The 144,179-nt window shown below is 42.7% G+C and overlaps 1 protein-coding gene across 1 annotated transcript; it reads left to right on the top strand.

Annotated features, from left to right (window-relative positions):
* The first annotated feature begins 51,115 nt into the window (after window positions 1-51,115).
* EHF (ETS homologous factor) lies at window positions 51,116-109,617 on the top strand. The gene is made up of 9 exons (XM_056851542.1): window positions 51,116-51,222; window positions 88,505-88,604; window positions 94,064-94,309; window positions 95,406-95,465; window positions 99,694-99,762; window positions 99,858-99,926; window positions 103,138-103,200; window positions 108,399-108,594; window positions 109,518-109,617. The coding sequence occupies exons 1-9, from the start codon at window positions 51,163-51,165 to the stop codon at window positions 109,615-109,617; spliced, it is 963 nt and encodes a 320-aa protein (XP_056707520.1). The 5' UTR covers window positions 51,116-51,162.
* Window positions 109,618-144,179: the final 34,562 nt, after the last annotated feature.

The raw sequence follows: 144,179 nt of genomic DNA, 5'->3' as shown, positions 1-144,179 counted from the left end.
TTATGCTGGTCCATTCTTTAAAGACTCACTGCCTTGTTTGTCTTTGAGATAACCTCTTGTAGCAGCAAATTCCGCAGCTTTAGTAGACCCTGCGTACAGAAATATTTCCTTTTAAGGATGGGCTCACCTGAATAGGTCACAATCACTATGGAGATTTTGAAAAGAAAACAGCATTAACTTTCTTTTCTCCTGCCCAGAATATTTAAGATATGAAACCTATTGGTTTTCTTTTATCCTTTTAAAATTGATTTGTATTTATTGATTCCCCCCTGACTTTGTAATGCAGTGGGTGTGAAGAACTGGGTGCGACATATAATTAGAATTCATGAAAAACATAAGGAAAATATGCATGGGAAAACATATGATTATGATGTCCTTGTATTTAGAATATCACATGGGATTACAGTATGCTTCCTGTGTTTAGCTGTTGAGAATTATTGGTGTCTTTCTATTGCTATTCTCCCTTTTCCTCTTCCAGCTATATCCACATACCAAACGTGGATATACCAATCAATTATATGAGTCACCAAAAGAGAAATCCTCAAAATACTTTCCTGGGATTAAGTCCCATTAAATATACCTGAGCAGGATTCTGAGTGCACCTAACTAGGATTACTGTCCAGAACTCTGGGCCTATGTAAAAGATAAAATGGTTGTCATGACTAATTTAATTTAATACTAAATCAACAGCGGGCTTCTGATTATGAGATTTCCAATTATAATTGGCTTCCAGAGGTTTAAACCTAATCAAATTCAGATTTGTGTGTAGTTCCAGACTCTCCTATAAGATAAAGAGGAAGATCAAACAACAAAACAGATAAGAAAAAGTGAAATTGGGGTTTTAATTTGTGATAGCAAGAATCACAAAGACAGAAAAGAATGTCAGTTTAGTTACTGCCCCAGCTTAGTTACTGAACTCACTTAAGACACCTACTTAAAGACACCTGCTTTTTTGTAAACAAAAAGATGCCAGTACTCATACATAAAGTTGTGCTGATTTCCATCAGTTTCCCCTGAGGACTTGGAAGAGCCCTGGAAAAAGGCGCAGGTAGGTGTAGGGTTGCCAGGTCTCTCTCTGCCGCCGGTGGGAGGTTTTTGGGGCAGAGCCTGAGGAGGGCGGGGTTTGGGGAGGGACTTCACTGCCATCGAGTCCAATTGCCAAAGCGGCCACTTTCTCCAGGGGAAATGATCTCTATCGGCTGGAAATCAGTTGTAATAGCAGGAGATCTCCAGCTAGTACCTGGAGGTTGGCAACCCTATGCAGGTGCTCTATGCTGGTGAGTGCCATCGCAAAAAAAGCCCTGCACATAAGCCTTTTAAATTAGGTACAGGATGGAAGCTGCTCTAACATCTACACAATTTTCAAAAGTCATTTGTACTCTCTGGCTTCAATTACACATTCACATCCATTCAAGTAGCATAACATTGAGCTGCCAAAACACTGGAGACATTGTTTAGTTTTTTTTTCAGGCAAATTTGGGGCTCCATAAACCCTTCCTTCATATACAAAAAAAAAAAATGTATCCTTTCTTCCAGCAATCCTCGTGTGATAGGTCAGCATTTGACTTTCTTAACAATGCTATCGTTATTGTTCTATTTAGGCTATTTATATGCTGCCTTTCCAGTCTGAGATCTGTGCATGTGTCTTACACTTTGTATAATATAATTAAAGCAGCAAAATCAGAAAGACAAGAGCTTTAAAAAAATGCACAATTTTAAACCAGGGTTGGAATTAGATTAAAAAGGGTCTCCAAGGCACACTGAGGTTTTGCTCTGATTTGGTGTCCAAACTGGAGTTGATTATTTTGGAGGGAGCATCCATATGATGTCCCATACTTGTCCAGTTTCTGTGTTTTTCCCTGCTTTGCTGTGATCTTTCCCAAACCTGCTCTGATATGGTCTTTGTGGAATGATCACAGTCAACACATGTTTGTATGCCATGCAGATGCAAAGATGGCCATGTTTTCAAGTTATGTCTACATTTATATCATTTTCCTTGCATCCTATCCCCCCCAGCTGCCATTTCCCCTTGTTGCTGGAGGGCATTTTGGATGGCAATTAACATACTACTATAGTGTTATAATGTTCTGTCTGCTCCTTCTGAATTCCCAGCTTTAGTTTTGTTTAGTAAGTCTGTAGCTCTTTTCATGGCGAAGATATGTCTTTCCCCTTTATCTCTGCCATGGAAGACACTAGAGACTTTTTTCTAAAATGAAAACTGGGAATTCAGAAGACCTAGGTAACAGATATTTATAATGTTATAATGCTATTTTGATATGCCAATTGCAGATTATTATTTTTTAAATAAAGACCTCCAGTGGTGGGGGTTAATGGCACCTGTAGACAGTTGAGGCTAGGAAAGTGCAGGGAAAACTTCATTGCCACTTCAAATGCCTCTGCATTTGAAGCGATTCAGATCATCAAGCATTCTGTCCACATCCTCTGACATCACTTGCTGAAAAGTATCCAAAGAAATTTCAGGAACATTCAAGACTTCCACAGTTAATGTAGAGTCCAAGTTAGATCAAATGTGAGTGATTTTTATCTGCAGCGTGTTTGCAAATTGGTCAGAGCATGCTTCTGGCCTTTTACACGTGGCTGTTTCCTTTGCAGTCACCCCTCCAACACCTTAGGGTTTTTGTTTTGATTATGTATGCCGTTTCTGACCATCAGAGGTCACCTCACTCTCCCCCTGCGTTTCCCCATGTTTTGCCCGTGTTTTCAGAGACCTGTTTTATCTTGAATATGAAAACGTGAGCAAAACTCGGAGAAACGCAAGGGGAGAACAAGGTGACCTCTGACGGTCGAAAATGGCATGCATAATCAAAGCAAAGACCCAAAGTCGTCGGGAAACAGTCGAGGGAAACAGTGAGGGAAACAGTCATGCATAAAAGATCATCCACTATTTGCTCCAAGGGGCATAAATATCTTACAAACCGGAAAAGCTTCATTGGGTGACAACATGGGGATACAACAGTGGCAGAGAAATGAATGTTCTTTGCTACCATCAGAGCTACAGAGTAGGTTGTAAGGTGGTCTCTCACTAACGTTCAGATGGATTCAGCTGTCACTCTTGCCATTGATTCCAGCAACCAGTGTAGTTGGAAGCTTATATCAGATGGAAAATGCCCCAGAGCTTTCAGAAAACCACTTGGATCCAGGGGCAGATCATTCTAAATAGATCCTTTCCCTTGCACTGGTCATGCACTTTAGCCTAAAGCTTACCAGTTAATGATCTGTTGAGATAAGTTGCCTTTGCACTCAGTTGAGACAGCAAAGTGTGCACTGTGGTACTCTCTTTCACAGATTTAGAAGAAACTGATGGAGAAAGTTATGAAGCACACGAAAAATATAGTTCTTTAGTCAGTGTTCCCTTGTGTCAAATAAGGAATTGACCTGAGATAGAGTGATCTTCAAAATTTCACTGTGTGAGTCAATGAGTGAGCTAAGTTTGAATCCAGATCTTCTGAATAGGGCTGCCAAATTTATTTTTCAAAAGATAAAGGACACTTCCCATATTTATTATGGTATTATGGCATGTCTTTATGCAAAATTTGCTTCCTGTGCCTTTATCCCCCTCTTTCATATATTTGCCCTTGGTTGAATTCTTTGCCTGGAAACTTCAGCTCATCCCGGTATTATTTACTGTCTGGTGATTGCCAATCTGACAATTGGTTTACCCCAAAGATGCTTTTGTTCTTTGTCTCTGACAATGATATTTTGGCTCCAGACAATGTGCACCAAAAAGAAATGCTATGCTGTTATTAATGACTTGGAACTCGATCAGGTGACCGCTCTCAGCAGAAACTGCAAAAAGGAGCTCCCTGTGAACTGGTATGAGACAACTGCCTTGTCTTTGTGTGCACACACGTTATTTGAATTTCCTGAAAAATGTGACTCAACACTCCATTTCTACTGAATGTAGACAAGATATCCAAGTTTGTCAAGTTTTCAAAGGTCCCTAGTTCAGTTACAGCATAGGCCAAGCGGAAAGAAATCTCTTGAATAATTATCTGTAAACATACATGCATGATGAATTTTTAAACTAATTTAAAAGTCACCTGCCATGGTTCAAGTGATTTTTTTTCTGGCCAAGTTTAATCAGTTCAGCTATTAAATTAGGTTTATGGGAATTAGCTGTACCCTTTTGCCGGAAGTCTGGTAACGTGGTGGAGCTCCTGAGGTCAGGTGGAACTGTGGAAATGTTGACGTCCTCATATGGATTGATTAATCCAAAAGATTAAAGAGGGTGCTGAATAAAATTTGCTGTGAGTTTGGTTACTGTGCTTTTCTAGAGAAGGAAATAAGGCATGATACTTCTTAAAATGGTTCTACGGAAGACCTTAAAGGATATAATGAACCATCCTATAGACCTGAGTTAATGTTAAATGTTTTCTAATGATTAGTCAGTTCTCCTGTAAGTGGATATTCTAAGGATTAAATGAACTGAATTGTAATAGTATGGTATTTTTTAAAGTACATTTATGGTTCTTTTGGTTCAAACAATAGGTATTCTATTAAGATTAGTTATAGCTCAACACTGAAGGTAATCCAGTTGTGTAGATTCTAATAGACAGATTTAGGTAGAAGAAAGTGATGCCAGCGAGGTGTAGTGGTTAAAAGCGGTGGTTTGGAGTGGTGGCCTCTGATCTGGAGAACCGGCTTTGATTCCCCACTTCTCCACATGAGCGGCAGAGGCTAATCTGGTGCACTGGATTTGTTTTCCCACTCCTACACATGAAGCCATATGGGTGTCTGTTGTGGGGAGAGGAAGAGAAGGTGATTGTAAGCTAATTTGATTCTTCCTTAAGTGATAGAGAAAGTCAGCATATAAAAACTAACTCTTCTTTTTCTTCTTCCCCATGTGAGATCTTCTGGGTTTGATATGGGGGTCATTTTTTTCTTCTTCATTACATCACTTGATGCCTTTGAGATTCAAGTGAGTCTCCTAGTCTCTTTTGTGTCCATTGTTGACAAAGATTATTCCTGATCTTATATTTCTGAAGTTTAGCTACAGCACAAGGGGAGGGTAGCAATGAATGGAAGAACCTCTGAGCTTCATACAAAAACAACCAGAAGACTGAGAGCAAATTTCTCTTCTGACGAAGAGTAGAGTTAGAGCTTGTGGGACATTACTAGTCCATAAAACCAGAACAGTGTTATCCAGAGCAGCAGAACAAAGAAGCCTGTGCTACTTTACACACACACACACACACACACACACACACACACACACACAAATGTGAAATGGAGTATCCTGATCAATCCCCCAAACTTCCATTATTTATTTAAAATGTTCATACTCTGCATTTAAAGCAACAGTTTAAATCAGCAAAAATCATAAGCAAAGCAACAGATAGGTCACAGAAGTCTTTAAGAGGGGCAGCGAATAACAAAACATTAATTCAATACCAATAAGAGCATAGTTAAGCCAAAATCAAGAATTACACTAAACACTAAAAGGGCCATTTATGCAAGAAGCTCAAAGCCTTTCTTGGAGAGAATGGTTTTTACATCGCAATGTTGTCAGAGGTGAAGGAAGGCAAGTTTCCCTGGAGAGAGAGTTGTCTTGGTGCCACAGCTGAAATGGTCTTACCCTATTCCAGAGTGAGCATGTTTTTACCCAGATGGTAACATGGTCAATATGCACCATTCACATCTGCTCCGAATCCCAACCCTCCAGCCCCAAGAATCCAGATTCCAAAATGGTATTGGTGACCCAAATAATCCAGATTACTGCTTTTGGGTCCAAGGGTGGGAGAGGAGATACAGGTGCATTTTAACAAAAACAGACCCAATGAAATTGGATGTCATAATTGAGCCAAACTTAAGTGGTGTATGTGTGGGGAAGATTACAAAAATCTAATCTCAAGGTTCCAAAGTGCAAGGAAGGGGGAGAATGACTCACCAGCCATGTTACTGACAGGGAGTTTTACCTCTCAGCACAGTTACACAGACCGTTGCCAACAAGGAATCATAGAATCATAGAGTTGGAAGGGACCACCAGGGTCATCTAGTCCAACCCCCTGCACAATGCAGGAAATTCACAACTACCTCCCCCCGCACACCCCCAGTGACCAGAAGATGGCCAAGATGCCTTCCCTCTCATCATCAGCCTAAGGGTCACAGAATCAGCATTGCTGACAGATAGCCATCTAACCTCTTCTTAAAAACCTCCAGGGAAGAACAGTTTACCACCTCCCGAGGAAGCCTGCTCCACTGAGGAACTGCTCTAACTGTTATAAAATTCTTCCTAATGTCTAGACGGAAACTCTTCTGATTTAATTTCAACCCGTTGGTTCTGGTCCGAGCTCCTGGGGCAACAGAAAACAACTCGGCACCATCCTCTATATGACAGCCCTTGGTTATCATATCTCCTCTCAGTCTTCTCCTCTTCGGGCTAAACATACCCAGCTCCTTCAACCTTTCCTCATAGGACTTAGTCTCCAGACCCCTCACCATCTTTGTTGCCCTCCTCTGGACACGTTCCAGCTTGTCTACATATTTCTTAAATTGCTGTGCCCAAAACTGAACACAGTACTCTAGGTGAGGTCTAACCAGAGCAAAGTGATACCATCACTTCACGTGATCTGGACAGTATACTTCTGTATAGTAGCTAAAAATATAGTAGACCGCATTTGCCTTTTTAGCTACCGCATCACACTGCTGACTCATGTTCAGTGTTTGGTCTACTAAGACCCCAAGATCCTTTTTGCACACACTACTGCTCAGGCAAGTCTCCCCCATCCTAATCCCCATTTTCCCAATTTGTCAACTAGAATACTAGTAACGCTTATTGAAAACTTCCTCCCCTCTCTCTTTCATCTCTTTCAAAAATGGAAAAATACTTTTTTCTGCTCTTTCTCTTTCCGATCCTTTCAGTCACTTTATCCTGATTCTGGATATCTTTATTTATTACATTTTTAACCCAACCCTCCTCCACAAAGCTGGGGGGGGGCTTATATAGTTACCCCACCCTATTTTACCCTGTGACAGAGGTTAGGCTGAGAAAGAGTGACTGGCTCAAGGTCCATAAATAAGCTTCATGGCAAAGTGGGGATCTGAACCGAGGTCTCCCCAGTCCTACATATTACCCTTTATACCACAACCCATACACTCTACTGAGCTCATCAACTATCAGAAGACTGTCTTCTACTTGTTGATTATTGTTTGGAAAACATCAGTTAAACATCCTGGACTACTAATCAGCAATTCAGAAAACAAAGGAATGGCTGGACATCAGCCACACCACACCCCTTCCCAGAAAAAAGGATGGACTGCCATGCCAGGATCACCAAGATGGCTTGTGGTTGCCAGTTTCCTGAGGGAAAGGCAATTAGACAGAGAAGGCTAAATATTAAAAACATACAAGATGATTCAGCATCAGCAACCACCGTACTACAAAGCTAGTTTTGTACCAATAATTGCTCTCCCCAAAACAACTACAGCAAAATCCCAAGCCAGATCTCTAATATTAGCAAAACAAGAAGATAATGTTTATGTGAAGGTACAAGTCCCTTCTTTCTTGCTGGTCAGAAATACAAAGTTAGAACTTCCTTGACAATTTCCCTTCAGTCATACACCTAGGGAAAAACTATATATTATATTTTGATGGAAGGCATTCCCGTTGTATAATTTAGCTTCTCAGAGCATCTGTGTGTATTAGTGGGAAAACTTCCATTTGGATCGGGGTTGTGATGTTGGAATGGGAGGAGATCAGTCCTTCCCACACACAGCATATCCTGTTAGAAATCAGCTCCCCAGAGTTGCTATTAGCTACAGTAGGGGGGAAAGAAAGGTCCAATACAGTTACCTGTTTCTTCTCATACCAGGGTTAATAGCAGGTGGGGGCTATCTATCAGAGACATGATGGGGCGGGAAAGCCCCCCGTTATTCAAGTCCCCTTCCTAGTTGCTTTTTATTGTTAAAATATACTGGCAGAACTAATCACAAATAAGCAATGTAACATGTAGTTTGTGACATTTACAACGGGATAAAAGTTTTGACGCCATGGCTAGGGCAATGCTATGACCAACAAAATTCCACTAGTTCATCAGAAGGAAAACAAATCTAATTTGTCTAACACAGGCTTCTGTTCTTCTCTGTGCTGCTTTCAGACAGCCATGGTCTTAGAAACTACAATACATAATAAAGTCACTTATTTCTTGTGAGCTCTAACACCCCAAACACCTATTGCGGTGAAGTTATGGAAACACCCAATTCCTAGAAACAACAGCACACAGTTCCTTTTATGAACTGTGCTTCTTTTTGTCCTGGGGCTGAATAGGAGTTTATGTCTGCCTTGATTCCAGCTGCTTGCCAAAGGATCTGCAGGCATATTTCCATGCAAATTAAATTAAAGTTCCATATTTATCTTGCCCTTCAGTGAAGTCTCCTTTGCCAGGGTCTCCATATTGTATTCATGAAGAAGAAGAAGGATTGGTTTTTCATGAAGAAGAAGAAGAGTTGGTTTTTCTCTACAGTAAGGGGTCTCCAAGCTGCTCACAACTGCTTTCCCTTCCTTCCCACAACAGGCATCTTGTGAAGTAGGTGGGGCTGAGAGAGTTCTGAGAGAACAGTGACTGGAGGAATGGGGAATCAAATCTGCTTCTCCAGATTAGAGTCCACCGGTCTTAACCAGTACACCACACTGGCTCTTTTTAGTTCACAAATATTTACAGAAAAGAACTCCTTCCTCCTTTTGCCCCATTCACTGGTTGCTAGCCTGTTCTGACAGGTGCCTGAGACAGGTGCAGTCTCCAGCTCCAGCATATTCTTTTACAGCTTCTTTCCCATTCCTGGGTCTTTTCCTCCATTGTTTCATTCTTCTCTCTGCAGGCAGGCTGCTGTACAAAATGTGTTTCTTCTTGGCAACTGAATCCAACCTTTCACTGAATCCAACATTTTACTCTTTTGCCATATAGCTCTCTTCAGCTACTGTGACTAGGTGCTCTTCACCACAGTTCACTACAGCTTTCTTTTGCCAAGTACTCCCATTTCTGTTTTCAGAAGCACCACTTCTTTTTCTATCTCACTTAGTTCACACCAGCTCATGGTTTCTTTTCAAGAAAATAATATCCCACAGCTGATGACAGTATTACATGCTTCCCACTTTTTTGGATGCTAAGAAATCCAAAGAGAATACTACAACATTTGGTTTGGTATCTCCATAATATTTGCTTTATTGAAAAATATAAAAGCAGAGCACAGTGAAGACAATTACATTCCTATAAACACATCCTGTGGCCAAACCCAGAGAGCAAAATGGGTAGATTTCCAAGGCTGCTCTCTATTTCTAGCAAAATTCAGTTAGACTCTCTCTTTCCACTCTTTTTGGCTTTCCTCTTTTTCAAAAACTGCACATTTTTTCTGCTGTCTCTTTGCCTCCTTCCATCAGCTGGAGAGGAGCCATCCTCTCCCAGCTCTGATGGATATCTCATTCAAAACACTCCTGACAGATCCCAAACTATCAGCAGACATTCTCTTACCATTAATAAATGTTAACCAGCAAAGAATTGGTGGCCAACAGTCGAAATTGTATTGAATGTACACTGCAGTCAGGTTTAGCTCCAGGAAGAGCGGTTGAACACAGCCAGGAAGAGAGATCACTGCTCCACTAACCAAAGAGCAATTCTTTACAGCACTACTTGTTGGAGAGACTGTAGACCACTTTGCTAGATATACAAATGCAAAGAACTCAAATTTTGAATGTGAGTTCAGACCAGAGCCATTAATATTAAACTCTTACATCAAGGTACAAAGAGTTTTCTGTTGGCACCAAGTAGACTTGTTGCTAGATGTGGATTATGTAAAGTTGTATGGTCTGATAATTCTGACCTTTAAATAGAGAAGGAAAAAATGTGAGCAATATTCAGTTGTAGATAGACAGGCACAATGACAGGATTTCTTTAACAGAGGTTGCTCAAGGAAGTGCCAGGTGGTGAGCAGAAAATTTCATTCCATCAGAATGCCAAAAACGGACTGGGGAAGCCAGATTTTCTCTCAAAGGAAGGTTATAAAAATATTGGATTGGATCAGATTGTATTGGATCAGGATGCTTCAGATATAAGAAGCCTCTAGTATAGCCCAGGCTGCATATGACCCTTGCTTATACTCAGAGTACTCAACCCATAGAAGATTATAATAGATAATAATAGATTGGAGAGTGTTAAGTCCGCGTGGGAAGGATTCAAGAGGTCGGAGACGGAGTTCAAACAACAATCGCGTTATTGAGTAGAGGAACAGAACTGGTTAACACAACGAGCAACCCCTGTTTATATACCCCCCTGGCCGCCTGCGGCCGCTCCCCCCTTGATCCATGATAGGAGGACCTAACCTCCTGGTGGCCAATGGTATATGTTGGCTTGGAGCCAATGGGGTCCGTTTGCTCAACTAATAAGGTGAGCAGAGGTTAGGAGTCTTCGTACAGAACTCAAGCTCCTAGGTCTCCCCTTGCTTACTCCCCAACTATATACATACACAACACCCCTCCCCCCTAAGTACGAGCGACCCTCACTGTGCACTGGGAGCACACAAAGTCCTGGAGGTAGCTCGGCCGCAATTGATCCTGCTGGGAACGGCGCGGTGCTGGGACGGGGGACGTCGGGTGATCAGTTGTAGCCGGATCAGTCTCACCCTCGGTGGCTGAGTTGTCGCCCGCCGGGCTGCTGGAGCAGTCCGCCGCTGGCAGCGGCAACATTTGCTCCGGTCGCTCTGGTTGTTCCGGTTCCCTGGTGGCAGAAATCGGCAGCGGCACTGGAACCGTGGCTGCTTCTGTCAGCGGGGCAGCGGCATAACTGATCGATGTGGCGCTGCAGAACGCGCCCCTCCGGGGTGGTGACCCGATAGGATACTGGGCCGGTGGTGTCCTGGTCTGTGGCTGGAATCCAGGTGGGGCCCGCTCCGTAGTTTTGGGCAAACACGGAGTCGTCCTGCTCAACGACCCTTGGTGTGGTGGTCGCGTCCTTGTGGCCCGGGTACTCAGGCGCCAGGTCGGGGTGCATCCGGTCGAGCAGAGTTTTCAGCCGGCGACCCATGAGGAGTTCTGCGGGGCTCTTCCCAGTCACGGAATTGGGCGTGGTGTGCTGTGCTAGGAGGAAATCTACCAGACCCCTGTCCCAGTCACAGCGGTCGATGCGCCGCAACGCATCCTTGGTCGTCCGGACCATCCGTTCCGCCTGTCCATTGGTGTCTTGATCGACGCGCAGGACCGGGCGATCTGGCGGAGGGCGGCGAGGTACTCGGCAGGGGTTTCCTCAGGCCGTTGGTCGCGGAGGTGGAACTCGTGGTGGCAGGCCAACACCGTGGACTGCGGGGTGAAATGGCCGCCCAGCGCCTTCATGATGGCGTCGAAGTCGGTCTCCTCGAGCTTCGCGGGGGCCACGAGGGTCTGGGTCAGCTGGAAGGTCCAGGGTCCACAGACGCTGAGGAACACCGCCCGCTGCTGCACGGCATCCGTGAACTTGTTCACGACCATGAAGAAAGAGACTCGTGAAGCGTAGCTCTCCCAGTCGCCGGGGTTGGAGATGTTGAAAGCTTCCAACGACCCGGTGGTGGCCATGAGTGCGGTGTGTTCGTCTCTCCCGAGAATCCAAGTGAATCAGCAATTGGGCCGGGGTGCCTACCGGACACAGAGTGGTCGCAGAGCGTTGTGGTAGCTATGGGGTGGCCGGCGTGAGATTCAGCAGTGCGGACCGGGCTGCCTACCGGTCACTGTAAAATGGCAGAGCGGGAGTGATTCAGCAGGTCAGCCTGGTCACTCTCCAGTCTTCGTCGCCACTGTTAAGTCCGCATGGGAAGGATTCAAGAGGTCGGAGACGGAGTTCAAACAACAATCGTGTTTATTGAGTACAGGAACAGAACTGGTTAACACAACGAGCAACCCCTGTTTATATGCCCCCCTGGCTGCCTGCGGCCGCTCCCCCTTGATCCGTGGTAGGGGGACCTAACTTCCTGGTGGCCAATGGTATATGTTGGCTTGGAGCCAATGGGGTCCGTTTGCTCAACCAATAAGGTGAGCAGGGGTTAGGAGCCTTCGTACAGAACTCAAGCTCCTAGGTCTCCCCTTGCTTACTCCCCTATATACATACACAACAGAGAGGTTCCCTCCTAGAAGGCAGAGCCAGGGAAAGGAAATAACACAGCATTTCAGATGGAAAGAGGAAGTCTAACAGTTGATATGATAGTAGTCTGTGGTTATGGGCTGTGTGTTAAGACATTGTAAGCAATTCAAAAAAGCTTCATTTGACACTTATATCCCTAAAAAGCTTAAAGAAGGGTTGAAAGCGCTTCAAGGATATTGGCACCTGGAAAGTTTTACTCCACTTTTTTGTATTATCCCTTTGCTTGGAAAACCAGGAGCAGCAAGGGGAGATTTTTTTTTAATGGTTGCACAGGGATTACTGAAAAGTAAAACATCAGGGGGAAAAAGTAAAACAATTCTTCCAGGTCAAGATTATATACTTTGAGTGGCAGCTGCTCTTCAGGGTCTGTTCTTTTTTACTGGAGATACCAAGGCTCGAACCTGGGACTTTCTATACAAGAAGCACATGCTCTACCACTGAGCCATAGCCTCATCCCTAAATGTTACCCTACTTCATTTATTTCAGTTGTTGCAATAGAGGTCTTCATTTTAGTAATCCTGGCTAATGGTTGCAAATAAAGCAAGCCTGAATTTAAATAACAAAGTCATCACTAGTGAAGCTGCAGGCTGCTACGGTGCTCCTCCCCACATACACACAAACAATTGTAGAGTTTTACTCTGAAGCTGTGGGAAGCAGCCCCACAATCTGTAATCAAAACTCCTGTGATCGTGGATCAAATGTCACTTACTCAACTTTGCCTTATAGTTGAAGGTCAATGTGATTGTCAGGTGAGAAACTCTAGAATGAAACTATGAAGAAAATAGGTGAGAAATGGTGCCAGAATAAGACGGGATTAAAGGATTCAGTGAAAGATGAGATTTAAAATGAGCTGGAGTCTCAATTTCTTAATCTCCAACATTCAAAGGAAAAGGAAAGTAACCTCTTCTCTACTGTGCACCTGTGTATACCTTGTGTCTTCTCTTGCTCAGGGATTTGCCTTCTACAAACAGAAGGAGAAAGAAGCCCAGATTTGTGGGCTGCCTGGATTTTAATTAAATTGCTTCTCCAACAGTCAAAGATTGAATCAGAGTGAAGTACTGCTAATGAAGATCTTTTTGTTCTGTAGGCCTTGTCTGAGGAGAGGAGTTACTTAACCTCAGGCTCGTAACACCACTTGATATCCTTTCAGGTCAGAAGGACAGGTTGACTCTGACTTTGTGTATGAGGGTGGGATAGGGTTGCCAGGTCCCTCTTTGCCACCGGTGGGAAATTTTGGGGGTGGAGCCTAAGGAGGGTGGGGTTTGGGGAGGGGGGGACTTCAATGCCATAGAGTTCAATTGCCAAAGCTGCCATTTTTCTCCAGGTGATCTGATCTCTATTGGCTGGAGATCAGTTGAATTAGCAGGACATCTCCTGCTACTACCTGGCAGTTGGCAACCCTAGGGTGGGATTGGTTTAGCAGCTAAACCAAGGTCACCCAACAAACATTCATGGCAGAATGGAGACTCAAACCTCACTCTCCCAGATCTAGTCCAACACTCTAGCTACACCAGACTGGCCTTTAACACAGACTGGTGGAATCCATAGTTGTATAAGTTCTGCACACACTGGTATACAAAGGATGGAGGTGGGAAGGAAGAGAGAGAGTGAGGAATAGTGAGGATCTGCTGCATCATTAGGTAGTTTTTTGTGAATAGTTGGGGTTTTTATACAATGGTAAGATTGTTCACTGATCAGTTTTGAACTATTTTGTGATACTAATACATAAAACGTCACCTCTGATAACCTTAATCTAGGAATGGAAGTAAATTTTTAGGAAAAAAAAATTCTATGCAGGTGGAGAGAAGCTGAAAAAGGTAATCTTATCTACAAAAGTCTGGTGCACAGCAGAGCCTCTTGATCTTCCTCACAATCTCCGCTCTCTGCCTCTGCCTTCAGAAGTGAGATGAGGGTCGCTTATGCATGGGAGTTTTACCTGAGGTTCGTTGCTCGCTATGCACCAGTAGTCTCCAAGCTCAAAACAAGAAGCTTGTGAGTCCTTGCCTCTTAAAATGCTGCTTTGTAATTAGCTGGAGTGCTTAGAAGTCGTCGTCCCCAGAAACCCAAGTGCCAGGTCAAAAAGCATTTTAAAAACCAAAATCAAAATGGAGCTCCCTAAAAGGAATGGGAGGGGGAGAAATCCAAGCCTCGTTTCTAAATGCCTCTCTTCTGCTCAGAAAGAACTCCCAGGAAGCATTTGAATCCCCACCTCTTGACACACTGTAGTTCTTTCTGTGAGAGAAACGTCCCTCCCCCAATCTTCCTGGTTAATTTTTTTTTTTACAATTTTTATGGTTATAACTTCGGTGGTGTTTTATCTTTTTATGTTTCACTGTCAGCTGCCTTGAGCAGGTTTTCTGGGGAGATGACATAGAAATTTAATTAATAAGTAAATAAGGACAGGAGGAAGAAATCATGGAAAGGATTGCACTTTTACATAGACCCAAAAATATTTTTTCTTTGACTACAAAAGCATCAATTGTTTCCTTTTCATAGATCTGTGTTTCCTTGATCATAATATGAAAAGAGTGTTTTCCTTAATGTGCAGGAAGCATTTAGAAGCTGTCTTTTTTGTTAAAAAAGTAATATGTTGTAACAATAAATAAATTCACAGTCAATTGTATATTTTTCTTCACAAGGCTGTTTTGTTCCTTGAGTAAATAGTCAAACTATTCCTTAAGAGGAATATTCTTCATTCAAAGAAACACAATAGGCCCCATTCACAAGCATTCTCCAGCAAACAGAGAATCATCTAATGCCAAAAAGACATGTGGTGCAATTTCGGGTTGTTGTTTTTTAACTCATACAGTATAAGTTTTTAAATATATATACATCAATGAAGAAATTAAGGATAATAATCTCTTGTTGTTAAGTAGTCTTTCCTCCCTAATTTTTTCTAAGTTTAAATCAAAATCTTCACCAATTGACATTTGAGAAACAATACTAGCTGTGGGGTGAAACATAAGAGAGTGTAGCAATACAATTTCTGTTACCACAGAAGCACCCAATCAATGAAGTCATGTAAGCAGTAAATAGGAAGGTAATCACCAAAATCCTACAATTAATCATGTCTTCCTACTGCCTGTATGGTAACTTTGTTTTTACCCATATGAAAAGATTCATGTTGAATTCCGGCACGTGAAAGCATCCAAACCAAAATCCAGTCCCTGATAAAAGTGGTTGCAGGAAAACTACTGAATCAGAAAACAGGAAACTACCTGTTTTCATTCCATTAGTAACTTGCTTGACCATGCAGAGTCTATGAGAGGTCTTAAGAACTTAAGAACATTAGAAAGGCCCTGCTGGATCAGACCAAGATCCATCAAGTCCAGCAGTCTGTTCGCACAGTGGCCAACCAGGGGCCTCTAGGAAGCCCACAAACAATATGACTGCAGTAGCATTGTCCTGCCTGTGTTCCACAGCACCTAATATAATAGGCATGCTGCTCTGATCCTGGAGAGAATAGGTATGCATCATGACTAGTATCCATTTTTACTAGTAGCCATGGATAGCCCTCTCCTCCATTAACATGTCCACTCCCCTCTTCAAGCCTTCCAAATCGGCAGCCAAATTGGCAGGTCGATACTAAAAGAGTACCAAAACTACCCTGGGATGAAAATTAAGAGCTATTAAAATTATTTCATGTAGCTAAAGACATCCACGTGTATCTTTGACGTCACTTGTTCTCAACATCCTTTCCTGTTCTTTGCTCCATTCATTCAGATTCGAAAACACATGCCCTCCGTTCATTTCCAAAGCTTTGTCCAAAGTTGACAGGCATTAACATGCTCATACTGTTCCAGGGACCATGCCAGACAGCTATCAGTTGTCAAGGTTTAAGAACTCTTCTATTTATATTTATGGCTCTTTTTCATGCCTGAGAGGGAGTGGTGCTCTCTTAATTTCACTCAAGTTTCCCAGGAGTGTTTTGCTTCTTTTGGGTGGGGTAGGGCAGGGATGGAGGAAAAAAAGATTGCCTGCCTTTGATGCAAACGTCTATAAAATAAGATGTAAGTTCCTGATTCCCCACCCCCCCGCCAGCCTCCATTCTTCTCCCCACTCCAGAGAGGCAGCCATGTTAGCTGGTCATAGAAAAAAATAACTAAGAGGCCTGCAACACTTTAAATACCTTAAACTAGTCCTTGGATTCAAGGTAAAACTATTGCAATTCATGGCTTAGCCTTGCATTGACATCTCTTTTTATATTTAATATTATAATTAGGGTTGTCAGCTCTGGGTTGGGAAATACCTGGAGGTTTTTGGGGGCGGAGCACGGTTTGGGGAGGGGAGGGACTTCAGTGCCATAGAGTCCAATTGTCTAAGTGGCCATTTTCTCCAGGTTAACTGATCTCTATCTGCTGGAGATTAGTTGTAATAACAGGAGATCTCCAGCCACCACCAGGAGGTTGGCAACCCAAGTTGTTGAGGTTGTAGTTTCTCAATTTGTATTAACATTCTTCATTTTGTAGGTATTCTGTCCCAGTTGGAAGGAAAAAGAGAGACTTTTTGAAGCCACCAGAGTCTACCGTATGTTGCCTACAGAGCAGCACTGAATGATGTGTTTTACAAGTACCTTTTTACTAAGTTCTTGTTGGTGAGTAGGGTCATGCGGGGGGGGGGGAATGGGAGAAGATGCTTGATATCATGTGTGGATGGCATTTCCATGCGGGTTTTGACCCAACCTGCAGTGGCATGGGAGCAGGTGACAAGTGAGCCTACACCCATTATTGTCCCTGGCCAGTTTGGTTCTAAGCCTTTTTAATCTTCCAAATCTCCCTTGACCTCCTGTTAGGTTATCTTCATAGGCCCCTTCTGTACCCTCCATACTCTGAGGTGCACATACTGGGGCAGTTATTATGGAAGATGGGGTTCTCTCAGTAGAGGCACCTGGATTATATAACTCCCTTCAGTGGGAAGCTCCCCTGCCTTCTTTTCTGGTTGGGATTAGATAGTAAATTAAGATGCTGTTTCAAAAAGGATAGTCAACTAGTTACTGTCTTTATGACATTATACAGTTCTTTTATATCATGTTTCACCTAGCTTTTTCTGTGTACCCATTAGTTTCCTGCAGAATAAAGTACAATTGAGAATACAGGGATGTTTTTGTTTTAGAGATGAAGAGCTAAAGTTGGCTCTTACACTTCTGGGATTAAAGAGCGCAGTTTACAGTTCCAGGCAGTAAGCACTTAAGCCATTTCAGTCAAGGCAGCTATGGAGACTGTCAGCTTCCAGCTTCCTGTCCCCTCAGTTAGGTGTTTAAACTGTGTTTATTCTGGACTGAAGTTATTTTTTTTCTCTCAGGATAGCATTAAAACATCCAAACAATACAGACCTTGCATTTATTAACTGTTAGGCTGGTAGAGACCAGCACGAGCTGAAATATTCCACACAGCATGAAGAAGAAGAGTTGGTTTTTATATGCCAACTTTCTCTACCACTTAAGGAAGAATCAAACCTGTTTACAATCCCCTCCCCTTCCCCTCCCCACAACAGATACCCTGTGAAGTAGGTGGGGATGAGAGCGCTCGAAGAGAGCTGTGACTAGCCCAAGGTCACCCAGCTGGCTTCATGTGTAGGAGTGGGGAAACCAAACCGGTTCACCAGATTAGAGTCTGCCGCTCATGTGGAGGAGTGGGGAATCAAACCCGGTTCTCCAGATTAGAGTCTGCTGCTCCTAACCACCGCTCTTAACCACTACACCACACTGGCATGCTGAAGTATTCAAACCAGGCTTCTAATGCCCATGATAAGATCTATTAGGAAAAACCATCAATGAAGGGCATCAGTATCGATGCCCTAAGTACTAAGCCCCTGTTACTACACTTTTTAGTTTTCGTCTGACAGGCTCTGTATGACTGACTGTATGAGATTTCCCCCCCTGAGGCTTTATCTGTAGTGTTCTGCCCAGTGACAGGCAAATGTCATGCACAATGCAGAACATTATGTAATATTTGAAATCACTGCACTACTGAACCTATGACACACTTCTTGTTGTTTCACAAATAGTATATGAAGCACTACCAGTACATTCCTAAGGAGAGTTACTCCAGTCTAAGCCCATTCATTTCAGTGGGCTTAGACTGGAGTAACTCTCTTTAGGAATGCACTGTACGTGATGATCTGGTGAATTGCACAACAGTGTGGCTGGCTAAGATTGAGACTTCTTCTTGCTAAGATTGAGGACATCTTGTTTTGTTGTTTTTAAATACTTATCTTTCAAAAAAAATCTCTTTTAAAAAAGAAGCGGGGAGTGCTTACATTAAATGCTTTACCAAGTATGAGAATCAGTGTATAAAACACAGATTTCTAAAACATTAGAAGCATATTTCTGCTTCAGATTCTGTTTGTCAAAAGGAGTAAAGGTGATTTTTTTTTGTTTAAAAAAAGATAAGATCATGGAAGATAGGACTATCGATAATTAATAGCTTTGAGAACTAAATAGAATTGATCCATGTACCTCTGAATATGATGCTGGGGTCACACAAGACAAGTTCAATCACAAATGCAACGTTTGTTTTAAAATCCAGTTAAGTTTTCCTCGCAAATAATTACTGTTCATTTCCACCAGTGGAAACTGGAAGGGACGACTGGAGAGTGGCAGCATCAATGGTATTGCGCAATGCTGTGCTATTACTTCTAGTTGAAGACCTTGTCCCTTGACACTCTATGAATTTACCTGATCTCTATGGTCTCACAACACACTAACATCCTTCTTGGGTTTTCAGCTGGAAATGTTCCCCCTCCCTTTTTGCACCCACTGCTCATTCGAGCAATGGCAGGCACAGGCGGCAAAGGGTGAGAGGTTGCCCACTAAAGCAGGCAACTTTGCGGTCCTATTTCCACCCTCCACTGGTAAAATTGATACTACAGGGACTAACAGTACAACAGTATGCTTTCCTGGAAGCATGTCCCACTGAGTAGTATTCAGTGGGACAGAATGATAGATTAGATGGACCTCGGCCTGATTAGACAATGCAGTTCAAGGAAGGGTACTGGAAAGCAGGTCAGTTGTCACTAACGTGATGAGCTGTCGTTTGATCAGCATCAGTTTTGTTCTTCAGTCCAACTTTACCTGGTCTTGTAAATCTAAATAATTCAGCTCCAGGCTTGTACTGCTGTACTGTTAGAGTCTGGCATCAAGGATACGCACAAACAAAAGCTCCAGTAGTACCAATGTACACGCTATATGCAAACGCTTGACAAGCTAAATTGGAGCAAATACACATTTGAAACAACCCAGGAAGAAAAAGCTGCTTAGGGTGTGATTTGGAGTAGGAAAAACAATTCCTCTCCCCTGCAGTTTTTCTGTTCTCTACTGTGTCCCCGCAAAACAGCTTTTAACCTCTATACATAATGCATAGGTTGGCTCACAAATAGTAGTTGCACAATGAAGATTCCAGAGGGGTAACAAAATAAAACGGAGGTAGCAAACTAAAACAGAAGTCTAGCGACACCTTAAAGACTTACAGTATTTATCTAAGTAAATGCTTTTGTGTCAGAACTATTCTTCAGATGCAATGGAAAGAAAGAATTTCTTCTTCTGTTTTATTTTGCACAGCGAAGAGCCATTATTAGCAATCAGTGTCCACCAGGTGGTGATATTTCATTGACCCTCTGGATATTTTTATTTTTGAGACAGCACAAATTTGCAGATGAAGAAATCTGTACCCAAGGATTTTAGGAAATCTGTTCCCATGGATTTTAGGCAAGACAAAACTAAGTCACTGTAGATATAGGATATTTGCAGAATGAAGTTGTTATAGCTCGTAGCCTGAAGTTTTCGAACCTTGGAGTACTTTTCACAGCATGGCTGTCTTAATGGTACTAATGTAATTTTGTGCCATTTGCACTAAGTATGCATATACCGACATAGTGGTTGGGTAGATAGGAGAAGGTAATCATTTCCAAAGTTACTATTTTGCTGAACATTTGCCATACGGCAGGAAATTTGGTGTGAGGCAATTTTGTACTGGTAGATTTGTCAGAGATCATTTCTGAACTCCTTCTCTTGAAGAAATTCACTTATTATGGAGCTAGGGTTGCCAGCTCCACGTTGGGAAATACACGCTGGCAACAACAGGGGAGATGCTCTGGTATTTGGGCAAACCTCTATGGTAAACCAGCTTCTATCATAGAGGTTTTGTCCAAATACCTGAAAGTCTCCCTCATTGTCATCCATGTAATGACGGCACTTCTGGAAGTGACGTCATCATGCAGGTTTAGGGTTGCCAACCTCCAGGTACTAGCTGGAGATCTCCTGCTATTACGACTGATCTCCAGCCGATAGAGATCAGTTCACCTGGAGAAAATGGCCACTTTGGCAATCGGACTCTATGGCATTGAAGTTCTGCCCCTCCTCAAACCCCACCCTCCTCAGGCTCTGTCCCAAAAATCTCCCACTGGTGGCAAAAAGGGACCTGGCAACCTTACCTAGGCTTCATTTTAAGTCTGGTAAGATCCCCCACCCCCTCACCTGCTGATCGCCAGGAGGGAACTGGCAACCCTCTGCCATAGAGTCTATCTTCCAAAGAAGTAATTTTCTCCAGATGAACTGTTGTTTGTCATGAGTACATCAGTTGTAATAATGGGAGTTCTCCAGCTACCACACCTGGAGATTGACAACCCTATATGGAGTTGATGATATCCCTGATAATAAGAGACATCTGACAATTCTTTTTTTTCCCCTGGCCACTTTCCCCTGTCCTACTTTTCACTTCTGTTGTGGTGGCCAATGCATTTTTTGGACACTTGGGTTTGGATTCTGTGTCTTCATCCTGTGTGCACGCTTCTCTTTGTCAGTTGTGGAGACAGCCCTCCACTGCAGGACACACTTTAGGCACAACTTCCAGTTGCATGAGACTGATGTCTTTCAGGGGACCAAAAAGTTTCTCTCATGAGAAGAACTCTCTGCTCAGCAGAGGACCACTTCCATAAAAGATGAAGAGAAGTGCACGTGGAACAAAGGTAAGGATACAAAGTACATTTTGTAGATGAAAACAGAGGGCTTTCCCACATTCTGTACAATGTCTGATTTTAGAAGTGACACAGACACCTACTGAATATTTACTCATAATACTGAACATTTGCAAAGTTTCCTCTACGCTCCATGGCTATATAATTCTGTATTCAATTGGGGGGCGGGTGTGTGTGAAAGCAATTAATTGTTGTGTTGCTGTCTGGTTTGCCACTGAGCTAGAAAACTCACCTAAAATTAATTAAATAAAGAAGGTAAGGGCCAAATAAAACTATCTATGTATGGCCTATTCTAGCTCCATTGACCTACCATTTTGGTGAACGTTTGGTAAAAATATATTAAAAAATCCTTTGGAGGCTGTTTTAATTCCCCCACTTTTATGCTATAATGCCACTGCAGTCGTCTTGCTTGTGGGCTTTTTAGAAGCACCCTGTTAGCCACTGTGTGAACAGGCTGCTGGACTTGATGGGCCTTGGTCTGATCCAGCATGGCTTTTCTTATGTTCTTATGCTGTTGGGACCAATGAGTTTGAGAGAGTAGAACAGTCATTATACAGAGAAGAAATACTATACTCTTCTTTCTGAGTAAAGTCTAGCAGGATTAACAACATACTTTTTTTAGCTTCAAGTCACAATAGACTTATGGTGACCGTGGAGCGGTTTCAAGACAAGAGATGTTCAGAGGTGATTTGCCACTGCTTGCCTCTACTTAGTGATCCTGGTGTTCCTTGGTGGTCTCCCATCCAAATGCTAACTGGGACCAACACTGCTTAGCTTCTCAGGTCTGACAAGATCAGGCTATCCTGGACTAACATCATGCAAAAGATAAAATGAAGTAGGGGGCCCTTTTGTCTGATCGTAAAAAAAATAACTATGTCACAATATATATTTAAAATGTTGTAAGTCTAATAAGTCAATTGCCAACCAAGTCTGAGTCAACCAGTTGTTTGTTGTTAGAGTTACAACAAACATTTGCCATGTCACTGGTACAGTGAAGAACTTCCCTGCACCTGAAATTCTGGTCTCATGATTCAGGGAAAATATTGGTTGCAAAAATAGTTTAGGAGTGACAGTATTTTGGAGCACATAAAATAGCTGTAGGAGGTATTGCTGCCTCATGGAATTTCTAGAATTGGACACAGAGCTAGGAGGCAGCTCCACTGAAGATGGAGGCCGCATAGATCTGTGTCTTTGTGGCACTTTTAGCACACAAACTTTTACCACTATCATGATACAGACTGGTTCCTCTCACTTGATTAATCTCTGTGGCACTTCAGGTTGCCCCCAAGAATATCTAATGGTGATCTGGTGACACAGGAGAATCCGCATGAAGTGGTGCATACCACGTGCAGGCAGTTTTTAAGTGACTTTCACATGGGAGCCATATTTTGTGAAGCAGACCGAAGACATAGGCCATTTGTGGATGGTTAGTATGTCCCTGGTTCGTCCCTCTCTTGTCTCACACTTTGATATCCTGAGATTGGAAAACCTTATGCATGGGTGTTGCTTGTTGTGAATAAAGTCCTGGGAATTTCAGGAGCATAGCATAATCCCATGCAGTAGGGCTGTTGAATTAAAAAAAATTCGGTATAGTTCGGATTCGGCCGAATTCAGCCCGTTTAGATTCGGGATATGCCGAAGTCCGAACTCCCCCACTTCGGATCCGTTCAATTCGGCGGGAATTCAAAGTTCGGAAAAAAATTCGGCCGAATAAAGCCATTAAAAACACAATTGCGCCTTTCCGCGGCTCTGGGGGGGGCATTTTTGGGGTTAGAGGTCCCAAACTTTCGGCAGAGCTTCCAAGGACGTTTATTGAAAGACTCCCCAAGTTTTGTAAAGATTGGGTCAGGGGGGGCTGAGATATGGTCCCTGAAAGGGGTCCCCCCACCCTTAATGTGCATCTCTCAGCAGAGCTTGCCGCCCATGCACAAAGCTCCCAGCCCCGACAACAGCTGAGAAATTTGCAAAGCAACTGCAAAACAACTGCAAAACAACACAACCTTGTTAAACAACACCTTTGCAACACACAACTGAAACCTCCCCCCTCAAACCAGGGAGCGAGAGACTCGAGGGGGAACACACACCCCAGGCAGAACTGACAAAAGCCCCCTTTGGCTTCCCCCCCACCCACAGAAACTGCTCCCTCCCCAAACACACACAGGGTTATAATACTCTCATCCTTTATTTTTTAAAGAAGCAGTCTACATACTGTATTCAAGAAATATGTGTCAGAACTTGCAATGGCTGTATGACTCCTCCGCTATCTCAGCTGTATCTCTGGATCTGCCTGCAAGCGTATCCTGCTGTGAGTTGTACATAGATAAAAATCTATCCCCTTTCTAGGGTTTGGCTTTTATTTAACATTTATTAGTAAGCTGAAACAACTGCCAAGAACGTAACAGACCTAAGAATGAAAATTATACTTCCTAGAATCTAAGTCGAAACTGGCTTTTGTGAGTGAATGGCCTGGGAATAGGAACATTATTTTAGTTCCTTTTGCTAAAAGAGGGTTGTGGGAATTTTAAAACTAAAAAAAAATTCTTAATTTATTTACTAGACACTTGCAGCAAAAGATTTTATGGTCCATTTCAAATCAATCTGTTGTTAAATATTCCCCATTTGCCTCAATTGAGAGAAATCTAGAAATCTGAATGAATGGAAGCACTACTGTGGACTTCTTTTTATCGTATTATATTCTAATAGTCAAGCATAGGCCCATCTGCAGATACTTAAATCCATGGATTGAGGCCACAGTGACAGAAAATGGATAGTTCTGCACACTTCAGGGATCCCCACCCCCAGGTTTGCAAAAAATCTGAGAATGTCAAACAAAACGGGGGTGTTTCCCCAAATCACAGTGATGCTGTCTCCACTTGTGCACAGAATGCAACTCTTTCAGGTGGCCTCATCTGCCCTCATTGCTTGGCATTTGGAGGAAGACTTGGAGTAGTTGCTGTTGTCACCTGTTGAGCTAGGCAGGCAGAGGAAGGGGATAGAAAGGGAGGAAGACATGGGAGGCAGAGTCAGTGGTGGCACTTCTAATGGGCTGGTGGGTGAACATGGGAGGAGGAGGAGGAACTGCTGTCCCCTGCTGATCTGCAGAGGTGGGGAACAGCAGGAGCCAGTAAGTGGGTGGTGCAGTGAGGCAGGGAGAGAAAGAGAGAATGCAACAAGTGTGTGTTGGAAAGAGATGGGAGGGATGCTGAAAGAAAGAAAAATTAATGCAAAATATGTGTGAGAAGGGAGGCACTGGGGACAGAGAAAGAAAGAGAGATGGTAATGAGTGTGTGTGTGTGTGTGAGAGAGAGAGAGAGAGAAAGGGAAAGAGAGAGAGAGAGAGATGGAGGGATGCAGAAAGAAAGGAGGAGGAGGAGAAGAGTTGGTTTTTATATGCCAACTTTCTCTACCACTTAAAGAAGAATCAAACCAGCTTACAATCTCCTTCCCTTCCTCTCCCCTTAACATACACCTTGTGAGGTAGGTGGGGCTGAGAGAGTTCAGAGAATTGTAGCCCAAGGTCATCTAGCTGGCTGCTTCATGTGGAGGAGTGGGGAAACCAACCCGGTTCACCAGATTAGAGTCCGGCACTGTTAACCACTACACCAGAGAAATAAATGACTGTGTATGAGAGAGAGAGAGAGAGATGTGAGGCATTGTGGGGCTGATAAAGAAAGAGAGAAGGTAAGGAGGGACTGAGTTTGTGTGTGAGAGATGGGAGGGAGAACAAGGGAGACAAGACTTGGAGTGAGAGAAGGGGTGAAGGAGAAGGGAGGAAGCAAAAGTGGAGAAAATGGCTTGGTCCCTCCCACAACTGCCTTGCAGGTTCCCTCTTGTATATTCTAATAATGAGGTGAGACCCCATCAGCAGATGTCTAAATCTGCAGATCAGGGCCATGGAGAAAGAAAACAGATAGTTATGCCAACATAAAAAATGCAGTGGGGGTTTAATTCCCCCCCCCCAAAAAAAAACCAATGTCATTTTCTGCTCATGTGCAAATAAAGCTCCAATACTTCTCTACCCACCATGCAGCTAAGGCGGCAAAACTGCAGGCGGGTGGGGAAGGAGTTGCTGCCACCTTTGAGGTGGCAAAGACGCTGGGTGAGCAGCCAGCTAAGCCACTGAGGCAGCAAAGAGTCCGGGTGGCCGGGCGAGAGGCCAGGTAAACCACTGAGGCAGCAAAGAGATCAGGCGAGCAGCCGAGCAAGCCACTGAAGTAGCAAAGATGTTGGGCAGGCAGCCAGGTGAGTCATGAGGCAGCAAAGAGGCCAGGCAAGCAGCCGGCTAAGCTGCCAAGGTGGCGATGCTGCTTGGGGACTGAGCCAAGTCAACTAAATCTGAGGATACTTAAATCTGGTTACTGGAGCTGTGAACAGGCAAGGTAGATCTTTCTACAAACATGAAAAATATCCCAGGTTTGCAGAAAATGTGAAATCTAAAAAAAAAAACAACCCACACACAAATACACTGGGAGATTTTTTTAAAAAAACGAAAATTATAAAATGAGCACCTGTAGCTTTAAGCAACAGATTCCCTCAGTGGCTGTTGTTAGGCAATGACAGTATTCCAGGCTTGGTTCTGTCAGTAAAAGGCAGAGGAACAGGACAGAGCCTTTTTGCATTTGAGGGAGGACTCTTGGGGCCAGCCTGGCTAGGTTTGCCAGCTCCAAGTTGGGAAATTCCTGGAGATTTTGTGGTGTTTATATGGGGATATAATAAGTTTGACTTTTCCTTGCATTTCCACCTGCATGTGCTGTCTAGAACTGATGGGAATTTTACCCTTAATAGAGGAAATGGATCGTTGAATATTAATGGAATCACCGGCAGAAGCTAATTAAGGTTGCACGCACACAAAGAAAGACACGCAGTCATTTCTCTTAGTAAAAATCACCTTTACTTACTAACTTCAGGAAAGGGTAACTTGGATGTAAAATAATAAATCTCTTTCTACATTCTAAGTTTCCTATCACATCCCAAAGTGGGAGTTCTATAGTTTACATCTTCACATGGTCAGATCTAAAGTCTAATGTCTAATGGCGGAGGCTTCTTCTAGGTAAGACAAAGAAGAAGCTCCTGGTATGCAAATACCTTTACAACTGTCCTGTTTAGCCAATGGCTATTTGACACATACTGTAGGTCACATCACCTTTGATCTGGTCAGCTTGGTTACAAACAGTTTAACCCTTGAGTGACTGAAATACAATGAAACTCGCTATCCAAAACCCAACAAACCCCTTTTCGAGTTTACATAGTATTCAGGCATACAAACATAAAGCATCACGCAAATATTCAAATTGTTGCTTGTGTAGTGGCTTTGTCAAAATGTCCGCCACCATCTCTTTGCTCTCACAGTACTTCACTTTCAAAAGTCCTCTTTGTTGCTTGTCTCTCACGGAGGCAGTCTTGTATTGAAGAAATCTTCTTCCTTTCCTGGCGCTTTCGCTGCTCAGTATTGCTATGCAAGCTTGATTGTCCTCAAACATTGTTACAGGTGTCAGTCCATCTATTCCGAAGTCACGTAGTAGTTCAAGTATTTCCTCTAGTTCCGCACACGCGCTGCTGGCTGCTTCACATTCAGCATCTGTTGAAGAGGTTACAACATTTTGCTGTTTCTGGCTTGTCCAGGAGATTAGGTTTCCTTCAAAGAAGAATAAATATCCACTTGTGGATTTGCAGTCTGTTCTGTCTCCACCTAAATTAGCGTCCATGTATCCTACGAGTCTTGGTTCATCGCTTGGAGTTATCTTCAGTTTCAAGTCGATTGTTTTCTTTAGGTATTTCGTCAGGTGTTTTATCGCGCTCCAATCGTGTTCTGTAGGTGCGTTGGTCTTTCTGCTCAGAATTCCAACTGCAACAGCTATATCTGGTCTACTAACATTACTCAGGTATAGTAGTTTTCCAATTGCTTCTCTGTATTTGTGATTGTCCTTCAATGGTTCACTTCCTTCCAGACTCATATATGATGGGTCAAGTGGAATATTTTTGGTTTTGCACTCCATCATATCCATAAATTGTAGGAATTTCAGTATTTTGCTCCTTTGGCTGATTGAGAATCCATTATCTTGATCTCTTTCAATTTCCATTCCAACATAATTTTTCACTTCTCCAAGTAGTTTGACTTCTACTGATTGGTTCAGTTTGTCTGCTATTTGCTTAGCAGCTGTTTCTGTATCACAACAGATTAGAATGTCGTCTACAAAAATTAAAATATATTGCCATCGATCATCTACTTTCCTGCTGAATAAACATCTCTCTATGTTTCCTTGTTTGAAGCCTTGAGCTTCCAGTAAGGTTGTAAGTTTGTGGTTCCATGCTCTTGCAGATTGTTTAAGTCCATATAAAGTCTTTTCAAGTTTACAAACTTTATTCTCCGTATTACTGTCCATTAGTCCAGGAGGTATTTCCATGTATATCTCCTCTGTTAATTCTCCATTTAGAAATGCTGTCTTGACATCCAGTTGTAAGACAATTTTGTTCTTAGATGCAGCTATACTCAGCAAAGTCTTTATAGCTGTTTGTCCACTAACAGGTGCATACGTTTCTGTGTAGTCAGTCCCATATTTCTGGGTAAATCCTTTTGCGACTAATCTTGCTTTGTACTTGTTGATCTTTCCATCAGCATTTTCCTTCAGTTTGAAAACCCATTTACATCCCACTGCCTTCTTTCCAGGTGGGAGTGTGGTTAATTTCCAAGTTTTATTTTTCTTCAGCGATTCTAGTTCATCTCGAATTGCGTCAAGCCATTTGGTCCGCTCACCATCGGGAAGCTTTTCCAGCTCTTCCCAACTTGAGGGCTCCATCTGACCTTTCACTTCCGCATAGAGATTCAGTTTAGGCGCTGGTATTCCTTTTGTAGTCCTTGTGGATCTTCTTAGGATTGGAGAGGGTGAGGTGGTTCCATCAGCACCGGGGTCATCCCCTTTTGTTCCTGCAGTCTCTGGGTTGTCTGCAGAATCAGGTGGTATGATTTCCCATGCTGTAAACGGAATTCCCTTTTCTTCCTCTTCACTGTCCTCTGGATTAGATGAGTAGCTGGTTTGCTTTCCATTCATGACATCTCTCTCATCTATGTACACTGCATTCAATGCTTGAACTTTGAATGTCTTTGGATTCATTACACGGTATCCTTTTGGGAGATATCCTACTAAGATTCCAAGTTCTGTTGTAGGACTTAGCTTTCCCCTTTTCTCTTTCGGGATGTAAGTATATACATGACTTCCAAAAGCTTTCAAATGTCTTAGACTAGGCTTTCTGCCATTCCATCTTTCATATGGAGTCATGTTAATGGTACTAGAAATTGACCTATTGTAGAGATAGGCTGCTGTACTAACACATTCTCCCCAGCAGGGGTCAGGCAATCCTGCCTGCAACAACATACATCTCGCACTTTGCATCAGAGTTCTATTAAATCTCTCTGAGAGTCCATTGTGCCGTGGGCTATATGCAACACTGGTCACATGTTCAATCCCTTCAGATTCAACAAATTCCTTCATTTGACTATTAACGTACTCAGTTCCTAGATCTGTGAATAACACTTGAATTCCTTTATTAAATTTGTTCTTCACCATGGCAGCATACATCTTAAACTTATCAACTACTTCAGTCTTTGATTTCAATAAGTAGACATATGCATATCTTGAATAACTGTCTATAAAATGCAGAATATATTTAGATCCTCCAGCAGAATCTTTGATTGGCCCAATAAGATCAGAGTGAACTTCATCAAGAATTTCTGCCTTAACATCTGTGCCTCTCTGCACGTGCTTTGGGGCAGTTCCTTTCCCTCTAATGCAAACGCTGCATCGCTCCTGGCTGGCAAAGCATTCTTTTACTGCTATATCGCAGTCATTCAGCAGTTGCTTCACAGATTTGAAATTTCTATGCCCTAATTTCACATGATATCCATAAACACAGTCCTTATGATCACATTCCTTAGTTTTCATCTCATTTGATTTTCCATTATATGCAGCTAAATGCTCCGTTTCTGAATCGCAGGCCTCATCCTGCGCTTCCTGCAATGCCTCATCATTGCAATCTGAATCAGAAGTGTCTATTTCATCTGCTATGTTAACCAAACAGTAATGAGATCCTTCTGCTTTAGTTGGATAAATCCGTCCTTTAGGGTCAATTAACCAACATCCATCTTTCTCCATAGTCACTTTAAAATCTGCATTATTCAGTTTCCTTACAGACATCAAACATTCTTTGGCATTAGGCACATGATAAACATCAGTCAAATTCAGTTGCATTACATTTCCACATAGGCTCTCTATATACACAGTCACAGATCCCTTTTCCTTGCAAGTGATTGACTCTCCATTGGCAACTGTAAGTTTCTCATTGCATGCTTCCATATGGTTAAAACATTCCCTGTTAGACCATAAGTGGCAATCCGCTCCTGAATCAAGAATAATGTCTCTAACATGCTTGGATTCAGTTTTAGACTTTAAATCAGTACAAGAAGTCTTCTTAACCATAAGCGTGGTCATCTCATTTGGCCTTTTACTTGTACTCTGGTTCCCTCTTGTGGCTGGTTGGCGCGATTGCTGCCTTTCCGGCCTTTGTTTGAATTTCGCGGGCTTTTGGTGAGAAGAAGAAGAGGGGGAGGGGGATGAGGGGCCCCCCTTCGCCATGTTTTCTCGGCATTGAAAACTTCTGTGACCAATTTTCCCACACGTAAAGCATTTAAAAATCTTTCTTTCATGCACATTCATCACTGAGATCCCACTTGATACTTCATTTAAACGTTTCTGATCATTTTCAAACTCTTTCAGTGCACACACAAGATCATTAAGGTTCAGGTCCTTTCTCCCTAGCAAGTTTCTCCTTTCAGACTGAAATTTGGGATGAAGACTGGCTAGGAAAATTGTTATAAAGTCTCTTTCTGACACTGTTTCGCCTGCAATACGAATTTCAGCGGCCAGGGTCTGTAATTGTCTTAGATGCTCAGTCAGAGAAATATTTTCTGGCATCCTGCTTGAGAATAAGTTTCCTTTCATTGCCATGAGCTGATTTGAGGAAGTTACAGAATACTTTGCGGATAGCTCTTTCATTATATCTTTGGCCGTTTCATTATTTAACAGAATATCAGATTCACTTTGGCTTAATGCTCCCATTAAGAGGCAGACTGCTTGTGCATTTGCCCTCTTAAAATCAGGGTACTCTGGGTCATCTCTTCCTGGCTTTTCTTTATCTAAGACCCATTCAATATCCATAGCTTCAAAGGCAAACATTACATTTCTCTTCCATAAAGCAAATGGTGTTTTTGCTATGGGAGGTATAGTCACAGTTTGGGGGCCTTTTGCACTCACGACTCGTGGAGTTGCGTTGGGAGCGGCTGGAGTTCCCGTGCTCGTTGTAGCTCTGTCGTCTGGGTTCGACATCCTCGCAGCTTCCCTCCTCTCAGATTACAGCACGCTGGGTCTGAGTTCCTCAGGTCTCACACGAATAAACCGCTGAGCTTTTGCAGAGAAAAAGATCCCTTCTGGCGTTTTGTAATCCGTTTGGCTTCCCTGGAAAAATCCTAACTCAAGCTGTGCGTGTTTTGGCTTCTCCAAAATCCATTAATAATTCATATTAATATTCCAAACCGTCTGATGCTACCAATTTGATGGGAATTTTACCCTTAATAGAGGAAATGGATCGTTGAATATTAATGGAATCACCGGCAGAAGCTAATTAAGGTTGCACGCACACAAAGAAAGACACGCAGTCATTTCTCTTAGTAAAAATCACCTTTACTTACTAACTTCAGGAAAGGGTAACTTGGATGTAAAATAATAAATCTCTTTCTACATTCTAAGTTTCCTATCACATCCCAAAGTGGGAGTTCTATAGTTTACATCTTCACATGGTCAGATCTAAAGTCTAATGTCTAATGGCGGAGGCTTCTTCTAGGTAAGACAAAGAAGAAGCTCCTGGTATGCAAATACCTTTACAACTGTCCTGTTTAGCCAATGGCTATTTGACACATACTGTAGGTCACATCACCTTTGATCTGGTCAGCTTGGTTACAAACAGTTTAACCCTTGAGTGACTGAAATACAATGAAACTCGCTATCCAAAACCCAACAAGAACAAGTAGAAATGTTGCAGCCCCTTGTCTGGACATGAATTTGTCATATAGCTTAAAACTTCCTTATAATTGTATAGTAAGTACTGTTTCATTGTGGAATTTCTGTTTACATATAAAAAATTGATTATGCTACTTTTTGGGGAAAGGTAGGATGATTCAGGAGTGCAATGATATGGTATAACACAATTTCGTCAGATCTTGCAAGATAAGCAAGGTCAGTTCTTGGATGGAAGGACCACTAAGAAAGGCAATGGCAAACCACCTCTGCTGCTCTATTGCCTTGACAATCCTTTGCTGGGGTTGCTGTAAGTCAGTTGCAACTTGAAGGCACATACATACATACATACATAGAATGATTCAGATCCTTCTGTTCATTTTAATTTTATTCATATAGTAATATCTCTCCTCAAAGTACATGTAAAATATTGCATAACATTTATACAAATTTTAAAGGCTGCTACGGAAGTTCTCAATCACACATAGCTTGGGGGTCAATCTGATGTCAGTAAGGCGCTGTCATTCAGGTTACAAAACAGATTTATTTTGCCACTAACATGTGAGAACCCTCTTTGACATTCAACCATACCCAAACTCTGGGGACAATTGCTCATGGACATATGGCTTCAGAGTGACAGCTCTCAAAACATTCCATGCTGTACAAGCATTATGCAGATGGCTTAACTATCCTTCCATCTTGCCACCCAATTAAATGCAGGGAGTTAAATGATATATTATTTATAGGTTGATGCTGATGTAACCAAGTGTTCTATGTTCCCATCCAAATTATCTGATTCTAAAGAACCTTCAGATTAAAAATAAAATCTAGCCCTTGTGGCTGCAATAACTGCCTGTTATTTATTTAGCCAAAATAGTTATCTTGTATAGGTTTTCCCTGATGACTCAAATAATGTAGAAAAGGGAACCCAAAACTGCAACTAACCCAAAAAACAGTTAAACAAAAAAATTGTGTTTTGATGTTCCTCCCCTCAATGTTTTTTGTTTGTTCCTCTGCCCAGACCTGAATAAGCAGCTGGTACATAAGCCACAAAGAGAGGAAGGGGGTGGTGAGAAGAAGATCTGAGAACAACCATTGCCTGTGCCGCACAAGCCATGGCAGACCCCGATTGAATGGGAACAGTCAAACTCTGGAGACAGGAATGCATCACAAGATGGGTGTGTGAGCCACAGAGCAAGTGCTGCCATGCTAGGTTTCTTAAAGCTAAGCAGGGCAAAGGACAGGGAGGAGTCAGCTTGACAGCTCAACTCAGAAAGAAGGAGGTGGAGTTCAGCTTTACTCCCCTCCCTCCTGTTCTGAGGCCCTTGTGGGCAGGTGAGATAAAGTGGGGGGAAACAGAGTCAGCTTGAACATCCCCACATATATCTCATGTTGTTGCTTTTCCAATTCAGAGAAGTCCAAAGACATATTCCTATAAACGTATTATAAATAGCTTTGTGGCGATCAGTGTCGAACCTTCAAATATCTAGGAATCACATTTAGTGACAGACTTTCTTGGAAGGCCCACATAGAAACTTGCAAACCACCTCTGCTTCTCACTTGCCTTGACAGTCCTTTGCTGGGGTCACTGTAAGTCAGTTGGAAATAGTGGAGGAGTGGGGAAATGAATTGCCTCCTGCAAGTCCTTGCGAGTTCCTTCTTATTATAACTGATCTCAAGACCCCCAAATCTCCAAGAATTCCCAGCCCAAAGCTGGCAACCATACACTTTTGTTTCTTTCTTTGTGTATGCAGTTATCTAAGCATTTATACCCTTCCTTTCTTCCCAGTGTGGACCTAAGGCAACTTAAATGTCGTTCTCTCCTCCTCCACTGACAGAGTGGTGGTTTGGAGTGGTGGACTCTGATCTGGAGGACTGGGTTTGATTCCTCACTCCTCCACATGAGCGGCAAAGGCTAATCTGGTGAACTGGATTTGTTTCCTCACTCCTACACATGAAGCCAGCTGGGTGACCTTGGGCTAGTCGCACTATCTCAGCCACACCCACCTCACAGGGTGTCTGTTGTGGGGAGGGAAAGGGAAGGTGATTGTAAGCTGGTTTGATGCTTGCTTAAGTGGTCGAGAAAGTCGGCATATAAAAACCAACTCTTCTTCTTCTTCTTCTTCCTCCTCCTCCTCCTCCTCCTCCATGGCTGGAGCCGGAATCCAACCAGAAGCCAGAACACTAGTTACACAGGAAAGACAGAATGAGTACATGGTAGTCAGGAGTGTTGAACAGAATCTCATAGTCATTATATTAATAATAAAACTGCCTCCCATATGCAATCTGTGAACGCAGCCAGTAATGAGAACACAATTGCTTCGCACCCAGAGGTTTAGGGTAGTTCATGCAGGTCTTTGATCTTCTGAGTCATTATTCCCCAAATTAAAAACCCTTGGCTTTCAGCCCATATTTAACTGTATTATCTGTACTAGGCCTCAAACAGCTCTTTATTTCAGCAGATGCTCTTTCATTTTCCCTCTTCTTTATGACTCATTAGGGTCACCATTTATTATCCATGCTCACCTGTGATTACTTATCTGAGCAGTTCTGCTTCAAGGACTCAAATGTTGATAAAGCTGTCAGCTCGAACAACGCCAGAAATCTTGCTATCAAGACTATCAACCTTTTATTCTGGGGCCTCTGTGATATCAAAAATTAAAATTCAGAAAGTTTTCAAACAGTATGCATATGACTCTGGACACTGAAGGCCACCAAAACCTGATTGCCAGATGTCAGGCAGTGGAATGCCAGCTGAGAACCTGTGGGGTGCAGTTAGGGTTGCCAGCCTCCAGGTGGCAGGCTGGCACCTCAAAGTCTGGGGGCTCCCTTCGTATTTGGGGTGCATAACATGATGTCCATGCAAATTAGCTTCCAAACTGAGGACAAAGGCTTAAATGCAAGAAAAATAAGTCACGGAAAACATTACTTTTGATGGCAAATGACATCCTGTGAGCAGTCCTTTATTATAGCCATCAAAAATCTGATTTCAAGAGATGGTCATGGTGCGGGGAAATGAAGCCACTATTCGGGGTGACCTTCAGTTTGAGAGCAGGTTTTCATTGGGAGGGGTGATATCGGAGTCAGCCAAAGTCATGACTAAGGCAGCTCTTGTGAAGAAGATTGCTCATCCGTGCAGATGAGGAATCTTCTTCAGAACCCTGGTGGTCAGCAGCTGTAGAAGCTGGCATTTTTTAGTTGGAGGGTATATCCCTCCAGACGGGTCCGAGCAAGCCCCATCTTTTAAATAGCCCTTATTCTTGATGCAGAATTGCAGATCAACCAACTGAATGGTTGTCAGACCAAGTTGGATCCGATTACACGACCCCTACCTCTAAAGGGCCCCAACTATGGGGCTTAACAAAACCAGTCAAAAGACAGAAAAATGGGAGAAAGCTCAGAGCCTTGTATCTGAGCAAAGGTGAATAGCCGAACCCGAAAAAGCTGAATAATTATTTGGCTTCAGACAGATTCCCGGGTTTTGATATTCGGTCTACCTGAAACCCGAATATCGCTGAAATGGCTAATTTCGGGTTTATTTTCAGTTTGGGTATATCAATATGCACAACCCTATTCAGCACCAAAGATGCTTTCCCTTCTACACCTTGTTTCTTCTTTATGTGTGTGTGTCACAGCCGACTTATGGCGATCCCATAGGGTTTTCAAGGCAAGAGAAGTGATTTGCCACTGCCTGCCTCCACATGGGCTGAGAGAGTTCTGAGAAAACTATGACATCTGCTTGGCATGCAGAAGGTCCCAGGTTCAGTCACTGACATCTCCAGTTAAGGATCAGGTAGCAGGTGATGTGAAAGACCTTTATCTGAAGCCCTGAGGAGCTGCTGCCAGTCAGAGTAGACCAATCTGATCTTAATGAACCAGTGTATGATTCAGTATAAGGCAGCTTCATGTGACATGATTCAGGCCAGATTCTTGGAACCAAGCATCTTCAAAGGACCCAATCCATTCTGCCATTCCTATTCTAGACTCCCTTTCTCTCCCATAGACAGAATATCAATTTATTAGGAAAAACAAAGGACTCTCGAAAAAAATGATGGCAAGTGTGAGAACTGGTATGTATTTGTCCATGTGTATGAGGGAATGAGTGTAGAGGGGTGGGTGGGTGCTTTATTTCCCAGGCGCCCAAATTTTCTGTTGTTGCTAGGTGTGTTTGGAATGTGTCATACAGTGTACACTGGCATTAAATAATTCCTGATTATCTGCACATTATTTGTCACAATAAATAGTATCTTACTTCATGGAATGTTTCTGTATTTGGGAGAGGCTGTCTCCTTGGTTCTGCAAATATCCTATAAAAACATCATCCAGGAGTCTTGACTATAACCAACCTGATCTCATAAATCAAGCTAGATTCTGGTTCACAGGCCCTTTTGTTTTAACCCTCCTTTTTCCAAAGGACTCAGTACTACCATAACCGAGGAATACAGATTCCAGTTGTTTTCTCTTCTGAACTATTAACAGGTATGATTCCAGGTCTGATGTTTAATGGTCGTCATTTAGTAGCTTATAGAAGAACATGGCTGTATAGATATCATTAAACACATACTTCTGAGTTCATGTGTGATATTACATAATTCTAGTTTCCTGGAGATTGTGAAATAAATGAAAAGCAAAAATGGTTAAGAGAAGATTGCTGCAATTTCTAATTCACATTATGCATGCAGTTTTATTTGGTTCGTTATAGAAAGTGATGAATTATTACAGATAAAATAGTGTTTATGGCATTTGTTACTATCAGCCCAGATTCTTGGAACCAAGGATCTTTGAGATGTACCGTAACTATCTGAAGAAAAGACTGAGTGATATGCTTACTTTGAGTGGATTGATATGGCCAGCATAGGTTTCTGACGAAGAACCAGGGCTGATGCTAGGAAGGAGTCTTGCACTAAAGGCTGGCTTACCAAGAAGGAGAATGAAAAGGGGAAGAAGATTACAACTGCTGCTACTATTGCTACTGCTGCTACTACTACTACTACTACTTTGCAGTGGGCTCCTTCCCCGCCCCCCCAAAAAGCTCAGCAGACACCACTTTCAGGGAAAACATGCTGACCCCTGCACATCTCAACATCATGATTGAGATGTAGAGAACCAGGACAATGGAATCATTTATGGTACTGTCACCTATAGGGCTCCAGTTTATTTCAACTTTCTTAAGTTACATAGCAGAGGTAGCAAAAGATATAGGAAGGCAAACTGTGTTATAGGAGTAGCAGAAAGAGCCAGGAATACAGACTTTCAATGGCATGCTAAGATGAGCCAAAGGGAGAAGTGCCTCTGAACTTGTGGGGTAATAAATGACTTTTGTGCTTTATTTAATCCCTTCTGTATTTGATTTTAAGTAACTAAATGTGGTTGTATCTCAAGCATGTTGGAAGTGAAGGACTTTGTGCTGTCTCTTACCCTCAGACTCCAGAGGGGTCTATAGAGAGTCAGAGTGATAGATAGGCCAGGACAAATGCACCCCTTCCTTGCTACTGCTCTGATGCTATCTCTTCGATGTGTAGATTGGTACCCTTAGGGAATCTTCCTTCCTTCTGGCTAACATGGTGTAATGGTTAAGAGCAGCGGACTGTAATATGGAGAACCATGTTTGATTCCCTACTGCTCCACATAAAATGGCTCCATTTGTAACTTTATTCTCTGCAGCAGCATTTCCCAACCTGTGGGTCACAACCTGCAAATGGGCCCCAAAGCCCGCTGACCCCAAAGGTTCCTGTTGGTTTATGGTGGCTGATCCCTTCCTTTCCTTGCCTGGTGCCCAGCTGAATGCTGACTCTCTGCTGTGGAGATTTTTTATTTTACAGGAGCTCCTTGCCTTGCTCTGCTGCATTTTCCCCCTTTTCTGTAGCTGTCCCCTCCCTGTTTCCTTCGTTGTTAACATCACCTAGCTGTTTCTCAGCGGTCAACCACTGAGGTGGGTTTTGAAAGCCATTTGTGAATTGCCCACCTGTTATGGCAGTTGCAAGAAATGGCCAAAGTAATGACCAGGAAAGGTGCTGCCCTGCTGCTCCTCCCTGCTTTAGATGTGCCATTTATTTATTTATTATTTGGATTTCTTTACTGCTATGGCGGAATAGAATGGTATTCTTGTACCTTCCTCTGGTGTAAGTCTATATTATTTTTCAGCAAGAAGGATCACTTAGATGAGCTCCTCAAGCCTGTATTGCACCAGCTTCAAATGCCAGCTTCATTCCCTCCCTCAAGTCAACAATAGGCGGAGAATTAAAACGTGTGGGATGTATGGGTCTGAGCCAAATATAGGATGTATGGGTCTGAGCCAATGACCAGAAGAAAGCACAAGGTGCTTAATGTTTAGAAAAAGATGTGTTTCCCAAAAGGAGAAATGTTCCACTGAAGTAAAATGGCATATGAGGGGGGATTCTTCCATTCTAAAACGGTATTGTAAAAGAGAGAAGCTTCAGGTTTGAAATCTTACAATTTCAGCCAAATAGAGGGCAGCTCAAGTAAACCCCAACCTCTCTGCCATGTTTTGCTTTCTCAGCCTCTACTTTAAAGAAGAAGTAAACGGGGTGGGACCCTGGCTCAGAATGCCCATGTGAAGCCAAATCCCTCCCCTGCTTCTGTGTGTTTCCTCTGAAGAAAATCCTATTTAATTCAATGGGGCTTTCTTACAAAGATCATATACGGTACCTAGGAGTAAGCCCTGTTCAATATAGACACTTACTTCTGAGTAGACATGCAAAGCATTGTGCATTCTGACAGGGATGTAGAAGAGATGCATTAATTCTTGGTGACATTTTTAAAAATTAAAATTGAAATAGCCAAATTAAAAACAGATCTGCTAGCCTTTCAGGTTCAACAAGACCCATTTGCTGAGTCTATATATTTTTATAGCTCATGAAACTATAACCTGCAGTCAAATAGCTGTCTTCTTACATTCACATAAAAAATTGTGAATAATTTCTTTAAGTGCAATCAATAGTTCAACAATGGTTCTTGTAGGTTATCCGGGCTGTGTAACCGTGGTCTTGGAATTTTCTTTCCTGACGTCCACTCAGTCCAGTAATAGCAAACTTTTACATGGAATATTTTGAAAAGACAGCATTAGAATCAGCACCTTACAAACCTACAGTCTGGTTCAGGTTCGTAGATGATACATTTACCATTTGGAGCCATGGTGAAGAAAAATTAATGGACTTTCTAAACCATCTTAATAATATCCATCCAAACATTCAGTTTACCATGGAAAAGGAAATTGAGGGTAAACTCCCATTTCTTGATACCCTTGTCATCCGTAAAACAAACCTTCAGTTAGGTCACAAGGTCTACCGGAAACCAACTCACACAGATCGCTACTTACACAAAAACTCCAACCACCACCCCCGACAGAAAAGAGGAATAATCAAAACATTAATGGACCGTGCAAGACGGATCTGTGAACCACAGTTTCTCAAGGAAGAAACTAACCATCTAAATCACGCACTGCTAGCAAACGGCTACTCCAAGAATGAAATCAGAAGGGCCATTGAACCAAACAAAAATCAGAAAACTCAAGAAAAACAGTCTCCCATAGGAAAGGTTTTCTTGCCATTTATTAAAGGAGTCACTGATAGGATGGAGAAACTTTTGAAAAAACATAACCTACAAACAGTGTTTAAACCCACCAAGAAAATACAACAAATGCTACGATCAGCAAAAGACAAAAGAGACCCCCTCACCTCTGCAGGAGTATATCGTATACCTTGCAGCTGTGGAGAAGTTTACATCGGGACCACAAAACGCAGCATACAAACAAGGATAAAAGAACATGAAAGATACTGCAGACTTGGCCAACCTGAGAAATCAGCAGTGGCTGAACATGGACTGACACAAACAGGACACAGGGTCTTATTCCAAGACACTGAAAGACTGGACAATTCTACCAACTATTTTGTCAGATTGCACAGAGAAGCCATTGAAATTCATAAACATCAGCACAACTTTAACAGAAAAGAGGAGAGTTTAAGAATGAATAAGGCTTGGCTTCCTGCCCTGAAAAACCTCCAGACAAAGACAACATTCAACAATAGCCATACAGATTAGCTTTGGATTACACACATTAACAGATCACTTCAGGATACAATGGTTCCATATTAACATACCATACCCTCATTAGCACATTATCTTGATACTTACAGGACAATACTTTTGCAGGACAATACTCAGCTCAAACCCAACCCCTTTCTGACTATATATTACTCTTCCTACACCCTTGACACTGAGAGACACTGTCCTTCAGTGTTACTACTCTGAAGATGCCTGCCACAGTTGCTGGCGAAACGTCAGGAAAGAAAATTCCAAGACCACGGTTACACAGCCCGGATAACCTACAAGAACCAATGAACTCTGACCGTGAAAGCCTTCGACAATAATAGTTCAACAAATTCAACATTATTAAGTGTGTTAAGTAAATGTTTGCTTAGATTACTTAAATTTAAGGTCACCCAGCTGGCTTCATGTGTAAGAGTGGGGAAACAAATCCAGTTTACCAGATTAATTTAAACCCAGGCCTTCATTCTTTGAAAGGGATAAACATCTAATTAGAACATTTCAATGGTTGCAGAGGCTAGCCTAGCTGTCCAAGACACCTGGAAGTATTAGCATTCACACTGACTGTGTATACCTCATATTCTTCTGCAGAGAGTGGTGCACTGAGAGTGGTGCATTTCCAGTAGATGGATCACTCTTTTAGATGGCAGAATCCTGAGGCCAGCAGAATTTTATGTTCCCAGGACTGATCCTTGTGCTTTTTGTTTTAGAATTTTTTTTTCATTCTACACCTTAGATCCTTTTGGGAGATTGGCTACTGCTGTTAATAACGCCTGTGCGGAGGCAGAATATCTCTTGCTGAACAAGTTTCACTGACCCTTTCCCCATAATGATGTTCATTTGATAACAACATGGAGTGCATCAGTGAAACCCAACTCAGTACACGTATTCATTGTTGCACCCTCTTGCTACTTTTGACCCTTTTTATTCAACACCACAAAAGACACAACATTAGAGCCGCAAAGAAAATGTGGCAGGATTCTGTACTTGCACTCAGCTTTCCAAATTTTTAATCCCAATCTGAATAGCAAAGCAATTTAAACCCAGTATAGAAGTTACAGTGAACACACATACAATTTGTGTATTGTATCCACTTGAATTTTCTTTGTATATCAAGTAATTTTCATGCTACATTCTAGCATGTACAGCTCAATATATGATTCAGACCTAGGGTTGCCAGCTCCGGGTTTGGAAATACCTGGAGATTTTGGGGGTGGAGTCTGAGGAAGGTGGGGTTTCGAGAGGGGAGGGACTTCAGTGCTTAGAGTCCAACTGCCAAAGGAGCCATTTTCTCCAGGTGAACTGCTCTCTATCGCCTGGAAATCAGTTGTAATAGAAGGAGATCTCCAGCCACCACCTGGAGGTTGGCAACCCTATTCAAACCCCACATTATTATGGGTACCGGATCCCAGTTTCTTTTGTAGAGTGAGCATATATTGGCTCTTTCATACAAATGCATGTACCTGAACGATGTACATGCATTCCCTGTTGACATGTGAACAGAGCTTTACTGATCCCACTTTATGTATTCCTACAGTAAGGGAAGGGAGTGGTTTTAAATAACCAGCAACATCCCATAGTTCTTATACCCTGAAGAAGACATGAAAGATACATTGCTAAGATGAGAAAGTGGACAACGGTAGTGTTTTCAAACATCCAAGTAATGTGGAAGAAAGGGGATTATGCACTTGGCCAAAAACTAGCGTGCCAAAACTCATTCCTGTCCTGAAAGTAAAATATACTGGATGGGTAATAGAAGGGCAGGCTCTCTAATGAGGTGAGTGGAGGCAGTGGCAGATTTTCAGGGTGACGCCCTCTGTTACCAGCCCTGCCTTGGCCACATCACCTCCTCTGATCTGAACGGGAACAGCCAATGCTTTCCCCCTTCCCATTCCCTAGGCATCTTTAAACACAGAGTACTATACTGCTAGGGTTCCCAACCTCCAGATATTAGCTGAAGATCTCCTGCTATTACAACTGATCTCCAGCTGATAGAGATCAGTTCACCTGGAGAAAATGGTGGCTTTGGCAATGGCACTGAAGTCCCACCCCTCCTCAAACCCCACCCTCCTCAGGCTCTGCCCCAATTACTTCCTGCCAGTGGGAGGGACCTGGCAACCCTATATACTGCACATGCCCAGTAAGGCTTGTTAAACTCAGAGACTTTGGGAAGTCCTACTGGGCATCTGTGACTTGCCATGCTGGAAAATGAGGCAGAAAGGAACATTAGCTGCTCTGGGCAGAGGCAGTGGTCAGAGAGTCATTGAGAGGCAGGTGGAGGATGCAGGCAGGCAGCTGGGGCCTAAAGCAGCACCCCTGGTCACGTTGACATGGGATAATATCGCAAATTATCCAGGGAAGTAGCATAGACTTCCTGAGTTTTTAGTTTTTATGCTCTGGGTGGTTTAAGGACCTATTTTCGTCAGTCGTTCAACACATGCGGTTTTGTATGAAAGCCACTCTATGACTGTCATTGGGCAGGAATTGCTGGAAGATAATTCAGGACCACTTTTTCCTGCAGCTTCCATGCCCTGAAAGGGCTTTAGAACCAGTTCATAGTGTGTGTGTGTGGGGGGGATCCAGCCATTGCAAGATTAAGCTGAGAAATATAACTCTGAGATGAGGCAGCTGTAATGAAAGAAAGAAAGAAAGAAAGAAAGAAAGAAAGAAAGAAAGAAAGAAAGAAAGAAAGCTAAGATTCTCACTCCAAACACAAAAAGGAAAAAAAAAATCACAGTTTGGAAAATATACCAGACACCTACATAAAATATGTTACTGTTTTCCATTAATAAATCGGTAAATAAATTAGAGGTGGACCTACAACCGTGTGAATAGTCTAACATTAGAGGAGAGGAGTCTCCTGTGATTGTAAAAATATTGCATCTTGCCATTTTTTTTCTAATTATGCAGGAAGATGAGCTCTCTCATTCACTCACCCAAAACGTACTCATTGTTTCCTTGAGTTGTTAGGTAATTGATCTGGGAAGATACTGGTATTTTCCCCTCCTCCAAGTGAGATGAATTAAGCCCTTATGTAGCATGTTGAAATACATCATGGAGGATGTGACAATTCCATGACAACCTATCACAGCAATAGTTCAGACTATGTTTTAACTGGTGCAGCTTTCCAGGACAAAACCAGTGCATAGTAAAGGCAAACTGAAATTTGCCTCTTGGCACTTGTTGAAGAAACATGTAAGAGCTTGTACATAATTGGTCTGCCTTTCAGTAATTTCTTTCAAAAGGACATAACCTATATTCAGCATTGATTTTATTCTTAAAACCACTTGTTTGAGAAGCTGTAAAGGCAACAAAAAGCAATTGTTTGCAGAGTGTTGCTCTTTCTTTGGCTGGTCTTTCTGATCAGGTCTCCAGGAATCAGCAGGGGATATGTATTTGTATAATCATAGTAGACAAAGAGCTAAAGTGTAGATGAAGTAACTGTAGAAGGTAGTTAAGCATCATCAATATTGCTAATACTCAGCATGGCCCCATCTGTGGATACTTAAATCCAGAAACTGGAGACATGAACATGTTTTCTAGATTTTTGTATTTTTCTGTTTTATTTTTACCCTGCCCTTCCCAACCTAAGCTGGGCTCAGGGTGGCTTAACAACATGAATAAATACAATTTTAAAACATAAAGAACTGTATAAAATTAAATTAAAATATGCATAAAAATTAAGACTAACAATAGCACCCTGGTCATGGCTCGCTCAGTTGATGCCTTCAGTTTCAGTTCTAGATAGATACCCTGCAAATGTCATTGTGGGGCTCAGAGAGGGACAAGGAAAAGGACACAGGAACAGGGTGGAAAGGAGCGGGAGGAGGAAAGGGAAAGAAAAAGGAAAGGGAGGGAAAATTGATTACCTCTATGCATTCTTTGATGTAGAGAGCAACATCACCCTGATAAATCCTTCCTTGAGTTGCCTAATATAATCCACTGAATCAGTAGTATAGTGGAGATCTAACTTGGGCTTCCTGATTCATAGCTCCATACTTTAGCCACTACACTAAAGGAGGAGGAGGAGGAGGAGGAGGAGGAGGAGGAGGAGGAGGAGGAGAAGGAGAAGGAGAAGGAGAAGGAGAAGGAGAAGGAGAAGAAGAAGAGGAGGAGGAGGAGGAGGAGGAGGAGGAGCTGGTTTGTATCTGCTGACTTTCTCTACCAGCTTACAATCTCCTTCCCTTCCTCTCCCCACAACAGACACCTTGTGAGGTAGGTAAGGCTGTCAGAGCTCTAAGAGAACCATGACTAGCCCATGGTCACCCAGATGGCTTCATGTGGAGGAGTGGACAGTCAAACCCAGTTCTCCAGAATAGAGTTCACTGCTCTTACCCACTGCACCATGCTGGCTCTGTTTGTGTCATGATACATTTTGTGTCATGATACATTTCCATTTATGGAACAGTCACAGTGGGAAGAGCTACTTGTAACCATTTTGCAATGGTCCTGGTCTGCACCAGTCATTCCCTTATTCTGTAAAAACTCTTTACACCCAAGTGATTCCAACCGTGCATTCCTGAGCCAGGCTGGCGGCTAGGACAAAAGTCTTCAGGAGGCCAGCGATGTTTGTGGCGCCAGCGCTGCTGGCTTGGGAACGCCCCCTTTTATTTTTTGCAGAAATACGCCACCTTTTAGGTGGCATATCTCCCTTGCAACCCTATGAGGGTTGCATGGATTTTTGGCACTGGGCGGAGGTTTCTGCCGGGGCGAAACCTCCTTAGGAGGCAGCGCCGCTGCGTTGCCTCCTAAGCCTGGTGCAGGCATTCTGCTCAGGGATGCACTGATAAGGTCATTGAGGAGCAGATCTTTTCTGATTGCTGAGAAACAATGCCCCATGCAGACCATCAAAATGGCTGAATGGATAGATTAACTGCAGTAGCAGGGAAGTTTGAGTGTTGGCTGAAACCAAGAATGGTTCCCCAAAACCCAACTATGAGAGTGCTGGTCTTGTCTGTAACACAAATACAGTGGGGAAGCATAAACCATATCTAACCACGTCTGTACCCATACTTCACTGGATATTGCACTTGCATTGTGCTGTAGCAATCATTTCTTACTGGATTGTCTTTCCCACCCCAGTTACAATTGATATCTCCAGCGCCATCTTAGATTATTAAGAGCTGCATTACATGTTGCGATTGCTGCAGGAAACCTTGGTGTTACTGGGTGTTTATCACTCAATAATATGTAAAGTCTCATGAAGAAAAGGAGAAAATGCCTTTCAGTATGGTCATCACCACTGCAGTTGCCCATTTATATAAAATGGATACAACCATGTAATTGAAAGGAGGTAGAAAGTGTCCAATAGCTGAATCATCGCACTGGTCATCCTCTAACAATCTGTCCTTTTGCTATTCCAAGAAAGCAGTATTAGCAAGAAGGAACTCTGTGAATGTCATTGCTCTGAGAGTTGCTACCCTTGAATGGCGCCACTTGGGGGGGGTATGACCCTGAAATTAGTTCTGCTTCCAGAAGTAAGTCAAGAATACATGAGATTTCTCCATGTGTACACATCATACTGAGAGCCAGCATGGTGTAGTGGTTATGAGTGGTGGTTTGGAGCGGTGGACTCTGGAGAACCAGGGTTGATTCCCTACTCCTCCACATGAGTGGCCGACACTAATCTGGTGAACCGGGTTGGTTTCCCCACTCCTACTCATGAAGCCTATTGGGTGACCTTGGGCTAGTCACAGCTCTCTTAGAGCTCTCTCAGCCCCACCTACCTCACAGGGTGTCTGTTGGGGAGAGGAGAAGGGAAGGTGATTGTAAACCAGTTTGAGTCTTCCTTAGGTGGTAGAGAAAGTCAGCATATAAAAATCAACTTTTCTTCTTCATCTTCTACTGTACAGCAATAATATTTTGACTCAATTATGCAAACAAATATGTTTAAGTAAGAACAAACAACAAGAGAAACATAAACTTATATTTTATGGAGTTGTACTTCAGCACCCTGCCTGAATGTACATTCTCATAGGCCAGATGGCACATTAAGGATCCGGGGCAAGCACAGAAACAATATGGAGACAGGAAGGGAGGAATGTTTGGGCAAAAACATGGAATAAGTGGCACGTATTGTGTCCTAGCCTGGAGGATGTTCTCACTTGAGTGTTCCTTCTATTGGAGTTGCAAGGAGGCTCCTTAGCCTAGAAGAAGGCTTAAAAATTTGCTCAGAGGAGTGGTAGAATAGACCCATAATCCCAACCATTATGTGGGAGATGGGGACAACTTGACAAAAAATTTCCATGGCAGTTCTGGCCTCAGAATCGAATATTTTGTTGTACAGCTTTCACTTGGTTGAATTAGGGCTTGTTTGTACAAATACTATACAGGCTTATGCTTAGTTCATGGTGAGCTTTTGGTCAACACAGATTTATTTTATTTATTTATTTACATTATGTATAACCACCTTTTTCATTGGGAGTCAAGGTGGGTTACACTGAATAGGTCAATACAATCAATATGAAGGGACATCTAAACAGACAATGCAATAGGATTTGACTTGTAGAAATCTGGAACCAACCATAGGTGATTGAAGAGCATGAGGAATAGGACTGAGCCCTGTGGAACCCCACTTGATGTCCTGCACTGAGAATAACTGGTGGCAATCCTTTGAGTTCAGTCAGTAAGGAATGATTTGAACCAGTCTAATGCACATCCCCTGATGGCTAATTCTACCTCTAAGGGCCTCAGCAAGATGACATGGTCCACTTTACCAGAGGCAGCAGATAAATCCAGAAGGAGTAACAAAGAGGCATGGCCTTCGTCTGCATTCAGATGGAGGTTGTCAACTAAAGCCAGTGGAGCCTTCTCCTTCCTATAGCCCAGTTTGAAATCAGACTGAAAAGGGTCTAGAGCAGATGAATTCTCCAAGAATACTTGGCTACATTATTTTTCTGTAGGGATGGTTTTTTTTGTAGTAGTGGACAAATTACTGCCTCTTTCAGTGGCTGAGGAAAGGTGTCCTGGTCTAGTGATTGATTTATAATAGATATGACAGACTCGTTGGTCCTTGGTCCTTATATGATTTTATCAGCCAGGATGGGCAATGATCCAGGGCAAAAGTAGTGGCTTTCAGGGATCACAGGATCTTGTCAACATCCATGGTGCACACTGGGTCAAAATGGTCCATAAATAGACCAGGTGGTATATTAGGCATTTAATCTGGTGGAGCTATGTTACAATTGGCATCTAGCATATTGTTGATATTTTATCAGCAAAAAAGCTTTGTAAAAATGACACAACCAACTGTCTGTTCCTGAGACAATAAAGGCTCAGAGTTAGGAGTCAGCAGATTCCTTGAACAAGGTTGTAAACTAGCTGATGCAATAGTAGCAGAGAAGTAACACTTCTTTGTTGCCTATACCGCCATTTCATAAGTCTTCTAGGATTCTAAGATGATTCTTGTTAGGAACGCTCAGGAAATGTTGGACAGGATAAAAGAAGAATAAAAGAAAAAAATGTAGTCATAACAATCACTAACAGCAGCCACTTTCTGTATGGCTGCACTTTTGTTATAATGCAAATAGGAGCCTGTACATTCAAATAAATGTATTCGCAAATGTTGAAACTGCAGATGAAAATACCATCTGCAAATTAAAAGTCCCCTCCTTTATAATTAGCAAAGTCATACGTGCCTGTTGCTCTCCTACCTTTTCCAGGCCAATATCTTTGGACTTTGAATGTTCAGCTCTTGCCACACTTGTGAACACACCTTTGTCTACAGCTACCACAAGCAAATACTTTGGAACCAGTTCATTCTATGTCTAATATCAACCCGAAGTACAGTGGAATGAATATGCAAATATCAGGTTTATGATTAACGGCTTTAAAATTCCAAGGAACAGAGAGGACTTTTAAAAAAAATTGCTTGCAGTGGAGTTCAGATAGTGCACCCTTTGATCCCTGCATTTGAATCTTAAGTAGTAGTAAAAACATACAAGTACACAGAAGCGTAAAAGCAGACTTTCCGTAGGTGCTCAGAAATACAGGGCAGATAATTATGCTGTCAAGAGCAGTGTTTCCCAACCTGTGGGTCACAAAGTCTGCTGAAGTGGGTAGTGGGCTCCCATTGGCTAATGGCAGCTCTTCCCTTCCTCTCCTTGCTTGGTGCCCAGCTGAACTCATGCTAAATCTCTCAATTGCAGGAGGTGGGATGTAGCCATTCAGCCAACCAGCAGTCTGTAGTGAGCAAAGATAAAATTGTAACTGCGCTTGCGAGCCGGGAAAGGAGTATGCGTACCTTCTTGCCTAGCACCGAAGCAGTTGCTGTGTTGTCCTCCTTTTCCTCCTTGTAGGGCTGTGCAAAAAATTTTTGTTGATAAATGTCAGGTTTGGGTTTATTGGGCCCGATTTTGGGGTAGACCCGGAATAAGCCAAATATCTATACCGGTAAAGGGGCATTTTGGCTTTACTTCCGGGTTTACCAAAAAAATCAGATCCATTATAGTCTATGGGGATTTTTTCAAAGATCCTGGGGGCATTTTTGGAGGTAAAGTCACAAAATTTGCAGCATAGCTGCAAAGGACTCTCCTTAGACGGACACAGAAATTTGGTGAACATTGGAACAGGGGGTCCAATTTTATGGGCTCATAAATGGGTCACCCCCATCCTCCAGGCATTTGCAAGCCTAGCTGTCCATTGGTTTTCAGGTTCAGAAGTTCAATGTTGCCAAGGACTGGCGGAAAGAGCCAATTGTCAGGCTGGTGCCTCAAAGTCTGGGGGTTCCTTCGTATCTGGGGCGCATAGCATAGCATAGTATCCATACAAATTAGCTTCCAAACTGAGGAAAATGGCTTAAATGCACAGGTGAGGAGTCTTCTTCAGAAGCCTGGTAAGCAGCTGTAGAAGCTGGCATTTTTTAGTTGGAGGGTATATCCCTTTGGACAGAACTGGGTGAGCCCCGTCTTTTAAATGAGCCTTCTGCCTCCAGACTATCCTGATCCAGATCAACCCACTGAATGGTGATGAATAGTTTGTTACACCAAGTTACATGACCTCTACCTCAAAGGGGCCCCAACTATGGGGCCCTAACAAAACCAGTCAAAGAAAGAAAAATGGGAGGACGCACAGAGCCATGCATCTAAGCAAACGTGAATAGCTGAACCTGAAAAGGCCGAATATATATTTGGCTTTTTCGGGAATTGCCTATTCGGCTCCGGGCAGTTTCCCAGGCTTTGGTATTTGGTCTACCTGAAACCTGAATATTGCAGAAATGGCTAATTTGGGTTTATTTTCGGTTCAGGTATACCCTACCTCCTTGGTAGGTAGCTGAGGTGAACTCTGAAGTGCTTGCAAAACACATTAAGTGGCAGTATCTGCTGCATCAAAACTGTTTTCCACCTCACCTTTCTTTTGTCAACTGATAGCAAGAGGCAGAGAGAAATGGAAACTCTGCCGTGGGGGTAGGAGTAGGGTTGCCAACCTGTAGGGAGTAGGTTGAGATCTCCCTCTATTGCAACTGCTCTCCAGGCAACAGAGATCAGTTAACCTGGAGAAAATAGCCTCTTTGGAAAGTTTCCTCTATGGCATTATACCCCATTGAAGCCCCTCCCCTCCTTAAACTCCACCCTCCTCAGGCTCCCCCACCAATCTCCAGGTATTTCCCAACCTGGAGCTGGCAAGTTGCAACCCTAGGTGGGAGTAAGTGGGAGACAGTGAGCTGTACCTTATCCCCCCAACCACCACCTAGGGAAGGAAGGTTTAGCTGTGGTTTTGGAGACTTTTCCCTAATTTTCCCCTGAGTCACTGTTTTGTGCAGGCATTTTGGCTCTTCTGAAGTCTTTTATGCATGGCTGTTTCCCTTGCTGTCATCCCTCCGATAGGATTGCCAACCTCCGGGTACTAGCTGGAGATCTCCTGCTATTATAACTGATCTCCAGCCGATAGAGATTAGTTCACCTGGAGAAAATGGCTGCTTTGACAATTGGACTCTATGGCATTGAAGTCCCTCCCCTCCCCTGCCCTCCTCAGGCTCTGCCCCAAAAACCTCCTGCCAGTGGTGAAGAGGGACCTGGCAACCCTAACTACAACAATGGGATCTTGGGAAATACCCGGAGAAAAAGCCCACTTTGGAGGGTGGATTCTATGACATTATACCCCACTGAAGTCCCCCCCTCCTCAATCACTGTCCACTTCGGGCTCCACCCCAAAAATCTCCAAGTATTTCCCAACCCAGAGCTGGCAACCCTGGTGGATGCCTTCCTGGCCTCCTCAGGCAGGCCAGTCCACAGGAGGGGTCCCTACAAAAAGACAGGTGTACAGGTAGTTGTTGGTCTTGCATATTTTCAGGGTGGTCCCTGCAGAAGACCCTACTCGGATGAACCAAGTTGTCATAGCAGGACATAGTTAGGGAGACAGTCTTGCAGATAAGAGGAACCTCAGGCTATGAAAAGGTTTGTATGTGATGGCCAGTACCTTGAACTGAGCTTGGTAACAGATGGGCAGCCAATGGACTGACTGCAGAATGGGTGTAATATGCATGCTCCTGCCTAGCTTCTGTTAATAACCAAGCTGCGATGTTCTGCACCAACTGAAGTCTCCAAGTTTGTTTTGAGGGGAGGTCTTTGTAAAGTGGATTACAATAGTCTAGTCTCAGTGTTACCATAGCTTTCGATATTTTTATGCCTCTGTTATGCCTTTTTTCTACAGGTTGTTGGCAAGAATAGATGTGACAAGACATACAATTCTAGAAGTAACTGATGTACTAAAAGGTAACATAATGAGTGTGGATAGTGTAAACTAGACAGTTCCTAAAGAACTAGCAATATAAAATTGCAAATTTTCTAACAAAAATATGCCTGGGTTCGTGTTTTATCACAAATGGGTTTCCTTCAGCTGCCTTTAGCAAAGTCAGAGCCAGCTGTTTGCAGCATCTGCTTCTCTTTTGTTCTCTGGTAAGCAGGCAAAATCAAACCTGGTGCTAAAGGATCATCTGCTTCTTGTGGATCAACTGCTGTGACCACAGTTTGGGAAGCTTGTTTTGTACAGTGCAATGCGCAGCAGAGTGACACTCTTCTAAATCCATTGAAGCCTCTGGGCTTAGGAGGGTGTAACTCTGCTCAGGATTGCCCTGCTAGTGTCATTTCCTGCGCTATATGAATAGATCCTGCTGTATCCTGAATTAACAGCATGTATTTTCTGGAAACAGAAAGGCAGTGTGGTTAACGAGAGGAGCCAAGTTCATACCGTCTGTTGGCTCTTTGTGAAATAGCCACGGTCACTCCTTATAGAGGTATGCCATCTTCAATTTGTGCCAAGTTTTTGTTTTGCTCTGTTTTGTGCTACGTGTGGGGGAAGAGATATGTATAGACACAAATTATCTGGCACGTGCGCCATTTGATTTTGTTCAGTGATGGTATATGAAAACGAGGGAGAAGAAAAAGAACCCTTTAGCCCTGGGACGTTGGCTCCGGCTTGCTGCCAGTGTAAACTGTTCCGTTCAGTTTGCTTTCTGGTTTCGTTCCCCCCCCCCCCAGCTGATTTCAGCCTCATTTCTTCAGTTGATTTCTCTCCTAATGATATTTTACAAACTACCTGAAATAACTTGCCTTTTAAAAAGTAGGAAGGTCTTTTTTTAGTTAGGGAAAAAACCCACTCTCCGAGAAGCCAATGCCTCATCCATTAACAAGGCTCTTTCTCTTTTGTTCTTGGGACACAAGTGCAACCTGGTTAGACTTGTTTTGTTTCTGCGCGAAGGTGTGAGTTGGCTGTATGCAAATGTTTGTCATCCCTGTGGGGTTTTTTTTAAAGTTTAATTTTAGCAGACCCAATCAGAATATCAGGAAGTGATCTAAGGATTCCCACAATTGGCTAGCTAAACATTCTAAGAAATGTTTTAAAATTAATATCACATCCATTTATATCTTCATTGCTGTGAGGTTTTTGAAGTGATAGCCTGCCACCTATGTTTACCTAACATCTGGCAGGGTCTGATGAGACTTTTCACTGCTTCTACTAAAGGATTTCCCCAACAGAACCAGGAGCTTAATGAGGTAAGGGCTTTTTATCTCTGTGGACTTCTCACTTTGTTTTAAACTTTTGTGGGGGGTTGCACACGTATGAACTAGGTGTGGGCATAATGTTGAAGGCTCAGCCTGGCTTTGAAAATGCAACTATAATCTTTTGATCCAAAGCTTTTGGGAAGCTCTCATTAAAGACCCCAGAGACAATCCTGCACATTGGCGGCTCAAATCCTGTTTGAAAAGAGTGTTTAAACTATCCTACCTATGTGTAGCACTACTGGTAGGAAATGGTAACAGCTACCTTTTTTATTTAAACAAGTTACAGTCTGTACTTGTGCGTTTTGAATAAACTTAATATCTGCCCGTATTGATCAATGTGAAGTCAGCCTTGACAACAAGTCAGAGTTGGATACTGTTGAGGAAAAAAATACAAAATGCTCACTGCCAGTTTTTACACATTATTTAATTCAGCATTGGGCATCCTAATTCTTTCCTCTTGTTACTTTTAAAATATTTCAAGTAGCTACTGATTCCTGATTCCTGAAGACTTTAAAGTGATTGTTCCAGGTTAATGCCAGCTGAACACTGATCATTTCCAAAAACATGTTTTGTCGAAGGCTTTCACGGTCAGAGTTCATTGGTTCTTGTAGGTTATCTGGGCTGTGTAACCGTGGTCTTGGTATTTTCTTTCCTGACGTTTCGCCCACAGCTGTGGCAGGCATCTTCAGAGGAGTAACACTGAAGGAGACACTGTCCTTCAGTGTTACTCCTCTGAAGATGCCTGCCACAGCTGCGGGTGAAACGTCAGGAAAGAAAATACCAAGACCACTGTTACACAGCCCGGATAACCTACTAGAACACATGTTTGTTTGTTTGTTTGTTTGTTTGTTCTAGTAGTGAAGGAGACTTTTCTCAGGTTCTTACACTGCCATTTGGCTGTTCTGAATTGAGCTCCTGGTTTCAATTTTCTACAGTGAACTTTACCTACCTATCACCAAACTACAGCAACACCAGGAGTTAGTAACACTTGCATATCATTATTGGGTCCTAAGCTTCACCTTGTGGGGCTGATCCAGAGACTCAATTTCTGTACATTATGTCCGCAAGGTTTAAGAAATTTTAAGAACAGACTAAGAAAAGGGGGTTTCAGAATTTGAATCTGGAGATATTTGAGTGGCCATTTCTGCTGGCTTTTAGCTGGATAACTCCAGAACAAGTAATCATACATTCATCAGGATAACAGTATTTTCTATTATTCCTTATGATTTTCAATAGAAAATGGCATTAATTAAAGCAATATTCTTTCTCTATACATACACACACCTAATTTGTGAAATTCTCATATTTAAACTCACTATTTTTATTAATAATATTACTATTAGCAACATATATATAACAATCGACAAATACAACACTATTGCTTAATAATTTCAGTCAGTGTTTAAACTATATAGTTTAAACTACATGCTGTTATGTGTACTATTTTATTTATTTTTGCTTTTATGCTTGAGAAGGCTAGACTGTGGTGCTGAATGTATTGAAGACGTGGCCTGTATGTGTATAATTGATATTTACGACTGATCAATATTTTAACCTAGCTTTTCATTTGAACTTAAATACTAGCCCTGGGTTTTCAGTCTGCTCTCATGCATTGATGGTTAAGAATTAGTTTGTATCAAGCAGCATAAACTAAGAAAAGTTTGTTGGTCATAGAAAAGAAGCTAAGAGGGATAGAATGGCTTAAACTGTAATTCAGAATGACGGTAACCTTTTTTCTAAAGAAGAGAACATTGTGCAGCTTATTTGGGATTTTTTGAATATCAATCTCTTTGAGGACTGATGTTTGCATTTTACATATCTGGATGCAAAATATGAAATGTTAAAATATAGTTGGAATCATTTTATTATTAGGTTGCCTTTTTTGAAATTCTTCTGGTCTCATAGTGTACATACTTTCCTTCTCCCTGTTGTATCCTCACAAGGATTTGAAAGGTTAAAAAGATGAAGACAGTGTTTTCAGGATGAAATGCCTCTATCAGTTCAGAAGTTCAACATATTTGCATTTGATAGACAGCCCTTGTTTATAATACATTTAACACACATTTAATTACAAATATGTAATTGCTTCCAAAGGTTAAACATAGCACAGTTATAATTTTTGGGAAACAGGGAGGAAAAAGCCAAGGATTAGCTTACATTGATGTGTTGAGTTCACAGTACAGACACAACAGTGCGAAAGCGAGTATGGTCTAGTGATCACTTGGTAGAACACTGATTGGACAGGTGATGGCCTTTCCATACTAAAGAAAATGGTCATGACACATTGCTATGATCTTAATGGCATTGTGGAACTTTTGTGAGAGTCTATGTGCAAATGGCAGGGGTCTGTTGAGAAATATATGAGGTCCAAACTTTCAGGTATAAATGGTAAATTTTTAGCTTTTAAAATTTTAGCTTTTTTCATTTCCAGTGAATGTCTAAATTAATAGCCATGCTTGTATTTGGCTGAGTTAGAGCTATAAATGTTGTTGTTGTTACTCACTGAATTGCTTTATCTTCTCTGCAGTTATCCATCAGTGATTATTTGATGGGTGGCCCCCTTCACAGTCTCTCACACACAACAACACACGAAATGTGTCCCTAAGTTATACCCCATACTTAGGGTTGCCAACCACCAGGTACTAGCTGGAGATCTCCTGCTATTACAACTGATCTCCAGCCAATAGAGATCAGTTCACCTGGAGAAAATTGTCGCTTTGGCAATTGGACTCTATGGCATTGAAGTCCCTCCCCTCCCCAAACCCTGCCCTCCTCAGGCTCCATCCCAAAACCTCCCACCAGTGGTGATGCGGGACCTGGCAACCCTACTAGGCTTGCCAGGCTCTGTAGCTCCACCGGCGGGAGCTTTCCGGGGCCATGACTGCGGCCTGCAATTTGCACACACGCCTGGCGCTACACGCCTACACCACTTCTGGGTTTACCTGGAAGCAACGCAGATGCTCTAGAGATTTCGGACAAAACTCTATGGTTTCCATAGAGTTTTATCTGAGATTGCCAGAGCATCCGCGTTGCTTTCAGGTAAACCTGGAAGTGATGCATGCGCGTGTGCGTGCATGCAGTGCCCGCTGGCAATAAGCTGGCCGGCGGGCAGCCCGGTGGATTGGCAGGATTTTACCCGCCACCACCGGGCACTTGGCAACCCTAAACCTTACCCATATTGCTGGGCAGTGAGTTTGAATATATGAATATTACCACCAAGCGAGTGGGAATTGTGTAGGCCTTTTCAGTAGTTCTGATCATGTGTATGTTTGGCCCTGCTCACATCGCTGACATTTTCACACACATTCACGAGTGGCCTGGGATTGTCCTACAGAGAAGCAGCTCCCACTCTGCTATGTATGTGTGTCAAGGGGGCCGCTGAGGGGATGAGTCTCAATAGCCACACCAACCTTGAAACCCTTTTCTTTCAAGGACCAACAAAAGCTGGAATGAACCATGCAACTGAGCAAGCATTTAGTGGCCAGTGATGAGCATGGCATTATTTATTTACAAGTGGGGGGACCCACAAGCACTTGCAGGATCTTGTTTTCCTGCATCCTCTGCCCCATTATTTTCTTGTTCCCTCCCTTGGCAGCCCACATAGCCTTTAAACCTTTCCTGCTTTCTCCTCTTCTTCCCACTAACCCGGAGAGACTTGCTAGAGGCATCTCATTATTCTCCCCCCCCCCCACTATTTTCTCTTTCCCTTTCCTAAAAGCCCCTCTAGGGTCTTCCCTTTTCCTGCTTCACTCTTTCTTTCCTACCCACCAGCTCTCTGTGTGTGTGCCTTCAAGTCCCAGCTGACTTATGGTGACCCTGTAGGGTTTTCTAGGCAAGAGATGTTCAGAGGTGGTTTGCCATTGCCTGTCTCCGCGTGGGCTGAGAGAGTTCTGAAAGAACTGTGACTGGCCCAAGGTCAACCAGCAAGCGTAATGTGGAGGACAGGGGAATTAAACCCAGTCCATCCAGATTAGAGTCTGCTGCTTTTAATCGCTACACCACACTGGCTACTCCATCCTTATCTCTTCCTCCTCCCTCCATCTTCAGTTTTCCCTCCTTCCCTCGCTCTGGCAGCCTCTACCTGGGAAAAGTCTGGCCCAGTTGTGAGGTGCCAGCCTGGCTGCCAGCCCAGGCTCAGTTGCTCAGTGGGGAAGCTGCAAGAACTTGCAGGGAACACCTTACTTTTCCTTGTAACCCCCTACGCACATTATTTCACTGCCCCTGGCAGCTTCCATATCCTCTTCCCCTCCTCCCTTCTCTTCTTCCCTCCTGCCAATAAACCTAGTTTTTTTATCTGCCTCCCTTCTTTAGCTATACTTATTGTTTATTTACTTCATTTATACTTGCCTTCCTCTCCAATGGGAACCCAAAGCAGTCTACAACATTATCTTCTCTATTTTATCCTCACAACAGCCCTGTGAGGTAGGCTAGGCTCAGAATGTGTAACTGGGCCCAAAATCACCCAGTGAGCTTCCATGGAGGTGTGACGATTCAAACCGGGGTGTCCCAAATCCTCGTCTGAAACTCTAACCTCTGTACCACACTGACTTTCATGGGATGGTTGTTATTGAACAATACCGAGCAACTTGCCCTGAGTAAGTCATGCAATCATGTGGTATCAAGTCACCCGGTGGTTGCTGCTGGCCCTGGCCCTGACGAGTCCTCCCTCCAAGGTCGAATTAGCCATAGAAAGGGTTCCCAACCTTTTACTGACAGAAACCACACCTTGAAGACTAGCAGTACCGTTGAGGTTGCCTAACAATGGCCACTGAGGGTATTCATTTAATAAACCTATTGGAGCCTCTTCTATCATTTTGGGTAGTTTAATGTTTTTTTTAATTAAGATTTCAGATTTTTCTGCACATTTGGGGTTTTTCTCAGCTTTATTAAAAGATCTGTCTCATCTGCCCATGATGCCAATCTCTGGATTTAAGTTAACACAAATGGGGCCATGTTGAGAGATAGATATATTGATGATGATTATATTTTTATCTCATCCTTCTTCCTGGGGGCTGGAGGGGGAAAGGTGAGCTGACAGACATCAGATTGCCAAAGGCTGCTTAGTAATCCATTGATGGACAAGGATTTCAACCTGGGCTTTCCACATCCAAATCGTTGCCCATTAGGACACATTGGCATATGTGGGTTGAGTATTTAAGGTCAAGACAAATTCAAAAAGGATTAAATTGCAATTTAAGAAGCATTGAACTCAGTGCAATTTTCTTTTGAGTAGGCACACTTAAGATAGCTCTGTAAAGCTCCATTTCTGTACCCAGTTACTTAAGTTTAAATTTCATAGAAACAAATATTGTTTAAGAGATTGTAGCTGGCTCTTGGATTGTAGCATCAAGTCATTGCTTGAAGGGGAATCTCGTGGAATTTTCTGGAAGATCATCTTTGATCATTTCAAAAGTAGTGTGTGAACTTCCCTTTGCACATACTAAATCACCCTGTTCATTTAAATGGAAGCCACACCCACAGGAGTTCTATATACCTGTATCAGGTATCAATAAATAAATATTATTATAAGATGAGGCATTGTGTCTCTAGTTCCAGCATAGCATAGATTTTCTCCAAGTAGTCAGTTTGTGCAGTCCATCTTTGAAGGCAGAAAGTAAACAACATTAAGCAGATTAGATATGCAGAAGTTGAAACCATACGGTAAATCTCAAAGTAGTGCGTTGCTGAAGACTTGTGCTTAAAAACAAATAAAATGCTTTCTGCACCCAGTGCAGATGGATATAAACTTCCTGAAGCTCCAGATTTCAGTGGCTTGTAGCCTGTCTGGGTATATTGGTTTGATGGCTATATGCTGTATGTTCAATAGCTTATCTCCAACTGCTTCATTCTTTCTTTCATTTCACTCATACCCTCACCCCTAAATCCAGTCAAGATAAGGGGCCACATATTTCATTCCTCACAAACTGGTCTTCTGTGACAATACATATTAAACGTACACAGTTGTCACCATTTTTACAGAGGTGATACATCTGCTCTTGGAAATCTACATGAAGTGGGTATTTTTCCTCTGTGAGAGGGTAGCAAATAAAGAAGACATCAAAAACATTGATATCCTCAAGAAGAAGGATATCAATAAGAAGGGGATAAGACTGTTTAGGATGACATAATAATGCTTCAGGCACAGGAAAACATGTCATTGCAGGCTAGGGTCACTTTTATCAGCTCTGGAAGGCTGAGGTCTTATGTAGCAGCTAGTGGTATAAGAATGAAATATGTGTAAAGCTGCAATCCTATGCTTGAGGACGACAACGGTTTCCATCTTAGCTGGCCTCCTTCCCCCTCCCTTCCTTTTCTCTCCTTTCCTATTGCTTCTTAGTTATTTATGCTAATCTTGATCCCTCTTCACTGGGATTATTTCTATCCTTACTCGGCTGATTAGGGCACCATTAGAAACTTTTAAGATGATAGAATTTTTAACCAGAAACATATGTTTTAATGTGCTGTAATATCTTGTGAGCTGCCCAGAGCCTGGCATTGCCCGGGAGGGGCAGTATATAAATCAAATTAATTAATTAAATAAATATAGGTGTAGACATGTTTAAACCCATTGTTTTCAATGGACTTGGGCATGCTTTGCTCATAATATTGGGCAGCAAATTGCCTACTGCTTCATATATACCTCCTGTGTTGGCAATTCTACAAGTTTGTTTATTTGTCCTCTCTGCGTATAATACAGCATTAATATTTTAGTTGCTAGTGGAAATGTGCAGTGTAATCTTCCATGTAGTTTAAATATCTACATAATAAAAGTTCAGTTCAGCAGGAATGCTGTTTATGTAGGATTGCATTGATATGAAGCCAAAGGCAATGTCAAGGACTTTAATGTTACATTTTATAACGAACAGAAATGAAACTTCTGTATTACAGAATATTTTGACTTTTTTTAACTGAATAAGCAATACAGTATTTTTGAGACAGTGTATTGTAAAAGAAATATACAGCTTGACAATATGGGAAAATATTAATCTGTAGCTTCTCCTTGCTCATATTCACTGTACTATGACACCTCAGATACCATAGCAGTAGACTTTGTAAATGGAATTTTAATTTGCTTAAATTTATGATCAGCAAAATATTTAAGATGGAATGCAAAGCATTTTAATTGAAAATCTAAATTCAACAACAGCACAATTACATGACTTTCCCCCTTAATCAGTACATTTGATATGCATTCAGTCAAGAATTCATCCAATTTGCATTGCATTGAAGCAGTTGGGACAAGGTCTTTAACACTGTACCAATGAAAGACAAAGGGGAAACGTAGCTGTTGCTGCAAATAATATAAAAATATTGGTTTTGTTGTAGAAGAGGGGAGGACAAGGTGCCTCTGTGAAGGCCAAAAGGAATAAAGATTATGAAAATACATAAAAAATACTATATTTTGCGCAAATTTCATTTGAAGTCTTGCTTGTTACTACAATAATGAGGTTGCTGTATAATTAAATCCCTTGCTTTGCTTGGAATATAGTACATCTGAGTTACCCGTATCTCTGGCAATAAATCGGGAAAGTTTTGCTGCAAATGACATCTGTTAACAAGTGGCATTAGGGCTGTCGATTCAATTCGGCCCGAACTGAAAATCAACCGAATTTTCCTCGATTCGGCGCTTTTCTGTTCGGACGGATCCGAACTACAAAATGGGAGAAATCCGGGAGGCCGAACTCTTCATGTTCGGTGAGTTCGGCGAGTAAATTTGGCGAATTCGGTGGTTCTGCGGAGACGCATGCGCAGGAGCTGATCCGCCCGTTGGCAATCTGCTTTCTCCCGCGGCCAATGGTAGCCCAGCAGATTCTTCTCATGGCCAATCAGAGCATTGATTTGAAGTTTTGAGCTGGCCAAGAGAAAGTTTAAAACGCCCGCCCATCCCTTCCTTCCCGCTGTCTTCCATTTTGGTGGCGAGAGATCCAGCCAGCAGAATTGGTGCGGTTGAGAGATCCACCGGAGTTCATCAGTTGGAACTGGTTTGAGGGTGTTTTGTGGTGTTTGTGTTGTGCGGGTGGTTGGTTTGCTTGGGGTTCCACAATCCAGGGCCCCCCCCTGGTTGGCTTGAGAAGGGCGAGCGGTCTCCGTGCGGAGGTGCGAGGAGGACCCTCTCGCCGCCGGGGCTCCTGCGTTCCCATCCCACCCCCCACCCCCCGGTGCTTGGGTGCCACTTGAGTTCATCCAGCGCTTTTGGCTTTTGGTTGTCTTGTGGTCTTTGAGTTGTGCGGGTGGTTGCTTTACTTGGGGTTCCACGGTCCGGCCTAGCCTCCCCCCCCCCAGGTTGGCTTGAGAAGGGCGAGCGGTCTCCGTGCAGAGGTGCGAGGAGGACCCTCTCGCCACCGGGGCTCCCGCGTTCCCATCCCACCCCCCACCCCCCGGTGCTTGGGTGCCACTTGAGTTCATCCAGCGCTTTTGGCCAATGTATTGCATTGCATCATTTGCTTGAATGTGCAAATGCAGCCGAGCCGAGTCACGGACGGTCTATGCTTTGCGATGGGCAATTGGGGGAGGGCTTCCGGGATCCATATCTCGCCTCCCTAGGACCCCATCGTCACCAAAATTGGTGGTCCTTTCAATAAGGGTCACAAGAAGCAATGATGAAAGTTTTGAACGTCCAGCTCTAAACCCCCCCCCCCCGCAGCTGCGGGAGGCCAAGAGTGATTGTTTAAAATTTAAATGGCAATATTCGGCCGAATATTTTGCCGAACTTTAATTTCTCGCCGAATTTAACGGATCCCAATCGGGGGAGTTCGGACTTCGGCGTGTACCGAATCCAGACGGGCCGAATTTGGCCGAATCCGAACTATACCAATTTTTTTTTTATTTTCAACAGCCCTAAGTGGCATAACTAAGTTGTGTAATAATTTCCATCTTATCAGACCTTTTCATGTGAGGAATCACAGCCGGGGGAGACAAATTGTAAATATCACCCCATTATCTTTCTTTCCACAATTCTCTAAGTTTCGTTTAACTGATATTCACCTCTTCCATCCCTTCTGGAGCATTTTAATCCTCATCAGGACAATTTTGTGGGATTTTTTTCTTTCTTCTTTGGGTTAACAATATTTTTCTGTATTCCTAGAGATCACCCCAAGCATGTGGAAGCTCTGGCATTGTTTGAGGTCGGCCATGTTTTGCAGTTGTCAACATCCTCACAGGGCAAGCCAGTTTATGATTAGATAATAGTGATTATGACATTTTTGCGGTTTGCCTTGTGAAATCCTATAGCAGAACTTGCTTGTGTTTTATTTATTATTTATTATTATTTACTTCATTTGTACCCCACCTTCCTCCCCAGTGCAGATACCAAGAGGCTTCCATCATTTTCCTTTCCCAGCAAACTTCCATGGCAGACTAGGAATTTGAACCAGGGTTGTTTTGAGGCTAAAATGGAGAAGGGGGAAATGTTGCAAGCCACTTTGGGAGAGAATTGGGGTGTAAATTAAGTATATGTGATGTGTAATGGTTAGTGTATTAGATTGGATATGGAACAGCCAGTTCTGAATCCTCACTCTGCTATGGAAGCTTTCTGGGTGTCATAGGGCCAGTCACACATTCTCAACCTAACCTACCTCACAGGGTTGTTGTAGGGTTGCCAGCTCCAGGTTGGAAAATACCTGGAGATTTTTGGGATGGAGCCTGAGGAGGGTGGGGTTTGGAGAGGCAAGGGACTTCAATGCCATAGAGTCCAGTTGCCAAAGAGGCCATTTTCTCCAGGGGAACTGATCTCTATTGGCTGGAGATCAGTTGTACTAGCAGGAGATCTCCAGCTACTGCCTGGAGGTTGGCAACCCTAGGTTGTTGTGAGAATGAACTGGAGGAGAGGAGAATTATGTAAGCCACTTTGTGTTCCCATGGGAGAGAAAGGCAGGATATAAAAGAAGTAAAACGAATAAAATTATTAATTAAATAAACAAACCATTGGCATTATAACACAGCCTAGCATTTTTTAAAAGTAAGGAGTGACTGAGCGGTGAAAGCAGAAATGAAAGGGAGAGAAAAGGTGGAGATGGAGGGGTGGGAGAAAACTGTGAAAGGAGGGTTGGGGAGAGAAAGTGGTGATGCACAGAGATTCAGTGACCCAGAGGATCAGGAGGTAGAGAAAAAGCAGTGACAAAAGAGTGTGGACAAACAAGAGGGAAGGAAATGGGGGCTGTGGGGCAATGGGATACTGGAGGTAGCCACAGTCAGAGCACCAAGAGTAGGAATAAGAACAAGTAATAAGAACAAATACCAAATTCACATGAATGCTGACGGGATCTGAATTGGCTTTAACTACTGGAGAAGGGCCCTTGTAATCACAGTGGCAATCGCACAGAGAATATTGACTTTACATTGTGACAGTGAGGAAAAGGTTCCCCAAACCACTGTTATGTAATTTATTTTTGATTAGGAAAACACAAAACAACCCCTATGAAAGGGACTGAAAACAAAACAGCATTATATGAATCAAAGGTGTGCCCACATATGAAATATTTTCAGATTTTAAAAACATGTTAGAGTGGATATTAGAAACTGTTCTTTCTGCCTCCCTCAAGACCTAACCAGACATGACATTTTCCACATGTATAATTATGAGTTAACCTAAGTGTTGTGTATGCCTGGTTAGACCCAAGGAACCAGATCCCTCTACATTAGGCACCCTTCCCCCCACACTCCTCTCTTCGGGCCTTGATCACCAGGTTCCACATAGTGTTACCAGATCCCCCCTCCCAATCGGTGGGAGGTTTTAGGGGGCGGGGCTGGGGCGGCTGCATGCGCACATGGGTGCACGCCCCGATGATGTCACTTCCAGTTTTACTTCCGGGAAGCACCACATTGCCACAGCCTATTTTAACACTCAAAGTGCTAAAGCAGCTGCGGCGATGCAGCACTTCCAGAAGTAAAACTGGAAGTGACGTCATCGTGTGCATGCGGCCACGCGTGCATGCAGCCACCACACCAGAGCAGCTGGGTGGATTGGTGGGCAATTGCCTGCCAAAACCACACACCTGGCAACCCTAGTTTCATACCAGGTAGACGTCAACATCCCTTCTCAGATCACTCCTACTGAATACTGACCTGCCGCCACTCCCTTGCTGGCTTCCTCCTCCTAAAGAAGCAGCAGAGAACAAGTGAGAAATAGCAACATCTGTCATGTTTCACCTGTTTCACAGATGCTTCTGATTAGCTGAAGACCACATGGAATCTTTCACGAGGGGCTCTGTGAAGGGCCTTCAGCCCCTCACAGGCATCAGTGGCAGAAGCTGAGTCATTCTCAGGTAGGGTTGCCAATTTCCAGATGGAGTCTGGGGTTCTCCTGGAATTACAACTGATCTCCACACTACAGAGATCAGTTTCCCTGGAGAAAATGGCAGCTTCGGAAGGTGGACTTTATATTATACCCTGCTGAGGATCCTCCCCTCCACAAACCCTGCCTCTTCAGACTTTGCAGGCTCCATCCCCAAATCTACTGGATTTTCCTAAACTAGAGCTAGTAACTCTATTCTCAACCAATGGATGGCACCATCATGCGGGCGAACAAAATGAAGTGACTGGCAAGTGAAGCAAAGTGAGGTTTACTAGAGGGAATCAGAACTTCTTGAACTACTTGAACTTCCCTTCTGGTGATGAATGCTCCGAAGAAGGGGAGAAAGGGAAGCTGTCTATTATAAGGGAAGCTTTATTTTTTGGAAAAGTAACACAGGAGAAGAGGATCTAACCTGATGTAACTTACAGGATAAGTTGGGACAGTGGTGTGTGTGTGGAAAGTGCCATTAAGTTGCAGCTGACTTACGGCCACCTCATTGAGTTTTCAAGGCAAGAGATGAACAAAGGTGGTTTGCCATTGCCTGCCTCTGCATAGCAACCTGGACTTCCTTAGTGGTCTCCCATCCAACTACTAACCAGGGCCAACAATGCTTGTGTGTATGTAAAGTGCTGTCAAGTCACAGCTGACATATGGCAACCCCAGCAAGGGGCTTTCAAGGCAAGTGAGAAGCAGAGGTGTTGCCATTGCCTTCCTCTGCAGAGCCTTCCTTGGAGGTCTCCCTTCCCAGTACTGACCCTGCTTAGCTTCCAACATCTAACAAGATCAGGCTAGACAGGGCCATACAGGGCTTGGGACAGTACACTTGGAAAATGCCATGTCTGGTAAGGCCCTCAGAGCCACTTCAGAAGTTAATGATATGTGCAGATACAGAAAGCATGAATTGAATGTTTTCCATATTTGTTCATTTTGTTGGCATCCAAAGTCAGGACTCACACATCTTTTCAATGTACATGATATCTGTATCAAGAGCACAATCTATTCTCTGTAACTGAGAGACATTGATATTCCTGAATACAGGAAGCATGACTCAGTCCAAAGAGGATACAACTGGGATCCAAAGAGCCATACAACTGGTTGCCATGCCCAAGAGGGCTTTGGTTTGTGTTCCTTAATTAGGGGCCTTTTATGCTACATGACAAACCACTTAGAGCATAATATGGCACTGCATTCTGCTGTTTAATGAAACAAAAAATGTTGTTGGGCATGCATCATGTGTGTGTGTGTGGGGGGGTTCAATATATGGGGAAATATTGATTTTGTGTTCCCTGTGTTGCAACTCCCCTGGGAATTATGTTGACTTTAGGTTAGGATGTCAGACTGGCCATACTTCTTATAGGTAACTATAACTCTGTTGTGGCCAGAGCCTTTACGGGAGTGGGTTGTAGGGGCCATATCACACCAGTCTTGTTCCATCTATGCTGGCTCCCAGTTTGCTTCCAGGCTCAATTCAAGGTGCTGGTGTTGACCCTTAAATCCCTATATGGCTTGGGGCCAACATACTGTAAGGATCGCCTTCTCCCCCATTAACCTACCTGTGCACTCCAGTCATCTTTGGAGGCCCTGCTTTGGGTACCTTGAAGTATTTTATGGGCCTCCAAAGGGTTACCCCCCTCCTCCTCCATAGAAAAGCACGGTAAACTGCAAATGTGGTGACTCTACCTTAAAAAATATCTCCCTAGAAGAATGTTAAAAATACTTACTTTTCATAGTCTGTAATGGCTGCTTCCAGTTTCCCATGAATGCTTGCAATGGGCCTGCACAAAAATGCTGCCGCCCCCCTGGAGCTCATAAAAAAATTCCCATGGGGAAAAGCCTGGGGAAAGCCAAAGCTGAAAAAAGTCGAATACCTATTCGGCTTTTTTGGCGATCGGCTATCCAGCTTAGGCTTGATTCCCAGTTTTAATATTTGGCTTAAATTAAACCTGAAAAAAGCCGAAAAGTCCTTTTTTCAGGTTTATTTTCAGATCGAGTTTACTGATGTACACAGCCCTAGTTGCAACTGCTGACCTCAAAGTGAAATTCTTCCTATTATGTGGGTGGCATTCTTTGCTGGTACTGGCTGTCAGCTACCTAGTGATGCCTAGACAAGGCTCTCTTAGTTGTGAGAGACTGGTGCTTTTTCTGCCACTGTTTGCAAATCCCTGTGGTAGCCTGTGCTTGAATTGTAGAACAGGCACTTTCAAAGCATTCTATGACTACTGCCACTTCCAGAACTTTCCTTCAAGAGTTTTTGCTTTATTGTTGTTCAAAGGCACCAGAACAAAGGAGAAGAGGGAGGAGAGTGGCTTTCCTTCTTCCACAAGTCAAGTACTGCTTGCAGTTGCACATTTGCCATACTGTATCCGTTACCCTTCCTTATACTCTTTCACACTTCAAGTACAGCACTGCTTCTAACAGGACTATTTACCAGTCTATATTCTCTGACCTGGATGTGCTGCTTCAGTTTCGGTTAAAGCAAAAGTTCAGCCTCAGATATCAGCTGTTGGAACTCATTTTCAGTGGGCTTTTGTGCAACGAGGCTTTGTAAAAAGTAATGGCTGTTCACACTGAGAGCAAACTCCCATTTTCCCAGGAAAACTCACTTGAAACACTCTAACATCAAACTGGCTCAGGCTGTGTAGACAGATGCATTCTTGTGCTAATATTCCAGCATATTGAAACTTGGCCTGAGCTGTTATCGGAATTGAACAGCAGGTGGATTTTTTTAAAAAAAATAATTAACAAAATAGCCTCGCTGCCAACTCAAACGAAAAGGTGGGGCTAATACCCTTTGGAAGGCATTGAGAAGATAACAGAAAGCCATGCCAACAACTGAATTAACGGCTCTATTTACAATCTGTTTCCAGTGCTTTGACATATAAATGGTCCATTGTATTTTTGAGCAGACTTTCCCATTTACAGTATTGTCAGGCAGGAGGGGGAGATTTTCCCTGCAGCAGCAATGGAGAAGAAGCATTTTGGGGTGGGAGATGCTTCCCTGTCCTTGTTGAGGTGATGAGGGCGCAGATCTTCTTTCGTTGTGTGAGAAAGGCACTACTGGTTTCACCCTCAGATCACCTGCGCATGGGGCTTCTTTTGTGGGGTATAACAAGAAATATCCTTGTGACACCTTAAAGGCTAACAAGTTTATTGTGCTATACACTTGTGTGAGGCAGAGCCTACAATCAGATTTATGTCATGTTACCCTCAGTTGGACGAAATTACGTACCCATGATTGGGCCATGTTATGGCATTTCGCTTGAAACAGTATTGTTCCATTATAATGACTGAAAATTGTATTCTTCATAAAATTTAAATGAAGCTTCCCAGTCTGTCCATCATATCACACTGAGGAATCTTGCCAAATTTTAGTCACATCTCTTGCTCAAGCTCTTGAGTTACAACAGTTTTAAAAAAATTAAATGGGTAAGCTTTTAGCATAGAAAACCTTGCCTTTAACATTTTCTTTTTGTTGCTTAAATTGTCTTACATATTCAGGCTTATTCTACCAGTTGGGCCCCTCCAACCCACCCCAACCCATCAGTCAAGAACAAAAGCTCAGCAAAAGGTGGAGAAGAAAGCTAGGCATATTGTTTTTCCCTGGGCTGTGGAATTGCTGCTGCTGCTGCAGTCAAGACACCAACCAGGACAGAGAGGTAGCTAGATTCCAACCACATAACTAACACCTTGCAGGCTTTGGATTGATCCAAAGACACTTGTACCAGGTTGGGCTTGCCCTCTTCCTTGAAGCTGCACTGCCTGGTGTGTCTGTTCAGTTGTGAAATTGTGGCATGAAACTGGGAGTGTTGATGGTAAACTGTTGTTTGGAGTGGGGAGTGAAGGGAAGGTGTTTGTTGGTAGGGTTGTTTGAGCTGTTTGCTCTAAGTTTCTTTTGCAAAGATCCTGCTGGTTAGCTGTCTTGACTGCAACATGCAGAGTCAAGCATAATGGAGCTTATGCTGACATCTGAGGTGTGCTTGAGAGGTATGGTGGCAGGATAGGATAGGTGTTAAGAGATGGATCCACTTGGCTTCTAGATAGGGCTGCCAAGCTCCTGGTGGGGACAGAATATTCCCCACCCCCAAGCTCTCATTGTCCGTCACTATTCCAAATGGCAGTGGGGGGGGGACCAGCAGCATCACTCACATGACAGTGTCACTTCTGGAGAAAACCCTGGAAGTGATGTCAAGGTAGCTCAAGACATTGCTGGAAACTCTATGGTTTTCATAATTTTTTCCAATGATTCCCAGAGAGGCATGACATAACGTCTTGGGTTTTTTTTGGTAGTGGTGCCCCCCATGTCTCTGTCCCCCAGACTCTCCCTGGTTACCAGGCTATGCCTGGCAACCCTAATCCCCAACCTTTTTCAATGTGTGGGCACCTTGGGAATTCTAACACAAGGTGGTGAGCGCAACCACAAAATAGTTGCTGCAGGAGATGGAGCCAACCACAAAATGGCCACTGCAGGTGGTGGAGTTTCACACAGAAAGAGCGAGAGCAAGAGAGAGACAGAGAGAGAGACAGAGAGAGCGCTCAAGTGCACGGGAGAAGAGGGGTAATTTAAAAAAAAAGTTGTTGGAAAAAAGAGTGAGAGAGAATCCAACCAACACTGTGGTGAAGGCTGCTGCTGAAACAGCATCGTTTTAATCTGCACAGCCAATCAGATCCTCAATGGCCAATCATAATAGCCAATCTAATGGCCAGTCTTGCCTGCTGGGCAAGACCTCTGCCTGGCTCTGCCTGGCAGCGTGGTCTGGCAACCAGTGGGAGTCTGGGCAGGCACATGGGGGAAAACATTAAAATTTCTAGTGATTGTTAGAGTGGATTGGCATAACTTCTGGGTTTCCCCTGGAAGTGACATCATGTCAGTTACTTTTTCTTTACATTGTCCCCCCCCCCCCCGCCAGCCACAAAAGCAGCAGCAGGAAGCAGGAGCTGGGGCAGGGAATCCTATGCTGCTGTTGGGTACCTGGGAACCCTAGACCCCACCCACTTTTTAAAAACACATGGCAGGCACCAGGAAAGGTGTTAGTGGGTGCCATGGCATCCTTGCGCACCATATTGGAGACCCGTGTACTAAGGATTTAGGGAAACTGTCAGAAGCACTTGCTGGTACATTTTCTACGAGTAGGTTGAATCTGATCTCCCTGATTGTGTGGATAGGTTTCTGGGAGATGTAAAGGCCACCACCTGCAAATTGGATCTTTTCCTTTCTTGGATTAATAACAGTGCAATCCTAAGAGATTTACTCCAGTCTAAATACATTTAAATTAAGGGGGTTACTGCACTTGTATTCCCACCGATGTATTAAGAGTTTGAAAATGTTATAAAAAATACTGTTCGCACTTTCTATGTATTCCCAGAGATGTATTAAGAGTTTGAAAATGTTATAAAAAATACCGTTCGCATTTTGTTTGGCCCCTTTAGCTGTGAAGACGTCTTCCAACCATTTATAAGCCGTGGTATCCAAAAACCCTTTTAAAGCAATGTTTTTTACAACATTTTTAAACTCTTAATACATCTCTGGGAATACAAAGTGCTGTAACCCCCTAAGACTGGAGTAACTCTCCTTAGCATTGCATTGTAAATCTTGCAGGGATAAACTAGCTGCTTAACTTGTCAAAATAATAAACCCATCTTTTGTGGAAGGGAATTTCCCAAGAGCATTGAAAGAAGCTGTTGTGAGACCATTATTGAAAAGGCTGGGTTTGTCAAAGGAAGGAAGATCTTGTCAATTATAAGCCTGTTTCTCCCATTCTTGGGCAAGATAATTAAGGGAGTGACTGAGTGAGCAACTTCAGAGTTTCTTGGATGATTCAGCTTGGCTTGACCCTTTTCAATCTGATCTCAGATTAGGTTGGGAACCGAGACAAAACTTTGTCGAAGGCTTTCAGGGTCAGAGTTCATTGGTTCTTGTAGGTTATCCGGGCTGTGTAACCGTGGTCTTGGAATTTTCTTTCCTGACGTTTTGCCAGCAGCTGTGGCAGGCTGGCGAAACGTCAGGAAAGAAAATTCCAAGACCACGGTTACACAGCCCGGATAACCTACAAGAACCAACAAGACAAAACTGTTTGTTCTGGGGGATTGTTTGTTTGCAAGCAGATAGAGGAATAGGACTGCTAATTGTCAAATATGCCAGTATCATTTGTTACTGTGAACCGTAACTTATTACTGAAATATTTGTAAAATGGGTTTAGTGGTTGCAGGGATGGCTTTCCCATGGTTTATACCTTTATGTCTTGACTAAAGGTTCACAAAGAGTTTCCAGTGGAGAAGCTGAGTCACTAGTTTGGGATCTAAAATATAGAGTTCCCCGGGCTCTGTCCAATGCTCTTAAATATTTATTTCAAGATACTGGATGAGATTGCCCAAACTTTCGAGTTGGTTGCCACCCATATGGTGACACCCAACTACACTTATCATTTACAAAGCCTTCAGAAGCAACTGTCTTGGTCCTGAATCAGTTTCTTAAGGCTGTTGTCAAGTGAATGAGGATAGACAAGCTGAAACTAAAGCAGACAAAATGGAGGTGATGCTGGTAGGGAAAGCTGATGTCCTGGAGGTCATTGACCTACCAATATTAGACGGTGCTCAGATTTTATATCTGATCTGATGAAAAGTCTTGGGGTACTCCTGACCTAGCATGGTTGATGGAAACAAAGGTCAGAACTGTCTTTCTTTGAAATTCATCTCATTCAGAAATTGTCTTTCTACTAGTTGCCACAGGCCTAGCCCATACTGATCATTGCTCCTGTAACTTCTCAACTAGATTACTCTAATGTATTCCATGTGGGGCATCCCTTGAAGATAACCTATAAGATTCTATTAATACAAACCTTGGCATCCTATTGTTAATTGGGTCTAGCTGATACATTCCTAACAGGCCAATACTGAAGCAGCTAAATTGGATGCCAGTTTGCTTCCAGGCCCAGTTCAAGGTACTGGTAATTAATAAAGCTCTTCATGGCTACACTGGGACCTGTCATGACCCCCTCCAACCAGCCCAGTGACTCGAGTCCTTGGTGGAAGAGCCTGAGGAACCAAGGCCACTGGCTGAGGAGGAGAATTGGGACCAGGGAGGGCCACCCTGACAGAACAAGCAAGTGAAACCTTGCCACCGGCCCCAGAGATAACCGCCATGCCTCCACTGTATTCCACTCCCCAGGACCTGTCCCCTCTGTACAGAAATGGCAGTGGCAGAAGGCCTGGGCCGAAGCAGCCCAAAGGGGGCCAAGTGCCAGAGTGGCAGCATACAACACGGTCTCAGGGCCAAGCAGAGAGGATGATACCTATTCGCAAGACTTTGGCCACAGCACAGCCGCAGGAGCTTCAACTCCTGCCAGCAGTGCAGCAGAGCCTGATTACTTTCCCAGCCTATTTGGGCTGAGTCTTGGGAAGGCTGCCTTACTGGATCAACCGGTCCACTAGGTGCAAGCCTGTGTGCCAGCTCAAATTCCTTGTCTCCAGTCCCTTCCCTTCAGTTTCAGCTCCTCGTTGCCAGCAGCACCTATTGACGCTCCCAAGCCTTGCTGTCTAGACTTGAGGGTACTGCTCCAGACCTGACTTCAAACATAGGACAGGACCCGTATAGATAAAGGACTACCAGCTCTGGTCAGTGGAATTGTTTCCACTGATGGAGCCCTCTCTATTGCTGGCTCATTTGGCATCAAGAGCCTTTGCTGTCTCCAGCCTCATTTTGGTTCCTTGTCTGGGTAAAAAAAGGCTTTGTCCCTACCTGCCTACATAAGTGTTTGTAAGTTATTCCTATATGACAGAACATCTGCATTGTTTAATAGGATGGAATGTGTAGTTTTTTTTGTTCACGCTGATGAAATGTGTAGTTTGTTGTTGTTTTGGTTCAGGCTGATTCCTTACACGTTTTCTCCTTTTTTAGGAGATTGGGTTTTTATATTGAATTAATTATTTGTAAATCTATTTCAGGGAAAGCTTTTGTTTGCCTTCGTAAATATCTTGGCATCTCACAATCTAACAAAAGCTATGTGGGAAGGGTGTTCCACAGTTGAGGCAATACAGAGTTGGAGGGGGCACACAGAGAAAGGCCCCTGAAGCTGATATAATTAATGATTCATGTGAGGACAGGCAGTCTTTTAAAGGTTGTTTAGGACTTTATAGATAGTGATGTAAAAATTCTGGAAATTTTGAGGCCTTTTTTGTTGTTCTTTCACCAGACAAAAAAACAAACAAATTTTGGGGAGAAATGGAAATGTATACAATACTTACTATCTTATTAAACCTAAACTTATTTTGCTGCCGTTAATTGACATATTTATGGAATTTAGAAGTATAAACATCTTAATTTTCTACAAGCAAACCTGTAAATGTACCCAATGCTAAATACTATGCTGCCTGAGCAGATTTCCCTCATTCAGAGTCCCCCAAAATATTTTAATGCTTTCAGTATAAAAACTGAAAGATGTCATCTTAAATTTTTTCATGCTTTACATTCTGAGTGAATATGAATAAAACCTTACCTGAAAAAAATGCCTATTCCAAAAAGAATTCATTCATTTTTCAGAAATTGCTGCTTTTTTAAAATCAGAAAACCTGGGGGAAAACTCAATTTTTTCATGCTGTATATGTTGATTGAGAAAAGATTTTCTTAGAAAAGCAATTCAATCATTCCCCCCCATTTTTTTGTATAGCGCTCCCCCAAATTTCCACCAGGGGAAAAATACAATAAAATTATATAATGTTTTATTTTAAGATGGTGGGGGGGGGGGAGACAGAGAGCCAGCATGGTATAGTGGTTAAGACTGGCAGACTCTAATCTGGAGAACCCGGTTTGATTCCCCACTCCTCCACATGAAGTCTGCTAGATGACCTTGGGCCAGTCACAGTTCTCTCAGAACTCTCTCAGCCAACGTGGAGGCAGGCAATGGCAAATCACCTCTAAACGTCTCTTGCCTTAAAAATCCTACGGGGTTGCCATTAGCCAGCTGTGGATTGATGGAACTTTACACACACCAACACACACACACATACACCAAAACAGGAAAATGCTCTAATGAAAAGCAAGAAAGTTGGTGAGAACAGAAGGCCAGGCAAAGTAGAACCATTGCATTTTTTAATTCGCTCTCTTATTCTTATTAAATTTCATGTCCACCACAATACCAAAATGAAAATCCCAGAATACTGATTTATAACCCAAATATTGCCAAGTTGTGTGAGTCAAGTTGGTGTAGGGAAACTAAAGTTATTTTAGTTACTGTGCTTTCAGGATCTTTTAGAAGCATAGAAAGCAAAGGTTCAGCATGCCTTCTGTCACTGGATTACATCATCAAGAAACCTTTCACGGCCTGTTCAGATGGTCTGACTATCACCCCAGATGTTTTGTGGTAGGCACCTGATCAGAAACTTGCAAGTTGGTCTATTGGCTTTCAAGAGAGTCCTTTCCCACATAAATCTGTCTAATCCTTTGTAAGGCTTTGTAAGGCTATCTGTAGTGGTCATCCTTAAATGTGACCTACCATCATTGACCATCATTTTCACTGATTATTCCCAATTTCCTCTGCTTTCTCCAAGAGAATAATTTATCTCTTTTCACTCTCTCCCCAGTTTTCATAATTTTGTGACGTTTTTACCATGTTCTGTCATGTTCTCACCTTTTTCTAAACTAAGATGCCATATTAACCCTTTCTTCATACCTTGTGATCCAGTCTTTAAATTATTTTAGTATTCTTTTTCTGTATACCTTCCAGCTGTATTGCTTATTTTTTGACATGTGGGTGCTTCATAATTAGGGTTGACAACTGCCAGGTAGTAGCAGGAGATCTCCTGCTAATTCAACTGATCTCCAGCCGATAGAGATCAGATCACCTGGAGAAAAATGGCTGCTTTGGCAATTGAACTCTATGGCATTGAAGCCCCTCCCCAAACCCCACCCTTTTCAAGCTCCGCCCCAGAAATCTCCCACCGGTGGCAAAGAGGGTCCTGGCAACCCTATTCATAATGTATATAATAGCATTATTACTATTTACTTAATACATTTCTATGTCACCTTTCTACCCAAGTCAGGGTCCCCAAGGCAGCAAACATTAAAACATTTCAAACTTTAAAACATTAAAACAGTGTTTTAAATGTGTGTGTGTGTGTGTGTATTTAAAACTATTAAAACATAAACACATGTAAGTACAAAAACAAGGAGAACGGCTAATAATAGTTAATGAAGGATTGCCAAATAAAACAAAAACACATTCACTCTACTGTTTTATTTTCAACTGCTTTCCTAATACTTCTCATGAATGTTGAAGTCATTACTATTAATTCCAAGTCACCTTTAAAAAGTTCTCACAAGAAGATAAGTCGATTGATGCTTCTACTGAAGATCCTAATCTTTTCAAATGCAACGAAGGGTTTATTGTTTATGACAGCTATATGGGTTGGTAGTAACCAGCTCATATTCTGTGTCTTATCTTATTGTTACTTAAACGTCTTTCCAAAATTAGCTTCTGATCCTCTCAAAAATGCACTTCCTATCTTCCTCACTTGCCCACTAATTTATGTCAGATTACAGCATGTGTCTCTGTTGTACTCACTCTTCTTCTCATTTTTTAAAGCACATTTTCCTGATATTTGTGATAATGTTCTCATCCATTGCCTTTTACAATATTTCCTGTTTCATTGACTGGCTATCCCTGACTATGCCCTCCTTTTAACAAGGGCTGCCTACTCTCATATGAACCTAACCAACTACTACTGTCATCTTCAGGGGCCGTGTTACGGGTGCCTCTGTCATCTAGGTCAGATGGATGTGCAACTTGAGAAAAGGCCCTTTCAGTTGAGACCCCAAAGCTATGGAAGTCCTTCATCTGTATCTCTCTTATCTTTGTCTTCTGTCAGTGGATGAAAACATTTTTGTTTTGTTTGACATTCTCTCACTGACCCTTCTTTTTTATGTGTTTTGTTTAATTATTGTTTCAATTGTTTATATATAAAATCTAGGAAATAGTTAGGGTTGCCAATCTCCAGGTACTAGTCTGAGATCTCCTGCTATTACAACTGATTTCCAGCTGATAGAGATCACCTGGAGGAAATGGCAGCTTTTGCCATTGGACTCTATGGCATTGGAATCCCTCCCCTCCCCAAACCCTGCCTTCCTCAGGCACCACCCCAAAAACCTCCCATTGGTGGTGAAGAGGGACCTGGCAACTCTAGAAATTGTACTGAGCTTAGGTTTCTTGACCAAGCAGAGAGTTGAGGCCTATATGAGATGTGCACAGGCTTACCATACCTGCTTGGTGGTTGGATGGTCAAGCATGAGATGTAATGGTGGTAGTGAAGCAGAATTAGTGTACCTTGTGTAGATTCTTCTGTATATGGTTGTGTAATATGGTTCCATGGTTAGGGTTGCTAGATCTGACTCAAGAAATTCCTGCATATTATGACTAGGCAGGGCAGAGTTTGTGGAGGACAGGACTCAGTGAAGATGTGATGTCACATTCAGGTCAAGGGATGCCACATCTGGTGATGTTACCTCTGGATCAAAGGGTAACTCTTCAAACTCCTCCCCTTTCTGTAAGGTTACTTCCTCCTTTGAAAATTCTAATTTAAATGTCCTTCTTTACGTCAGTTCCCATCCTCTCCTCCGGCCTTTTCCCCACTTTGAACATTCACTTAGAAAGAGGAGCAATATTTCTTGCAAGTGGACTTTACATGAATTAAGATATCCCCACCCACCCCCGGCACCATGTACAGGCTGTTAGCCCTAGAATATCTACTGGGGATAGGGTTGCCAGGTCCCTCTTTGCCACCGGTGGGAGGTTTTTGTGGTAGAGCCTGAGGAGGGTGGAGTTTGTGGAGGGGAGGGACTTCAATGCCATAGAGTCCAATTGCCAAAGCGGCCATTTTCTCCAAGTGAACTGATCTCTATAGATCATAATCTACTTTATCTGATCTCTATCGATCATCATCTAAGATCATCTACTGAGAAGTAATGGAAATATTAAAATATATTAAAATATTAAAAATATAAATCCTCACACAGAAAAATATTTGCAGTTTTACAAATGAAGGGCTCTCATTAGTTTCACTCTGTCCAACTTTATTCCTCTTACTGTACTGCTAAATATCTCTTACAACTCAACACAAAATAATTAGATACATTGAAAGGATTGCAGAACTAGTAAAAATATCTTTGACTTTAAGTATATATTATACTATGCCCTTCAAGGGCCTCAGTCGCACACAGTAATGTGGATTCACCCCTAGGCCCATTTTAGTGTAGATATAAAAGCAGTGAATGTTAATTATGTTTATGTGCTAGTGGTAAACAGGAAAGGAGAAAAGAGATTTCCTGATCCATCTGGGCAGCCCCAGAAGAAGAAGAGTTGGTTTTTATACCTTTATTTTATCTACCTTTAAGGAGACTCAAACCAGCTTACAATTGCCTCCCCTTCCTCTCCTGACAACAGACACCTTGTGAGGTAGGTAAGTCTGAGAGTGTTTGGAGAGAACTGTGTCTAGCCCAGGGTTACCCAGTAGGCTTCATGTGGAGGAGTGGGGAAGCAAACCCAGTTCTCCAGATTAGAGTCTGCCGCTCTTAACCACTACACCACGCTGGCTCAGTTAGAATGTTGTTTCTTGGAGCAGGAGGAGAAACACACCTCTGTGGATCCACAGTGACAATGCAATAGCTTTCACTAGACCAGTGGTCGGCAAACTCATTAGTCAACAGAGCCAAATATCAACAGTACAATGATTGAGATTTCTTTTGAGAGCCAAAACGCCTTTTAACAACCATTCATGCACGGGAGATTTTGCCTTGGATTTGCCGCTCTCTAGATGCACATTTTCCCCATCTGCATTCTCAAAACTCTGCAGGGGGGCTTATTGTTGGGTTTTGAGAATCTGGATGGGGAAAATGTGCATCTGAGTGGCAAATCCAAAGCAAAACCTCCCATTCATAAATGGCCAATAACCCCCCCATGCAGAGTTTTGAGAATCTGGATGGGGAAAATGTGCATCTGAGTGGCAAATCCAAGGCAAAACCTACCATTCATCAATGGCCAATAACCCCCCATGCAGAGTTTTGAGAATCTGGATGGGGAAAATGTGCATGTAGACAGTACAAATCCCAAAAAGAGAGTACAAATGAATCAAACATGGCTTCGCCCCCCAGGCCCCGACCTCCTCCTCCTCCTCCTCTTCCTTCTCCTCCTCCTCGCCGCCTGGGCTCCTTCCTTCCTTCCCTCCCCGGCTGGCGTGCCGTCCGCCCGTCCGCCCATCCTCAGCGCCTCGGCCTCCTCCGTCAGCCAAAACCAGCGTGAAAAATCCCGCCTGCTGATTGGCTGCCGTCGCCCGCCTTGGCGCCGCCGGCCCTTGAGCGCCGCGTGCAAAACCCGGCCGCGCTGTGAGGGGAGGGAAAGGGGGAAGGAGGAGGAGGGCGCTTTCCAGAGCTGCACCCTCTCTGCCAAAGAGCCGCATGCGGCTCGCGAGCCGCGGTTTGCCAACCACTGCACTAGACTAACCAATAGCTTAGAAAGATGTGCAAGCTTTTAAGTTATACAGAGCTACCCTTCAGGAAATACTGAATTGGGCAGTACTTCAAGATAACCAGACAGTACTACCTGCTGATATTTGATTTAAAGAGAAGGCAAGAATGGCAAGTCCAATAGTTTTTTCATAGGTCAGCAGTGCAGAAATGCCTCTTCTTTTCAACAGGAATGGGAACTCACAGAAAGATCCTCCTTCGGGCAGGACAAGCCCACGTTTTTGGGTGTCCTAGCTGAACTATGACTTTGGTGCCCCCTCCTCCATTCAACAGAGAGGAGAGAGAGAAGTGTAGAATTAATAGGGTTGCCAGGTCCCTCTTCACCACCAGCAGAAGGTTTTTGGGGTGGAGCCTGAGGAGAGCAGGGTTTGGAGAGAGGAGGGACTTCAATGCCATAGAGTCCAATTGCCAAAGCGGCCATTTTCCCCAGGTGAACTGATCTCTATCGGATGGAGATCATTTGTAACAGCAGGAGATCTCCAGCTAGAACCTGGAGATTGGCAAACCTAAGAATGAACTATTACTTTTATTTACTTTTAAATGAAGGGGAGGAGTGAAGAGTAACAAAGACCATTAGTAGAGGTGCAAGGATTCTGCTATGTTATACAGATCTGAGGTAAATAATGTTGTTAATAAAAATGAATATGGTTTTTGGAGCACCTTGAAAGCTGACTAGTTTTTATTCTAGCCTTGGAAGCTTCACAAAATTTTATGCTGGCAAAACCTGTTAGACTTTCAGGTGCCACAAGACTTATGTTTGTTTTATTTGTTTTAGTTACAAAGAGGGAAGATAAAGTATTTGGCTTAGGATTGATTATTTTTGGAAGAAAGGGGTGGAAGAGCAAACATCTGACAGGAGCCTGGTTTACTCCAGCACCGAATTCACCTGAGCCAGATACCCTTCTCCCTCCACCGGAGTGTGTGTCAGGGTTGCCAACCTCCAGGTACTAGCTGGAGATCTCCTGCTATTATAACCGATCTCCAGCCAATAGAGATCAGTTCCCCTGGAGAAAATGGCCGCTTTGGCAATTGGACTGTATGGCATTGAAGTCCCTCTCCAAACCCCACCCTCCTCATACTCCACCCCCAAAATCTGCAGGTATTTCCCAAACCTAAGCTGGCAATGCTAGTGTTTGTGTGGCGGGGCTTTGTTAAAGAATGTTCTGCTCTAGTTGCTTGTTGTTCTTTGGGGGTATTTCAGGGTAAGACACATTTACCTCATATACTCAGTTCTAGCTGGCAAATGAGGTTTTGCTGGGGTGGGGGAGAGGGGAATGTGATGATATTTAACCTGACCGAAAACATGTCTCTTCAAGCATACCCTTTAAAAATAAAATCTAAGGATTCCAGTGATCAAAAGGTAAATTGCTTTCCTGTTGCAATCCCAAGGCTTTCCTGTTGCAATCCCAAGAATTTAGCACAGGGTCCATCTTTTCGAACTTCAAGTTCACCGAGAGAGAAATAAGCAAGAGACTCGGTGTTCAAGAAAGCAAAGCTGCAGCTTTATTGAATACAGTGCATTGCAAATCAAGTTCCCAAAATAAACTCATCCGCCCCAGGGCCTTGCCAATTTTGGAATAAAACTGACCTGTCAGGAGTAACCTAACAAAGAGATTTCTGCCCTGTTTCTGAAGACCTTGATCTCCCGTCTTTTAGCTTATACAGCAGTATTCCTTCCTGGGAACAGTGCTGACCCCCAGGTTCTTACACCCTACTTTCCGCATCTTCTGGCTTTTTTGGGGGGGGGGGTGTTGGAGATTCAATGCGAGTTCCATTTCTGTCAGGGCAGTTAAAGAATTAACTTGTTTATATTAACAGTTTAGATAGTCTCAAGATGATGATGAAATAACAGATGTCAGTAGTCTATTGGCTAGCAATTCACCATTGCAAACGTGCCAAAAGCAAGTCTTTGACTCTGCTTTATTGTGTGCTCTGAATTGACTCTTTCTAACCACAATCACGATCCATGGGCCCTCAATATCTAACAGGGGGTCCATCCCTTAACCAGTTTATAGATGCCAATTTCCCTTAGCTTCACCTACTTGGCAGTGATCACCCATTGATGGGCCTTTTGTCCCCTCTCCAGGTTCTTACCTTCAGCAGCCTTTCTCCTGGCCATGGTGCTTGATTAATGGATTTATCAGTTACCAATTTGCTAACACAACAATAATTGCTTGTGACACATCTTTTCCAGTCATAGTTTGGCCTGAGCCCCAGATCTTGCTGTTTAGCCTTCCTGCCACCCAGCAGACCTGATGGTTGTTCTGGCTTCTCAGACGGCACATCTAGTTTGGACTGTGAGAACAGCAGCGTGCATAAATAGCAAGCACTTGCAACTTGCTTCAAGCGGGACAGACATATATGATGTGTAGGTTCAAGGTCTAAATCCTAATCAAACAACAGAGACTCTAGATAGATTTCCTATCTATCTCACCTCAACCAGCCTGTTCAAGAAAGAAACTCTGCTTGTCCATGATCAATGCCAGCGTGGGGGGAGGGGGAAGAAAGGAAAATTGGCCTTTCATTTCCCCTCCCCAATCTGTGTCAAGTAGGAACACACCTCTTTTACTCGGTGGATGAAGGATCCTTCTCAAGAAGCTACAAGGTTGCAGAAGGAAAAGGCAGCAGTGAAGGCAAAGGCAGAGAAGGTGGTATCTTCAAGGAGGCTGCAGCCAGGCATGCCTCCTGCCTCTGGTTCCCTGGGTGCATGGAGATGCCCAAGCTGTTGGCAATATGCAACCCAACCCAGGGCAATCAGGCAGGGTAAAACTCTTGGCTGGCAGGACTTGGTTAGCTACATGGACAGGCAGGAGAGTGAACAGATGTGCTTAGGGTGGTCTGTGGGAGGGAGCTCATCTGTGGCTGTGAGGAGCTTGGACTTCAGTAATGGATAGGGTTGCCAACCTCCAGGTGCTAGCTGAAGATACCCTGCTGTTACAGCTGATCTCCAGCCGATAGAGATCAGTTCACCTGGAGAAAATGGCCGCTTTGGCAATTGGACTATATGGCAATGAAGTCCCTCCCCTCCCCAAACCCCGCCCTCCTCAGTCTCCGCCTGTGGCAAAGAGGGACCTGGCAACCCTAGTAATGTCTCTTAGAAAGAGTGGTGGAGACTGTAGTCTTCCTCCATCTCCTGGTCTCCAAGATCCCGTGCTCCTTCCAGGTTTCCATGTGAGTGCATCCCTTTCTATTGGCACCCCGCAAGCCCCTAAGGCACTTCTTCTGCAAGAAAGTAAAAGCAATCCATGCTGTGTGTTGTGGGGGTGAATTTGGCCCATGAGGGAAGGGGGACTGCTGGATGGTGGCCTCTGGTCCAAGACCAGGCTAGCAGTGTGCCTCCACATGCTCCTGTGCTGCCACATGAGACAAAAGGAGCATGGGGCTGGCTGTAGTTAAGATTACCAGTGCGAGCTGGATGTGTGGGCTTTGCAAGAGCCTATTAGGCACCATGAGCCGGGGAGGGGGGCAGCAGTGGATGCTTGCCATTACTCCTGGCAGGCCCATACCACCCTCTTGCCTTGCTCATCCTCTCCAGAAAAGGCAGAGAGTGCCTTTGGACTGGGCACTACATCCCTCCCAGGGTCACACTCTGCCCTTGCTAGAAGTTGCAACTCTAAGCTCCTTTCCTGACTGGTCAGGGGAGAGTAGGGTTGCCAACCTCCAGGTGGTGGTTGGAAATCTGCTATTACAGCTTATCTTTAGGCGACAGAGATCAGTTCCCCTGGAGAAAATGGTCGCTTTGGCCATTGGACTCTATGGCATTGAATTCCCTCTCCTCTCCAAACCCCGACCTCCTCAGGCTCCACCCTCAAAATCTCCAGGTATTTCCCAGCTCGGGGGGAGAGGCCAACTGCTGGTGCTTTTTCTTCTTTCTAATGATTACAGTGTTTACCTAGATCATTTCCCAAATGGTGGCCATTTTTTCTCTCACTCCTTAATTGCTGGAGGCTGGGAGTTTCAGACTGGAGATGGGCAATTCCCCACACAGGTTGGGAAAATGGCAACCCTTTTCTGAATCATCTGAGAGCCGCCTACTGCACATTGTTCTAGAATCAACTACTACTGATTTAGTAACTATTATTTGTTTTGTACTTTTTCAATGCCTGGTGAGATGAATATATAACTTTCAGTGCCTCTCATATTCTCTTTAGTCGCTATATAAAATCACTTCCTTGCTCTTGTGCATCAACTATACTAATTTGAAAACAGATAATCATGTCTACACTTAGTGCATGCAAATTTTAACATCTCAAATACAAAGTGAAACCCCGGCTCTTTCACATGTAGCACATACCTTTATTTGTTTCTTTCATCTGGGATACAATTACCATTATAATCTGTTATTTTTAATAACTGTTGTCCCCAAACAGGAATTTTTTTTGCCTACAATCATACATAGGATAAATATTGATTATTATAAATGTAGAATATTATCCTCAGTGTATAGCCCAATTAACCAAATCCATAAGTGTATGGAGTTCTTTATTTACATTTTCATACTGTGTGTGTGTTAAGTGCTGTCTAGTCGTTTCCGACTCATGGCGATCCTATGAATCAATGTCCTCCAAAGTGTCCTATCCTTAACAGCCTTGCTAAGATCTTGCAAATTGAGGGCCGTGGCTTCCTTTATAGAGTCAATCCATTTCTTGTTGGGTCTTCCTCTTTTCCTGTTGCTTTTAACTTTTCCTAGCATTATTGTCTACTAACTCTTTAAAAACTCTATGAACTGAATTGGTCTGTATAATGAAATTCACTTATTTAAACTTTCATCATGAATGTATTTTACTGTCAAACTTACCATGTTTGAAGATATCGATCAGACCTGAGCTGATCACCCAGCTTGTTTGGTTCATGCTGAACATTCGTGAATGCCCGCCGAACTGGTTTGCACAGGTGCACAGATGCATGCCAGGTGTGTTTTTTCCTGCCACTATATCACTACAACACAAGAAATTACTGTAACTAAACCAGTATTTACATTGTAACCTGTTTCATCCACCATCCCTCCCCACTTTGGACTAATAATCAGTCATCTTAATTGTACTACTCATTTACACATATGAATCCATTTTATGTTATAGGTCAGTGGTCGGCAAACTGTGAGCCACATACGGCTCTTTGGGCCCCTGAGTGCGGCTCTGGAAAGCGCCCTCCTCCTCCTCCTCCCCCCTTTCCCTCCCCTCACAGCGTGGCTGGGTTTTGCACGCGGCGCTCGAGGGCCAGCGGCGCCAAGGCGGGCGGCGGCAGCCAATCAGCGGGCGGGATTTTTCGTGCTGGTTTTGGCTGGTGGAGGAGGCCAAGGCGCTGAGGTCGGGTGGACGGGCAGACGGCACGCTGGCCAGGGAGGGAAGGAAGGAAGGAGCCCAGGCGGCGGCGGCGAGGAGGAGGAGGAGGTCGGGCCCCGGGGGGGGAGCCATGTTTGATTCATGTACATTTTCCCCATCCAGATTTTCAAAACTCTGCAGGGGGGGGCGTTTATTGGCCATTTATGAATGATAGGTTTTGCCTTGGATTTGCCACTCAGATGCACATTTTCCCCATCCAGATTCTCAAAACTCTGCATGGGGGGGGGGGGTATTGGCCATTTATGAATGAGAGGTTTTGCCTTGGATTTGCCACTCAGATGTACATTTTCCCCATCCAGATTCTCAAAACTCAACAATAAGCCCCCCTGCAGAGTTTTGAGAATGCAGATGGAGAAAATGTGCATCTAGAGAGCGGCAAATCCAAGGCAAAACCTCCTGTGCATGAATGGTTGTTAAAAGGCGTTTTGGCTCTCAAAAGAAATCTTAATCGTTGTACTGTTGATATTTGGCTCCGTTGACTAATGAGTTTGCCGACCACTGTTATAGGTAATAGTGTGCAAATTTAAAAATGAATAGAAAATATATCAACATTTTTGATTACTCATTTCTAATTAATGTTATTTTAATAGTTTTTGATTTTTAACTATTTTTATCTGTTTGATGTTTTTACCATGTTATAATTGTAAGGTACCTCAAGCAGATTTCTTGAAGTGATAGAATAGAAATGTTCTTCATAAATAAAATAATTTCTTCTGAATAAAAAAATATCGTACATGCATGCACACACAAGCACTTAACATGGATTAGATATCCCATAATAACCTTTAATCACCATGCCATATTAATCAGAAAGTAAAATGGTGGACTGTTCCTTTTTAAAGCATTTTCATGGATGAAGTGGAGATTATAATCTACAGTGGTGATTATGGGTAGAACGAAGAGTTTAGATTTATTGCACATGAACACCAAGGGTGTACATCGTGTTTTGTTTAATAACTGCCATTTGTGGTATCTTTTGTTGTGGTACGGGATAACCTTTGGGAAGCGTTGTAGCAAAGAGAGCTTTTTTTCAGCTTGATAGCTTTAGTTATTCATTAATGTTTTGCTCAAACAATATATTCATAGGCAAATTACACAGACTTGAATCCTAAACCTTTCTTCCACTTGTTCTGCACTTCTGCTTGCTCTGTTGGAAAATTTTAGTGGTCTTCCACTTTTAGAGCATATTCCTCTGGGACTAGGTGCTTAATGGGCGAAAACGCATGGTTGCTTTAGCCTCCTTTATTCCCTGTTTCAGCCAGGATTCACCCAGGATCAAAGCATGCGTTTTCGCCGAACATGCGTTCAATCCTGACTAAATCCTGGCTGAAACAGGGAATAAAGGAGGCTAAAGAGACCATGCATTTTTGCCCTTTGGCTCACTGAAAGAAACTGGGCTTGTGTGCACAGAAGCTCCTAGTCCTGGAAGAACACACTTTGCAACAGAGGACTATCCTGGCAATGGAAAAAGGAACAAATGCAAGCAAGGCTGAGGATTCAAGCCACAATGTTATTCAGATCGCAAAAGATGGTATAACATAGGAATGTAGGTGGGAGGGAAGGAAGGAAGGAAGCAGAGAAAGGGAGAGGTTGTGAGAGCTACCAAGAGGAAGTAGCAAGGAAACCTGAAGACTGTATCAGGCAATGGGAAAAGGTAGGTAGGTGTATAGGTTGAATGAGTGGGAAGGAAAGAAAGAAACAGGGAGAAGATACAGGGAATGCTAGGGCAGGGGTCAGCAAACTCATTAGTCAAAAGAGCCAAATATCAACAGTACAACGATTGAGATTTCTTTTGAGAGCCAAATTTCTTAAACTTAAACTATATAGGTAGGTACACTGTTTATTAACTTAATAAACTTTAATTAAAGTTTTAAGTCTTAATTAAACTATAGGTACACTGAATAAAACTTGATATCATAATTAATAATGATCTTATTTATTGATAAAAATTAAATTGTAAGTCCCTGCCATTTCCCCCTCCCCTTCCGGAGTCCTCGTCTGGAGGCCTGGTCTACCGCCATAAAAGCCTATTGGTAGACCTGGCCTCCGGCTGAGTCCCATTGGGAGGCCAGGTCTACCCATTGGCTTTCTTGGCAGTAGACCTGGCCTCCAAAGGCCCATAGAAGCCAATTGGTAGACCTGGCCTCTGAGGAAGGAAAAAAGTAAGTAAGGTATCCATAAAATTAAATCATGACAATGACTGACAAACACTTAATGTGAATAATGTGAGCAAACTTCTAGATTCACAGACGCAGTAAACACATGAGAACATAAGAAAGGCCGTGCTGGATCAGACCAAGGCCCTTCAAGCCCAGCAGTCTGTTCCCACAGTGGCCAACCAGGTGCCTCCAGGAAGCCCACCAGCAAGACCAGTGCAGCATCATTGTCCTTCCTGCGTTCCATAGCACCTGATATAATAGGCCTGCTCCTCTGATCCTGGAGAGAATAGGCATGCATCATGACTAGTATCCATTTTGATTAGTAGCCATGGATAGCCCTCTCCTCCATGAACAGGTCCACTCCCCTCTTAAAGCCCTTCAAGTTGGCAGCCATCACCACCTCCTGGGGCAGGGAGTCCCACCATTTAACCACACGTAGTGTGAAGAAATACTTCCTTTTATCAGTTTTGAATCTCCCACCCTCCAGCTTCAGCAGACGAGCCCGAGTTGTAGCATTACATGTGTCCCGTACCAAACAAACCCCTGCGCTGGCTCCAAAGTGTGCCTCTTCCTGGCTTACAGGAACCCGCAGGCCCAGAAGACGAAGGGGGAACTGATTCGGCGCCACAGAAGATGGGGTGCCACGGCCCAGCGCCGCTGCAGGGGGTGCGCTGCCAAAGGAAGCCCGCCCCGCCCAACAGCTGATAGGCGGGCGGGCCCGGGCCAGGAACCGCCCAGCTGCCAGCCAGGCAATCGTGCGGCTAGAGGGGAGGGGAGGCTTTAGCCTCCCAGCCATTGAGGGCAAGGGAAAGGGGGACCCGGCCATTCTCCACAGCGGTGGGGGGAGACAGTGTGCCCGCTCGCCTGCTCTCTCGTGCTAGCTCGCTCTCTCCCTCTCAGGCTGCCTGCACGAGCGGCCGTGAGAGCAGGGGCTCTGAACCAAGTTCGGAGAGCCACACTCAAGGGGCCAAAGAGCCACATGCGGCTCTCGAGCCGCAGTTTGCTGACCCCTGTGCTAGGGGAAAGAAAAAGGAAGTATAGAGATGGTTTAGGGAGAAGGAAAAGTAGGGAGGAATGTGATTCCTCCTATCCATCAAGTCATCTGCTGATTTAGTTGCCTCAGAATGCATACACATACAACTCATGCTCAATGTCTTAAGCTAAATCCTTTCAGAAATGTTCCTGGGCTATTCCTTCCTGGACTTTCAGCAAGGGGTTAATTTCAGAGTTTTTCTACAGGTCTGTCAATTATTACCAACTATTTGTTTATGTTGAAATATTGTCATAATTAAGACTGAAGTGACATATCATTTTATGATACATGTATGTTCATCAATAAACATAACTACACGGATGTGCATACATTGCAAATGCATATCCCATACTATAAAAACAAATTAAAGCCTGCAAACCTTCCAGATTTTCAGTCTGTGACATAAGGTTAAATATTTATAAGGGCGTCAGATATATTTATAACATTGTTGATTAAAATAAATTCATGCAGGATACTTTCCCACCAAACTAGTATATCACATGGCATTAACCTTTTCTGAGAACACTGTGCAGAAATCTGTCCTCATTTCTCCATGAGTTTCTATGTTGATTTAATTGAGGGAGAATATGAAATATGTAAATTTATACCCTTTCCTGATAGGCTTGGGGAATCAGAGGCTTAGAGCCTGATTCTGCAGATATTGCACACTCTAACTAGGATCTAAATATAATGGAAGGGTAATTTAACCTAAGATGCAGATGATGAATCAGAGAAGAACAATAAATGTGAAATAATCTAAACATGTCCACACCCTTATCTTTCACAAAGGAGAGCCTTACCTTCCCCTGGTGTAGACCACCATTCTCAGCAGATACAGGCAGGTGATATCATAGCCTTGGATACAAAGGACCACACAACTAGTTCCATATCCTTTAGGCTTCTGTCTACATGTTTGTCCTGAACAGCACTTTTCCATGCCTCATGGCAAACCAGCTTTGAAATAGATGACACATTCCCAAGCAGTGTTTGATATGGCATGGTGGTCTGCTCTTCAAAATCAAGCCGTCAAAATTATACTTGGTTTTCCCAAGCCTTCGTGTTTGCATAAAGTAAATCTGTGGATCCCCCAGTCTTAGTCTTCAGAAAGGGGATGCTGGACCATCAAATGGCTGTAATGAGGTTATCAGGCATTGTGTGGAACAAGTAGAGAAGGTCTCTGTAGGACCCAGGTTACAGGTTATGATGTATCAGGGCTGTGGGAGCTTAATACAAGGTGCCACCTCAATATATGGTGCCCTCAGATGCCATTCTTTGCCACCACCCCCCTCACCACCCCTTTTGTGGCTGGCTGTGTACCACTCCACCACCTTTCATTGTTGACCTACTCAGCTGCCTCTCCCTGCCCCTGTCCCTGCCCGGGAGCAGCTAACATGCCTTCCTTCCTCATTCTCCAGACATCTTTAAAGACAGAGATGCAAATTGTATGTACCCAGTTAAGCTTCCCAAACTCTTGCATTTGTTGCAATGGCATATTGTGCTGATTTAAAGACACCTGCAAAACGAGTTGGGAAGCAGCATCAGAACATAAGAAAAACCATGCTGGATCAGACCAAGGCCCATCAAGTCCACCAGTCTGTTCACACAGTGGCCAACCAGGTGCCTCTAAAAAGCCCACAAACAAGACAATTGCAGCAGCGTTATCCTGCCTGTGTTTCACGGCACCTAATATAATAGGCATGATCCTCTGATATTGTAGAGAATAGGTATGCATCATGACTAGTATTCATTTTGACTAGAAGCCATGGATAGCCCTGCCCTCCATGAACACGTCCAGCTCTGCATCCTGGGTGTGAATGGCCAGCTGACTGGTAGAGCAAGATGGCAGAGCCAAGGATGAAGGAGAGGCAGTAGTGATGAATCCACCAGCTGAGGGGACCACCTCACCTCATTTTAGAACTGGCCGCAGTGAAAGACCCAAACTGGCACAGTTATCCTGACTAAACTGCTATTGTAGATTGCTTGCTTCTGACTTGTCCATTCACTATCAATGATAAGATGGTTCATTCATATGAACCTTCATTTCTTTTTCAGTGCATTGGTATTAGGAATACTGTGCACAGTTTCTGATGGTCCTTTTTCTTCTCCATATGAAAATCCATGAAACTTTCAAATGAAATTACACATAAAAACAATGGAAATTATTTCAAACCATTTGAGAGTAGGCATCAGCACTAATCCATGTAACATTAGTCATAGCTAAGTCCTGTTGAAACCAGTAGAACCAGTTAGTCATCTCAAGCACCATTGTTTCTTTGGGAGAAGCATGACTAACTTTTGCTGGATCAGGCTTATCATCTGTAAAACAATTTAGTCATGCTTTGTGAATTCATGCCTAATGATCTGAAGCATTAAGACCATCCTCTCATACATTTGGTCCAGGTACTTGTGCTATACTTCTTCCTCAAAACATTGCATATTTCTCCATGTTAACCGACCCAACTAATACATATAGAACATTGAAAACATATATAGAACTTCTAGAATCTCTGAAGGGAACTTGAGGATCAGTAGCTTTTAGTTTGATAACTCAAACAAATAAACGGGTGGGGAGCCTTAAAATGTGTTTTATTGTGATCTCTTAGTATTGTTGGACTGATGGAACTAAAGGCTCTTATAGCTATATGAGACTCTGGCAGAAGAATTTAACAAACAATAGTAAATGTGGGCACTTTCGTCTAATTTTCTAATGCTTCTCTAATTGCATGTCTGAGAAAAGCTGTAAAATAGCACCATTTTGGCATCTGTGGGTTTAAAAAAATTATGTGATCCTTGTGTGTGTGTGATTTTGTCATCAAGTCACAGCAGACTTACGGCAACCCTGCAGGGTTTTCAAAAAAGAGACATTCAGAGGTGGTTTGGTTTGCCATCGCCTGCCTCTGCGTGGGCTGAGAGACTTCTGAGAGAACTGTGACTGGCCCAGGGTCACCCAGCAGGCTTCATGTGGAAGAGTGGGGAATCGAACTGAGTTCTCTAGATTAGAGTCTGCTGCTCTTAACCACTATATCACACTGGTTCTCATGTTATCCTTAGCTTGGTTTATTTTCTTTTTGCATGGAATCTTTGAAGTATTTTTTGTAGTTAATCTTAAAAGGGATCTTAAAAGACCTATCTGTTATATGGATCTTTGGAATCTAAAATAGAATTTGTAAAACTAGAAATCTCTCTCTCTATGTATATATATTAGAAGCCTGAGATAAAAGAATATATGTTACGTACTGCAAAATGTTCTTCACCTGCCTCCTTCATTCGTCTGAGTTCCTTCTTGCTTACTTTTTGTTCATCGTTAATCTTTAACATTCTTTGGAAGCCTGAATTAGTTTATGTTTACCATAGTTATACATTTCTAAGGATAATAAAAAATAAATTGAATGAATACCAGTTGAGAACTTTCTATAATGGCTGTTTATTCAAATGTTGTAGTATTTTTGTTTTTCCCAGAGAAATAAGGATTCCATGACTATCAAAAGTGAATGAACAATGTTGTATGTGCCTTATTAGTTAAAAAGAGAGAGAGATGGTTCCAGGATTTTTTAAATTCTAAGTAAAATAAATCAGGTAGAATTTTCATTTATACTATTAAACCAAAGATGTAATAAGAAAACAAACTTTAAAAAAACTTCAAACACTAGAGATTCAGGAAGCAAGCATTTTTATTCTGCTTCATTCTTGATCACAGATTATTCTTTTATGGATGAGTGATGTTAAAACTTGCCTTGTGCTTATGAAAATCAAGGATGGTAATGTGTGCAACAAGGAGATTTTATTTCAGCCAAAAAGGGGCTGTGGTGACGTGTTCTTAACCTGGGCTGTGTCTTCTCAGAAAACATTTTGCATTGTTTGCTTCAGTTTTAATGGGATATTTTTGGCTTTTCTGAAAAAAAGTGCAAGCTAAGTAAGCTCTTTTCTTTACAGATCATGATTTTAGAAGGAACTGGCAGGATGAGTCTTAATTCCGTCCCAAGTCTTCTCCATGAACAGCCGTCCTGGACAGATGGATATCCCACATGTAATGGTAGGAATAATTTACCATTAGTGATCTGTGACAATGGGCGAAAACGCACGGTCGCTTTAGCCTCCTTTCTTCCCTGTTCCAACCAGGAGTTAGCCAGGATCGAACGCACGAACGTGCATTCGATCCTGGCTGAATCCTGGCTGGAACAGGGAAGAAAGGAGGCTAAAGCGACCGTGCGTTTTCGCCCTACATCTGGGAGTTGTATGTATTTCTCTTGCCCTCCTCCAGTTTGAAGAGATTGGAAAGAAAAATAAGAATCTAGTGGCACTTTGAAAAATACAGTAAATTGTAGGAAGAAAATGATCAATATTTGGATATTTTTCCAAAACCCAACATTCTCTAAAAGAACTCATGATTATTACTTTAGAACAGATATTCCCAAACTGTGCTCCGAGGAGCATTTGGTGCCCTGTGAAACGTCTCTTAGTGCTCCATGAAGACATTGGAAAGAAAAATACTACTGTCATTCGGTTTAGTATGTAGGTGCTAGGTGCAAATTAGTGCTCCGTGATGAATTTCTCTCCTGAAAAGTGCTCCATGACTCAAAAAGTTTGGGAAACTCTGCAAACCATAACTCTTTTCCCTAAAATACCCATACAAAGTTTTTGTGAACTTTGCTCTTCCTGATGAATTGTAAATAGGCTGTTATGTGTCATCAGAAATGGTTGTTTCCTTTTGAATGATGTGAGAAGAGGTATGAGAAGGAGGTACAATCCTTGAGGTAGGGCCTGGAGTTCTCCCAAAATTACAACTGATCTCCAGACTGCGGAGCTCAGTTCCCCTGGAGGAAATGGCACCTTTGGAGGGCAAACTGTAGCATCACATCTATGCTAACCTCCCTCCCCATCCAAAATGCCACCTCCTCCAGGCTCTACCCCCAAATCTCCAGGAATTTCCTAGTCTGGAATTGGCAACCATAGTTGTCTACCAAAAGGAGCAGGGAAGAGTTGCTTAGGAGGATCTCAGCCGTTTACCTTTCCAGGCTCACTTGCAGCTCTGAATAGAAATGAACTCAGAATTCCAGATCAGATCCTACACTAAAATCATATAGACTAAGGCTGCAATCCCGGGAGGGGGAAGGCAACATGCCGGCGTCTGGGAGTGATGGAGCTCCACCAACCCTTGCCAGCCCTCGCCACCAGCACAGCCAGTCCAGGAAATAAATCCTGGAAGAGAATGGCTTCACTGGCGTGGGGACATGTTCTCGGGGGGAGGGGCTGCATTTGGGCAGCTTCCTAACCCTGTTCACCCCGGGAACGCCCCCTTGAGTGGCGGCGGGGCTGTGCCACCTTTTTTGGTGGTGCAGCCTTGGTGTTATCAATGGGGAATTTCCCCCAATTTTTCCATTTTTAAATTTTTAAATACCTTTTCTTCTCCACGGTGGCCAGGAAACCTCAGAGAAGGCAGCGTGGCTCCACCTCTCCTGGCTGCCGTGGATCTATCCCTCCTGTAGGAATGGGCTGCCCAGGCAAAAGAGCTTTTTGAAGCAATATGTTGGTTGGCCTCAATATCCAAAGAAAAGTACTTGCTTCTAATTCCTCTCATTATAGTTTCTGTAGGACTTTGGTGTGACTAATTTTAATGGCTTGTGTGCATGTGGAAAAGATGCATCACCAGCAGACTCACAATATTCTTTTTCAGTTAAAACATGAAGGCTTGGATCTTAAGGTGGTGTTCTGTTGAAACAGAATGGCTTTTCTTTCAGATTTTTGCTGATTCCTCCCTCCTGCTGCAGACTCTGATTTGCTCCCAACACTGTTCCTACAGGAGCACAATTATGTGGGCACAGTAGGCTGCAGTGAGGGGGGGATCCACAGAAGTTACCTTCTTCTAGTGCTACTCTGGTTGCCCTGTTCAATGCTCTCTTCTACAATAGTATGTAGAGCTATCCATACTTTCAAATAGCTGTTTTAATTTTGTGTTGATTTCTGTCTCATTTCTCTGTCTTGCATATCTATCCTACCCTTCCTCCAAGGATTTTGGAGCACCTTCCTTATGAGGAAAGGCTGAAGAGTCTGAGACTTTTCAGTTTAGAAAAGTGACGACTAAGAGGGGACATGATAGAAGTTTATAAAATTAAGCACAAGGTGGAGAAAGTTGACAAAGAGAAAATGTTCTCACTCTCCCAAATTACTAGAACTCAAGGGCATCCAGTGAAACTGGTGGGCAGTAGATTTCAGGATGGACAAAAGCAAATACTTCTTTATACAGTGAGTGATTAAAATATAGAATCCACTTCCAGAGGATGCAGTTATCGCCAAAGGCCCAGACAGCTTTAAAAGGGGATTAAATGCTATAATGCTGTTATTATGCCAATAAAGGTTTATGTATGTTAAAAGGGGATTAGACAGATACATGGAGGATAGGTCTACCACTGACCACTAGGCATGGTGATTAAAAGGGGATCTCCAGATTCAGAGGCAGTAAACCTCTGCAAACCACCGCCAGGAGCCAACTTCAGGGGAAGGCCTTCATTGCCAGAGTAGCTGGTTGGCCATTGTGTGAGACAGGATGCTGGACTAGATGAGCCACTGGTCTGATCCAGCAGGGCTCATCTTATGTTCTCAGCATACAAAGATCTCCTTTCTTTGATTTTATCATCACAACTACTCTGTGAAAAATAGGACAGGCTGGAGGGGAGGGGCTGGGACTCAGCTCTAGAGCATCGACTTGGCATGCAGATGGTCCCTGGTTCAATCCTCGGCACCTCCAGTTAAAAGGATCAGAAAGCAGGTAATGTGAAACATCTCAGCCTGAGACCCTGCCAGTCTGAGTAGACTCTTGCTTTTTTCTACTGCTACAGACAAACATGGCTACCCATTGTGATCTAAATACCACTGTAATAAATAGATCACTCAAATAGAGAATGGTCCTTCAGTGTTACTACTCTGAAGATGCCTGCCACAGTTGCTGGCGAAACGTCAGGAAAGAAAATTCCAAGACCACGGTTACACAGCCCGGATAACCTACAAGAACCAATGAACTCTGACCGTGAAAGCCTTCGACAATATTTAGAGAATGGTTTTGTTTTCCCTACTCTGATATTTGTCAAAACATTTCTATCCATATGATATTAATACTGAAAAACTCTACAACTGGATGCAATTTTTTGTTGTAGAAAGTTTCAGTGAAGTTGTGGATAAACCGCCATTCTCCAGTGTTCTCCAGAGAAGAGAGATCTGTTGGGTCTTCCTTCCTGGGCTAGTATAAACACACTGAGTGTAACCTATACTGAATAAAGTCTGAATAGTTACTGAATAGATGGAAGAGTCTGCGCTGTAACTAAGTGTGGTGCTGTATCTTGTAACCATCTTAGCATAGTACATCAAGCTGAAAGCATTCCAGATCGGAACTGTTCCTAACCAACTGTGCTTTGTGCCTCTCTTGAAATAAAGCTATCAATCTATCTACCTCTCTGTACATAATAAATTTTGATTATCTTCGTTATTATAAAATCAACTACAGCCTCTAAGCCTCTTAATTACATCTGAGGACAGCCAATGGAAACTTTCTCCTCACATAACAACGGTGGCAAGCTTGTGGGTTCAGGGAAGCTAAACCCTCACATTTATTGGTGGCAGCGCCGCAATATGAAATTACCCATGTTTTCAAGTCCCAGCCTAAATAATTTTAACATCTGAATAAATTTTTACCACACAAGAACAACTTTTACCTCAAAACAAAAATGCCTGGCAAAACAGGAGATCAGCAGGGTGATACACAGCCAAGGGGGGCTTCTGGTGGGGAAGAAAACCCAAATCAGGAATTAGAGCTGATGGAAATGAAAATAGAAATGGCTAAGATAGAGGCTGAGAGGGAACAAGAAAAAGCTAAGATTGAAGCAGCCAGGATTGAAGCTGAAAAAGAAATTCAGCTGGCCAAAATCCAAGCAGAAATGGCGGGAATGGAGGAGAGAGAAAAAGAGTGGGAATCTGAGAGGGAACACGCAAAAGAGATGCACAGTTTAAAGATGAGGGGGCTACAATTAAGAGCAGGGTTACCAAGACCCCACAGAAATGAAAATGTTCCTGTCATAGAACAAAAAAGATTCCCCAAATATCAGAAAGGGCATGACGTAGAAGCATTCTTTTTGAATTTTGAAAGAACACGCAGAGACCTTAGGATCCCTGAGTGGGACAGAATGCAATATATGCGCCCTCAGATTAGTGGTGGGCTGAATAAAGTTTATGCTGAGCTGAGAGACGAAGAGATCTCAGACTATTTTCAGAGAAAGAGTGAGGGTGAGATATGGCCTCACAGCGGAACAAAGCAGAAAAGCATTCTGTGAGATGAGAAAACCAGGAGAAACTTATTCCCAAATGGGCTGTAGAAGAGACAGCGCCCTAAACAGATGGATAGAAGGGAGTAATATAAAAACCTTTGAAGAGCTGAAGAATTTAGTGGGACTGGAACAATTCTATAGACTGATTCCCTCACACATGACATTTATCCAAGAGGGTCAATCGATCCGCAACATTGGCTGTGCAGGGGTCACGGGAGCACTGAGGAGGGGAAGTGTGGGGAAGACCTGACTCTGTGAACATCTTATGCTCCTGGATCAAGGATCAATTTTGTTGTGGTTGTCATAGCATGATAAGAAACTGGTCCCGTGATCTCATTTTTAAAGTAATTTTAAAATCCCACAGCCGACTCGCCATGAGACACTACAGCAGTTTTAAACTATAGACTGGCAGGAGCAGAAGCTTCCTGGTTTTTTAAAAAAGGTGTAACTCACTAAAATGGTGTACTTCCAATGGAGCGTTTCCCTTTGTTTTTCAAAGAACAAAAACGCAACTAAACCCTTTCCCCCTTGTACCTTGTCACACAGCTGTTTTTAAACAGGGATGTAGACACAGCCAGTTCTACATGTTTGAAGGACAAGACAGCTGTGCATAGCACTGATTGGCTGCCCCCAGTGATGTCACCCAGAAACACCCCGTACTTTAAATCAGTTAGGCCTATAAATACATAAGGCAGTGAATGAATTGATTAATGCATGAACTGCTACACGTTTATTTTTTTAAATTAAAAATGGACAGCCACCTGGTACAAGAAAGGGAGGCACACATCTGATGCTGAGTCAGTGGTCAGTTCATTGGTATGCACACATGTCATTTCAGTTACAGCTCCAGGAAGAAACTGAGCTTACCCCCTGCTCTTTTTATATCCTGCCAGACTTCACCAATAGAGGACCTGTATTCAAATGGACAAATGTTTTTTCCAATGTTCCTTAAAGAGGATCTATACTTACTATAGATTTTGTACATTTATATGGCTGGTTTGTGATTGTCAGGATGGGAGTCATAAAAGTCAGAAAGGCATGATCAGCCTAAAATATAAAATTATCTTGGCGAGGGATCCAGATATCATCTTACCACATTATTTGGGGGGGGGGGAATAGCCTATTTTGTTTGGTGATAAGTGATGAAGAAAAAAACCCTCAACCTTTCTTCTTACAGTATCAGGCAGTTTTTTTGGAACTCAGTGGCATGAAATACATCCTCAATACTGGACGAAGTACCAGGTCTGGGAATGGCTCCAGCATCTCTTGGACACCAACCAGTTGGATGCTTCCTGTATTCCTTTCCAGGAGTTTGATATCAGTGGAGAACACTTGTGCAATATGAATTTGCAAGATTTCACTCGGGCCGCTGGCACAGCTGGACAGCTTCTTTATAGCAACCTTCAGCATCTGAAGTGGAATGGTAAATGCATCATGGTTTAATAAACCCCTCATATCTTAAAAGCAGTCATAGAGTACATCAAAGTATCAAAGTATGGACAGGTTTACATGTGACTGTTTCTCACAGCCTTGTCTTCGGGGCTGCTGAAATAGCAGTTGTGTATGTGATGGCACCTCTTTAATGTGGCAGGCAAAGATCTCACTTTAATATGGCATAGTTTGTATTGACAGGAATTGCCATGCTGTCAATCATAATGGCCATTTTACCAATTATAGAAAAATAAATTTACATGCAGTATGATGAATCTTGTGGCCTTGTGGGTCCTCTAGATTCATTATGATTTTTTCTATTTTTGCTCAGTTTCTCCTTTTCATTCTTTGAAGAAGCTCCCAACCACTAAGTGAATCTTCTAACAGCTGGTGGAAATTTTTATCTCTCGGAAAGAGGTGTTAATCCTGTTCCTGCCAGTGCCATCCTAGGTAAAATCTCGACTTCTGCTCTGGCTCCATGGCAGCCTCAGCAGGAAAGGACACCCAAATACTGACAAAGGGAGGGGCACTTGCCAAATCCCCTGGGAGAGGTTCTTGGCCAGAATCTCCCCCACCCCCTAAACAAGTTTCCTCTATATCTATAAATAGGATGAATGAGGAGGAAATGGAAATATTTCAATCTTATTGACCCATAACTTTGCAAAAGTTTTTGTATAACCCTAGTCAAACTGAAATTTTCTTCTCCATAAGAATGACAGATGCTTGATAAGAGAATAATAAAAGAAAGTTGATTGCTCAATAAGAGAATAATTGATTTTGTTGGAAAACTGCATTCACCGGTGTGTTCCGAATTGCTCTGTTGAGATATATTTTAACATGATAAGGAGTTGTATTTGCAAGATAGACCTGGGTATGCTGAGCAGCCAGGAACAACAACAATATGGAAAGACGTTTTTAATTAGAAGCTGTACTCCATACAACTGGTTTTCTGTTTTGTTCTGCTACATCTTTATTAGATCTGGCATTGATTTGAATATGGTTTGTCAACATTGGTTTGGTTAGGCGAGTCTTTGCTTAAAATCCTTCCTTTCTGTGAACTGAATTACACATTGCACGTTCTCTTGCAGGTCAATGTGGAAGTGAAATGTACCCATCACACAATGCCATTGTTAAAACAGAACAAGCAGGTGGGTGATTATGGTGGCAAGCCATAGCAATGAACAAAGGGAATGTTTGTCTGTAGCAAAATTAGGAGGGCTTGGAGCAGGGAAGGGAACCACATTTATATTTTAACAAGTTATATGTTATCAATTTAAAAATTATTCCAGTAATTGATATTCCTCTTTTTTATATCAGGGTGGCTAACAACAGATACATTTAAAACCATAAAATCTAAAAATAACTCAAAAATTATAAACTACCCCTTGAAGCTAGTTATTAAACTGGTATATCAGCCATAAAATATAATATCAAATACCTGTCGCCACACCCTACAAGGACTATACAGATTTAACGCATCTAAAAACAAAATTGAAAAAGGACTGTCTTGCATGCCCTTGTGAAAGACAGCTAGGAATGGGTTTAGTGTGCGATTTCTGAGACACCATTCCACAGACATGGTGCCATGATAGATGATACCTTGTTTCTTGCTGAGGTGAACAAGTAAGATGGGAGGAAGACACAGAAAGACTGTTACCTGAGACAGATCTAAGAGACCATGGATTCATGTCAGGAGAGGTGGTCTTTCAGATATGTGGGCTCTAAGTCATAAAGTCTTTTAAAGATACTATGTATTTTAACTGAACATGAAATCAAACTGGTAACCAATGTAGCTGTTTCAGCGCTGGTCTTTTATGCTGATAGTGTCTTGCCCTCATCAACAAACAACTAGCTATATTTTGAATCAATTGATTCAAAGGAAACCCATGTCGACCTTTTGTGATGTTATTATTTATTTAATAATATTAATTATAAAGTTCAACTGAGGAAGCATTATGACTCAGTTAAATCACTTAGACTTAGAAGCCAGCTTTTGGCTTCATTTGTGCTCGTTGTGTTTTGTTTGATTTTGAGCTATAAAGCTGATCAAGTACAAAATGTGTCTTCAAAAATGATATATAGCACAATCCTAAGGAGGGGTAGTTGCGGTGTAGCTGGGGACGGCGCAGCCATGGTGCAGCCATGCCACCTCCTGAGTGGTTTGCTGCGCCATAACCAGCAAGCTGATCAGGAAAAATCTCCGAATACCCGTGAAACTGCTGTATGATGTTCCACAGGCTGTGCCACCATTTCTGCTGGCAAAAGGGAGCGTTCCTGGGATGAAAGGGCTCAGGGAGCAGACTAACGTCAGCCCTGCCCCCAGGAACTCCCGCTTTGGTGCCGGCGCAAGCCCTTGTGCTAGAGGAGCGCCACCACTGTGCCGCCGCCCATGCTTGGTGCTGCCATGCCTCTCCTTGGCACCAGCATAATAGCGTAAGTGCCCATTAGGATGGTGCAAGTGGCATTTACGCTGGCGCTGGAGTCACGATACTTTCTAAGCCCATTCGCCCCCCTTTAGGATTGCACTGATAAAGAGCTATTGTTGTTTTATTTAGAAATTCATAATATCTAAAAGAAAATAATAGAAAAGTACTTGCTTTTTAAATGAAAGAGGTTTCTATAAAGGTGTTGTCATCACCTCAAGGAAAATTGTTGTATTCTGAAACAGAATGAACAACATTCTCCCTCCCTTTCTCTAATTTACATTGCAATTACTCCAGTCTAAGCCCACTGATACCAGGGGCCATACTGATTTCAATGGACTTAGACTGGTGTGGTGTAGTGGTTAAGAGTGGCAGACTCTAATCTGCCACTTCTCCACATGCTGGTTCTTGCCCCCACTTCTCCACATGCTGGGTGACCTTGGGTCAGTCATAGTTCTCTCAGAACTCTCTCAGCCCTCGCAGAGGCAGGCAATGGCAAACTACCTCTGAACATCTCTTGCCTTGAAAACCCAAAGGGGTCACCATAAGTAAGCTGTGACTTGACGTCACTTTCCACCACCAGACTGGACTAAACTCTGCAAAGGGGTTCCAATGTTAGATTTTTTACTAGCTTTTTTACCATCTTTGATATGGCAATATTTATTTATTTACTTTATTTATATCCAGCCTTTCACCCCAGTGGTGACGGAAAGCAGCTTACATCCTTCTCTCCTTTGTCTTATCCTTACAAAGACCCTATATGGTAGGTTAGGCTGAAAGTGTGTGACTGACCCAAGGTCACCCAGCAAGCTTCCATGGCACAAGTGGGGATTTGATCCTGACACTTTAACCACTACACCACGCTGGCTTTCAATATCATTTCAAAGTGAAGATGACAGCGATTTTGACAATCTGGGCAGAATTAATTACATGTTAAAAGGTTCAAGCTGTCTTTCTGAGTTAATTCTGAGATAGCTCAAGCTATATATATTGAAATCATCAGCAGGTGGCTGATTGATTTCAATAAGATGTGGATTGCATCTCTATCTTACAAATTCTCTATGACATTACTCTTTTCATAGCCTAAAAAACCTGAACTTGTGGGACTTATTATAGATTCTGCTATGCTAAGTAAGATTGCTATTGGAGTGGATTCTATATTGTGTGGAACAGCAAAAATGAAAACTATTCCAAACCCCATTTGGGTGAGGCTTGTTTTTAGAAAAAGCAATGAGTAGATCAGGTGTCTAAACAATTAGAGGGTGTGTACTATTGTAAGGACATTGGTTTGGATGCCCAAACATGTAGCTAGTTAGTAGAAGATCAGCTAAAATGTCCTAATTCTTAAACTAGCCAAGCATGGTGACTTAGCAAGTGAGTAATTATCAGCTTTAATCACATTCTTTACTAAGAAGACGAACAAATAGATCCCCAAACTAACCTTGGATTCTGAAAAAGCAACAGAAACCAAATTAACAGTTGTCAAAAAAAAGTAAGAAGAAGAAGAAGTGTTGGTTTTTATATGCCGACTTTCTCTACCACTTAAGGCAGAATCAAACTGGCTTACAATCGCCTCCCCTTCCCCTCCCCACAACAGACACCCTGTGAAGAGGGTGAGGCTGAGAGAGCGTGTCTCGCCCAAGGTCACCCAGCTGGCTTCATGTGTAGGAGTGGGGAAACAAATCTAGTTCACCAGATTAGCCTCCACCGCTCATGTGGAGGAGTGGGGAATCAAACCCGGTTCTCCAGATCAGACTCCACCACTCCAAACCACCGCTCTTAACCACTACACTTGCACTTACGCTACAAGAAAAAGATTGGTTCTATGTCTATGACACGTCACTGACCCATATGAAAATCATATCTACTACACGTAGATAGGATATTTTGGAGGACTTTCATTCATAGGGTCGCCATGAGTCGGAAGCGACTTGACGGCACTTAACACACACACACACACACATGGTTCCAAAGGACAAACCATTAGCATTTTTTATTTTTACAATAATATGTTCCACCTTTTCCGATGCCACAGAAGGCTGGCAGATCAAGGTTTTATGAATAAAAGTGCAAGATTCAGGCTGGCAGATCAAGGCTTTATGAATAAAAGAGCAACTTTTTACAGAATTCAAGTGTTTTTCACAGTGTTTTCCTTTGTTGCTACAAAGGACAAAGGTACAGACATTTGGATATATAAAAAGAACCAAAGCTGGACTTGAGAAATAGGCATTGCCACAGTAATGCAAAGGATGCTTTGAGCGTGGCAGCTGATGCAGTATGGGACTTGTGCAGAATTATTTTTGCCTTGATGAATTGCCATCCAAAGTTTAACAGCCCAGCCTGTACATTGCTGGCTGTGACTCTAGAAAAGAGAGGTTAAGGGGTTGCTAGCGTTTATCCTTGAGGAGAGCGGGACTATCTCAATTTATCTCTGCAGATCCATCAGGGTTAGTTATTAATTTACTGCAATCAAAGAAACATCAATCCTAAGGACACTTTCCTAGAAGTAAGCACCAATGAATAACATGGGACATATTTCTGAATAGACCTGCTTAGGATCACTCCTAAACTGTTTTATTTCGTTGAACTGACACCAGCATAGATTTGCACTGTTATTCCAAGAAACTATATAGCTCAAATGTTCCCAAAGCAATAGGGTTGCCAACCACCAGATACTAGCTGGAGATCTCCTGCTATTACAACTGATCTCCAGCCAATAGAGACCTGTCCCCCTGGAGAAAATGGTGGCTTTGGCAATTGGACTCTATGGCATTGAAGTCCCTCCCCTCCCCAATCCCTGCTCTCCTCAGGCTCCGCCCCAAAGGCCTCCCACCAGTGGCAAAGAGGGACCTGGCAACCCTACAAAGCAATAATGTGCATTATCAAATCATATTGAAATTATGTTTTTTACCAAAAATTAACGTTTGTTGTTTTTTCCCCATTTTTATTTAAGATCCATCTGTAATGACATCGTGGAAAGGAGAGAATTATTTCTATGACAGTGGATATGGTGGCACAGTAGGTAACTAACTTAACAAGCATTGAAGCATTTAAAATAATTTTGGAGTCCCTTTTAAGTGGATGTTACATTACATTCTTTCTTTTTTGAACCATCAGAATTACTGGACAGCAAGGCCTATTGTCGAGCACAGATTTCAATCAATGCTTCTACTCACCAAGCTGCTGGTAAGAATGTCTCTCTAGATATGGGGGAAATGCCTCTGAATCATACTGAGACCACCTCAAGTCTTTTGTGGGAGGCAGGATAGAAATGTTTGGGGTTGCTTAAGCAAATCATGTCAGTTCCCCTTACAAGTTGGTGCCTTCTGTTACCATAGATGTATAGATCCATTCAATTTTTGTGAATGGTTCTATATGTATAGACATCAGAATACGGACATTGATGGGAATATTCAATGAGTATTCCCTTTTATCAGCTTCAAAGGTTCAGGTACGAGCTTTCTGAGATATGTTCATTCTCAGGTACATTTCATTATTGATGATTGCAGTATCAAGAGATAGTTTGCCTGCTTGAATAAGCCATCATGGATAAAACACCAGAGATTGAACTTTCATATCTCCTTACAACATTTCAAGCTAATTGTGTTGCAGGAGAGCCAGTTCATATATTCAACTGTAAGTCATCAAGTGTTGGCTAATCAAGTATTGGTGAGAATCATGCACTGAACATGTATATGTGAAATCTTTTATTGGGATTAGACAAGTTCTGTATTTTGATTGTTGCTGCAGCATTTCTGAAGTTCCTGTAACACACATACTTTTACCCCTTTTATGCAAATATTCTTCAGCAAGCTGTAGCTGATGTTTTGCAAGACACCTATGTTGAAATATGGGGATTTTTTTTTCATTTTTCAAAGCCCTGTCTTCAATAACTCCTCATGAGCAAAACAACTCTCTGTCTCTGTAGAAGTGATCAACTCTTTGTTTATATACTTGGGCAAGAATCAGCACGTCAGTGGCAAATCAGTGATTTTGGCAGATTTAAATGTAAATGACAAGACAATCAAGAAGGATGTAGTGTCAAACTAGGCTTGAAAGTATTCTTTCCTAGAAAACGAAAAGAGTAACTTTGAATTCCTGGGATTCTCATGCTCAAATATTTTGAGGTTTTAAATTATTGTTTCAATAAGGACAACAACGTCAAGTCTTAATTAGTTTTCATGGCTTTCCCACAAGCTCAGCAAATTATGCAGCAGGATTTGCCAATGTAGGAAAAGGGTACAGGAATAATGAGATGATTTTCCTCCAGATGTTAGTGAAGTACCCACAGACTTTCTTTTTTCAGCAGGACCTAATGGAGGCCTGCTCTTATTTATACCTATTTCCTGGACTGCTTTTTGAAAGTTCAAAACACACACACAAAACACACACACACACACACACACAACCAAACACCTCAGGCAAGTTTGTACACAGTCTGGCATTTACTGTAAGCCATTTGCACATGCAAATAAGTAATTTGCATGGAAAGCAAACTGTGGTGACTGTTTATTCATGTATGTAGGTGGAAGAATGTGTGTGGGCTTTAAGTTTCCCTGGAATTAAATCTCCTGTAGGGCAGACACAACAGGAGTTCCTGGAAATTGGATGTCCCACAGATATATGAAAACTGATTGCCAGCTATAGATTAGGCAGATGGGTCTTTTGCTTGTTCTAAAGGAGTGAGAACTCAGCATAGGGGATAAGCAGTGACAGGAGGACATTTTCTGTCTTTCATTAGCTTAGAATTACCAGCACTCTGAAAATGGATATTTTTTTCAAGGTATTTGCATCAGGTGAAAAAAATAACATGTCCCTAACTGTGCAATCCTAAACAGAGTTACACCCTTTGGAGTCAATTTAATTCAGTGGGTTTAGAAGGGTGTGACTTTGTTTAGGATTGAGCAGTAGAAGTCTGGCAAGAAAACGGATAGTCCCAACTGCCAAGATTTTATAACAACATTGACTTTTCCCCCCAGAACTACTTGGCATTTTCATTTTCTCAGAAACAGCTCTTGCTAGATTGTTATGTGTTCTGACAGGTGGGTATACCTTACCATAATATCACTACATACAGTGTGCATTATATCTGTTCCAAGATAATAACAAAGGGGTGGGGAATCTTCAAAGGTTATGCCCTGTAGAAAACTCTGAAAAATAAAGGACCGATACAGGAGTTTGTGTTAGGTGTCATAGGGCTAACACTCTGGCTAAACTTCAGGAGCAATCCTAAGCAGATCTACACAGAAGCAAGTCCTATTTTATTCAGTGGGGCTTACTCCCAGAAAAGTATCCTTAGGATTGCAGCAGTCCTTCTGTTTTTCATTGTCCTCATGTTTGCATGGTACTAACCACAAGGCATTTTAAAATGTATACTTTTCTAGTATTGCTAATCCAGCGTATCAAAACCATGTGTTCTGATAACGAAGTAAGGCTAGAACTATAGCTCGGAAGAGTGGCAGAGAGTTTGCACTGCTTTAATGGATGAGAATGTCCAGCTTCAGCTGAATAGCTACTTGCTCCCTGAACTGGAGGCAAAGGACTTAACCATGGTCTTAGATGCTTAGCAGTACAATCATATGCAGAAGTTACTCCAACCTAAGCCCACTGAAATCAGTGAATTTTGACATGGCATGGTGGGTGCAGCAACAAAATGGCTGCCACAAAATGGCTGCCACAGGAGGTGGAACCAGCCACAAAATGATTGCCACAGCGTAACAGTAACAGTAACAGTGCAGATCCTTGTGCTGTGGTGTCAGCTGCTTCCAAAGCAATATTTGTAAAAAAAATCTGCATAGCCAATCAGAAGCCTTGCTGAACAAAAGCCCTACCTGGCCCCACCCACTTCCTAAAAAACACTTAGCAGGAGCCATGATGCCCACGGGCACCACGTTGGAGACCCCTGCTCTAGCACTTGCCCAAAGCTCTATGGGAGTTATAGAGGTTTTTGGCAAAAGCTAGACCATTGCTACCAGAAATTGTATATCATGAGGGAATGATGATTCCTCTCCCCCTGTTTCGCTGGCCAGTTTCCTCCCGCTGCTCAGCTGAGTGGCAGTGGGCAGCAGGAGATCTCCTGCCAGAAGCAGGCATATGGTAAGCCTGTCCATGAATATCATTAGACTATCATATGAAAAACCTTCCAGTCTAAATAAATCCTTAGTCTTTTTATGCACATCAATAGATGTATGTAATATATATGTACAAGAATCAGACCATTTGATCTGTGTCATCAATTTCCTCTTCAGTTTTCAGTTATCCCTTTTTACTGCCTGATAAAATGCAATTTTGGATGCAAAATTTCCCTTCTGTATAGTAGCATACAAATCATCTCTGAAATGGTTACAAGACCATGACTGCAAGAAGTAACACAAGGTGATCCCTTTTTCTGTTATAGAAGATTCTTCAGATGTAAAAAAAGCACAGGACCACCTTCCAAAATCCCACAGCAAGAAGCACAGTAAGTAAGCTATACAAAGTTGTCACTGTGTTTTTTTTAAAAATAAAATTTTTTTCCAAATCATTATACATTCCATTTCACATATTAAAAAGTATAATTCTTTAACTTCCCCTCTCCCCTCCTCTGATACTTTAATTTACATTGTTTCTCTCTTTGTATTATTTATCTAATTCAATTATAACAGAAACATCCGTATCCAATACATCCGCTCTGAATTAGATCAAAATATGTTTGTTAATATCACAGTTAAGTTCATTTCTACAATAATTAGACCATGCCTCCCATTCTTTTGCAAATTCATTATCATCCTTTTGATTTATCGACACCGTAAGTTTTGCCATTTCTACTAATTCCATCATTTTTTCAATCCACTCCGATTTGTTTGGTATATCCGTCATTTTCCATCTCCTGGCATATACCATTAGTAGCATACATCAAAAAAGGTCTCTGGTTCACTATGGTATCAGGTATTATACTCAACAGCATCATTTCTGCTGTTTTAGGGATATTTTGTTGTAATACCAGCCTTAATTCATTGTAAATCACGTCCCAGTAATTCTTAGCCTTCTCACATAGCCACCAAACATGATTAAAAGAACCCACTTCTTTTTGACATTTCCAGCAGTTCGGTGACATATTTCCATACATTTTGACTAATTTCTTTGGTGTTAAATACCATCCAGAGTTGTCACTGTGCATGGGGACTGATTACAAACAGTACAGGAAAAAAGTGAATGGAACACAAAGGCAGCAACAGAAGAGAAATCCAACATAAAAATTTAATGTAAAGTCCATGGATTCAAATGATGCCCCAAATTATATTACTCTCCATTACACTTTGTTGCTGTTCAGGCATTTTATTCCAGGAAGAATGGACAACCTGTTATTAGTCCTGGGCATGCATATGCCCTTTCTGTTCACTGTGGTGAGAAAGTAACCAATAAACTAGGCTAGATCATATTGACTGGAATGCAACAGCCCCTCAGCCAGTCAATTTTAGCACCCTTGACTTCAGATTTAAATCATCTGTTTTCAAAAGGATTTTTAATTTACTACATTTTATTTCACCATTCTTCTAAGCGGCTGGGGGTATATATTCCCCCACCTTATCTTCCCTTCAGCCCTGTGGGATATGCTAGTTTAAGAGCAGGGTTGACTGGCCAAAAGTCACCTAGCGAGGTTTAGGGCTGTTGAAAAACAAATTCGGTAAAATTTGGATTCGGCAAAATTTGGCCCGTTTTTATTTGGGAAATGCCAAAGTCCGAACTCCCCCGCTTCGGGTCCGTGCAATTCGGCATGAGATCTGGAGTTAGGGGAAAAATTTGGCCGAATAAAGCCATTAAAAACACAATTGCGCCTTTCCGTGGCTCCGGGGGGGCATTATTGGGGGTAGAGGTCCCAAACTTTCAGCGTAGCTTGAGGGGACCCTTCTTGCAAGAACTCCCAAGTTTTGTAAAGATTGGGTCGGGGGGGGGCCTGATATATGGGCCCCGAAAGGGGTCCCCCCTCCTTAATGTGCATCTCTGACAATGGGGGTTTGCAATTAGCAGAGCTTGCCGCCCACTCCCAAAGCTCCCAGCCCCGACAAACAGCTGAGCTGCGGGGATAAAGGGCGGGGCAGGTGCGAAGAAGTTTGCAAACCATGCAAAGCAACACATTTGCAGCCATGCAAACCATGCAAACCATGCAAAGCAACACATTTGCAACCATACAAACCATGCAAAGCAACATGTTTGCAACCATGCAAACCATGCAAAGCAACAAGTTTGCAAACCATGGAAAGGGACAGAGGCAGCTAGCTATGCATAAGGAGCAGGAGGGGATGGAATTTCCCCTTTTGCATCGGACTCAGGACCAGGCAAATGCATTCTTTAAGTCACAATTTGAAAACCAGTTTTGAGCAAACATCAAAATAGACCTAACCGATCTTATGAATGAGGAAAAACCTGAGGACACACAACTGAACCCCCCCCCCTCAAACCAGGGAGACAGAGATTCAGGGGGCACCCCCCCCCACCGCAGAACAGGCGAAAGCCCCCTTTGGCTTCCCATCACCCACAGAAACTGCTCCCTCCCCACACACACAAAGACTCTGCTTTCCCCCCCACACACACACACAGGAGAAAAATTATAGAGAAAAGCCCCAAAATGGGTCTTACTGTGGATGTCTTCTGTTCCATTAGGGGGCACACCCCCCCCCCGCAGAACAGGCGAAAGCCCCTTTTGGCTTCCCCCCCACCCACAGAAACTGCTCCCTCCCCACACACACACAGACTCTGTTTCCCCCTCCACACACACACACACACACAGGAGAAAAATTATAGAGAAAAGCCCCAAAATGGGTCTTACTGTGGATGTCTTCTGTTCCATCTTCTTCGCACCTACCCCGCCCTTGCTCCCCGCAGCTCAGTTGTTTGTCGGGGCTGGGAGCTTTGAGAGTGGGCGGCAAGCTCTGCTAATTGCAAACCCCCATTGTCAGAGATGCACATTAAGAGTGGGGAAGAAGATCCAGCTTGGCCACCGATTGGCCGCAGGAGAACGCTGCTTACTAACTGACGGTTATGCTGCTTCGCCAAACCCTGAATTTGCTGAATTTATTCACTGAACACCCCGAACTCGCTGAATTCGACTCCCCGTTTTCCCTCCTTTTTTGAGTTCGGTTCCATCCGAACTAAAAACCGCCGAATCAGGGGAAATTCGGCTGTTTTTCGGTTCGGGACGAACCGAATCGACAGCCCTAGCGAGGTTTATGGTGATATGGGGATTAGAACATATGGTTGAGAACAGCGGCAGTTTCCATCTTGCTGGCCTCCCTGCCCCCCCTCCTCTCCTTCATTGCTGCGAATACTTTACTATCTCCTGTTTGGTTTTTGTTTATCGTATATGGACTTAGGGTGCCTTGGATTTTTAAGTATGTATAATTTTAAATTGTATTTATGACTGGTTTTATTGCATATAAATGTTGTGAGCTGCTCTGAGCCTGGCTTGTCAGGAAAGGATGGCATAAAATAATAAAGTAAACATATTCCAACAGGCTAACCAATTAAACCACACTAACACCGTACATCCCAGTTTATTTATTATTTTCCTCATGAAAAGGAAATCTTACCAATCACAGAGTTATTCCTACAATATACTATTTGAATAGTCCCTCAGTTTTATACTTTTTTCTTAGCTCAAAGGAGAAAAGAATAGTTGAAATGTAATAAATAAGCCTGAGTTTGCTTTTACTCTCAGTGTTACCCATATACTAATAGTAAGGGAATGATTTCTTAGCCAAGATATATAAATCTTACAACGGTCAAGGACGCATTCTTCCACTATTTAAACAGTCTCTACCAGCATTGTTAGAGGAGCCCCGTGGTGCAGAGTTTTAAGCTGCAGTACTGCAGTCAAAAGCTTTGCTCACGACCTGAGTTCGATCCCAACGGAAGTTGGTTTCAGGTAGCCAGCTCAAGGTTGACTCAGCCTTCCATCCTTCCGAGGTCGGTGAAATGAGTACCCAGCTTGCTGGGGGTAAAGGGAAGATTACTGGGGAAGGCACTGGCAAACCACCCCGCAAACAAAGTCTGCCTTGGAAACATCGGGATGTGACTTCACCCCATGGGTCAGGAATGACCCGGTGCTTGCACAGGGGACCTTTACCTTACCTTTAACAGCATTGTAGGGAGCCACTAAATGTTATCTTGCAGCCATTTTAATGAAGTCACAACAGTCCCATTTCCTGTACAAAGCATCAAAAAGCAGCCAAGTTAGGGATTTTGAGCAATAGGGTTCTGGGTCATGGTGCTGTGGAGGGTGAGGCTGTTAATTCTTTTTCCCCCAGCTGCTTTTATTCCCCCAAGAGAAACAATGCAAGAACCCGACCTCCCCCCTCCCCCCGAAGCTAATCTTTTACACTGCCTTGAGTTTGTGAGGATAATGGGATAAGAATATTTTAATAAATTAATAAATAAAAGCAGCCCAGTGGGGGAGACTAGTTTTGATTGAAGAAACAGTGTGGTCCCAGAGAGTTACCACCAGCGTGGTGTAGTGGTTAAGAGTGGTGGTTTGGAACGGTGACTCTGATCTGGAGAACCGGGTTTGATTCCCCACTCTTACACACGAAGCCAGTTGGGTGACCTTGGGCTAGTCACAGTTCTATTAAGAGCTCTCTCAGCCCCACCTACCTCATAGTGTGTCTGTTGTGGGGAGGGGAAGGTGATTTTAAGATGGTTTGATTCTACCTTAAGTGGTAGAAAAAGTCAGCATATAAAAGTCAACTCTTCTTCTCTTCCCACCACTATGGTCTGAGCCATAACAAGAAGCTCCCCATTCTCATTTGCAGCTCACATTAAACACTGGGAATCTAGTCGTTGATCCCCATTTTCACATGTAGTGGAAAACCAGAAAATGTGTCAGTGTAGATTCTATTGGTCAGCAGAGTGGATTCTTACGTTTGAAAATCTGAATGTACCTTGTGTCAACACGTCTATTCACTTCCTATACACATGGTCCATGAGTCCCAGCTGTCCTTCCATACTTCAGTACCAGCTCCAGACAGGTAATTTCACAGTCTTGAATTAAATTCAAAACAATGGGATCATTAAAAATTAAATACTTTATACTGAATTGACTACTTCATATAAATAATTAGATATTAGGGTAATGTATAAAAATTGTAGTCACCACTACAATTAGATACGCTTGCTGCATTCATGAGTGATTTTTCATTATGAGAATGAGCCTTGCAAGTTTGTTGGTTCATGCCCGTTTGTTCATTCCAGGATTGCTAGACCTCCACTAGGGGCAGGGCGGGGTATTCTCCACCCCCAGCTCCAATTTATGAAGATTTAAGGACACATCACTTTCTGTATGTTCACATATACAAGCCTTTTTATAAACAGGTTGTGATTTTATCTTGCTAGGGTAAACTGAACTTTACAATTTCAAAGTAAAAGCCATTTCTGTTGTTCTGCTTCAATAATATACTAATTAGGAATGAATAATATAATATGAAATCTATTTGGTTTCTGTGTTGAATGTATATTTATGCACATAAGCTAGGAAGATCATTTGCCTCCAATCTTTTATAGAGACATCTCTGTAAAGTTGTGCTGACACTTTTCTCCTTTTAAAATAGTATCAAAAATTCCCTTCCCATATGGAAATGTTTTTTCCTCCAAGTAATTTTTTCTTTTAACATCATTTTATGTTAGCTCCTCGAGGAACTCACTTGTGGGAATTCATCCGAGACATTCTCCTGCATCCAGAGAGGAACCCAGGGTTAATAAAATGGGAGGATCGGACTGAAGGTGTCTTCAGATTCCTAAAATCAGAGGCAGTGGCTCAACTGTGGGGAAAGAAGAAAAACAATAACAGCATGACTTATGAGAAACTCAGCCGCGCCATGAGGTAACAAAAAAATGATTTACTTAGTTTAGACATTTTCAGTGTGTGGTGTGTTTGATGTATTAAAAAGACCAGTGAACTATAATAACCACAGGACTATGAAATACTATAAACTTGAGAATCTTAAAATATGATGAGGCAAAAGTTACTTTTCATATGGTACATCTTCTTGAAGTTTTTCTGCCCTATGTGAAAGACATAAGTGGCATAACAATGTGTGTGTACAGTGCCGTTAAGTCACAGCTGACTTATGGCAACCCTTCATGGGGTTTCCAAGGTAGAAGATGTACCGATCTCATCAGATTTTGGTTGGTCCTGGCAAGTTACTGGGGTCATGATGCAGAGGCAGGCAATGGCAAACCGCCTTACGTCAGTTGCCTTGAAAATCCTTTGGGGTTGCCATAAGTCAGCTATGACTTAAGGGCACTTTACACCACCACACAGGAGTTTTAATGAGGTACCCGTATGGGAAGCAGTGATATTGCTGTCTACATTACACTGTGAAGTGTTACTTGGGAACTGGTTCTGTGACTATTAGAGTTATAGCTAAATGTATGCAACCCCAAGGATATTATTTGTTTGTTTGTTTGTTTGTTTGTTTGTTTAATTCATTTATAACCAACCTTTCTCCCAAATGGGGACCGAAAGCAGCTTGGATCATTCTCATCTTCTCCATTTTATCCTCACAACAACCTTGTGAGGTAAGTTAGGCTGAGAGAGTGTGACTGGCCCAAGGTCACCCAGTGAGCTACTATAGCATGAGTGGGGATTCAAACCAGGGTCTACCAGATACTAGTTCAACACTCTTAACCACTACACTGTTTCTCTGTGAGGCATATTAGGGATCTCTATTAGGGATGTGCCAATCTTATTTAAATCAGCTGGATTGCTTTTATATATCTGACATCATGATTTCTGTTTAACAGATACTATTACAAAAGAGAAATTCTTGAGCGAGTTGATGGTAGAAGACTGGTATATAAATTTGGAAAGAATGCCCGTGGATGGAGAGAAAATGAGAACTAGAGACACCTTTAAAAAACAAAAACAAAAACACCCTCTCCACATCATGACCAACAGGAATTCCTTGCAGATGTAAATATTTCAAAGACTCTTTTCTTCTATTTATGTACAAAAATGGAAGGGATCTACATCTAGTGGGGGGAAAGGAACACTATTGTTTATTGGTGTTAAAATTATTTTATTTGAAGTATGTCCTTCTGTGGGGAAAAGCGTACACAGATTTCTGTGACCTATGATAGCGCTGTATGATTGTGTTTGGTGTGCCTTTCTTGTGAAGACTTTGTATTCCAGGAGAAATGTGATTTATAACAATGCTGTGAGAGATGCATGTAATGGGAAGAAATCATAGGGCATTACTTTTTACTTAGGAGCTTACAAATAAGGCCTGTTGTTTTCAGCATATGAGAGAAATGAGGATGTTTCTTTTATTTCTTTGCAAGGCTTGCTTGAAGAGATTGGCTTAGCTCAAATGATTTGTCTGTTTTCAGGGAGAGCTGAGTAGGAACAGAAGGAAGCAAATGAAATCTATGGACTATGTTTTTTGTTGGCGAGGTGGGACTATATTGCTTCTTGATTTATACACACCCCACACACATACAGGCTTTATGCATGGGCAGAAGCTTTTGATTCCTGAAAGGAAGACACATTAAAGTATCTATCATGTACCTGTAAAGATCCATGATTTTAATGAAAGAGACTTTTCAGGGCTTTTTGAAATCATACTTCGCTAAGCTTTGGCTCACATTACAGTTTTGCAGGCTTTGGTCACTGTCAATGTGTGGGAAGATTAATGATAGTCACAGTGACAAAAATCTCAGGGAAGGTAAATTTTATGGTGAAATCAATATGGGACTATTATATGGGGAGAGCCATTATGGGTTTGAAGGGGTGGGGTTTAAGTTAAAGTAGTAATTAAAGTAAAGGATGTGGGAAACCCAGCTTTAAAACCCTGTTGAGTTATAAAGATCAGTATACTATCTCATAGACTAACAATCACATGATCGTTGTGAAACAGTGCAATTCTAAAAAGAGTTACTTCAATCTGGTGCAACTCTGAGCCCTTTAAACAAAGGGAAGGATACAAATGTGACAAACCAGATATCGACAAAAAAAATCAATATATGAAATGGTCTGATACAAAGCGTGATCTACATTAACATTGGCCTAGTTTTCACTGAAGTAATCACCACCTGTCTAAACTGTACCACTTCATATAATGAAGTTAAATGCTGCTCAATATATGAAGGAAAATAACCCCATCTACTTAGAAATCTAGCGTATCAAAGAGAAAGCTAGTCTAGAACACTTCTCTCCGACATCTAGTTTTGTATTAACAAGAAAAAAATATTTTTGGAAGAACGGTCAAATGAACTCTTACTGGCAATTTAAAAGGGTACAGCATAAACACAGTTACCACTCCACTCCCCCCCCCCACATACACACACACACACACCAGAAAAACACACATAGGCATGTCACGGAGGCAACACCTTCTCTTGTACCTACCGAAGCTGTCACCATCCATTATAGTTATGTGACATTTTTTAACTTTACATAAGGTGGGTGGAGGCAGGTTCATCTTATTTACAGATGAAGTCATAAGGCTCCAGCGTTCCAAGCAAGTCACTTCTTGTATCTTTTTCTAGATTGGACATTTCTTTTATCCGTAAAATGTGTCTTTTCTGCTACATCAATTTACATCCTGCTTCCCATTTATAACTTTCTGAATCCAACGGAATCTAATTGATTAACTGTATCAATGATAAATAATGGACAATTCATCTTTGCCTTGCGCCTAGGTTGTAACGAGTATGGAGCTACGGAAAAGGAACTGTTACTCTATACATGCCATTTATTCTATATAAATGTATCCAATTTTGTTCCAAAGAATAAAATACACTCAGTGGATAAGGGATTTTTTAAAATGAATCAGCTCATGGGGATCAGAGATTGAAGCTTGATGGGGCCTTCTTCAGGTAGCATGAAAAGATAATTAAGATGACTTTACAATATAGAAAATGAAGATTGACAGTTCGATTAGTTTTTAATGATCCAACCATCCTCCAAGGAGCCTTCTTCCATCCTAAGGGGCCTTACTCCAATTTAGGGGGCTTTTTTGTCAAACAGAAGAGTCATTTAAGTTGGAGGAAGGCTCCTTAAGATGAAGGAAGGCTTCAAACTGCTCATTGGAGCAGGGGGATAGGGTTAGGATCCACTCCAGTGGCTGGATTAGCTGCAGTCCTTCCTCTTTTTTGACCCACACTTTTTTGCTTTAGAAAGTATGGATATAGTCTATATTGATTGATGCTGCTATTTCACTTACTGTCAGACAAGGTCACATAGATAAAGTGATAACTTCTTATACCGTTATGCAAAAGATGTCTTTTGTGGAATCTTATGGGAAATGACAATATTACAATATGTATATTACCACCAGCAACTCTTTATTTTGGAGGAGTGTAAGGATTCTGTATTGCAAAGCATGTGTTAACATTAAGAACATATTAGCACTGGAGCCTTAAAAGTTAATAATCTGAGAGCCAGCGTGGTGTAGTGGTTAGGAGTGGTGGACTCTGATCTGGTGAACCAGGTTGATTTCCCCACTCGTACACATGAAGCCTGCCGGGGGACCTTGGGCTAGTCACAGTTCTCTCTGAACTCTCTCAGCCCTACCTACCTCACAAGGTGGCTGTTGTGGAGAGAGGAAGGGAAGGAAATTGTAAGCCAGTTTGAGACTCCTTAAAGTAGAGAAAATTGGGGTATAAAAACCAACTCTTCTTCATCATCATCATCTTCTAAATAATCATTCTTTATCCCCAGAAAATACTGGGAGAGGACCTAGTAATTCTCTGCAACTTCATCATACTGTATTTGTTTGGGTGAAGCCATGACAGTTGAACTGGTGTCAAACCAACATAAATGTGCAGTATAGCATATAGAGTATAGAAGGGCTGATTTTAGAATGTGTATGCTTAATACTGGGAAATAATTTCTCTTAGAGTCAGTTTCAATCTCTGATTAATTATTTGTTAACCAAAGACTAAAAATTGGAGGTTCCGATATTTCCCAGTAAAGTAAGTATTTCAAATAGAGAGTCTGTCATATAATTTCATTGTTCCACAAGTTTGGAAACAGAGGCCAGATAACATTTACTTTGCCTTAAACGGGGACAGTAGATTTATTAACTGCTGTAGGTCTTGCCAAGGCACATTAGAGTCCCAGCCAAAGGTGAATCTTTTACCAGTTCTAACCAACAGGATAAAATGAAGACATTAATGTTTATATCTGATCAATGTTTAAATGTAAAGGCTTTTCTGAGATTGTTCTTTCCATGTGCTTGGAAAAATGGAGTGTTTTTTTTTACACTGGTAGGATTGTATAGATTTTTATTGCAGTATACTTTTTCATATGTATAAAGCTCTCTATGTTGAAGGCTTTCGTGTATTTATATGGTTGCAAGCAAAATCATGGTGTAAAAGAATATGTTGATATACTCTGCAGTTTCTTTAAAATGTACAGTACAGCCCAAGCCTATGCATATTTACTCAGATGTAAGTCACACTGCTTTCAATGGACTTCCTCCCTGGTAAGTATACATAGGATTGCAGTTTAGTTTTTCCTCGGAGCTGACTGCTTATATGTCAGCTTTATTGTTGCAAGGAAATGGATAATGTCAGGTTGTTCCTGCATCTCCAGTGTTTTATTTTTTCACAATACAAAATGTTGTGGGATATTTTGCAGTGCACTAAATAAATAAATATTTCAGATTAAAGACCATCACAGAGGTGTCACTGAATCCTAAATAATGGTTATATTTATTTCTATTCTTATAAATGTCAGTTAAAATAATTGTTCATTTTAGTGTGCTTTTTAAATAATCTGAATCCCCTCACCAGCAGTTGCTCAAGAATGAAGTGATGCAGACATTACAAGGCATAATGGGTAAGAAATAGGAGATATGGTAAGTTGAGGAAACTCCCCATGTAGGGCATTTTGAAAGGTTTAGTAGAAATCTGGCTGTATTTTAGATATAGGGTCCTGGTTGTGCTCCTTTCTGACATCATATGCCTCATACTCTTTATGGAAAAGACAATAGCTAGGAAGTATACAAATGAACATGTGGAAGGAGATGGCATTCCCACTGTACTCACTTTCAACCTCCATACTTGTAATCTAAATTAGTAGGCATAATTCATGGACCAATCTATCTCAGTGTCATCATCCAAAGAAAAAGTCTAAAAGGAATAAAATGTTGGGATTGGAACCTGCAAAGTGTTAGTGGATCTTCCCATCCATTTCCCAGCAGCCTCCTATATGCCCTGAAAAGCGTTTGCTGACGAAACCCCATGAGCAAAAGGACTTGAGCCAAGGGTTGCTCCTCTAGCATGATTTTGCCCAGTTCCCCGTCTTTATTGAAACCCCCCCCCCACCTTCCTACATGATATTTTGTTCACAAGAGTCCCTGCAGCCCTCAGCATCAGCTTTTGGCGGGCACATAAGGGAATACAGGGGAAACAAAAGGGGAAGAACACTTCTTAGGCAATTACTTATTCATGACAGAGATAATTTAAGTGCTTCAATTAAAAATATGGTCTTAAAATTAGTATTCACTTGTGGGAAAATTCCCCTACTGCTAGCAGGAGAGCTAAAGGAGGGCAGCTGACAGAGGTAGGCCCTTGGCACTGGCAGTGTTTGGGCTTTGAAGGAAACTGGCAGTGTTTGGGCTTTGAAGGAAACATTCTCATTGCCCTCAACAGGGACGGGTTTTTGGTTAGAGTCCCGACATCATAATGTCTGTTTCACACCATGTTTCCATCAGCCTAAGCCAAGCCTCAACAATTTTAATCAATTATAACTCTTGAATGTCAGAGTTGTCAAGGACAACAAATGCTCAGCAAATTGGTAACATCTCAGTAATTGAAACAGATCTAGATCTAGATGATGCATTTGTTATACCTGCCAGATGCATTGTATAGCATTCCAACTAAGCTGTAAAATACTTATGGCCCTCCACACAGAAATCACTGGCAGGCTATGAAGCAGGCGCAATAATTTCAGAAATGCTTAGAATTTTTGGCAGAAGTCATATAACTTTACTAGTATGACAAACATACTAATTCTAAACATATTGTTTGGATGGAGCTCACTTCCGTGTGATTTGTAAAGACAGAGTAGGAACAATTTCAAACAGCTGTGTTCTAGAACTGATTGCAGAATTTTGATAAGGATAGAAAGCCAATCCAGAAGTTCCTCAGTGTATTCAGCAAATTTGTTTTAGATGATATGGACTGCCTTGGGAGAGATAATGTCCTGTGATCATCTCATTGGCAACGATAAAAACTCTTTCCCCCAGAAACACTACCTAGTCCAATTCAGAGAAAATCTCAACTGTTTTTGCCTAAATTACCTGGGAAGACCCCAAATTGGCAGTATTGATTAAAAACGTTTTTCTTTTGGACATCAAAAGGAGATATAAGTGGCTCATGCCTACTATTCTAAGGAATTCCAGTTATATTAAATATCAGTGACCATTGAACAGCAACTTCATTATCTGTAGTTCTGGCCATGTGTTACTAAATAGTACACAGAACTTTACAATAGAAAGAATGGTTTTCATTACTGCATCTAATAGTAAAATGGGTAGCTTGTGCCAGTCATGAAACCAGCACAACTGAGTCATCCACAGACAATGCAGGGGGTTCTGCATACCTAGGAGACTCTTTAGATAAGTAGAAAACAATGTAAATTAATAACGAGGGGAAATGGCCAGATGAGAACTGAGCGTAGAGTGTTGAAGGCAGCTGAGAGTCAATAAAAGGAATGAAAACGAAAAGAGATGCCATGATGAAGCCTTTGAGAGTGTGTGGAATTATGGAAAGGGAGATATGAGTAATGACATTTCGAAATTGTTTATTGAAACACACACACACACCGCTGCCACCACAATTCCTGAAAGGCTTGTTGTTTTACAACTGTCTCATGAATGAAACCCTAACAAATAGGAGGGAGGGAGAGATGGACTACATGAACAGCACAAGGTTTCTCAGAGAGCAAATATTACACTCAGCAACCTGAAAGATCTCAGGGTCGAAACAGATTAGGCTTTGGGAGAGCTCTAACTGGACATAACCAGCATCTTTTACAACCCAGTTGCAGCCACACATGGGGGTTAACCCTTTCACTCCTGCACAGTTTTGCCCATGTATTACATCCCTTTAAAGACAAAAGACTGGCAAAAGATAGGTACCTGCCTTTTTTCCCTTTCATGGACTAATCAAAATGCAAGGGGCTGTTTTCAAATGGCAAAACCATAAAGGGCAGGAGTGTTAAAAGCCATCTATTTTCACTGTATAATCCTTACCTGAACTGGGAATGTACAAAGCAGTTAAAGAAGAAGAGGAAGAAGAAGAGGAGGAAGAAGGAGAGGAAGAAAAGTTGGTTTTTATATGCCGACTTTATCTACCACTTAAGGGAGAATCAAACCGGCTTTATCTACCACTTAAGGGAGAATCAAACCTTCCCTTCCCTTCCGCACAACAGGCACCTTGTGAGGTAGGTGGGGCTGACAGAGCTCTAAGAGAGCTGTGACTATCCCAAGGTCACCCAGCTGGCTTCATGTGTAGGAGTGGGGAAATCAACCCAGTTCACCAGATTAGAATCCGCCGCGCTCAAGTGGAGGAGTGGGGAATCAACCCTGGTTCTCCACATTAAAGTCCACCGCTCCAAACCACCACTCTTAACAACACCACACTGGCTCAGCCCAGAAGACTGGCAACCATCAGTGCCTTCTGTGGGAATTAACTCATTGTCTTTTTGACCTTATATATTATGCCTTGGCCATTGTATAGTGAATTTCACCATCCACAGTCCACACCAATGACATCCTCTGGCACAGGAAAGGTAACTTACAATAGGACAGCTCCAATGCATACATAGGGTGAGCGCCGCTAATACAGCCAGCCCGGTGAAATAACCAAGGGTTCATCCTATCAAATAATGAGTAAACCTCCAAAAATCTTGGGATCATTCCAGAAATCATGAAACTGACAACCTCCTATCACAATCCAATAAATCATGCCAAAGAAATATAGTCAATCAAAAGAGTATATATAATTAATGCAATATGTATAATTTATTCTGCTTTTGACTCTTTACAGTACGTCAAGTTCTGGCTGTTTTGTTTATCACATAATATTATTTTTATTTGATTGTGCGCAGGTAAGAGCAAAGCTTAATTTCTTTCAAAGAAAAATATAAGCAAAAGATTAAGAGGTTCAAGGTTAATGATCCGTGAAGCTATTCACCCTAGGTTACCTGTTTAAATCTAGAACAAGTTGGTGATGAAAATTATTAATATTTTACAACTTACATAAGGCCTCACTGCTCGGCTTCCCCCTTAAAAAAACCCTACACAAATATTTAAACACAGCAAATCAGGAAAGGGGTTTGACTGTATTTTTATACCTGGCATCCTAACTTTTCACAAGTAGAGAATTTCTTATAAGGGGAAGTATTTCTGGTCATGCATCTCACCTGAGTACATATAAGACATTGGTTATCACCTTCAAAGTTCTTAATGGCCTTGGTCTCACATATTTGCAAGACCACCTCTCCCATTATGCGCTGCCACAACAGCTTCACTCATGATCTAAGCAAAGCCTTCTGAGGGTGCCACCCTGCAAAGAGGTCAGAGTGGCGGCTGCCGGTACACAAAGAAAAATCTGATGAAAAGAACTTGGACTCTTGAAAGCTCATACCCTGAAAATCTTGCTGGTCTCTAAGGTGCTACTGGACTTGAATCTAGCTGCCTGTACACATGCATTCTCTATTGTGGCTCCCACTTTGTGGAACAACCTACCTGAGAAGGTCAGGAAGGCACCTGTACTTCTATCATTCTTCAGAATGTGCTAAACAAAAATCTTCAATATGGCATTTTGATAACAGCTCGTTCATGAGCCTTTTGGCAGCCAGGTACAGTGTGGCTGTGGCACCGCTGCGGCACCTCCAAAGCAGTTCCCTGGCCACTGAAAGGCTTAAAAATGCCTTAAAAAATATTTTTTCCTGAAAATAGGGCATTTCCCCCCATTGAAAACAGTGAGGTTGCCCCAGGAAAAACCTGGCACAGCAACACTGTTGCTGGAGGGGGCGTTCCTGGCCTGAAAGGGGTCAGGAAGTTGTCTTTTGGCAGCTCCGCCCCTCCGGAACACCCCAGGAACGCCCTCGAGATGACGGCACAGGGATTAGTGCTGTTGGGACATTGGCAGGAGGCTGAGCCAGTTTCCCAGGGCTGTGCTGCCACGCCAGGAAGGCCGGCGTGAGAGCCCCAATTCTGGTGTCCCTGCCTCTCTCGGCAGCATAAATGGCCTGGGCACAAGCAGCCCGGATGCTGGCGTGGCCACTTGTGCACCTCCTGAGCTCTTTTGGCCCCAGAGGTCAGGAATAGGCTGCCCAAGGATCAGAACTGCACTATAATGGAACAGTCTAAGAGGGAGCTTTTATAAAGGAATAGGGTTGTAGTCTGTTGCAATGTATATTGTATGTATCATGTTGCTTTTACCGCGCTGTCTTTCTAATCCATTCTTTACCTTGTTTACAGTATGTCATGCTTTAGACATACTATAATGTCTATTTACATTGTTTCCTAATTTCTGTAATCCTGGCCCTATTGCATTGTCTCTGGATGTCTTGTGTTGTCTGATTGAATGGCTTTCGATATCTTGGAATCCCCCTTGAGTCAGTGAGAAAGACCAGGCTGTAAACAAACAAACAAACAAACAAACAAACAAGACTCTACTAAAGCAGATCAGATTCTATAAATTAGAAATCTGCTGATATGGACCACAATCCTTTTATCTCCAAAACTCATTTGCAGCTGGCATAGTATATATCTGCTATCTAAAAGGGCTAACACACTCACTATTTAAAACGTTTATTGGGACATTTTATTGATTCATGATCGCACCTTCCCCCCTCCCTTTGGTGGTGGAACCGTTTCGCTGTCGCTTAATCCACGTGGTTTCCAGAAACGCTTATAAGGCGAACTTTTTCCTTTCTCCGTTTCCCATACGGCTTCCCCTGAGGTGCAGATAGCTTTAAGACGCTGTTTATTTCCGCCGCCCCTCTGCCGTCCACACCCACTGTGTAGCCCATGTCCCCTCCCCTTTCGCTCCAGTGGCCATTTTCTGAGCCTTTTTTTAAAATAAATAAATAAATGCACTTGGAGTAATGTTGGATAGTTCCCCTTCTTTTAAAAAAAGGGATCAGGATGTCAAGCATCATGTTTAAAGCCTGCAAAGGAGCGACCCATTCTCCAGCCAGTCTCTTTTGTTTCTGTTGTTATGGAGAAGGCTGTACTTGTTCCTTTTGTTCTGGCTGAGGTAGAATTATTGTTTCAGTTTCTTCTCTCTTCTCTCCCCCTCCTCCCCACCCCTGTTTTCCTCCTGGTGCAATATCCCCAAGGTAAGATGGGAATGATTTCCAGCTTTGAGCAGTCTTTTGTTCCTTTGAGTGTAGCTTTTTAAAAAATAAATCCTCAGGCACCCGACTGTGCCTAAAGTGAACTAAAAAAAGTTGCAGAGAAATTTGGAGAGCAGTTATGCAAGCTCTCTGAGTAGGGATTCCTCTAGGACAGGGGCTTTGCAGACACACCAGCAACTTTGTGCAGTGTTTATTATAATTAAATGAGTTCTGTGAAGACTGTGGGACTGCAGTTTTCAAACGATAGTGGCAGCAATGGGAGAGAGTTCCTTGCTTGGTCTTGCAGTCTCCCTCGCTCAACCCTATACAAGTTCTGCCCAGTTTCTCACGCTGCTTGTCCCAATTTGTATGTGCTTGTGGACATTTTTATAGGGACAGCAGGGGGTCTGAGTGGAGATGCAGTTCCCAGGCTGCAGGCTGCCAGGGTGAAGTTTGCAAAAAATTAAAAAGGGGGGAAGGGGAGCTTGTCGCACATCCATGACATCATGAATTATGCGACGCTCCCCGGGGGAAAGTGCAGACATGTAGTTGTAAATACAGTAATGAATTTAGCCAAGGTGCGTGGGGGAAATCTGACTGCTCAGCCAAGCCACATAGTTCGACCACGCTAATAATTTGGAGTATAGAAAAGGGCAAGAGTCCAGTAGCACCTTAAAGACTAACAAAAATATTTTCTGGTAGGTATCTGAAGAAGTGAGCTGTGGCTCACGAAAGCTCATACCCTACCAGAAAATATTTTTGTTAGTCCTCTTGCCCTTTTCTACTACTGCAGACAGACTAACACGGCTACCCACTTTGAGTAATAATTTGGAGTAGATTAATGGTGCAGTCAGCCTCTAATTTGAGAAGGACCACAATAAAACGCTGAGACCAGTATTTTCTTGATAATAACCCATTTAAACAGTTATATATTCAAAATCCCACAGGACTCCAAAAGAACGCAAATAGAATATCTTATTGGCTCCTCTCCTGTGACTACACCAAACCCATATAACCAGTTTGATTAACATGCTTTGATTTACTTTCTCCAGCTTGCACTAGTAATTAAAACAGGTCAGAGCTTTGAAGCAGAAGTATTTGGAACTGTAGATAATACTAATGACTTGAGGAGGGGAAGGCATATTCTCTGGAAGCCTTCATACCCTCCTAGCCATTTCCATGAAATGCTTACCATTTGAAACCAAAACACAAGAGGAGTTGTTGAGATGTAGCTCAGTTTATGTAATATTAGTAGCTTGTGTTAGTAAGTGCTGCAAACTGAGCCGAATGAAACTGCAGCACATTCATATATACACAACATAGCCCACTTTGGCTCAACAGCGCTACTGAAATGGACAGACCTTATGGCATGTGTTTCTCTGTCCCTTAGCACAGCCAGATCTACAGAGATATCTGTAGATCTATTATGCTGCAGATTGGCATTGATAACTGAGTTCGATTAATTTAAAATCTATTCATCTTTAAACAAAAGGACAGCCAGCACTATAGATATACCACATCATATAGCCCCTTTGGTCCATCTTCAGCTCACTGGGGTGAAGAGACTCCTTTGCAGCGCTGTCATCCCCTCATCCTGACAAATATTTATGCTTCTTTAGGGAGAGGTCCAAGTAGATCAGGAATGGAGGGAAACTTGAAGGAAGCCACTAGATCCTCGGGTTTCTTAAAAGGGGAAAGAGGTGACTTTCTTACCATTACTGTCTTTCTCAAGGAAGCAGAATATGGGAGGTACCAGTTCAGTCACTTTCTTACCAGTATTTAGTAATGGGTTGTTCAGTTCTACTTTAAGGAGCCCCGTGGCGCAGAGTGTTAAGCTGCAGTACTGCAGTCAAAAGCTCTGCTCATGACCTGAGTTCGATCCCGACAGAAGTCGGTTTCAGGTAGCCGGCTCAAGGTCAACTCAGCTTTCCATCCTTCCCAAGTCGGTAAAATGAGTACCCAGCTTGCTGGGGGTAAAGGGAAGATGACTGGGGAAGGCACTGGCAAACCACCCCGCAAACAAAGTCTGCCTAGAAAACGTCGGGATGTGACGTCTCCCCATGGGTCAGGAATGACCTGGTGCTTGCACAGGGGACCTTTACCTTTACCTTTTTGTTCTACTTTACTTTCCCCCCCGGGCTTCTTTATCTACCTTTGGCAGCACAATGGATACTTTTGATAGGGACAATGCAGGTATTATAAAATGCCACTTTATACATTACAGAATACAGAGGCTGGACCTGGGGTCACCACTCTGATCCCATGTGAATTGTGGGTTCTCCTCAGTTCCGGCATATATGGTGCTCTATTAGGATTGGGACAGTTGTCAAGACTGTGCAGGCCTTAACAGCAATGCACAAGGAGAAGAAGCTTCAGCCTTCCTCCCTGCTCTATTTTCCAAGCCTGAAACAGTTCAGGTGGGGGATGCTGCTGGGCCTTGGGGAAACCCATGTATATCCCATAAACATGAGTTTCCCCAAATAGCTCCCTGGGGACTATTTCCACAATCCAAGTGTCATCGTGATATAGCTGATGCAGGGCCAGGACCCTGCCTGTAGTATGTGAAGGGGTGGGTTTGAAGATCCAGTAAATTAAGCCTTCTGTCCAAAATCTCCTCTGTCAAAACCACTTGGAAGGCTGAGTCCAGAGCACAAGGAGTGGAGTGCCAGTTGCAGAAAAGGACTTTCCTGACTCCCCTTCCTGCTGCAACCTACTGAACCCTTTGCAATTCTGCTCCTGGGAGCCCAAGAAGCTATACAAATTGAAAGGGGGGAGCAAAGTGAGGGTCTGCAGGGGAGGGAAGAAACAGCAAAAATGGTCTTCCCTCCTCTGCCAATGGAAGTGCTGCTCCACGGTCATAAATGCCATTATACCAGCAGAAGAGTAGCTTTGGATCCAACCCAGAAGGAACAGCCCTATAAGGAAGTTATTTCAACATGTAAAAGGTTGGAGGAGGACAGGCACCATGCATTCAGTTGGAGTTCGGCATTTTGTATGTGCAGAGTTTCCATTGAATGTACCATGGTGAACCCTTGTTTCCCAGGATTCCTTATTCTGTAGAATCAATACTACACTTTGGTCCTGGTCCTTGCTGCTCTTCCCCTGATGTCCTGAAACAGCACCTGTCCAGGTCTCACCTCTATTCTCCCTCTCTGTTCTTTATTAGTTCTGCAGGGACTACTTGAAGAGCATGGCCTGAGAATCCATGATCATATGATTACAGCATTTTACACCTGACATTTCTTTGAGTTACTTTTTATTTCTTACGGAAGTTGGTTTCAGGTAGCCGGCTCAAGGCTGACTCAGCCTTCCATCCTTCTGAGGTTGGTAAAATGAGTACCCAGCTTGCTGGGGGTAAAGGGAAGATGACTGGGGAAGGCACTGGCAAACCACCCCATAAACAAAGTCTGCCTAGTAAACGTTGATATATGACGTCACCCTATGGGTCAGGAATTACCCGGTGCTTGCACAGGGGACCTTTACCTAGTTTTTACCAGAGTATGACTAAAACAGAATTTCCAGGCAAATGTCTAAATATGTTTGCAGCATGATTGGTTGCGTGTGGTGTATATTTAATTTAAAGATATCACTCTGAATAATCAGCTGATCATTCCTTTTGACAGTCAATTAAGTGGTGGAGAAAATTACTGAGCTGGTCACCGAGTCCTGGTTTACAAAATAGATAATGTTCTGCTATCTGCTGAGATTCAGTCACCATTTGTGTAGGCTGGGTTTGGATCTGCAGTCTTTCCAGCCTGTTCCATTAATCTATGCTCAGTCGTTCAGTATGCTCCTCATAGTAATTAAAACATACATACACCAAATATAATCACATAAGCAAAATGAATGTCACATTTGCATATTTTCAATAAGAGTAACAACGTTCTCCAATAAAAGGTGGAACACTTTTGCATTCATTTGAAGATTTGTTTTAGTGTTACTGCCTAAAGCCCTCAGATCTTCGGAGCTAAAACATCCACTCCAGAGCAATGATGTTTGCAGAACAGTAAAGGGGAGGAGGGCAGACAGAGAAAGAAGGGGGGGGGCAAACCACTCCTTGAATCAAAGCTGAATTCGCAGTTTATGTACTAATAGGATTAATTCTTGCTCTGCCAGAGAATTCCACTGAACTGTACACTCGTGCACAAACTTACAGTGAAGAAAGAAACTGAAGCCGCCCCCTCCACCACCCCCTTCCCAAGTTCTCCTTTTTATCGCACAAGAGTATTGTGCTGAAATCTACAGTGAAAGGCTTGCTGACCCAGGGTTAATTAAAAGGAACGCCGATGCTCAGTAACAGACACACTTTAAAGTTAACAGTTTTATTACAACAAACATTATTAAACAACAACATTATTAATATTTAACATTATTAACATTTAACTAATAAGAATTGGAATAAGTTGGAATAAATTGGGCCACAACTTGAATTGGCAACAGCTGCGACCCTTGTGGCGCAGCATGTGTGATGTGTCCGGTGCCCAGGCTGTGCCATCACGGCCATAATAACATCTGCCCACAGCGCCGCCGCTGTGGGCAACTGAGATGGCAGTACCAGGATGACACCAGGACGAACGCCACTATGTGTTATCCCCCACCACATGGGAAGAGGCGGACAACCTGCCCTGCCATCAGGGCATGTCCCTGAAGCCTCTCCCAAAACCCCATAACTGGGGTTCCCAAAACCTGGGAAGCGACCCCATTACCATGCGTTTCCCCCAACAAGACACATCCCCATGCCAAACTGCCCCAAGCTGTGACAGTGAATAAATTAAACTTATAGGGAGGGAGGGTGGGTTCGCAAGAAAACAGAGTGAGCTGTGGGCGGGCCCCTTCCCCCTTTATATACACTTGGGGGGGGCTAGCCACGCCTCCACCCAGCTCCCGCCCTCCGCCCTCATTGGTCAAGATCCTCCCAGATCTGACCAATGAGGGGGCTGTAACCGGGCAGAGCAGGCCAGGCTCCACACGCGCGCACGCGTCGGTTGGCTGGCCCCGCTCCCCCTCCCCTTCGCCTGCGGCCGTTCCTCCTTCCCCGGGGCAGCAACAAAGGCTCCCGAAAAGGCGGGAACCCGTGCTTATTGAATTAATGTTAAGCATATATCAGAGGCTTCTAATGAACGGTGAGTGTGGAACAAGCCAGTTTAGAGCAAACACCAAGCCATGAAAAACAATGGAGGACTAAGAGAAAAGCTTAAAAAAAATCTTTCTGAGATCTCCTGCTGTTGCAACTGATCTCCAGCCAATAGAGATCAGTTCACCTGGAGAAAATGGCTTCTTTGGCAATTGGGCTCCATGGCATTGAACTTGAAGTCCCTCTCCTCCCCAAACCCTGCCCTCCTCAGGTTCCGCCCCAAAAACCTCCCACCAGAGGCAAAGAGGGACCTGGCAACCCTAATGTGCAGCTGGATAATTATCAAAATGTGATCCAAGTCACATCCATTCTTTTAGTATTACTAATCTGACTGAAATAATTTCTAACACTGTATAACAACCAGAACCATTATTCTATTGTCTTGCTGTCTGCCTTCGGTTTTGGGGGCAGAGAGTGAGACAAAGTCAAGGGAGAAGGTGACTTATGGGAGGGCTTTGTTATTCAGTGTAAGCATGTGTATTGTTGGCATGAGGTCGTTTGCTATTAAGGGGAATAGAGAGTAGACGTTCTGGTTTCTAGATGCGTTAAGAAGTAGCACTACAAATTCTGCCTCCCTTCAGGCCCTAGTTGCATCTAATCAGAGATTAAATTTTGGAGAAACATCCAAAGTTTGAACCCCTAGATCTTAGAGATGTGTCAAAGTTAACTTTTCCTCCCCAGAAGCGGAAAATCCTGTCAAATGAACCAAGACTTTAGTGGGGAGCAAAGTAGAACTGCTAGGCCTTTTAAGAAGACTCATTGTACCTGATAATTCTCCTCTATATTGTCTTTATCAGGTTGAAATCTGAAAGGTCTGATATATTTGCGAGGGCCTTGTGTGCATTGTTATGCTGTTTGGTTTTGATAAAATGTAGTATTGTACTTGGTGTTCTTTAGCTACGTCAAACCTTGCTTCACAGCTAATATATGGCATTGGTCCATACCACAAGTTGTGCAACTTTCTCCAGCAAAAATATTGCTGCTTCTTGGGGATTAAGATCCTTATTTCAGTATGAACTTTTAAAACAGAGAAGGGCAGAGGTAAAAAGCATTCCCTCACACACTATATATCAAGAGTAGGGATGGGCACAATCATTTGGAAGAAACGTTTGCTCATTAATCCAATACTTTCCCCCCATCCTCTTGCTTCCTGAAGTTGAGGATAACTTCCTTTTTTCTTTCCTCAAGTTGGAAGGAAAAAATGGGATATTAGTAGACGCAATAAAAATTTACACAGGTACACTTTTTTTAAAAAAAATGAAAAATTCTGAGTGTTCAGGCCAAACATTTTTACCCCTTCCTTTCTTTAGAGAATAAAGTGTGACAAATATGGTTCATTCTCCATATTTTTCTCTTCACAGCAATCCTGCAAGGAAGGTTAGGCTTGAGAGAGAGTGGCTGAAGATCATCCACTAATCTTTCAACAAGGTTTTCCACACATGGCTTTATTGAGGCAGCAATACCTACTTAGTAAAAATGTTAAATAATATGTTGGAAGAACTTAGTGTACCTCTGGACAAAAAAATATTAGGTTAAAAAATGACTAGGATCATTCTTCAAAAGCTGAGAGTAGGCCCAAATAGTCCTAGTTAAGGCATAAAAAGTGCCAAATGGTGTAGCAAACAAGGTGGTCAGATCTTGCAATACGAAGCAGGTCAAGGAACTGATCAATTATCAAACAAACAGTTTATTTGTTCTTTTTTAACCCCATAACAGGTAGGGTTGCCAACCTCCAGGTACTAGCTGAAGATCTGCTATTACAACTGATCTCCAGCCGATAGAGATCAGTTCACCTGGAGAAAATGGCCGCTTTGGCAATTGGACTCTATGGCATTGAAGTCCCTCCCCCAAACCCTGCCCTGCTGAGACTCCACCCCAAAAATCTCCAGGTTATTTCCCAACCTGGAGCTGGCAACCATATCCACTAAGCTTCATGGCTAAGCAAGGATTTGAACCTGAATTTCTCCAGGCCTAGTGGGACACTTTAACTGCCATTAAATTCCTCCTTCTAAAATGAGAAAAAAGAAATGTCTGGAAGGATACAAATGTTTTTTTGTTCATTTGAGGGTGACAAAAAGAATTGAGCACGAGAGCGTAAGAAATAAGGACATTCGGTACAGAATAAATTTTACCAGATTTCTTGTCCTTGAAACAAGGACAGGGAAATCTGATATGTTCTAAATTCAGTAAATGATTTTGTTATATTTAACTGGCCTGCAGACACAGACGTAGAAGCTGTCTGGCTATAATCTATGTTCTAGAATCTACAGAAGCCATCGTGAGTGCAAGTCCTTTCAAATGGAACAATCCTCCTAAACCCCTGCAAACACTTAATAGGAAAGCATGCAGAACATTTAAAGAGACTGAAGAAATGAAGTTTTTAAAGAATGCAAGCAACATATGGGGTGAATAAGCATACTTTCTTGCAGTATGTACTGTGAGACAACCACTGTGAAATCGTCTGTTGTGAAGGGCTAGAATCAACACTGAAATGTCAGGGTGTCGTCGTTGTTTTAAATGCTGTCGAGCAGCTGTTCTGAAAAAGTGTGTTTGTTCTGGAATTAAACCTAACCCTGTGTATATCGGATTCATCTGTAGCCACCTAAGTTTGCATTTGGTGTTTTGGTTTATAAAAGCCCTGACTCTGTTTACATAATATCACCTCTGCTCTTTGGCTAACACACCATTAATGCACAGAGGCCAACTATTTTTTTTATATAGCGGCTTCCCAAAATAAAAGGATTGCTAGGGCTTTTTTTGTGATCAAAGGACTGGAAGAGGCGAGGTGGGGTCAGAAGAAAAGTAAAAATACTAAAGAAAGCCACAGAGATCACACCGTAGCCCCCTACATTGTAACTTTGTGGAAAAAGAATATAATAGAAGGACTATTAATTGAAGTGTACTCACCTTTACTTACCACTTATTTGTTGCTTTTGACACTAACTGTGTATGTTGATGGTCATTGAGACAATTGTATATAGTTGCAATACATTTTGCTATTTTCTAACATATTCGCTCCTGTACTGAGTTCCTTATCCTCCAGATATTTGTACAGAGGTGTCTTTTTTCCTCCCCCAAACTCCAGGTAGTAGCAGGAGATCTCCTGCTATTACAACTGATCTCCAGCCGATAGAGATCAGTTCACCTGGAGAAAATGGCCGCTTTGGCCATTGGACTCTATGGCATTGAAGTCCCTCCCCTTCCCCAAACTTTGCCCTCCTCAGGCTCCACCCCAAAAGCTCCCACTGGTGGCGAAGAGGGACCTGACAAGCCTATTTCTTATGTTCTTATGAGATCTCCTGCTATTACAACTGATCTCTAGCCGATAGAGATCAGTTCACCTGGAGAAAATGGCCACTTTGCCAATTGGACTCTATGGCATTGAAGTCCCTCCCCTCCCCAAACCCTGCCCTCCTCTGGCTCTGCCCCTAAAACCCCCCGCCAGTGACGAAGAGCAACCTGGATTTGGGACCTCTACCTCCAAACATGCCCCCCCAGAGCCGCAGAAAGGCACAAATGAGTTTTTAATGCCTTTATTCCTGCGGGCGATTATTTTTTGGGGGGACCCCTTCCGGGCCCCATATCTCAGGACTCCCTGACCCAATCTTTATAAAACTTGGGGGTTCTTGCAAGAAGAGTCCCCTCAAGCTACGCTGACATTTTGGGACCTCTACCTCCAAAAATGCCCCCCCCCCGAGCCGCAGAAAGGCATGAATGTGTTTTTAATGGCTTTATTTGGCCGAATTTTTCCCCGAATCAAAACGGGCTGAATTTTGCCGAATCCGAATTTTACCGAATTTGTTTTTTCAACAGCCCTAGTTGGAGATACATAACTAAATCTACAGATGTTATATGAGTTAATAGCAGCTGCCAGGAAAATAATTACACAGGGCTGTGGTGCAGGTGTGGGGGATGGACGGCAAAGGGGAATAACATTTTCCCCATGTCATTTCCCCAATTTAAATTGCTCTTCACTCCAAAGAACTGTTATTTACTCTGCAGGGCAATAAAATTATCAAAAGGATACTTGTTTTTTCCCAGTAGGCCAAAAAACTCAGGGAGGAGGGAGTTGCACTGGGGAAGTGGTGAGATGGGGTATTCTTATTATTATGGTTTTACCAGATCTAGGGTAAAAATCCAAGGTAGACATCTAAGACTGAGTCTGGGGAAAACCACATGGCAAAACCACACAAGGAGTGGAGGTAGGTTTACAAAATCCAGGCTGCTCCTCATGGCCTGTCCCCATATCCCCAATCTCAGCCTTATCCACCACCTACCTGCCAGGTGCTAAGCACTGCAGTACTCATAATCTGAGAACGAAATACATTATGGAGGTCATGGAGTTAGAGCAGCTGCATTAGCATAGCCCAAGTTGGATAAGGGGTTCTTGGTGTGGCCCCCTGCTGCCACTCCCTCATCAGCACCCCCTCTTCTGCCTACCCATGCACAAATTCTCCTGCCACCCTCTCTCCTTGCCTCACATGCTGCCCAACACCATTGGGGGAAGGGTGTGTGCTTAGGGTTGCCAACCCCGAGGTACTAGCTGGAGAGCTCCTGCTATTACAACTGATCTCCAGCTGATAGAGATCAGTTCACCTGGAGAAAATGGCTGCTTTGGCAATTGGACTCTATGGCATTGAAGTCCCTCTCCTCCCCAAACCCCGCCTTCCTCAGGATCTGCCCCAAAAACCTCCCAGCTCCCGCTAGTGGTGAAGAGGGACCTGGCAAACCTAGTGTGGTTGCAACTGCAGTAGTGAGAGGGCTCACAAGTATGTTGCCAGCTCCAGGTTGGGAAATACCTGGATATTTTTGGGGTGGAGCCTGAGGAGAGTAGGGTTTGGGGAGGGGAGGGACTTCAATACCATAGAGTCCAATTGCCAAAGCAGCCATTTTCTCTAGGTGAATTGATCTCTATCGACTGGAGATCAGTCGTAATAGAAGGGATTTCCAGCTAGTTCCTGGAGGTTGGCAACCCTGCTTACAAGTGTGAAAACTAGGTTTAGTGTTGTCCACTCAGTTTAAGAAATTCCCGGAGACTTGAGGGTGGTGTCTGGGGAGGTAGAGTTTGGGAGCTCAGAGGAGATGTGATATCACTCTAGGACTTCTGTTTCTCCTGGACTGTATGTTGTAAAGTCTACCCTCCAGAGCTGCCTTTTCTTCTTGGGAACTGACCTTTGTAGTCTGGAGATCAGTTGTAATTCCAGGAGAACTCCAGGCCACCCTTCAAACTTGGTAAACCTAACTCCACTCCTGGATTTCTGGACTTGGGTCCCCAGGGACAGAGGCACAGGCAAGAGTGGGAGTTCAGTGACAGGCAGGACAGAAAGGCTGGACATTCTGCCTGGGACTCCCCCCCCCACCATGTACTTGCAAGACGTAATGCAGAAATACCACCGCCTGTATAGGCTCTGTGGATCACCTGCTGAGGAGGCATCTCCTACATTCTGGTGACTGTGATGTCCTGCTATTTCCTGTGACCAGTTACAGTAGGAAGCTTACAGTATTATTAAGAATTGCATTGTGCCATTTACAGTGCTTAATGTCAGAAATCAAATATTTCCTCGAGAGCCCTGTTCCTCTGTCTTTTTCATTAAAAAGTGGCTTTAACTCACTGTGTTTGATACATGTACAATTCAAAGGGATTATCGGAGGCCAACATTTGTTGGCATTAATTTCAGATTGCATTTTATGCCAGGTTATTCACTTGAAGTCGGGCTTTGCAGGTGAAGCTGAAAGGATCGCCAAGGAAGAGAGACTGGACCTATTGCTGCAAGGTAAGGCAGGGTCTGCGCTCTGCATGGTTCATTTTTGTTTAAAAACCCACCACCAACCTCCACTTCAGGACTTTGGGATAGAAAGGAAACGTTGATTTGCACTTAGGGTTACCAGTTAGGGTTACCAACCTCCAGGTATCAGCTGGAGATCGCCTGCTATTACAACTTATCTCCAGCCGAGAGAGATCAGTTCACCTAGAGAAAATGGCCACTCTGGCAATTGGACTCTGTGGCATTGAAGTCCCTCCCCTTCCCAAACCCCACCTTCCTCAGACTCCGCCCCCAAAACCTCCTGTTGGTTGGGAAGAGGGACATGGCAACCCTAGTGCCAACTCTGGTTTGGGAAATGTGCCTATTTATCTATTAATTAAAACATTTATATCCTGTCTTTCCTCTTGGTTCAAGGTGGCTTACAATAATAATTAAAACATCCCCAGCTAAAACCAAAGATAAAATAACAAATCCCTCCCACCTTAAATTCTTGGAGATTTGGGGGCAGAGCCTGGGGAGGAGGGCAGTTTGGAGAGGAGAGGTATAATTCCCTGCGGCCCACCCTCTGAAGATGCCCTTTGCTTCAGAGGACCTGATCTCTGTAGTCTGACGACTCGTATTCTGGGAGGCCCCACCTTGAGACGGGCAACCTTGCTCACATACCAGTTCACACCCACCTCCTGTTCTCATACCACAAGAGAATATTTTAATTGCATCTAAGATGGGAACATTTCCCCCTATATGTGTGAAATTGGGCAGGGAAACCCCCCCCCCCTCAGAAGAGGGATATAATCCCTGAGAAATTTGTCCCAGTGTGGCAGTAACTATAAGATACATTTCCAAATATGACAAACTCCCCCTCCCCAATGAATCTGAATCAAGGAAATTACTTCGTGCCAGCTTCCAAATATGGCCTTTTTATTTTCTTACATCCCTAAAAGGGACGACCCTCACATATCACTGCAGAATAACACGTATTCTGGCCCTTAGCCACTATGTTATACTAGCCATCGAATGACTTCCTAATAAATGTTGGCCAGCAGCTTCCAGGTTTGTGCATGTAGGCTTGATGAACCTCTCTCTTGTTGTTGTGGTTTAATGATCCCAAACAATCAAGCAATTAGAAAATAAAGAGCTCTGCTGCTCTGGTACGAAAATTATTATATTTTATAAGGTACTAATTAGTCACAATTCATGGATTAGTCCTAGCTAATAATTAAGGTCAGACTGACTTCCTGCTGCTTTATGGAGCATTGTACAAGTCATCTTTCATATAGTAGTAGGTAATGCAAGGCAAGATAGGGAGTGTGTATGGGGAGTGTGTTGTTAACATGTTAAATATGAGCACTTATCTATTTATTAATAGGCTTTATTAGAAAAAAGAGCCCCGTGGCACAGAGTGGTAACGCTGCAGTACTGCAGTCCAAGCTCTGTTCACGACCTGAGTTTGATCCCAACAGAAGTCGGTTTCAGGTAGCCGGCTCGAGGTTGACTCAGCCTTCCATCCTTCCAAGGTCGGTAAAATGAGTACCCAGCTTGCTGGGGGTAAAGGGAAGATGACTGGGGAAGGCATTGGCAAACCACCCTGCAAACAAAGTCTGCCTAGGAAACATCGGGATGTGATGCCACCCCATGGGTCAGGAATGACTCAGTGCTTGCACAGGGGACCTTTACCTTTTTTATTAGAAAAATGATAACAGGTGATTGTATTTCAATTTGCCTCTGTGGTTATTTGGCTGGATTTATCATGGCTCAGCATAAGGAAAAAGGCATTTGCTACATACTTTATGCATTCTTTGATATTATAATACACATATGGATTAGGATAGATGTCCATCTGTGTTGATGACAGTATATAATTGCCCTTTCTCATAGATACCTTGTTCCGTGTTTCAGTCCAACAAAACACAAGTGGAATCAGTTCATGAATCAGTTCTTTCTTCCTCAGACTGCTTCCTGAATCGCCAAAATCTGACACTCAAAGTTGAGGAACTTTCAAGAACAGAGTAGGAAATGGTGCGAGGGACCATGGCTCTGAGGAGAAATTGGCAGAAATCAGTGATCACACCCCTTAAATTCATTCCATTCATGTTTTATTGGCTCCAAACCATTGGAAATTAATCAATGATCAATAATTAATAATCAATAATATTGGTTGAATTCCAAGCTAATATATATTGGTACAAATTTAGAAAGAATGAAAGAATACATTCAGTTGCATATAATATACAGATCATCTTTAACACAGAAGTAATTTGTGAGAATTAAAATGAAAAACAAGTAAGGAAAAAGATCTTATGTTTTTAAATGACACTAAAATTAATAGTGCATTCATCCACCTATATTTTAAAATGTCTAACAAAACAATCACGGAGGAAGTTATCTTGAATTGCAGAGAGATCCCCCCATATTCCTTTGCAGATTATACAGAGTATAATTTTGTAAATCTACATTTAACATTCACTTGTGTTTCCTGGATACCAACCTCAATGAGGTAAGAATAATTATAATATATAACATAGTATTGATTAGTCATGTTTACATAGGCAGGTGATGAAAAACATTCCAACAGTTCTACAATCTGGTTAACTAACTCTTGAACACTGAGAAATTATTTTCCTTTAAGTTAAATTTTGATCCTGATTTCCTGGTAATACAGTTTCTTTATTCATAAATTAAACAAGCGGGGCATCTGCGAAGACTTGTTGGGGGCATCTCGTTTCCTCTTTCCCTTCCCTGGCAGCCTCTCCCCTTTTTCTGCTTCCTTCTTTCCTTCCCACCCACCAGCCAACCTACCTTCTTATGGTCCCCTATCTTAAGCTGTTCCTCCATCCCTCCCCCTGGTAGCCTCTCACCAGGAAAAGTCTGGCCAAGTTGTAAGGCCAAATTTTACAGTGGCTGCTGAGGTGGGGATGAGTTGCATGGTGGTCCATCAGTGCCAGGCCCAGTTGAATTATGGCTGCTGCCACGGGGCCAGGACAAGTTATGTGTTTGTTGCGGCCACTGGGCCGGACCCTGTTGTTCCACAGTCACAGCCACTGGGCCAGGTTGAGTTGTGTGGCTAATGAGACTCCAGGGATCACCAAGTGTGTGCATTAAGAAAAAAAAATCATTATACTTTCATATCCATGGTTCTGGAATGGGTGGGATTTTTCCATAATTGCTTACATGTAGGACATTGCCAGATCAGGATTCAAATGCCGGCAGCTTTTTTGGGTTCTGGAGTTTTGGGACCATTATTTTCAGTGGGATGGTCTGGGGCAGCTGTTTATAAACTGTTTATAAGTTGTTTATAAATAGTATGGCACAAAATGTGCAGAAAAATCTGAGATGCAGCTTTAAGAAATAAGTGCATTCTCACTGGTCAATGTGGCTGTTTCTAGGCAACCACAACAGTATTGTCAGCCTTCAAACCTTGGTTTCTGTCCATAAAAGGCCGGGAACATGATCAGGGCCCTTGCCAGGACTGTTTTGGACTTTGGGTGATGACTCATTGGGGCCAGGCCTCGCAGCCCCCACTGGCTACTTGATACCTTGTAACTTCCATGACTCACTCAGGACTGTCTGCTTGCTAAAAACCAATGTGATGTAGTGGTAGAATATCAGACCCAGGTTTGAATTCCCACTCTGCTGTGGAAGCTTGCTGGATGACTTTGGGCCAGTCACACACTCTTAGCCTAACCTACTTCACAGGGTTGCTATGAGGATAAAATGGAGGAGAGGGGAATGTTGTTAGCTGCTTTGTAGTTTTCATAGGGATCTTAGATGTGCTTTTATTACTCTATCCTCCAAAACTCCATGGGCAGATAAGAAGAATTTTATACTTCCCTTCTTCTCTTGGACCATGAGCCTTGGATTACAGATATAATTGCCTGATTTTGTTCAGCTGCTAGAGCTTACTATAGTTCTATATTAAATTAACGAATTATATTTGCTATTTTATATCATCTATGTAATGGTTTTTAATGTTAATATTTATGGAACTGTATGTATTTTTGTGCTGGTCTATGACCATAATAAATTATCCCTTCCTTCCTTCCTTCCTTCCTTCCTTCCTTCCTTCCTTCCTTCCTTCCTTCCTTCCTTCCTTCCTTCCTTCCTTCCTTCCTTCCTTCCTTCCTTCCTTCCTATAAGCTGCTTTGGGACCCCACCAGGAGAGAAAGGTGGGGAATGAATGAAGAAAATAATCAATTTAGCTGAAGATGGGGGGTCAGATAAAAGGTAGGTTGGTGGGTGAGTGGGAAGGAGAGAAACAAGGAAAGATGAGGCTATAGGGGCTGCAAGGAGAACAAAAAGAAGGGGATAACGAGGATGGAATATAGGGGAAAGTGAAGTGTCCCCTACAAGTCCTTGTGGGTTCCTCACTGTGCGACTGCACCTAGTTCAATGGCTGGCACCACACAGCTCTGCCAGAGTTTTCCTGGGGAGATGGTGCCAGAAGAAGGGAAGGAGGGAAAGCTGAATACGAGGGGGCTGATGAAGGTTGACTAGTGGGTGGGAAGGAGAGAAGGAAGCATGAAAAGGGAAGAAGTCATGAGTACTTTTAGGAGAAGGAAAGAAGAAATAGTGGGGGAGGAGAAAATAAGATGCTCCTCACAAGTCCTTGTGGGTCCACATTTGTTTTGGTTTTTTAATTAATTAATTAACGAAAAAAGAAAAAAATTATAAAGACAAACTACAATACATACATACTCATACATAAAACCATCCATACAGTATATCAAACTTTCTAAGACGTGCCATATGATAACTACTTTCTATAACTGTGGGTCCACATTTGTGTTTACTAATGTGCTAGTTTTCTCACTGTAGAGAATTTTTGACATGGGATTCAAATATGTGGTTAATAGACAATGGACTATGCATGCTGCCAGTTTTTTGCTGGTTATGTCAGTTATATGCTATTCTAGAACCTTAATACAAGGGTCATAATTAACCAGAGAATAAAAGATGAGGATGCCTTTTAACCAGGGATGTATTTCCACAATCAGACAAGAGAGAATTATTCAAATGCAACTTCTGCTGTGCTCCTTTTCCTCCGATGTTTACATATTTGACAACAACTGGCTTCATAAAGGAAAACATTGTATGGGATGATGAGAACAGTATGTCTTGTGGGCCCTGTGCACGACTCACCAACTGGTCGTACCGGTTCTGAACTGAGTACATTGTGTTAGAGGCATAACAAGAGACAGGCCATGCTCCCCCATCTCGTCATAATAAATGACACTTTGAGTTAATTATTACTTTGTAATTCTTTATTTAAACTTTGTACCAAAATTCATTTCCAGTATATCCTTTCATGCAGAACATGAAAGGCATTATTGTGTGCGGTCGGGGTGTGGCAGCATCCCAGGTCAAGAATGGACTCATTTTGTTTACATGCTTGAATTATGCACTCACCATTGTACACGTCGCATAGATAGTCTCTTGATTTATAAGACTGATTATTTACATTAGCTTGTTTGCACAAAGGGACTTTTAATATTGCCGGACTCTGCAGGCCAACTCTGTTCTCAAGCGACTGTTCTTTCCAATGCTTACATAGTCACATTTAGGATAGGGACTTAACGGTCGTAAAATAGTGACAGATACCTTTGTTCAAAACATTTTTGGGCTGAAATTCTGGAGTAATCTCCTTGCAATACTGTGGAGTAGCACAATGTCCATGGTAGAAGATATGATCTACATACAGAGGTTCCAAGTCCAGTTCTTAGCATCTGTAGGAGCCAGGCTTTCTAGCAGCAGGATTGGGAAAGATCATCAGATGAGCCCTGCTGGAGAATACCAGCATTCCACCTGCTCCAGCATCCTGTTTTCAATACTGGCCAGCCAGATGCCTCCGGAAAGCCCACAAGCAGCAACTCTTCTTTGTTGTTTGTCCTCAGCACCTGATATTTACAGTCCTGAAACCTCTGAACATGAAGGTGTCAGGCCTTTGCTGTTAGTAGGAGTAAAGGCTCTTGACATGAGTAGGCCAGTTTCTGGCTACATGTCAAGTCCTTGGTTCTCATGCCTGTAAACTCTGTGTACAGTTTCGCTCGTCCTGTTGTCCACAGGACGCTCTAATGTTTAGTCTTCCTTCCTGGGAATCACTTATCTCGGGGTTGCTTAGCCATGTTTACCTTCACAGCCTGTAGTCCTTTTAAACATGTAACCTGCCTATGTTTCGCCATTACCAGCCTCACCTGCCTGTAGGCAGTCAGTCTTTTGATCTGTCTTTTTGGTCTTAATAAAGTATTACTGCTTCAGAGCTACCTGCCTGGATGAGTTTGCTTATGGGATGCTAGGGACAGACGCTTGATCCTGACAGAAGGTTCCATTTTGCTATCTTGGCTAATAGTTACTGAGATAGACCCAAAGTTTATGAGTTTGTCTACTCCCCTTAAAGTAATCTAAACTCCTGGTGAATGAACGGTCTTTTTAATCATATATGGTGGTCCTCCAAAAGAGTTAAAAAGTACTGGATAGAAATACATGTGGAAATGCAGAAAATTTTAAGATCTAAGTTCCCAATGGACCTGAAAAGCATGTTGCTGGAAATCATACCAACAGGCATCACAAAAACTCTAGAAGAATTATTGTCGAAGCCTCTCACGGTCAGAGTTCATTGGTTCTCGTAGGTTATCCGGGCTGTGTAACCGTGGTCTTGGTGTTTTCTTTCCTGACGTTTCGCCAGCAGCTGTGGCCGGCATCTTCAGAGGAGTAACACTGAAGGACACTCCTTCAGTGTTACTCCTCTGAAGATGCCGGCCACAGCTGCTGGCGAAACGTCAGGAAAGAAAACACCAAGACCACGGTTACACAGCCCGGATAACCTACGAGAACTCTAGAAGAATTGTTTAAATATATGGTAACAGCAGATAAGAGTCTTGCCGGTGGTGAAGAGGGACATGGCAACCCTACCTCTCTGACACAGCCTGGAGTGGTTCTGAAGAATCCTCCCTGGCCTGCCATTTGCTCCCTTATATAAGCCATATTTAGAAATGTGCAGGCTCCCTCTCTTGTGGGCAGTTTTTTTTTGTTGGCGGCTTCTTCAACTGTGAGGTCCCACCTCCATCCCTACACCTGCTCTCTTTCCCCTGAAAGCCCTGGTATCTTGTTGATCATCAGCTGGAAATAGGGTTGCCAGATCGCTTGTATTGGTGGGCAATTGAGTGGTAAAGCGGTCCGTCATGATGTGGCGCTTCCAGGTGTAAACCGGAAGTGATGTAATTGCATTGGCTCAGCCATGATCCCCACCCCAGCTCCGCCCCAAAAGCCTCCCACCAGAGAAGAGGGGGGCCTAGCAACCTAGCCTGAAAGTTGGAGCAAGGGGCAGGTCTGCTCTTTGTGGCCAGGGTGAGTCTGGGGGCAGTGTGACCACCATGGAGGAGGTCCAACCTTGGACAAGTAAGTTTAAGCCTGTCAAAGATACAGAGTTCATTAATCAGATGCCTTCGTGTTAATCAACAAACCATGACTGCTTTGCTGGAATGTTTTTTTTTCTAAATATGTATTATGTTCAAAGTGCGTTCACTCCTACATAGTTATAACAGTAACAATCTCATTGTATAAAATGAAAAAACCTGGTCATTGAACATTCCCTCTCCCTTAGTCACCTCATTTATATGTAGTATGCCAGGGTGACTGGGATCAGTAATGAGAAACTAGAACTCATCCATGCCCTGTGGCCAACTGGTGTGTACGAAGAGTTGGTGATCTTGCACGTCACTATTAACACATTGACTTGGAAATGAGTGCCATTGATTTCATGGAGATTAGTTTGCAAATATCTCAGGATTGCCTCTTGGTATCTCTGTTGTACCAGTTGGTAGCAGACAACTTGGCACCAACCCATACCATCTTTAAGAGGTAAAATATGGAGATAGGGAAAATGCAGTACAAGGGATGATAATTGGCTTTTTTCTGTCTTGCGGCGATCCCATAGGGTTTTTAAGGCAACAGATGTTCAGAGGTGGTTTGCCATTGCCTGTCCTGCATAGTGACCCTGATATTCCTTGGTGGTCTCCCATACAAATATTAACCAGGGCCAGCCCTGCTTAGCTTCTGATATCTGATGAGATTGGGCTAGCCTGGGCTATCCAGGTCAGGGCAAGACAACTGATACTCTCCCTAGAATAGACTTCATGAAAACATTCAAAACAACACATTCCTTTTTAAAAGAAAAACTACTTTGTGTTAATTTAAGTCAATGATATTATAAAAGGGCACGCATTTGTTTTCTTTTTATCTCCCCCCAAATTGCATGAATCTAGTCATCTTCCTTTTGCACTCTTGAAATCCTATTTATAATACTCTTCTCTGTTTTTTAACATATCACCAAATGTATTTCAGCCCTGCTTTATAGCGTGCACAAATATCCCAAATTTTAGACCATCCTTACCACTGAGGGTTCTCTTATTTTATTATATGTAGAGAGGATGACATCTTATTAGGTTAAGCTGGAAATAATGATTTTACATTTGGTGTGTTTTATATTTATATTGAAATTGTATTATACAGTATTGTTGGAAGCCACCCTGAGCCTGGCCTGGCCAGGGGAGGGGGGTATAAATGGAATAAAATAAATAAAAAAATAAACAAACCCAACCTATATTATTATTTACTTGGGTGGAGAGGGGGTTATTTTCAAGTATTTTTATTATTTATTTATTTACTTCGTTTATGAGGACCCAAAGTGGCTTATATCATTCCCTATCCTCCATTTCATCTTCATAACAACCCTGTGAGGTGGTTTACACTGAGATTGTGTGACTGGCCAAAGATTGTGTGACAGAGCAGGGATTTGAACCTGCACTTCCCAGATCCTAGGCCGACACTTAACCACAACATAGTTTTACTTATCTCATCTGAAAACAAAATCATGTCCTCCACTGGAAAAAATGATGTGAAATCTCTCTGTGTGATCCATGATTGCTCTTTCACACATGCAATTAATTGCATGATGTTGCAGACATCAAGACATAAACACATGTGTGTGTCAAGAGAAATACGTCATGTATCTTAATTAACAGGGTTTGCTTCTTACCTTGTAGTTTTTCTTATTTTCTCACAGTATTTTCCAGGCCAATAATGAACAAATCAGAATGAACATTATCCAACAGAGGTTTTCTTTCCATTGTCAAAACTGGCCTCCTAACTTTTAATTAATTTTGGGCTACATCATCCATAGGAGTTTAGGGAAATTACATTTCCACACAAACATGGTTTGTGACCTTCTGTATGATCATGTACTCAGGTGCCTAACAAGATAGAGAAACTCTAGAGAACCAGAGCTGTACACTTTGTGCTCTATTAAGCCAGAGAATGGCCCACTAGCTATGCATTGTGGGTCTCACTAGCATTTGATAATGCTCTTTTTTTTTTTTTTTTGCAATTGTAGACTGGGCAGCAAAAACAGGAAGTTTACTGAGACCCATAGCTATTGGGTTACATTCAATCTAGCGCAGGTTTGCCTTGGGCTCAATGTATGCAATTTCTTCATATTACCAGCCAATATGAATTTTAATATCTACTTTGCTAGCAGCAGGAGTCCTGTGGTGCAGAGTGGTAAGCTCCAGTACTGCAGTCAAAAGCTCCGCTCACAACCTGAGTTCAATCCCAACAGAAGTCAGTTTCAGGTAGCTGGCTCAAGGTTGACTCAGCCTTCCATCCTTACGAGGTCAGTAAAATGAGTACCCAGCTTGCTGGGGGTAAAGTGTGGATGACTGGGGAAGGCAATGGCAAACCACTCCAGAACCACTGCAGGCTGTGACAGAGAAGTAGGGTTGCCAGGTCCCTCTTCACCACTGGCGAGAGGTTTTGGGGTGAAGCCTGAGGAGGGCAGGGTTTGGGGAGGGGAGGGACTTCAATGCATTAGAGTCCAATTGCCAAAACAGCATTTTGCTCTAAGTGAACTGATCTCTATCGGCTGGAGATCAGTTATAATAGCAGGAGATCTCCAGCTACTACCTGGAGGTTGGCAACCCTATGCCAAGTGGATATTTCACTTTCAGCAAAGCAGTGGATTAAAAGGTGAAACTGCACATTGACCTAGGTCTGCCATGGATATCCTTTTCTAAACAGATATGTATCTACTAATTACTGCTCTCTGAAGGCAGTTTTCAACCAATTATTTATTCCTCTGATGGTAATCCTTTCCTGTCTAGATTGCTGAAAGCGTTTTAGGAGGAATGGGAATAGGTCAAACTGTTGGTAACTCAAATAAAGCCATTTTAGGACACAGGCTATGGATAGCTGTTCTTCTAGAATTTTGCCAGAGTTTGTGATCAGTATGACGTCCGCTTGGTAGACAACAGCAATCATTGCCCATACCATTTACGTAAGAATACTGCTGCGTTTTGCTAGGTACATTTGGTGCGTATCCTCTGTGCTTAACAAACAGATCATCAAATCTCCAGCCTTTGAGGTATTTTTCAGTTCGTGTTAGGTAGTTCACTTGCTCACTGTTGATAAGTCATTTTGAAGACATAGCTAAGAAACAGGAACTGTGGAAGAGAAATTATTTGGCAATGTGCCATCTTCTTTGCTTTCCAACCTAAATTTGAAAACAGATGATGCCTATCCATTTATCTTTTGGGAAAGTCATTTAAGCCCCTATCCAATATCCATTCTTCCTTTCCATCTTTCAAGTCTGTGCAATCTGTACTTTTGTCTTACCCATTCTCTCCTTTTTATACCCCTAATTTATTCTCTATGCCAATTATTTATCTTTGTTGCAACAGTCAAGAGGGATTCCTCTCTGACTTGCAGTCCTGAGATAACACCATATTTAATGAAGTACAGAGCATTAGCAATGTGTAATGTTCTATATCTGTCCATTTAAAATAACACTGTGTGAAGAGTTAATTGCCTAGTAGTTGAGATTACAAATTATTTTTTCAGTAAATATTAAACCTATTAGAAATGACGTTATTGAGAACAATGTGTGAGGATTCTAAATGCCACCAAGAACTTTGTGTCAGGAGTAGCCTTGATTCTCTATCCCAGATGTTATCTATTCTACCTCCATCCTGAGGCAGGTGCTTCTGGGAGAAGCTTGCTTTTTGGCCTGTCACCACTTACTGGGACTACCAGAGCTACCTCCGTGATAGGTAAGAGAAGAGGGCAATTTTATCATGTCTTCTTCTTTGAAGATTCTACCCAGATATTGTAATCCAGATGCTGCAAGCTACTTTGAAGAACTAAATAGTGGATCAAATGTTCAAATAATTGGTGTGTAATTTATAAGAAGAAGAAATGAGGTAAAACTGAAAGCTTGTGTGTATATATCCACCCCCAGTATTTTAATTAATTTTATTTATTTATTTATTCATGCTCTGCCTTTCTGCCCGATCAGGTCCACCAAGGCAGCTAACAAAAGCAGAACAGTACAAACTTTAAAATAACATATAGAAACCACAGACCCAGCAATTTAAACAAAGAGCAGGAAGAAGGGGGTCAATGAAGGTATGTCAGATGAAACAGAAAAATCCTTAACCTGCTAGGGGAAGACAGTGATAGTAAGGAACAAACACATACTACTGAGGAGGGCATTCCACAATTTTGGTGCCAGGTCAGGTCGCCAACCTCCAGGTACTAGCTGGAGATCTCCTGCTATTACAACTGATCTCCAGCCAATAGAGATCAGTTCACCTGGAGAAAATGGCTGCTTTGGCAATTGGACTCTATGGCACTGAAGGCCCTTCCCTGACTTGTGTTGCTTCCCAGAAGGCGGAGAGGGAAACAAGGGGTCTGTTATCTTGGACTTGATTCGCACCAACAGGGAAGAACTGGTTGATGAGCTGAAAGTAGTGGGCACTCTGGGTAGCAGTGAGTATGTAATTTTGGAATTTATGATCTTGGGAAAGGGAAAAACTCTATGTAGTCAGACATATAGGTTGGACTTTAGGAAAGCAAATTTTAACAAAATCAAAGTTATGCTGGGTAGAATCCCAAGATCAGAATACTTAAGGAGGTGTTCAAGAGGATGGGGGTTTCTGAAAAGTGAAATATTGAAGGCACAGTCACAAATTATTCGAATAAGAAGGAAAAATAGGAAAAGCCTAAAGAAGCCAGAGGGTCTCCATAAAGAGTTTTTTAAAGATCTGACACATAACAAAGACTCCTTTAGGAAATGGAAGGAGGGCCTTATAATCAAGGATGAATATCCCTACCAGTGCTTGTAGGGAGAGTGTTAGAAAAACTAAAGCTCAGTATGAGCTTAGGCTAACGAGAGATGCTTAAACACAACAAAAACAGGGTTATTTGATTATGTTCAAAGTAAGAACAAGGAAGTGTCAGGCCCATTGTGAGGACAGGAAAGTAAAACTGTGGCAGATGATGAAGAGACTTCAGCACTGCTCAATTCCTACTTTTCCTCAGTCTTCTCTTGCAAGGGAAATGGTGCTCAACCTGACAAAAACAGAACACATGAAGAGAGAAGGGAGTTGCAGCCTAGGATCTGCATAGGGATAGCACATAAACAGTTGCTTTAAATGAAACTAACAGCCCATTCCTGAGAAATGGGCTGAAAGTCCTTTGGAGGTGGCAACGGCGTACCCCACTGCCAGTGTAAGTGCTCTCTTATTCCATGATAAGAGGCATGCTGGCAGCGGGGGCAGTTCCATCAGCGCCTGGGTGCCAGGGAGCTGCACACTGTCCCCCGCCACTGCAGCCTCTCCGAGACTTAAATCCCAGAAGAGAAATGCGGCACCAGCATAGGGGGCATTCCCGGGGGCTGAGCTGATGTTAGCTTCCTAAGCCTCTCCAGCCCGGGAACGCCCCCTCCACCAACAGCGTTGCTGCACCAGGTTTTTCCAGCACAGCCTCACTGTTTTCAAGTTTTTAAAATGCTTTTTTTGGCCTTTTGGCAGCCAGGAAACCGTTTTGGAGGCTGCATGGTGGTGCCTCGGCTAGCTACACCGTTCCCGGCCGCCACAAAGCTCAGGAATGAGCTGTAAGTCCTCAGGGCCAGATGAATTGTATCCAAGGATACTAAAGGAACTTGCAGGTGTAATTTATGAGCCTCTGTCCTATATTTTTGAGGATTATTGGAGAACAAGGTGAGGTGCCAGAAGGCTGGAGGCAGACAAATGTTGTTCCCATCTTCAAGAAAGGGAAAAAAGAGAATCTGGGTATCTACTGACCCATCAGCTTGATGTTTATTCCTGGCAAAGTTTTAGAACAAATAATTAAACAGCGGCCCAGCCTCTTTAGGACTGCACTATTAGAAAGGATGTCTGTGATGACTAAGAACCAGTACGGGTTTCTCTAGAACAAGTCATGTCAGACTAACCTTATCTCCTTTTTTGAGAAATTTACTACTTTGTTGGATCAGGGGAATGGGTGGACATAGTTTATCTTGATTTCAGTAAGGCTTTTCTTTTTGACAGGTTGGTAAAATGTGGCTTGGATCCTATCACTATTAGGTGGATCTGTAACTGGTTGACAGATTGTACCCAAAGAGTGCTTGTTAATGGTTCTTCATTCTCTTGTTTGATGTCTGTCAGAGAAGCAAGTATAATCTCTTACATTCAGGTTTTTAATTCTCCAGCTGTAGCGTTTCAATATATTAAACACATTCCTGGGAAGTTTGCCACCTTTTGCTTTCTTTTTGGACCTGTCTTTTCTTGGGTCCATCACTCCATATCGCCAAAAATTATAATTACTCCTTCTTGAAAATCTAGTATTATTTGAAAAAAGTTTTCATAAAAATTTTCCTTTGCATTATTTATAGCATAAATAGTTGCGAATGTATATGTTTTGCCATCTGGTAGTTCGATTTTCTGTATTATGAATCTTCCTTCAATATCTTTCAAATCATCTAATACATTTAGTTGTAGGTTGATTACGTAAATCGCCACTCTCTTTTTGTTGTTGTTATCTGCTGAGGCCACATACACTTTACTCAATTTCTTATTATTTAAAATGCGCTCATGTTTTTTCTTTATGTGGGTTTCTTGGCTATATACTATGACTGCCTTTTGTCTTATCCTTCAGGGGAATTTGGAGCTATGTATCACTTAAGACAATTTTTGTGAACGTTCCCCCCCCAGCTACAGTAGCATATAGGTCCTCAGTCCTGGGAATGAGGTAGGTATCCCGCTTGGCTACAAGGTTCACTGTAACTTTATAGTCCCCACATATCCTGATGCTGCCATCTGACTTTTGTACAGGGACAATGGGAACAGCCCAGTCAGAAAACTATACAGGTTCAAAAATGCTTT

The sequence above is a fragment of the Euleptes europaea genome, chromosome 6, assembly GCF_029931775.1.
Source record: "Euleptes europaea isolate rEulEur1 chromosome 6, rEulEur1.hap1, whole genome shotgun sequence".
NCBI lineage: Eukaryota > Metazoa > Chordata > Lepidosauria > Squamata > Sphaerodactylidae > Euleptes > Euleptes europaea.
Note: the sequence above shows the minus strand (reverse complement) of the source record. Positions and strands in the feature narration are given on the sequence as shown.

Coding starts and splice junctions, on each gene's coding strand:
- EHF (XM_056851542.1), top strand. CDS start 51,163: ATGAGACTTTTCACTGCTTCTACTAAAGGATTTCCCCAACAGAACCAG. Junction 95,466..99,693: donor TGTTAAAACAGAACAAGCAG/GTGGGTGATTAT, acceptor TTTTTATTTAAG/ATCCATCTGTAATGACATCG. Junction 103,201..108,398: donor ATCCCACAGCAAGAAGCACA/GTAAGTAAGCTA, acceptor ATTTTATGTTAG/CTCCTCGAGGAACTCACTTG.